The following is a 110,280-nucleotide window of genomic DNA, read 5'->3' on the forward strand; positions in this document are numbered from 1 at the left end:
AAGCTTTACCAAAACATCTTCAAAACATGAAATACTAGTAACAACAATAAAAGACCATGGAATAGGTAAGGGGATTACCTTACAACATGGCAAGAACACAAGGTTTTCTTCTTTCTCTCTCTCCAATCACAAAACTCACAAAGACACTCACACAAGGGGTTTTAAAGGGCATAGGGGCGAGAATGAGTTCAAGGGTCGAAGGGGGGATGGGTATTTATAGGTGAGAAAAGCTGAGGGTGCCACATGGCTATTTTTAAAAGGAGCGTACGTCCAGTACTATTGAGGCATACATCCGATACTATTTACTCAACGGTCCAAAAGGTGCATCATACGTACAATCATTGACCAGTGGTCAACCTAAAAGTAGCGTACATCCTTACTAAAAACAAGAGTGTACGTTCGGTGGCCCCTATGCGTATATCCGTTACTAGAGACAAGGGCGTACGTATGGTGTGGTCCCATGGCGTACGTCATCACTAAAGACAAGACCATACGTACTATACTATTGGGTGTACGTACGGTCAGAAAGGGGTGGGGTCTGGGTCTCACCTTAAAAGACTCAAGGGGTTGGGTTACTCACAAGAGTTTAAGTCTTTTGTTATAAAACCATGTTTTATGAAATCATTAATTACGTTTTTAATCCTTTTTAAAATTGGTGTTTTAATGGGGTATTACAGGTATAGCGCCGTGCATTAGAACTCTCCCTCCTATCAAGAATAGTAAGTGAGAATGCATGGTGATAGACACCTCTTACGGTAAAATTCCCATTGCATGGTGATAGGCAAGCTTTGTTTGCTAATGTGTTTTCGGGGCATTTTTTATTTTTGGATTAAAAAAGTATTTTGATATGAGGTTAAAACTGTTTTTGTGTTCAGAATGTCATACTGTTTTTATTTTGAAGAAAAAAAAAATGAAAGATAGAAAACAAAAATTTTAACAAACGAAGGAAGCCTTAATGATTTTTGGGCACAATTGTATTTGTTTTTTTTTCTATTTACGGATGAATATTTTTCGTTTGCTAATGTATATTTTAAATGACGAACATAAATTCTTCACAATAATAAGTGGCTTTTTGTGATGAACTTATCAACAACAAAGCCCTCCATTGTCAATACTGTATCACTCTAAAAATGATATTACTTTTAAAATTACAATTTGATCAAAATCTAATAATGATTAATTATAAGTCTAATGGTAATTTTAAGAGACAAATTATTTTTGAAAGAACATAAAAATAATAAAAAAATAGACTTATAACATTACTTTCAATATTAAATTATTATTAGCGACTACGAGTGATTTTGAGCCACGAAAATGTTTATTAGGAAAGGAAAGCCCCATTTTATTGTAGACTTTGATATAATTATTAATTTTTCAATCGATAAAGGGGAAATCAACATCCATCACTGTCATCAACCAACTATAATTCAATATTACTGGCGATTGGAGGCTCTCCACTGTGAATGGGAAAGGCACTCATTCCTTCAACCTGGGCTGTCTTTGACTGAGAAATATGAGGAAAAGTCAAAAATGCCAGCCGGGCCCAAGCAGAATTCATGCCTCCTTCACTGTGCTCCCACAATAAATAGTGGGTTGAAGGGGCAAGGAAATTAAAATCCAACTTCAACCGCATATATGCGGTTGAAAGAGGGGCAATAAAAATGGGTTATAGGGTTATAGAACCCACTTCAACCGCAATTACTACTTCAAAAGGGTTATATAACCCTTTTGAAAGAGGGGCAATAAAAATGAATTCCATCCTCTTCTTCATTTACTTGAAATGAAAAAATGAAAAGAAACAGGTAACTCAATCGGCTGAGACCACATTTAATGAAGTGCAGGTCACTAGTTCGAATCCCTCTCTCCATCTTGTGCGGACATGTCAAAAAAAATAAATAAATAAATGAAAAGAAACGATTTTATGTTTCAAATTAGACTTCTTTGTCATGTCATCTAGTTTTAAATTATAATTAGTCTTAATGGGAGAGTTCACATTCATGACTGAACAGTATTAATTAATGTTGAGCTAGAACTATGGACCCCAAAAACTTCATCTCCCGTTCAAAATGAATTGAAGAGTATCGAGTCATTTATATCACAAGGGTAGAATTGTCATTTCACAATTTTGTTTGACAATTCTACCCTTATACTTACCTCTTTTGGTGGCTTAGTTGGAGTAGTAATTGCGTTTTGTCTTTATTTCCATGTAAGGGACGTAGTGTGTGTTACAATTATTCTTTTTTAATTTCTATGTAAGAGTCTTAATTTGTATATACTACCCAAAAAAAAAAGGGTTTTAGTGACGCCTTGGATAGTGTCGGTTTAAGAAATTGATACTATAAGGCGTCATTTAAAGGGAACCGACACCAAATTAAAAATGGGGTCGGTTGAACGGTAAGCCAACACTAATCAAGGTGTCGATTTACAATTCAACCGACACTATTTTTTATTTGGTATCGGTTGAACAGTAAACCAACACTAATAAAGGTGTAACAATTTGTTCTTCAACACTAAAACACTACACGTCTCTTGATACGAATTTCAGGTAGAACTCATCCTAAGTTAGTAGGTAAGCCACGTGAGATACTTAGGATTGTAACATACAATTAAGCTCTCCAGCCGATGTATACAATGGCCCACTTTATCAATACTGACCCAATTGTATCACTTTCTTTTTTTGGCAGATCTACTCATCTCTTAGTATTTATTAACTTAATACAATGCTATCAAAGATATTTTAATACAGCCTATAAGTCGATTCATTTGGGACTCGACTATAAAGCTGCAACCAATGCAATTTCATATTCGATGTGGTGACTGGATCTGATACTAAATAATACAGACCTCAAGTTGAATTCATCCTTAAAAACTAGCTTTCAAGGAGACGGTATACAAAAGTTTATATACATGTAGCTAAGATTCTACGTTCTAAAATCATAATGTCTCAACACGTCAGGCCATCGTGGAGGAATAAAGTAGTAGCATGGATTCCCTACTAGAAAAGCTTAAAAGCATGGACAACTAAATCAAAACTTTACTTCTGAATAACATCCAAAAGGGTCCTGCTAATTTCCTATAAATGTATCATTGATCTGCAAGAAAAACACAAAGCCCATCACCTTTCATAACTTGAGAAAAGCACATAAGGAGAACCCTGGAGAGACACACATGTCAAGGACAGCAAGCATAGTAGCTTGGCAGGCTACTGAGGCAGCACCACCCGCTCTCCTCCGGGTAGAGAGGCGGCCTTGCTTTGGAAAGAGGTTTGAAACAATTGATGAAGAAAACGAGGGAGGTCATAGTCAGATCGGCAGCCACCTGAAACCGCCGCCTGCCGTTGGCTTGTCCGGCAAGGATGATTTTCCCAAACGAAATTCTTCAATGGTGGCGACGTGATATTATATATATATATATATATATATATATATGATCTTGTTTCCCTTATTATTTGCCGGTAAACGTTAGCTCTTTTTCATGGGATTTGAATATATAGTTTCTGTACTTTAATTTAAGGTGAAGTGGAGAAAGAATAAAAACTGAATAATATAAGCTGATGGGTGTAATGAATGAACCTTCGTTCATGTATCAATTTTTCGTCCTTCTGTTTTTTTGTGATGCCATTTACACTCACGAACGAATGTAACGTCTTCAGGTGACCGATTCTTCTTTCTCAAATGATTTTGTTTCTCGTAATTTTTTTTTTTTCCTTTTTTTTCTTTTTTTTTTTTAGAAAAAAAAAAAGAATAATACTAAAAGTCTCTTTTGTATCACTCTACAAATGATGCGTTTTTTAAAATTATTATTAGCTTTATGATTAATTAATATTAAATTTTGATCAAATGATAATTTTAAAAGTTATATTATTTTTGAAAAAAGATTTATAGAATAACTTAAAAAATGTGAGTTTTGTTTGTCATACTGATCAGCAACAGTATGTGTTAGAATATAATCAGAATATATTCTGATTATATTCTGATAATCACCATAATTGCTGATTGATATACTTTCCCTGTATATACATTGATATTATTCTGTAATATTGTACATTAATTCCGTGATTGTATTTCCTATTATGTCTGGCCTTATTCAACTATAAATAGGCCTCATTGTATACAGTTCTAGACACACAGAAATACAATATTCAGTTTATCCCTATATTCTCTAGTCTTTCTTTAGTTATTTTAACATGGTATCAAAGCCAAGTTTTGGCCTTCTCTAGAGAAATAGGAAGTCAGTTCGTTCAAAAGCCTTTTCGATCTTGTTTTGGTATAATTATTATACCAACAGGCTCAAAAAGGTCCGATAAATCCTGTGGAGTTATCAGATCACCGTTCTGAAGTTCAACACGCTCTCACGCGCCGCCTGAAGTTTCTGTGTCACTATTCACGCGTCTCACGCGCAGCCTCCGGCCACCACGCGCCGCCCAAGTCAGCCGTTCTCAGAAAATTCTGCCAGAATCCAGATCGGAGGCTGCCGATCTACTGACCTGCCGAAAGAACGCGCCACCAGGAGTCCCCACGCGCCGCCACGCGCCGCCACAACTTTCTGTGGAATTTTGAACACGCCCCGCGCTGTTTCCGGCCACCACGCGCCGCCATTCTCAGCCGTTTTCATAAATGAATCACAGATTCGTGATCGGAGGCTGCCGATCTGTCGAACCAGCCGTCGCACGCGCCACCCAGAGCTGCCACGCGCCGCCACGCGCCGTCACGCGCCGCCCCCTTTGTAAGTCATTCTTGAGCTCACCTACTTACTCTACAATCGTTCACACCAGATTTTTCTCTGATTTTTGAGCTCACACACTTATTATACACTCAGCCACACCAGATCTCAGCCTTTTAACCAAGCCTATATTCCTTATTATATACTCAGCCACACCAAATTCTAACCTTTTAAAACAAGCTCATATCACCTATCATACACCCAACCACACCGGATTATATCCAAAAAAAAAAAAAAATGGCCGTACCTCCTACTACTCTCCCAAACACCAAAGATATTACCCAACCTATTCCTACTATTCTCGATGGCTCCAATTACCCGGCTTGGTCTCAAAATATGAGTAGGTGGCTCAAAGGACATTGTCTCTGGGAATATGTTTCTGGTGAAGAATCTAAGCCTCTTGCTGGAAAAGAGGAACCTGCTGCGGCTTTCTCTACCCGCCTCCGCACATGGAAAAGTATCCATTACAGGATTATTTCTTGGTTCTCCAACACTTGTGTTGTCTCCATCAGCATGACATTTGGCAATCTTGACAATGCCAAAGATGTTTGGGACATGTTAGCTCAGCGCTACAGCACTACTGATCTTGCTCAGCAGTTTCAGATTGTGACCAAGCTCCATCACATGCGCCAGGAACCAGGTCAGAGTATTACTGATTTTTATTCACAAATGACTTGTCTTTGGAATCAATTAGCACTATGTGAGCCAAAGTGGAGGGATAAGGTTGATGCCTCTGAGTACATCGCTTTCCGCGATAGCATGCGCCTAGCCGAGTTTCTTGCAGCAATTCGAGATGAGTTTGAGCATACTCGAGCTTCTCTTCTTCACCGCTCACCACTGCCATCTTTGGAAAGTGCTCTTAGTGAACTTGTTTCAGAAGAGACTCGATTCTCTACTATGAAGTTACACGCTTCTGAGATGGTCATGGCCACTGCATCCCGCAATGCGCGCGCTCCTAATTCTATTCCTGCCGGATCTTCCTCATCCAATCGGAACATCCAGTGCCACTATTGTCAAAAGTTTGGCCACAGATATAGTGAATGCAGGAAAAGACTTTCTCGTGGGAATGGGAATCATCGAGCTCCTAGTCATAAGGCTGCTGCGGTCACTCATACTGATACATCAGATATGTCTTACACCGATACTGCACCCCAACCCAGTACTCTTTCTCCTGCAGAAATCGAAGCTCTCATTCATCAGGTTTTATCTAAGTCCAATCTTAATACCGCCATGTCCACCACGCTAGGTAATTCCTCTTGGTATATTGATTCTGCTTGTTGTAATCACATGACACCGAACTCTTCCATATTTTCTGCAAAATCTGTGTTACCTAGGCCTACCACCATTTACACAGCTAATGGTTCCCATCTTGCAGTTAGTCATGTCGGGTCTGTTTCTACTAATCAACTATCTGTGTCTGATACGTACTTAGTGCCTAATTTCTCATTAAATCTTTTATCTGTTGGTCAACTTTGTGAACTTGGTTTAGAATTGCACTTTTCTAACCGAGGTTGTGATGTGCAGGATCCACAGACGGGACAGCTAATTGGGACCGCCCGTAAGATTGGACGTCTGTTTGAGCTTTCATCACTCCATCTTCCTCCTGCTGTGTCAGCTGCCACTCCATCTCGGTCTTCCTCTACCACCCTCAGTTTATGGCACTCTCGTTTAGGACATGCATCTATTTCTCGTATTCGTTCTATAGCTACAAGTGGTCAATTAGGGTCTGTTGAGTCTGAGTCATTTGATTGTGTTGCGTGTCAACTTGGAAAACAAAGTGCTTTACCTTTTAATAATAGTGCATCTGTTTCTTCTGCTCCTTTTGATTTGGTGCATTCTGATGTATGGGGCCCTGCGCCTATTCCCACCATGGGTGGATCCCGCTATTTTGTCATTTTTGTGGATGATTTTTCTCGATACACATGGCTTTATCTTTTACAAAATCGGTCTGAACTTCCGAAAATTTACTCTGAATTTCAACGGATGATTCAAACCCAATTTTCTCGAAACATAAAAATTTTTCGTTCTGATAATGCCATGGAATATCGTGAATCTACCTTCCTTACTACCCTCAAACAAAATGGTACTCTTCCCCATCGCTCATGCCCAAATACTTCTCAACAAAATGGTCGAGCTGAACGTAAACACAGGCACATCTTAGACACTGTTAGGGCTTTGCTCCTATCTGCTTCTATCCCTGAACACTTTTGGGGAGAAGCCGCTCTTACCGCTGTTTATATCATTAATAGGGTCCCGTCTCCCACTACCTTAAATAAGTCCCCCTATGAACTCCTGTATGGATCTCCTCCCGATTACCAATCTCTCCGCATCTTTGGTTGTGTCTGTTTTGTGCTCCTTCCACCCCATGAACGAACAAAATTAGAACCTCGTTCTCGTCTATGTTGTTTTCTTGGGTATGGCATTGAACACAAAGGATATCGTTGTTATGATCCTATTTCCAAACGGCTCCGCATCTCGCGACACGTCACTTTTTGGGAACATAGGCTATTTAGTGATATGGAGTCTTTTCCTACTCGTCCCTCTAGTTCTTCTCCTATCTTCACTAATATCTCGGTGGATTTGCTCCCCGACACTACTAATCTTGATGCAGGGATGACAAGCTCTCCAGACGACATTCCGACGGTCGACCCCAATGACACTGCCCTGCCTGTTGATCCATCTACTCTTGAGGCTGCTCCCTCTATCCCTCGTCGTTCTACTCGGGTAACATCTCTTCCTTCTCATCTTCATGATTATCACTGTTATTCTGCCCTTGCTACTCTCCATGAACCTCACTCATTCCGTGAGGCTCATGCTAACCCTCTTTGGCAGAATGCTATGTCAGAAGAACTTAATGCCCTTTCCAAAACCCATACTTGGGACTTAGTTGATTTACCTCCAGGCAAAACTGCGGTAGGGTGCAAGTGGGTATACAAGATTAAAACAAAATCTGATGGGTCTATTGAGCGATACAAGGCACGTCTTGTGGCAAAGGGGTTCAATCAGGAGTATGGTATTGACTATGAGGAGACTTTTGCACCAGTGGCTCGTCTTACTTCTGTTCGATCACTCCTTGCTGTGGCTTCTGTGCGTCGTTGGGATCTTTTTCAAATGGATGTGAAAAACGCGTTCCTTAATGGTGATCTTAGTGAAGAAGTTTATATGCAGCCTCCTCCTGGGTACGATCATCTGCCACACAAGGTTTGCCGACTTCGCCGGGCATTGTACGGTCTGAAACAGGCTCCAAGGGCTTGGTTTGCCAAATTCAGTTCCACTATTGCGCAGATTGGGTTTGTTTCTAGCCCCTATGACTCTGCTCTTTTTATCCGGCGATCTGAGGCTGGTCTCATTCTCCTCTTACTATATGTTGATGATATGATTATTACTGGAGATGATACTGTTGGTATTCGTAACCTTCAACAGTTTTTGAGCCAACAATTTGAGATGAAGGATTTGGGTTTTCTCAGCTACTTTCTTGGATTGGAAGTGTCTTCTGATCCAAATGGTTACTATCTCTCTCAAGCCAAGTATGCTTCAGATCTCCTCTCACGAGCTGGCCTTACTGACTGCAAAATTGTTGATAGTCCTCTAGAGACAAATGTCAAACTTCGTGCCACTGATGGTGAGCTACTTTCTGATGCCACTCTCTATCGACAGATAGTTGGCAGTCTCATCTATCTTACTGTGACACGACCGGATCTTGCCTATGCAGTCCACCTTGTTAGTCAGTTTATGACAGCGCCACGCTCAGTTCATTATGCGGCTGTTCTTCGCATCCTTCGTTACGTGAAGGGCACCTTGTTTCATGGTTTGCATTTCTCTTCTCACTCATCATTAGACTTACATGTATATTCAGATGCTGATTGGGCAGGTGATCCCACTGATCGTCGTTCCACCACGGGTTATTGTTTCTTACTTGGTGATTCTCTCATCTCTTGGCGTAGCAAGAAACAATCTGTTGTTGCCCGCTCCAGCACCGAAGCTGAGTATCGTGCCCTTGCTGACACCACTTCTGAGCTCCTCTGACTTCGCTGGCTCCTACATGATATGGGTGTTTCTCAGACCTCAAATTCTCCTATCTTTTGTGACAATCGAAGTGCGATTCAAATTGCGCATAATGATGTATTTCATGAACGTACTAAACACATTGAGATCGACTGTCATTTTGTGCGCCATCATCTTTTACAGGGAACTCTTCGTCTCTGTCCCATTGCTTCCGCTGATCAGTTGGCCGATGTGTTCACCAAAACACATCCACCTGGACGGTTCCCTGATCTTGTTTCCAAACTCAAGTTGGCATCTACATTACCACCTTGAGTTTGAGGGGGGATGTTAGAATATAATCAGAATATATTCTGATTATATTCTGATAATCACCATAATTGCTGATTGATATACTTTCCCTGTATATACATTGATATTATTCTGTAATATTGTACATTAATTCCGTGATTGTATTTCCTATTCTGTCTGGCCTTATTCAACTATAAATAGGCCTCATTGTATACAGTTCTAGACACACAAAAATACAATATTCAGTTTATCTGATAACTCCACAGGATTTATCGGACCTTTTTGAGCCTGTTATTTTAACAGTATGTACGAATTGTTGGGGTCTGAAGTGGTACACCAGAGGAGTCTGAAGGCTTTCTTCACTTGATGCCCCCTCCCCCGGCGGAAGAGTAGTCTTTAAATTTATAGCCTCAACGAGAAGAAAACATAAAAGACCTGGAACATTTCTGTACAAGCGTTAATTATTCACATGAATCTTTACTTTTTATGAAGGTTCTACCAAGTGAGCAGATTTTTTAAAGGAGACTGGTAGGGTCGATCAACCTTTGGTCCACTATGTTTCATTTGAGCAGATTTTTTTTAAAAAAGAACATACTAATATGGAACAGCTCAACCCATCCTTTTTTTCTGTGCAACAACGTGACATTTAATTTATTTATTTTATACAATGTGGGAGAGGGGGATGTTAGGAGATCATAAGCGATCAAAGAGGTTTTTATATATTAATACATAAAAGAGTATATATTAATATACTCTTTGATCACTTATGATCAAAGAGATCATAAGCCATCAAAGAGTATATTAATATACATATTTGGATTCCACACTAGCTCAAAAACTTAAGCTAATAGGCTTAGGTTAATTAGGTATATTATTTTTCTTTATATTTTCTTACAAGAAAAAATTACTGACTTAGAAATAGTAGCTATTTTCACCCCCACAAGCTAGCTTCCTTCCTCACATCTTCTGTAACACACCAGTTATAGATTCAAGATTTGAGAGAGCATTTGTAAGAAATTGATGAAAATGTATGGAGATTTAGAATGAATGATAGTGGATTTCAATGGATGTATATTGAAATTGGAAGGAAAACAAGAATTACATATGTTAGAGCCGTTTTTGGACGGTGTGAATTGCATGTTCTTCGAGGTGCTGTAAAATGGTAAGGACGTCAAAAGATCCGTTATTTATATGGAAGAAACTTTGATACTTAAGTTAGTTTTTTGGAGAAGAACAATGTAATGCACAAAGTATAAGACTGAAAGTCTCAGGTTTATACGTAGTGTAGGGCATATTTATGGAGTAATTCTATAAATCCCTCTTGAGTCTCTCAAAGAACGATATGACTATTAAAATCATCATTTGATCAAAATCTAATAATGATTAATCACAAGCTAATAGCCACATTATTCTTAGAGAGACTCAAGAAGGATACAAGAGGGACTTGTAACATTACTCCTATTTATGGCAGAAAAGTATAGTCAGACCTGAATTAGGTATCCTATTTCAACTTGGCTTGAGAGTACCGAGAATTATTTAGACCTGAATTCCTACTTCAACTCAACTTCGAGTATTTTTATTCCCAACTACATATAAGGATCACTTCGTGCTTATTGAATTCCTTCCTATGAGAGTACTGCTAAGCTACGATTACAAACGAGATTATTGGTAGTTTATGGTTTGCAATTGAGATAATAGTCTGAATGAATGCTTTCTTACAATGAATTGGACCTTTTATACCACTACTCGAACCCAATTAATCAGCCAACCTATTGGACAGCTTAGCCCGCTCAGCCAAGCGGTTATAACAACCCAAACAAAACCCCACGTGATTGATAACCCTTTTGGTACCAATCTCTTAGTAAAAAAAATTAATATCCACAGCACAGCACAGCATTTTTTATATTATAAAGAGGAAAAAGTAAAACCAGAAAAGATACAAAGAATTCGTCGGTCTCCGACACAAGCAAATTAACTCCTAAAGAAAAAGTAGTGATTCTTGCCCCGAGCAAGAGGCAAGCATAAATGGCTCCCCTTGATTTCCCTTTATATTCTCTATTGATTGTCTCTAGCCCCGTTGTCTGAGTTAAGCTTAGAAACGGAAGAATAAAAGAAGTCTTGCTGTTCTGCCAAGCCTTGTTGCTCTATCGGGTGAAGAGTGAGGACAAGAGTAAGGAGATCATCAGCTCTTCCAAAGTGATCAGTAAGTAATGATTTACTTTTAATTCATCTTCAAACATTTTGTATATACTCGTTTTTACTACTCACAAGTCATCACAGGATAACATCATTTTGATACTCTGAATATATTCATATTAGTGTGACTACGGTTGTCACTAAAGACTTTAGCATAATTAGCAACCAAATTAACGGTATTTGTCGCTAATAAATATTAGAGAAATGGTATTTTATGTTCTCTCAGTATTCTTCCAGCATACTGGTCGATATTACATGCTCAATTCACCATTTGATCAATTTTAATTATTATAAAGAAAAAAAAAAAATTACAAAGGTAAATTGATTGAGCATGCTATATGAGCTGAGTATGCTAAGAGGCAAAATAACATTTCTCAAAACGTCACATTTTTAGTAGGTGTTTTTTTCAAGCGTTTTGATGCCTAAAAATAGACTAAATTCCATGTTTTGAGATTAATCTAGAATTTTCTTAAAATTATATGAGATTTTGGTCCATGTAATTCTTAGCCATTGGTAAATACTCTGAACATTAACAACGAACTTTTATTATCGCTAATTATCCTCTCGCCTTTACAGTTGTTGAGAGAATACTTGCCGTTAGATTATTAGTGATAATTTTTGGTCACAAAGATGGTCTCTTTGCTCAAAGTCTGCGGTTAAAACAGTGATCCATATTTAATTAGCAGCGATCATGGTTTCCCCATTAGTAACGAATTTTGCTTTGTCGTTAAAAGTCATATTTATTAATTAATTGTATCCGGCGAAGTGATCAACACCACCAAATCTCCTTTTTCTGATTCAATATTCTGACATTTTAAAGTTATTCATTTTTCAATAATGAATAGTAAAATATTATTCATTATTAATTATGCCTAACAGGATCTTTTTATTGTTCAAATTTGCATTAATTATGATATATATGAACTAACAAATACTATATTACTTTTAAATCATGGTTGAGTAAGTGGTTGGACCTGGATGGTTGTCTTTTGGAAAAAGAAGTGTGATGAACTATGATCAGTTGCATGACTAGATTCTATTATGTTAGAGTAATTTTACAAGTTTTTTTTTTTGTGTCCCTAAAAAAATGAGGTGGTTTTTAAAATCAGGTACTATTTGATCAAAATTTAATAATGATTAATTACAAGGTCAATGATGATTTTAAGAGCCACGTCTTTGTTAGAGGGACACGTACAAGAGTGATACAAGAGGAATTTATAGCATTATTTTGTAATTTAGGGTTTTGTTTAGGAAGTGTATTGTTTGAGTTTAAGTTTTCTTTCTTTTGTGAACCAGTAAATGTGTCATTTCTTAGAATTAAAGGTTTTTAGGTTGATTTTTATTTTTTATTTTTATATTTGTTGTATAGTTACTCTATATGGGTATTAATTTGTTGATGTAAGGAATATTGTAATTATTTTATATCAATGAGAATTTGTGCACAAATATTTTGATTAGTATCATAACAATAGTATTTAAACTTATGAGAAGTCAAATACTATAAAAGTTTGTGGTATACAATTCGCATACGAGAATGATGAAATCAATTTTCTTTATTTGATTTTATTTGACTTTTGTTTATTTGATTTGATTTAATTTTTTGTTTTTGGAGAAAGTTATGTGGGTGATAAGTTTGATTAACTTGTAGATTTGGTTAAAAGAGTCTAACTCTACCACGATTCATTAAGTTCCTACTTATTTATCCTAGGTGCGGTTAAAACCTTTGGGAACTACATCGATGCATACTTTCAATCTCCTATGTTTTAATGTTTGTAACATGTGGGGGATTGCTGTAATATATGTTACAAACATTTGTTTGAAAACATTTTATGATTTGATATTATGAGTTTTTATTCAGTTTTACGGTTTTGACCGTTGGAATTAATTGCCAAGCTTTTATGGAAATCATTTGAAGCATTAACAAATTTTTCCAGTTTTGATGTTATGACCATTTGGTCATTAACCCAATTATTTATTTTTTACCGTTTATGACCTTTGGAGTTATCAAGCTTTTATGGGATTTTGAGAACCAAGTTTTATAGTTGTAGTTTTTTTTTTTTTACCGTTATGACCGTTTGGTCATTAGAACTTCTTTATGATATTAAAAAGCTTTTTCAGCACTTATGTCTATATATAAGATCACCTTTTATGAGAAATATACGGTGTTGTAAAACACATTCAGAAAAATATATTTCAAGCTATAAAACTATATATTATATGATCCCTTTATTTTTAAGTCCTCCATCTATTTTGATAAAAGGGTTGTTCTACTAGTCTTCGTTATTGGAAGTGCGTCCTTAACGAAGGTAGACGCTATAGTCTAATCCTGAGAGGTTGCGTGTCAAAGGATCCGATCGCACCGAGTTATACACTCCGGGAGGCACGAATCAACCTTTAAAGACAACGCTCTTGCGTGATTCTATAGCATTGTGAGATCTTTCCGTACTCTACTTTTCATCTCTTGTATTTTATTTATTTTATTGTTAATTTTCTTATTGTAATTATCTTGTATCAATGAGTATTTGTGCACCATCCAAAATTATTTCCAACAAGGAATAGCTTCAAGTTGCCTTCTAATGGGAGCTCTTCTTGCAAATTAGGGAATGCGTCATTAGAAGGCCCACCAGAGGAGGAAGGTTTTTATTCATAAAATTACACAATAATACAAATAATTGTCAATATGAGCTAAAAAAATCAAATATTTTTAAGATCATTTTAGTGTTGTTAATGTAGTTGTTGAAAGGGGGTTCCGGGTTTTCTTTCCTTCAGTGGCACTCCTATGATGATTTCGGTTCGGGTTTGGCTTTATTCGGAGGGTCCGTGTGCCCTACCAATTTAGCATTTGGACCCACAGGCTTTGTGAGTGAAAGGCTGCATTGCCATTCCAAGTGTTCCAATCAAAGACTAAAAATACTAGTAACTTTCAAGACAACGTCTTTTATTAACAATAGACTTTGACAAATAGATTTACGACAAAACAAAAGGCAACCTAGGAGTAGTTTTAAACTTTATCAATAAATATTTGATCCTATGAAATATTGTAGCAACTATTATATAATATATTATATAATTAGGAAAAATTCACGTATCCTGTCAAACTACCACTCAATTGATAATGTTCTCTCAAACTACCAAAACACTATCAATGTTTCTCCCAATGACGAAGCTACCCTTAGTAAAATCAAAACAAAAAGGGTTAAGGTCACATACCTTTCAAACTACCACCCAATTGACAATATCTCTATCAAACTCTTTACTAGTAATATTTTTTATAGCTGATAACTATTTTAGCTACTCAAAATAAATTTCTTTTTTCACTTTTTTTATCTGTTTGCTTCTTTTCAAGACAGACTCCAACAATAATCTATTTAACTATATTTTCTTTAAATATTATTTTTCTAATCTTTGTGTACTCATTTCTGTTTCCACTACTCACCCAAATGCCCTTTTCCCTCCTTTTGTCTTCCAAACCGAGAGAAAGAACTTGCATCAGGCTCTATTCGTAACAAACTAGGAAAAGCGCGCTATCTACATCTGCGCTATCATCCCAAAATGACTAATCAATTTAGAGCTTTCCTAACATTCATTATAAAGTCCAGTCTTACCTACTAACTACGCAATGTAGGACTTAACACCCATAACTATCTTTATAAACCCCTTACTCTACGTAAACTTTTTCCCATCTTTTCAATATAGGACCAAGGTGTTACATTGTTTCTGTCTCCGAGCTCGTCTTCCACCCCCAAATCTCCAATGAAGTGACAAACATTTCTCTCAATCCCTGTCTCTGCGGTGTTCCTGTTAATGGGTTTTATCTTTTACATCACAAATTTCATTTTTTATGGAGGATTCAGTCGGAATGCGAAGCTCAACTGGCACTTTGAAGTCTTTGATTTTCTCTTGGGTGTTTTCTTTGCTTTTTCTCTTTCTTTTTCTTGAGTTCTGATTGAGGCCCAGGGCAACGAAAAAGGAGAGAAAGAAGTTGACGGCATTTGGTGGCTTTGGTAAAGTTTATGGGGTTCAGCAAAGGGAGTGCTTTTCCTATGCTTCGTCTCATTTGATGTTGAGGAGTGAGTGTGGGCTTCTGTAAGAGAGAGACTCTCAAGGAGGAGGAATTAGGATCCTCTCTAATTCATTTGAACCGATAATATCGAGTTAATTATATTGTAAGAGTATTTTTGTCAATTCAAAAGTAAAATGACAAAAATAGCCTTATAATATAATTAAATGAATATTATATTGTTCAAATGAATTGAAGATGGTCATGTTTCTAGAAGAAGGGAGAGAGAGGAGAAATAATAAAAAAAGTAAAGTTCTCATTATTTTATTTCATTCAATGTGCTACAATAAACTTTCATACGTGAAAGCTGATGGTAGCAAAATGGTAGCCAAATGACTATTATATATGGCTACTCTACTGGATGAGTAAAATGGCTAATAATAGTTAAATATAATCATTATGAGCCATTTAGAACATCTGCTGAAGATGCTCTAACACCGACCCTAAACACTTAAAAGGCCTATCAAATCCATTGTAATAACCAATAAATTCCACCACAAGAGTAAATAAACACCAGTTGTGATGGTAATGTTGATACAATTTGATACAATGGTAATAATGTTGATACTGATAGTGTGAACGTAGTAGTTTAGAGGAGTCCATGAAGAAATTCTTAATATCTATATTTCACCATGCTCCTAACAGCATTTGGATGTAATGACAGATTAAACGTGGAAATTATAGAAAGGCTGTCTCAACATTTCTTGAGACGAATAATTATTTGGACTGAAGTGATCGGGTAAAATCCTATATGATGGCTCAAGATCTTTGGAACACTGTTGAATCCACCATTGAACCTCTTAAGCAAGAAGATGATGAAGCTGTTGTGACAGATTTCGTGGCTTTACAGGTTATTCAAAATTCTTCTGGGCCAGACACAGTTACTCATGAGATTGAGGAGATTAATTCTACAAATATTGCTCGGAATACTTTGGCAGAAGAGTGTAACATGCCCAACAATATTAACACAGGTGTCTCTCCACCTTTATTTCTCTCTCTGAACAATGCATATGCCTAAACATTTTAATTGGATAATAAGATTAAAATCTGTATGACAACAACGAATTAATAAAAATGTAAAAAGCTAGTAAAAATGTAACTGTTATAGCTCCTAAGATTTTTTTTTATTTTTATTTTTTTCACAATTCAAGAAAAAGCTGGAGGAAATCATAATTGTGGAAACGCTCCCCAAAATCATTGCCTGTAAGAAAGTTTTCCCCGTCACAGATTATTCACAAGGCTTCGTACAGCTCCGTGCAGTACTGAAGAAAATAAAAGAGGAGATATATATTTTGTTAAATCGGGTTATCATGGTTTAATTAAAGAGATTTTGTAGCTAGAGTTAATTGCTGAACTGCTTGGGGCAACCAGCTATAATACCTTCTTTCTAAAAAGTGGCTGGCAAGCACAATTGCTAATAATAGTTTTCTTTTGTCTTGAATAATATTTCTAATTATAAATAAGGATATAGTTTTCTTTCAAACTGGGTTGAAGGAATACTCTTCTTTCAACTCAATCTATAAAAATGACACGTGTTTATTTTTTTAATAGTATGTAAGATGCACATAACTTTTTAATAAAATTTATTCAAACCTTATCTATCCTATTAGAGAAAAACTTTGTCTTTTTTAGATGCTGTCATCCAAGTTTGAAGAATAAGGAGGGATAGCATATATCACTAAAGAAGCTATTAAAATTTAACGATGGTTCCTTTTATATATTACTTCTACAATTAGATGCTGCCATCCAAGTTTGAGCATGTTATAAAGACGACGTTCTAGATAGGCAGATGCTTGTCTTGACGTGGCATGCTTCTTGTGATAGAGAATATTAGGAGATTTGATTTCATTGTAATTGATTGTAATCTTCTATAATAAGATTTGATGATAAATCAAATCCGATTGATTTTATTGTAATTAGATTTGATGGTAATCAAATTCCTCTGATTTGATTACCAAACTTATCTACCTCAATTCTCCTATAAATAGGAGTATCATGTATTGTGAAAGAAATTAAGCAATAAGAGCATAATGTAACCCTTTGGGCTTTATCTATGGACATAAGTCATTGACCGAACCACGTAAAATCTTTGTCTCTTTTATTTAAATTCTACTATTTATTTATTTTTCATTATATTATTTCCGCATTTAATATTCATAGTATTATGAATCTCTTTCATCTTGTACATACATACGTACGGTGGTACAAAATTGTGATGGCCTCTAAATATAGTGTATATTTTTAGTTAATTCTGAAATTTAAAATCAACAGAAAGATCATCCTTTCCTTGCATTTCGTTCAATGACAACAAAGAGAAACTTGGCAGGGAGGGACAACAATGGGCATTTTGATCAATATAAAGAATTTGTTAGGAATGTGCAACGTGGACATGCTTATTGGTATTATATAAGGAACTTCCTTGAGCAGCATCCCAACGCATTGAAAGAGAAGATCACAGCTCAGGGCAAGACAGCTCTTCACATTGCTGTTACTTCGGGACATGATGATCTAGTGGAGAAGCTGGTAGATAAAATGTGGACAGAAAGCTTGGAAATACAAGATAATGATGGTTGGACAGCTCTAGCTGAGACAGCTTTTGCTGGTAACTACCGGATGGCAAAGTGCATGCTTACAAAGAACAAGCACTTGGCCAGCATTGGAGACGTGGATGGACGTCTTCCGGTTGTTCTTGCTATTGAAGGTGGTTATAAAGAATTGGCTTGCTATCTCTATTCTCTCACTCCACTGGAATATCTAAAAGGCGTCAGCGGTGCTACACTTTGTACGAAGGCTATATATACCCGGACGTTAGGTAATTAACAACTTCTCCTTTAACTATCCATTGAAGGCCGTTATTTATGATTTTCTTTTTATTATTTTTTGTACTTACGCTATTACAACACAACAGCTATTGCTTTGGATTTACTCTACAATCATCGACATTTGGCTCTTGCTCTAGACAAAGAGAAGGTCTCCCCTTTGTATGCCTTGGCTTCTACACCTAACGCATTCCCAAGTGAAAATCAGCTTGTGTTTTGGAAACGATGGATCTACTCTCGTTAGTATCGCTCGCTTGTTTCTTTTCATTAAATTGCTCTGGTATTATGCATGCACACATAGCATATATATTAATTTAATTCTATAATTAGGATTACGTACGTTACATATAACACCATCCAAATGTACAGATGTTGCCCCAAATATCCAAATTTCAACAAAATGTTTTCTGTAAAAGGTTTTACACCCAAACAAAATCTCTATCACACTTTTTATTAAAGTAATGATTATGTGATTAAATTTATCTATTTCTATCAGCTTAACCTTTTAGGATAACTAGTAATTTAAATCACTCCATCTAAATTAAATATTGTACGTGTTGGGTCTGACTTATAATTAAAAGGAAGTTTAAGCCCACACGTGGGGAGTGTTAAAGTAATGATTAAAGGATTAAATTTACATTTTCCTATCAACTTAAAATTTTAAGATAACTAGTAATTTAATATATTCTATTTTTTTAAAAAAAAAACAAAAGAAAAGAAAAGAAAAAGAAAAAAAAAAAAAAAACGAATACCCATTATTACCAGTACTGCACAGGATTAAGGGTAAAGAGGTGTACCGGTTTGAGGAATTGAGACACCGGTTTAAAATTCCCCAAAAATAATATTAACTTCATACTGTAAAATTAATTAAAACATTCTTATAATTTCATATGCTATTTGTTTTTTTTGTTTTTTGTTTTTTGTTTTTTGTTTTTTTTTTTTTGACAATTTCATATGCTATTAAACAAATTAACTGAGAGACAAAACAAATTAAATTCACAAATAAATATCTTCAAATATTATGCATGATCTTATTCCCAAAATATTCTTCAAATATTATATCTGATTCTTTGCATCAAAATAGTAATAACTGAATAAGATAAAAAAAAAAAAAAACAAAAAGATGAAGCGGGCAAGAGCATGAATTGCATGTAGTTCATATTTATATATATATATATACGCATTGCGTATCTTGTCAATAAGAAATTCACGAAACCTGAATTTATTTCGTAAAACGATGTCTTGCTCGCATTTGTGTTACCTTTCGAACACTGCACAACATACATATATAGGGTAGGATAGGGCCAAATATAAAATATATATTATATAAGTTTTTCCAAAAAAAGTATATTTTTTTATTTAAAATTACTTTAAAGAAAATTGCTCATGCGAGATTTACTAATTAATGCTACAATCAAATTCTTACTTCATTCACCCTTTTTGCTGAAAGGTATATTCATTCACTGGAATTTCGATGCATATCGTTTGAAGAATATTGAAGAAGTAGAATGGCGCAAAGGATCCGGTATGTTTTTGCCCAAAATTTCTCTCCCTTATGTTTGGGTGGTTAAAATGAGAATCGTAATTTTGTCAACTTCATTTTTTCCGTTGTGATAAAATAATAAAACAACAAACAGTAATCCAGTAACGACTTTTATTTTTTATGGTGGCAACATCAGGCCAAAAATTTCTTTGCTCGTCTACAAAATATTGAAAGAATTTGGGAAAAGATTAACATTTAAACATAAAACAAAAAAACACTAACATGCATCCGCTCATAGTTGTTTAATTAAGTGCTGAAATTGAAGAACCAAATCTAAATATTTGCGAATATGCAGAATCTAGTGAATCTATAGAATCTAAGAATCCTCCTACAAAATGAATGGGATTAATGACGTGGCTTTAGTGACGTTTTTGGGCAAAAAAACATGAGAAAGTTTTGGGCTCAATAAAATGCCCATCTTTAGCCCATAAATTCTTAGGTGGCATCAATCTTGCCTTAAGTGTGTTTTGAGAGAAACAAAAAAAAAAAGAAAAAGAAAAAAAGAATGAAAATTTAATGATGTGGCATCTTGTCCCTTAAACTTTTATAGGCTAAAAATTGAATTTTTACTACACTATAGCGTACCTCAAAAAACATTACCGTATGGCCGGTCAGTGATGTGGTTTAGTGACTACTTCACAATGACAGTAATTGTTAAGACTACAAAAGAGGATAGTGACATGCCCCTTGTTCACACGTCACCACTAGTAAAAACGTCACTATCCTTTAAAAAATTATAAAAAAAAAAAAAAATTAAGTGAAGGCTGGTGGTGAACAGTATCCTTTATAAGGATATATACTGGTGGTAAAGGATACTGGTGGTGAACAAGGGAATAGTGACGTGCCCCTTGTTCACATGTCACCACCAGTAAAAACGTAACAAGAATATTTTTTGAAAAAAATACGACTAGTTAAAACCTCATATAGTTATCTAATATACCTCACAAATAAAGTGAAACAAAACTTCAATTTAAGCTTAAATGTGCACAAGGGATAAAGTATAGGCAAAATGACTCACTTAATATAAGGTGGGATCATCACCACTCCCCCTCAAGGGGTGAATGGGATCATCCTTCATAACCCAAACTTGAGAAATCTTAGGTCTAAACTTAAGACTTTACTCAAACTTATCTAGCCTAGATAACACTTCTCTCATCATTATGACCAAACCATCACTTTCTTTCCTGAAATAGGAATTTTCATTTATATGCACATAAGGTTTCAAATTAAAACAGTGAGGTCGAATGTGACCCACTTTTCCACAGTGATGACATGTAGGGACAAACCTTTGAGAATGTAATTTCCTAAGAGGATGCACGACTCTAGGTGTAGGGTAAGATGCATGAGGCTCAATGTAGATTTTCTTACCTTTCTTACCTTGAGGAGTCGGAGCAACTACTTGCTTTTCTTCACTTGAAAATTCTTCTACTTTCATTGGTTTAACAAAAATAGTCTTTGAAGTAGAAGCACGGTTAGAAGACAAAGAAGCAGTTTTATCAAATCTTAAGCCAGATCAATCATTAGAATGCTTTTGAATATGCAACATTTTATCAAGCGTTTCACTAGAGAATTTACTCAAGTGATTTCTAGATGTAATCAGATCATTTTGAAGAGATTTATTTTTAGCAATTAACACATGATTTATTTTTAGCAATTAACAAACCCTATCCTTCTCAAATAACTGCACAGCAGATATTGAGGGATAAGGGATCCGAGATGTGTGGGAAATCAAACTCCATTTCATACCTATAAAATGCAATACCTCTTAATGCTAAGGTAATCGCAACCTTTGCTTTTCAGCTTTCTTGTTGCTTGTATCTTCTCTCTCAGATCACTGACTTAGGTATCGGAGTATTCCTGCCGGAGCACCACCGAGGACTCTTATCCTATTGTTTGTTCTTGTGTGAAGGCCCGACACATGCTTGGACACCACAACATCACCCAAAGAGTGTGCCACGTTCCTCCTCAAAAAGCTGTGCATTTAGCAAACTTCAAAGGTGTTTTTGAGAAGAAAAAAGAAAAAAAAAAAAAAAAAGGTGTTTAATTTGACACTCAATGGCTCTGTACGTGAGGCCTTGATGTCACATTTTAAATTTTGAAGTTGTAATTGTAAAATTGGTAATAGTTTGGGGCTAGAGCATATTTTCCCCAAAACAAAAAGGAAGCATAACACATGGCTTAAAATGGATTAAGAGGTAAAAAAAACCATATTTTTTGTTAAACTTTTTATTTTATTTTATTTTTTTATAATATAGGTTTGAACAAACCTTTTTTTTTTTTTTTTTATTAACTGAACTTGAAAAAATAAAAAAGAAAAAATAAGAAAAAGAAAAAACAATCCAAAGAAAAAAGAAAAAAAAGACGTTGAGGTGGTGGTTAGACCATCCCAAGTGTCTACACTATCTAGAAGTGAATCGGCCGCCCCATCAGATTTGGTCCACCCCCTATAAGTCCTAGGGATAGCCGAACCACCCCAAATGCATGGGGTTGTTCGGAAACAAGCCCTTCTATTTTTTTACTTTCAGTTTTAGGTTTTTAGTTTTTATTATTTTTCAATTATTATTTTAGTTTTTCCAATTACATTAAATTTAATATATTTTTTCAAACATATATTATTAACTTAGGTTTTTAGTCTCTAAAACATCGAAACATTATTTTAATTTTTTTCTGGATATTCACAATTTTCAAAACAATTCAAAAGAATACAGAAATATATATATATATATACCCAATAAGGGTCAGACGCTTTAAAAAAAATTATAAAAAAAAAAAAAAAGGGTCAGACTGTGTTAAATAGTGGCACGTACACGGTATATGGCATGTGACGAAGGAAACATTGCAGCCTGCTCGGTAGTTGAACAAAATAATTGTAAAAATTAATAGTACAATTAAATTTCTCAGTTCTTATTATTACGAGACACCTACCACACCAACTGTAATATGTACTATGGGCGTTGGATTCTTTATTTATATCCATTAATTTCGTTCGAGAATTGTCAAATCTATATTGAATAATGACGAACTGGTTGTTAGCTAGGCGTGAAAGCTAGCTGTCTTACACTAACTAAACTTCACATTATATAAAATGCTTAGGAAATTGTCATTATAGAAACATATTAACTACATCTAAATTGTGTCACAGAAACACCAACATACTAAAATTGAATATAGTAAGTCAGCCATTCCCAAAAATTGAAGCTTCCTGTCCTCATCCTCAACATTGTTAATGATATCTATAAAATTATCACGATTTTTAAATGCATGTGTAATAATATCTTAATTACTTATAAACATAAAAATAAAAGTAGAAAAGGCTGCTTGACTTGGTCTAGACACATCAAAAGATGACAATTTATTTATAAACTTAGCATTAATTCCTCTTATTTTAGTTCTACGATTGGGCCTATGCAACCCTTTTCCAACTCAAAACTTGGTAACCTGCTAGCTATCTCGGCGACTGTACAATGTAGTATGGATGTTGGATTATTATGTAGTATTGTCAAATCCGTATTAAATGCTAAGAAGCAAGTGCCGCTAATTACAGCGAAACAGTCTGCGCTTAGAGCATATTTGGGATCCCGCGTTTGAAGGGTGTGAAAGTACTTTTAACTCTCTAAAAACATGTTTAAAGAAAAAAATACTTGTTTAGTAAAAAAATTAAATGCGCTTTTAAGGGTCCAAAAGGCTTAAAAATAGACAAAATATACTTTTGACAAAAGTTTAAAAATGAAGCTTTTGCCTAAAAAATTTTTTTAACTTAAAAACTCTATTTTTCAAACTCGATCCTATACGTGCTCTTAGGCTTATCCTTTCGTTTCTTCTAAGTTTGTCTACCGGTGACCACTACTGCACACTGACCACCTTGATGAAATTATCCAACTGTCATTTAAGGTGATGAATTATTGAGGGGATTATGACGCAAATCCAGTTGCCAATGCAGTCCAAACAAAGTAGAAAGAACTTTCACAGGAAATGTGGCAAAGCACATAATAATTAAAGATTCAATGTGGAGGAGAATTTGGCAAGAATTTTACTAGGCATGGTTCACTACCATTCACAAAATTGAAAAGATCATTACTATGTAAAATTGGTTCAATTTGAAAAAAATTAATTTAAATAATTTGTCCCATTTAATTTCACTAAAATTAGTTGGTCAAAATTGGGTGGGTAGAAGACTACGGAGGTGGAGTTTGATGCAGCCATCGGAGAGAAGAAGAATAGTTTTTTTTTTTTTTTTTTTTTTAAAATAAAAAAATAAAAATTATTTAATTCGGGGAAAGGAAGAAAAGAAAATTACGAAGGTGAGCATCTTCAACAAGCTCTCTACAATTCACTTTTTGTTAAAATTTGGTTAAATTCTATAAAAAGCAAACTCTCTATTCCCCTTTTCATTTTAAGGCTCGTCAAACTTTTTCTTACATTTAGAGAACAAAATTATTTCTCTATTCTATTTTTTTGTGTTTTTATATTATTTCTCACACTTTCTCTCTCCATCACCTTTATAAGTTCGTAAAGGTGATGAGCATTTACATTGGCACAAGCCATGTCGCAAAAAGGGCTTTACATCCTGCTAGTCAAAGTGGCCAAAAGTTTGTTGAACAGTTACATAACAAATTTATTGAGCATTGTAACTCAACTATCCATACCTAATAATAATAAAAAGGAAATTCAATTTTTTTTTTTAATAAAAAGGGTAGACAAATAAATAATTTTTTAAATAAAAAAAAAAAAAGTTGATAGGTAAACTATTAAGTCGAATATACGTGTTTTAAAAAAGTAAATAATTAGCTAAAATTTAACGAAATATTTATTAAACCGAGTATAAATGCTCCGTAAAATAAAAAAAAATTGTTGCTCCGTTGCACTTCTCCTGAAACTAACATGGCAATGAATGCGTCGGTAGCAGTAAATATCAAAACGAATTATTTGTGTCCATTCATTAATTCAAGAATTATTTGCAATACTTGAAGAGGATATTGGTGAAACAGTTGAAACTGTTAACTCATTTGTTTAACTCCTATATCGCCACGCCAACTGTCAAAATTGTGATGGGTGTCAAATCTGCATTGAATACTGTAAGAAGCAAGTCGCGCTTAATAACGACGGAGTTGCTAGCTGTCTTAGTCTTATCCAGTCGTTTCATCTTTTATATCCAGTCGTTTATTCAAGTTCGTCTACTGCACAAGTGAGATTTAGGAGCCGTGGTGTTGGAAGACAGCCCCCGTCTAGCACCGTAACTGTAAGTAATTACCTCATTATCATCTTTTGCATCATCTTTTGCTTTTTGCATCAAATCTGGGTGTGAGTACTCAGGTATTAGAGGCACAGAGAGTGTGATTTCAATAAAATGTCCTTAAGTTGTATGAAAATGGATATGGCACATGTGCTTTTTTCTTTACGAGGTTGTCATGATCTTTAGCGGAGCATGAAGAAAATAATTGAAATCATTTATCTAATAATTTTTTTGTTTCTAATTAATCAAGTATATATGCCTTCAAAATTAATCAATTATGAGACATGCAGTGCACGATTCTAAGAAAATCATTACTAAATATGAAACTTTTGAAGAAAATTTCTTACATCAATCATATTTATTAGTAAAACAAAATAGAAAGACCTATTGATCATGCACATGCTTAGTGATGCACAAGGAATGGAGCTCTGTTCGGTAAACATATTTTCATAAAAGAGTCCTAATTTATTTGTATGAAAATTCGGTACAGCTTTTTATGAATTTCATTGTTTTTATAGCACTTCTATAAATAAAACATCTTTTGATACATGCCAAACAAAGAGGAAATAAAATAAAAAAAATCAGAGAAAAAGAAAGAAAGAAGCACATTTGGATCTACGCAAGATCGATGCTTAGAACGATTAGTGTTTTTATTTTTTATTTTTTATTTTTGTGTGTGTTAAGTAAAAAAGAGACCACGTTAAACATTTACTTTCCTCTATTGTTTTGCAGTTTTCTTTTTGAAAAAACTTCACTTATATATAGATCCTAACTTTATTCTCATTATCATCATAATCCAATGCTAAACAATCAAGGAAAACTGCTTTAAAGTGTTGAAAGATGAATGCATATTATTTTGACGGAAAAAGGAAATGTATCTTTAAAGTACATGCTTTACATGTAAGAATCAAACTTTCCTTTAATAAAAATGTCAACTTTTAACTCTTGTGAAATGATACACGACTAAGCATGATTAAGTACGAAAACCAGTGTAAAACATGCATAATAAATCAAGATTGAGAGTTGGGTTAAGCCTCCTTACCTCAGGGTGAGAGCTTCTCCAAGCCCTTAGGAGAAATATCTCCAAGGTGGTTCTCTCTCTCTCTCTCTCTCTCTAGGTTTAGGTTTATGGGAAAAATGTGAAATGGGACCTATCGTTTATCCTAAATCCTTAAATAAGACCATTCACATGAATCATGTGCGGGAAAAGTTGTTAAAAATCATGCAAGTGGGCACCTATTGATCATTGAAAAGCATCCATTAATCGTTATGTGCCAAGTTGTTGAAGCTCGCTAATATTCAGTCCCACTCAAACTCAGCTCTTAGGAATAATGTTGAAGCCATATATAGTCAATAATAAGATGGCAATAACGTCAAGTATTTGAATTTCACAACCTTTGAGCTCTTCATGTTAATTACTGCCATCTTAACATTGACTTTAGCTTCAACATCATCTTTAGTAGCTGAGTTTGAATGGGACTAAATATTAGCTTCAACACACGTGTATCAATCAATCATTCTAGGACCGGTCGATTGTTGGTTGAAGAAACCCTAAGGATAATAATTATAAAACACATGTTAAAAAACACTTTTATTTATATATGCGTATTAGGGAAATTTTTATATATAAAATTTAAGATCAATTAAAAATTCTCGTGGTTTTAAGCCAATGATTATTTAAAATAATTGTCAAGTATTAAATTGGGGTGTTACATTTATAAAATAAATTACATGAAAGATGTAAATTTTTTTAATAAAATTCATAATGGCCCACCCTCCTCGAGAATAGAAGTAATTTCCTTGACTCAACCAAAAAATAGAAAACTTAAATCCTTAATTTATTCATCTTGGAATTCTGGAAATCACTTAGATTGAAATTTATATTTTGGAAACTAATTTCAGGATCACTCAACCTTATAGATAGGTGAATTAAATTAATCCGCTTGACAACTTTTTTTTTTTTTTTTTTGACATGTCGATACAAGAGGGGGAGGAGGGATTCGAACTAGTGACCTCCGCTTTATAAGGTGTGATCTCCAGCCGATTGAGCTATCTCTTGGGACGCATGACAACTTGTTAGGATTAAGGCTGCAAACCCGTATTACATGTAGCCAAATGTGATTTATTTTTCCTCGTTTCTTTGGTTTTCTAATATAGACGTTGACTTTTTTGGTTTTTGTTTTCCCTAACCTCTAAATTAATAGTCTAAAAGTAGTTTAGAGAAGTCCATGAAGGAATTCCTACTATCTTTTACCTTAACTGATATTCCTTCTATTCTATTTCACCATGTTAACTGTGATATACTTTTAGTGTGAAGTGTGAAGAGTCATGGTAGGTGATATGAGATTGAAAATGTTGATACAATTTTACAATGATATAGTTTTTTCATGTAATTTGAACTTAAATTTGGATGTCAGAAATTCCATGTATAAAGTTTTGTGGAGTTTTTGAAATAATTATCTTATAAATACAAACATATAGAAGAAGCCTCAACGTCCTCAACATGATCCAACAAAGTCTACAATTTTCAGTAGCCATTCTAAGCCAATTAAGTGAGGGGAGAGCCGAAATTGTTAGGCGGGCTATAGAGGTCACTTGCCCCTTCTAGACACCCTAGCTCCATCATTGAATTTTGTTAGAGCAATTTTTTAGACTGCCGGGCCGGCAACAGAACTTCTGTAAAATAGAAAAAATAGTTACTTACTCCGATGCTTAAGTTAATACTGTATTTAACAGAACAAAATGAATAGAGAAATTTTTTTTGGTAGGCAGATCACAGCGTGATACCTAAGCTTTTTTTTTAATTTTTGTAGAGGGTCTCCATTTTTAAAGTGAGGGGCTTGCTGAATATGCTTCCTGAAAGCTTGTCATTTGGCATACTTAGAGCTACTTGGTTATCACCACATATTGGGCTGCTTGATTGAGTCTTTTATATTAAATAGGTTTTAAGCTTCAGCCTTATGCTGATTAATTGTACCACCAACCATAACCATAAAAGCAGATGAATTCAATGCCACATTTGACAAGCAGAACTTCTAATTCCAAAAGTGCAGCCCGTGTTCTTGTGCTCTTCATTTGATTCACTTACCCAATAAAAAAAAATCTTTATTGATTCCTTTGTATTTTTAAGCAATTTTTGTTTTCATAATTCTTAGAATTTGAATTTATTTCAAAGTAAATGCTGAATTTTCGTTTTTCTCTCATACCCAAATGGACATATAGTAGGTGACCGTGTATTTCGGTTGTTGGGTTTTCCTGGCCAATAAATAATCATGAGTAATGTATTGAATTTTGATCAAACAATAATTTAAAAAGACAAATTAATTTGGGGATAAGAGTCTTGCACACAACATTACTCAATATTTATTAGAAAGAAGTACCAAATTAATGCTTAAACATCAGTTAATAGTCTTCAAGGGGATTAGGGAAGTCCATCAAGGAATTCCTTTTTTTTTTTTCTTTTGTTATGAATAAGAAATTCCTATTATTACTGTAGGTAGCCCATCCTCCTTTTATTGTCTTTCATTAAGGTGCTTCTAACACCATTTATACTGATATATAAAGACAGATTTAACATGGAAATAAAGGATGGCTTGAGTGCAGCTGTTCTTGAAGTTCTTGACAAAGATAATTACGTGGTTTGGAGTTCTCGGGTAAAAACCTATTTAATGGCTCAAGATCTTTGGGAAATAATTGAAGAAACTACTGAACCTCCTAAGCTAGCAGATGATGAAGCTGCTTTCAAGGCTTGGAGTGAGAAGAATTCCACGGCTTTACATGTGCTCCAAGTTTCATGCGGGCCGGACGTATTGTCTATGATTAGGAAGATTAGTTCGGCTAAAATTGCATGGAATACTTTGGCAGGTCTCTCTCTCTCTCTCTCTCTCTCTCTCTCTCTCAAAAATGCACATCCATGCTCAAACAAAGCTTGCTTTTGAGTGCAGTTATTCTTCAAGTTCTTAAGAAAGATAATTATGTGGATTGGAGTGTTCGGGTAAAAAACTATTTGATGGCCCATCATCTTTGGGAAATAATTGAAGCAACAACCCAACCTCCAAGGCAAGAAGATGATGAAGCCGCTTTTAAGGATTGGAGTAAGAAGGATTCCATGGCCTTACATATAATCCATATTTCATGTGGAGCGGACTCATTTTCTGAGATTATTGGGATTGGTTCCGCAAAAGTCGCTTGGGATAGGTTGGCAAAAAGGTTTCTTCCTGTTCTTGAGAAACATAATTTTAATTATGTAGATTGGAGTGTTCAGGTAAGAACCTATTTGATGGCCCATCATCTTTGGGAAATAATTGAAGCAACCACCCAACCTCCAAAGCAAGAAGATGATGAAGCTGTTTTTAAGGCTTGGAGTAAGAAGAATTCCATGGCCTTACATGTAATCCAAATTTCATGTGGACCAGACTCATTTTCTGAGATTATTGAGATTAGTTCAGCAAAAGTCGCTTGGGATACGTTGGGAAAAAAGTTCAACTCAGGTCTCTCTCTCTCTCATCGGTGCATATATATGCTAAAACATTCTTAATGTATAATAAGATTAAGAGAAAAATCAAAAATACTTTTTATTTTTGGAAAAGCAGTAGTTCAATGGATTCTAATTGGTTTTATTGCAGGGTATAGTAAACTATCTAACCAAAAATTAGTCAGCTTACATGATTTTTTTCAATTCAACCATCAATTTAGTTTGATATGACAACTACGTAAAAAATCCAATAGTTTGTTGATGGTGCACAATATATATGCATACACAAACACACACAAAGAGGAAGATTTTTTCCTTCCAAGTTTCTGATGTTATAAAGAAGTTTTAGGCAGGTATCTCACTTGTCTTGACTTGGCATGCTTCTTATTGGTGCTAATTCTAATGGCCTTTACATGTTAAGTTAATATTGAAATTTAAAATGGAAAGAAAAGAACATCCGATAGTCATTGTTGTCATATTGATGTCAGAATGCCTTCATTTCACTATCATTCCTTGAAAACGAAAGAAAAAAAAACTTTGCAGGCATCGAATATGTTCAGTATGAGGCCTTAAAGAAGGCTATGGAAAGTGGTGATTGGAACACTGCAGAGGAGTTCCTTAAGCGCCAACCGGATGCAGCGGCTGCAAAAATCACAAGTTTGGACGAGACAGCTCTTCACTTAGCTGTTGAGGCTGGGCATGAGAATATAGTGGTGAAGTTGGTGGATTTAATGTCCGAGGAAGTCTTGCCAATACAAGATATCTTTGGTAACACAGCTCTGGTTCAAATAATTAATTCTGGAAACTACAGGATGGCTGTATGCATGGTTAGAAAGAACAACAACTTGCTCCGCATTAAAGATTCGAATCAAGATATTCCAGTTAGTAAGGCTCTTTTCAATGGGGAAACAGAATTGGCTAGATATTTCTATTCTCTAACCCCGCTGGAACATCTAACGCCAGAAAGTGGCTTCCACGGCGCTACACTTTGTTACCGAGCTATATATAACCGAAGTTTAGGTAAGAATGAACTTCTTCGGGTAAGTCTAATAATCCATGCATGGTTCGGTATTTCTATGATTTGTTCGCAATATATATAATTAATTCCCTTTTCGTTCAATGTTTTCTCGACGCTGCTGGCACAACACAACAGATATTGCTTTGGATTTAATTGAACAGTGTCCACGTTTGGCTCTTGCTCTTGAGAGAGATGGTTCGTCCCCTTTGTATGCTCTGGCCGATATGCCAAATGCATTCCGGAGTGGAGATGGGCTCGTGTTTTGGAAACGATGGATCTACAGCTACTGTTAGTACCAATCTCTTTTTCTCTTATTGCTTCTCATTAAATTTCTTTCTGGTTTTATGCACACGGCTTGCTAGCTAGGTTGGATATAATTTCTATAAAGATTATATATAACATCATCCAATAATGGATTCCCAAATCAGATCTTCTTCAATTCTTTTTCTTTCCAAGTGAAGGAGTAAGCTACCTAATACTTTAGCAAGTGATTCCTATCAATTGAAATATGAACATACATTCCTTAAAAAAAACAAATATCTGCATAAATAAATTTAACTCCGAACTATAAGTTCATACACTCTAATAATAATTTCATATTTTTATACATACAAAAGAAGTGATACCAAATGTAACACAACAATTATAACAACATAATTATTTGTTATTATTACTCTCAACCTTTCAAGTAAAGATTAAAAAAAATAATGTCTATTTAAAAAAATAGACACTATCTAAGTATTTTAACATAATCTTGAAAGAATAAACAAATGAAAAAATTGTGTGTTTCGCATAAGTAATATATATAATGTGGCCAAGTAATTTTCAATTTTTTTTTAGCTACACTTAATAGCGTAACCAAACCCATGTTTTAAATGATGAAATCTTGGCGTATTGTATGGAAATGTCGAGCCAAAAAATACAATGCGATGCCCACCCGCAATTATTTCCTTCTTCTCCCTTTTTTTTTTCTTCCTTTTTTTAGATGAAATATCCCTACTATTTTCAGTACATATTTGATATTTGAACAACCTTAATAATAATATAATATAAAATAGAAATAAATTAATCCATAGACATTTAGAGAATGCAAATAAAATTATAAAATCCATCGTGTAATCGAGTAAACTAAAAATTAAAGGAAAAACTATACTTAAGCCATCCGAACTAACAAGCAATTGGTATTAAAAAATTGTAATGTGGAGTTTTAATTTATCACCCCTTTTAGTTACCGCCATTAGAAATTTTTGTTAAATCCTAAATGAGGAGAAAATTGACAAAACTACCTGTCAAGAAATAAAATATTAAGCTAAAAAAAAAAAAAAATTGAAAAATTACTCCTTTCCAGAATTTTTTATTTTAGTTTTTTTAAAACAAAACTATAAGGGCATAGTTGTATTTTTATAGATTTTATGGGGTATAATGGACATTATACATGTTAAATATGTAAGTTAACGTAAAAAGTTTAATGGTAGAGGTTAACTAAATGGGCTAATACATTAAAACCACACATCGCAACTTTTTAAGTTTTGAAAAAACGTAGCAAATTATTTGGTAATCTCTATTGGGGAGAAAGGTAAGTTTGATCACTTATTCTTTCACTTCCCCTTTCTATTGGAGGTGGCCAACTAAGGTTGGACTACAATTTTGGTATGAAATGTTAACAAAAGAGGGCCACAAGATCTCCACCAATGGCCGTATCATATTTTGTCATAGAAGGCCCACAACCCAGCCGGTATATTATCATGAGGGCCCAAGACGGAATTGATATTCTATCATGGAGGGTCGGTCACCCAACCGATATAGAGAACCGATAACCCAGCCAACAATCTATTATGGAGAGTCAGTTAGCGAGCCTATATGGAGGGTTGATCATCCGACTATCCTGTTATTATGGTAAGTAACTTAAAGTGTTACTTGTAGTGTTCAAAATGTAATTAACTTGTAATTAACTCCAAGTAGTACATTTGACAATAATAATCGGAGTAAAAATATAGTGGAATACAGAAAGAAAATATTGATATGAATTGTAATATTGCAATAAGGGGTAGGTATTGGTTCGGTTCGGTAAAGCCGTTTTTGTTTCGGTTAATCGAAATTGTCAGTTAAATCAGTTAATTTACCGATTACATCTCGATAATGATTTATTTCGAAAGTTTCGGTTAAACAAATATTTCGGTTAAAATTGTTCGGTTAATCGGCTAACTATGGGCATTTTTATTGGGTCAAAAATCGATTGTTTTGGAGGCCCAAATTGTTTTTGGGGGCTAAAATGGCTTTTGGTGACGAAGTTGAAAGCTTTTGAAAAACTCTTCAAAAGTCAAACTACTCAGAGGTAGCCAAAACGAGAAAATCAATCCACTACAGAAAAATTAGAAATTACAAGTTGTTTACACTTATAAAACCTTTGTACGTAGTTTACACCCTTGTATTAGACAAGTGACACGCTTGCTCAGGATCACAGTAGTTTTCCTAGAACATTTGGACAATACTTCTATTTGACCTCCTTTACAGGAACGCCAATAGGCTTCTATTGTTGTTGATGAAAGGTGATTTACAACAAAGACTATAAGAGAGGAGCAATTGACAGCACAAAAACCTGAACTTTCTCTCTTAGCACATGGTAGAAAAAACTTTTTTTTTTTTCTTTGGCAATAATGCTTCCAATCCCTACAAAATATGTGCTCTAAAAGCCCATAAATAGACTTGTGAAAGTACACCTAAAACCAGAAAGTCGGTGGTCCAATAATCCTGGAGCAACTTCCAACAATTCAGCTTTTTCAGTCTTTTGTTTACAGATCGTTTTGACCCCCTGAACATTCGAATTGGAAACTTTTCATGAAATACAAAATTATCTCAATTTGAATTAGCTTTCCAACTTCACCAAGTTTAACTTCATCAAATTTCAGAATCAAAGCTATGAATGTTTTACTCCATCTGGGTCAATGTTAGAAGTCTTTCGTTAGAACAAAACTTGGAATAGAACTTAGGATGAAGCTCTTTGGAATCTTCCGATCGACACTTCGAACAGCCAATAGAACGGAGCATTATTTCAGTTTTCATTCTTCATTCGTCTGTTGACTCGTTCGAATTGACGAAGTCTACACTCGAACTAAGCATTGAATTCAGTTTAGAATAGAATAGAAACGAAACCATGCTAATGAGAAATTCAATATATAATATTAATAAATATTAGCGGTCATAATTGTCCTTTGTATCGCCTATTTGTACCTTGAAATCTCTTATTGTGAGGTTTGTGCGTCCCTGTAGAACCTTTGGTACAACACCAACACTAAAAAAAATCCATGTTTTGCATCATTCTCTAAATGACGTTAACAATTACAAAAACAACCAATGGTTCTTTTCTTGTCATTTTTCATCTACTGTGAAACCCAAGGTCGAGAACCAAAAATTCTCGTTGTGAAGGAAAGCAATGAGAAATATAACAAATACTCATTGTTTCGTACTAAAATGATGTACAAATGTATACTGTAGTTCTCATCATTTATGAGGAAAATGACGAGAATTTTGACCTATAAATTAATGTCATTTATAAAAATCGATTTTAACTTATTTTATTAATAGCAAAAAAATAGGAATAAGTAATCAAAGCAAATATAACATCACACAAGTCTAATAAAACTCCAACTACTTTCATATAAACTAGTTTCAATAAATGTACTCAATACAATATAAAAACATAATCATTCTTAGAAATACACGAATACACAGAGACATAAAACATAACATAATGCGTGTCCAAACATTTAATCAATACATGCAATCATGCATATCATTCTAAATATCAAGAAGATCATTCAATGAAGCAGCCAAAGTATGTCCAATTAACCCTTCAACAGCCATCGTTGAAGGGATTGATACCACTCATCGTTATCAATAAAGCATCCTCGATCCCCATTTAGCTTGTAATCTACTCATATGAAAAGTTAAGGCACTGTTGGACACATGGAAAGTAAGGCAACAAAACACAATCATGTTTTCATATAAAAGTGAAAACACAGTTTGTATTCAAAAAGTGATCCCATCACGAACAACTTAGAAAAGTTAATGTGTTGAGGATACTCGGCTATTAGCTTGAAAACATTGTCACACACATATTTGCAGGATACCAAACCAAATGAAACAATTGGCCAAACGAAACTTGTAGCATTCAAAACACGGGTGTGCTACAAAATCCCTTCATGACCAAATTGCAACATTCAAAATATCCATGTCAAGTATTTTCTAATCTAAACCAAGCCCAACCCCGAATTCTCTTGTAGCTTAAAAATCAACCTTAATCTTAAACACAGCTCATAACTTAAACGAAAGGTTAGAAACTTCTATGTGTTCAAGTGTGTTACAAAACTAAGCAATCAGATTATGAAATAAAATCCCAAAATAAATACAACTCTATAGTGGTAGAAAAGTCACCTGGTGGCCTCTCTAGTGCATACATCTCCCGCTTGAGCATCATCGTCATCTGCAATGGGGTTTCCTCCATCTCGGCCTGTAAATTAATAAAAGTAGAAATCCTTAGTTATCCACTTAAAATCATTTGTATGAGTAAAACTAATCAATTAACAAAAAATCTACTATTCCAGTGGCGGAAAAAAGTTGGGGATTTTGCTGACGTGGCTGACGATTTTTGCTCTGAGGTAGTTAGGGAAATCCTTTGGATGTTTGGCTGTACAGAGGGCGGATTTTGAGAGTGTAGAGGCGCGTCGAACAACGGAACAGCCTGTCGTGAATGGATCTGGCTGGTTTTTGGTTGGATTTTTGATTCTCTGATTATTCTGGGATGGCTTGAGGGCGTACGAGTTGAGGGCGTTTGAAGGGGAAGAAGCTAAGGTGGTGGAGGGAGTGGATTCTGCATTATCTGTGGGTAGATCTAGCGAGGAGGTCATAGCTTCTGTGGATGGTGTAGATGCGCTTGAAGAGGAGATTGAAGAGATGGTTGATAAGGAGATTGTTGTAGAAATTGAAGACAATGAAGGGGTAAAGAGTTGTAGGAATTCTGTGGAGGTAGGAGAATTTGGATTTTTTTTCTTCAGCAAATCAAAAATCAGGTTTAGTTGATGCTGGGCTGACCGAAAGTAATATTCAGATTAGAGAGACTTCCAAACCTGAAAGTGATTGGCGTGGGCTTTTTTAGTCTGAAAGTGCAGGGGTTTCTTTGCAGTATTTTGAGTCGGGGGTTATTGATGGGAAGGTTGTTGTTGAGCTGCCATTTAAGGTTATTGAGGAAGAGATTTTCAAATGGAGCTCTAGTCTAGTAAGGCAATTTCTGGATAAGCCTCTTCCTTATTATCGTGTGAAGAAAGCAGTGGATATGCTTTGGAAGCAGTTTGGGAAGGTGAAGGTGTTTCTTTTAGATAATGGTATGTATATCTTCCGATTTGCTGATGAGGCTACCAGAGATGAAGTGTTATTTGCTCGTTTGTGGCATATTTCCAACAAACCTCTTATACTTCGGAGCTGGGAGCCAGGTATGCAAATTTTAAAGTTGTCTCTTAATTCAATTTTGATTTGGATTAAATTGATGCATCTCCCTTAGAATTTTGGACTCCTACCTGTTTGAGCTATGTAGCTAGTGGGGTTGGGAAGCCTCTCTATGCCGATTCTATTATATGAGACCAAACCCGTCTTGGTTTTGCTAGGGTCCTTGTGGAAGTTCATTTTGATTCTACTTTCCCTAAGGAAATTGTGATTAAAGGGGCTGGTGGTCAGTTGGTGTCTGTTGGGGTGGAGTATCCGTGGATTCTGGTTCAATGTAAAAATTGCAAGTCCTTTGGTCATGCAACTTATTCTTGTTCTAAGGTGGAAAAGAAAATCTGGGTACCTAAGGCTCGTACAACACAGAACCAAGTGGTGGAGGCGAAGGTTCAGGGAGTGATTCTGTCTGTTCAGGTTCAAAGTTCTAAAGGTAATGAATGGAAGGAGATTTTGGCTCCTCAGACAAGGAAACGTAAGGAAGGGGATATGGATGGGAGTATTTTTTCTAAAGGTAGTCCTGGAAAGCAAATTCCAGTAAACCATACTAATACGAAGGCTTAGTCAAATTCTTTTGAGGCATTGCGTAATAAGAAGGATGTTGGGTTTGAGGAAGGAGAAATTCAGAGAAATAGAGTAGCAATCAATGCTATTCAAAAAGTTATTGAGGATGCTTTGTCTAAGGAACATTCTAAGCTGAAATTAAAGAGCTTAAATGGAAGGCGCAACTGGATGAGGAGAATGATCATGAGGGTAGGGGTTTTTCACCTACAGTATGAAGATCGTTACTTGGAATATTAGAGGCCTCAATGACTCCTTGAAACAAAGGGAAATTAGGAGTTTGGTTAAAAGGCTTCATATTCATCGAATTTGTATAATTGAAACTAAGGTAAAATGTGATAAGTTTGTGAAGATTCAGGGAGATATTTTTCCTGGTTGGGGATTTATATCCAACTATGAGTATCATCATTTGGACAGAATTTGGGTTTGTTTTGACCCTAATGTTTTGAAAGTGGATATTGTTAGCAAAAGTGCTCAGGAGATAAGTTGTAAAACTGCTGCTATTCAAGAGGATTTGATTTGGTTTCATTCTTTTGTGTATGGGGCTAACAAAGACATTGAGAGAAGGCAATTATGGCATTCTTTGGTTTTGGTTAAAATTGGTTTGTAGCTTCTTCTCCCTGGTTGAATGGTTGTGATTTTAATGTAGTGTTGTGTGCAAAGGAAAAGTGGGGTTAGGAGCATTTAAATTCTTATGAGATTGATTTTAAAGACTCTTTAAATAATTTAGAGGTTGCTGATCTGAATTTTTCTGGGTGTTTTTTTACTTGGTGTAATAAGCAAGAGGGTACATGTTATGTGGCCAGGAAATTGGATAGGGTGCTTGCAAATACAGCTTGGATGGGGACGTATGGCAATACTCTGGTTGAATTTCTTGATGCAGGAATTTCAGATCATTCCCCTTCTGTGGTTACTGTGGGTAAGTTAAAGAGTTTTGGTCCTCGTCCTTTTAAATTTTTTAGCTTTTGGGTTGAGAATACAGATTTTTTGAATTGGGTGGAAGAGAGATGGAAGTTATATGCTGAGGGAGTTCCTATGTTCAGATTGTATGCTCGGTTGAAGGCTGTTAAATGCATTTTGAAGAGTAAGACTTCGGTTTGTTATGGGGCTATCCATCAAAAGGTTGCTCAAGCTAAAGAAAGATTGGAGCAAGCTCAGAGAGAGATTTTAATGTATGGTGGGCAAGCTGATTGTGTAAAAAAAGAGAAAGAGTGTCTTCATGAATTTCTTTCGATTAGTAAGGCCGAGGAAGATTATTATAAACAACAATCTCAAGTTAAATGGTTGAATTTGGGGGATCAAAACTCCTCTTATTTTTTCAAGATAGTTAAAATTCAAGCTTCCAGGAATTTAATCACTCACTTGTGGGATGATAATGGAGATAAAGTAGTTGAGGAGAATCGAATTAAGCAAGTTGCGGTTGATTTTTATAAGAAGCTTCTAGGTTCTGAGTCTCTTGTTTTTAATGAAGATAAAGCTAGCCAAGTCTCTCAACTTATTACTAAGCGAATTACTACTATTCAGTGTGCTATGCTACGGGCTGGGGTTACTGATGCAGAAATTATGGCTACTGTGTTTGCTATGAAAAATGAGAAAGCCCCCGGTCCTGATGGTTTTCCTGATGACTTCTCTAAGAAGGCTTGGTCTATTGTTGGTCAGGCTGTTATTGTTGCTATTAGGAGTTTTTTCCAATCTGGAAAGATTCTAAAAGCAGCAAATGCTACAATTATCACATTGGTTCCGAAGAAAGTAAATCCTTCAAAAATGGGTGATTGTCGTCCTATCTCCTGTTGTAATCTTATCTACGAGTGCATTACTAAAATTTTGGCGAATCGGTTGGTTTCTTGTTTGGAAGACTTAATTAGTCCAAACCAAACAGCTTTTATTCCTAATAGAAGTATTGCTGAAAATGTGTTATTAGCTCAAGAAGTTATGAAGAATTATCATTAGAGTGGTGGAATGGCACGTTGTACACTGAAGGTGGATCTTATGAAGGCTTATGATTCTGTCAATTGGGATTTTGTTCTTCGTAGTCTTTGCTGTTTTCGTATGCCTGAAAATTTTGTTTCTTGGGTTCAGGAGTGTGTTACTTCTCCTCGGTTTTCAGTGGCTGTAAATGGTACTTTTGTTGGTTATTTTGAGGGGAAGAGAGGTTTTAGGCAAGGTGATCCTTTATCTCCTTATTTGTTTGTTTTGTCTATGGAAGTTTTGTTTAGTCTTTTGGCAGATTGTGTGGTTAAGGAGGAGGGATTTGGCTATCACCATCGATGCTCTAAGGTTGGTCTCACTCATCTATGTTTTGCGGATGATCTTCTCATTTTCTCGGAGGCTAGTGTGCCTTCTGTTAGTGCTATTCAGAAAGTTCTTTGTGAGTTTGAGTCTCTCTCTGGTCTAAAGGCAAATCCTGATAGGAGTACTTGTTTCTGTGCTGGGGTTTCTCCTTTGGTTCAATCTCAGATTCTTTCTATGCTGAAGATGGGTGAAGGTAAGCTTCCAGTTCGTTATTTAGGTGTTCCCTTGATTTCTTCTCGGCTATGTGCAGTTGATTGTGATACTCTTTTGGAGAAAATTACTGCAAGAATAAATTCTTGGCTTTCTAAGAATTTATCCTTTGCTGGGAGGTTGCAACTTATTTCCTCTGTGCTGTATCGTGTGCAAGTTTATTGGAGTAATATTTTCATTTTACCAAAGAGAATTATTAGAGCTATTGAACAAAAATTTAATAGATTTCTTTGAAATGGTAATGATGGAGGGGATGCTAGAGCTAAAGTTTCTTGGAGTGTGCTTTCTATGCCAACAAAAGAGGGGGGTCTAAGCATTAAAAAGCTTGAGGAATGGAACCGGGCTGCCATGATGAGGCATATTTAGAGTTTGTTTGCGAAAGCTGGATCCCTTTGGGTTGCATGGGTAAAGGAAAATCTTCTAAAGGGAAAGAGCTTTTGGCAAGTTTCTATCTCTCAGATTTGTACTTGGAGTTGGAGAAAATTGTTAAAGCTTAGAGATGAAGCATAACATTTTATCTCTTTTGATGTTGGTAATGGAAAGAATATTTATCTTTGGTTTGATGCTTGGCACCTGGATGGGGTGCTTTATACCTGGCAATTGTTCCTTCACTGTTAATATTGAATTGTCATTGCTACTCATTATTATTATATTGCAAGTATTGTTAATGGATGTAAGTGATATTAGCGCACGGGCTAAATATTACAATTGTTAATTGTATTTATGTGGGCTTTCTTGTTTTGTGGGAGTTTGAGCTTAAGTCCTTTTGCATGCCTATAATACTTTAGTAGCCACCAGGACAAGAATCAAAAAGTCCCCTACAAGAGGGCTAGTGTATATATATATATATATGCTAAAAAGAAAAAAGGATTAAAAAAAAGGGGGGAAAAGGTAGCCTCCAAGACACCAAAATGCAATACTAGTCTTTGTTTATCATTCCATTGGAAACTATAACCAGTGCTATTTGTACCCATATATCCAGTGCTATTTGTATTACTTTTCAAATGTTTCAACATACTATATGATAAAGCCAAATTTATGAGTTATTTATTTAATCTTTCTGAAAACTTTACTTATATCCCACAAAGTATAAGAGGTTTTGCAATCATAACCTTGAAGTTTAAAAATTTTCTATGTCGGCCAAGCCGTTGATGAGTCCAAAGCATTTTTTATTTTATTTTTAAAAATTTCATTTTATTTTATTTTAAAAAAAAAACTTGGGCATTTGGGTAATTTAACAAAAAATAGTAAAATTAAAAGGGGTTGAAATATGGGATACCGACATTGTAAATTTTTCAACTTCAAGGTAAAGATTTTAAAAGCTCTTATATTTCGGAGGGTAAGTGAAGTTTCCCCTAAGTCTTTTGTGTTGCTAAAAACAAAATTGCTCATATGTATTAAAACTATTACTAAATTCTTGCTTGAGATTCATTGGCATTTTTTGATGAAAGGTATACACATTGAACCTGCTAGTGCCATCAAGGAAACTCGTTTGGACATTCGAAGCCTAGAAAAAGGGCAAAACGATAAAGTAAAAATCATCGGATCAGGTATGTTGCCTAATTTTTTTTCCCTAAGATTTTGCTTCTACCAGTAAGAATAATATTTTGAAAAACTTCATGTTTTCTCTTGTGATAATTACTTTAATGGTAAAATCATGACTTGCCTTCAACAATCAATGCAAAAATTTACTTTGTCCTTAAATTAAACGTCAAATATGACATATCTCAAGAGAAAAAAAAAATGATTAAGTTAATATATGAAAAAAATTCCCATGTCGCATGCTTGTACAAAATATGTTAAATGTTCCTACTAATGTACAATAGTTACAAATCTGTTGTTTACAATTTGTGTGATATTCCAATTTTGACACAAATGAGATTCTTTTTGCCCTCCAACAAAAGACAGACACATCAATGTAGAGTACTAAAAGGGATTTCACCATATTTTCAATCGACAAAATTTCTCCTTCCTAGAGTAGAACCCACAACCTCACCAACTCTCCTCCACCACTGCCCCCATTCCTCTGCTGAACGCTTCCCTACGGCTCTGCAGCACTGGGAAAAATGGAAGAATCTTTGTCCTTTGTGGTGTTTGTCATGCTCAACCTCATCCTGTAACGCTCTTGAGAATTAACTAAGCTGTAGTTAACTCGGCGCGCCTTCCAAGATCTATTCACAACATAAATAAGCCAGATCAAGGGATGAATCTAACAAGTTTACTTTGTATAAAATTAACAATGAAAATAATTGTAACTTAAATATCCAAAAATAAAAATAAATCTCTCAAGAGAAATAACTTAAATACCAAAGTGTTACAATTTCCAAAATAAGCAGAAAGCGTTACAATTTTTAACTCCAAAGATGTTAAAAATCTCAAATAAACATCAAATATCAAGGTCTAGTACTAAAAAGATTAATTAGATAAATAATCTCGATCATCTCTATGCTTGCCATCATTTCTATCTCACATGGTTTGAAGCTACTTTGAGTATAGTTCCTCAAAGATGAGCATGATTATATCATTCACAAGTACATATCATCTCGTGGGGCTCACCAATTAACTGCTGACTAATTGCAAAACACAATTGCAATTGTGTTTCACAAGTGGATAAGAAAAATCAAGTATAAGTCCACGACTTAGTGAGGTAAAATCACATGTAAGGCAATTATCCATTTTGTAAACTCATAGCTTTATAAAAATGTTTTGTAACATTAATATACATAATCATGTAAGACAATTGATAATTAGTGGTATAAACGAGTCGAGCTTGAGCGAGTAGTACTAACTCGAGCCTGGCTCGTCCGATTTTGTCTCAAGCTCAAGCTCGGCTCGAGTTGTATTATTTAAATTTTTTATTTGAGTTTTTTTTTTTAAAAAAAAAACCTAAGCAGAAAGCATAACAGAGAGAGAGAGAGAGGATCCCAAAACACTAAACACAAATGAAAGAGGCTAATCTAGGATCTTGTGTGATAATCTCATTACTTACATCATAGACAATATTTAATGTAATCTAAGGACTATTTGCTTGCACAATATAAATAATAAAATAAACATGTAAAATGTTATATGCTATATGCTCAATTTTGCTCAATTAAATAAATCAATAAATAATTACTTTATTCATTATAAACTAGAATGTCATACAAATAAAAGCATTGGGATTTATGGCATAATCCCCGGTAAAGAAAGATTTTGCATGCAAACTGTTTACATGTTGATTGAGGCTATTAATTTAACCACTGGGGGTGAGTCACAATTGATAGAACGTGGGATCAAATATCTAGAATTTCCCTTGATTCACCATTTTATACAACGAACCAACAAGAACATGTACATTAATCTTCGTCATCATAGCCATGAAGTAATTTCTATCAAGACTTGGGTAACATGAGTAGACCAGTGCATGCCATAGGAAATACACAAGCTATTGATTGGAGGGGCACCCACAGTGGGCACGCCCCCGCTCTCTCATTTTGCACTTTTTGTAAAGCCAAGCGAAATGCGTGGCTTTGTTGTATGATAAGCAATGTGCAACACCTGGCCCTTAGAGTAGGCCATGCTTGTAAAGCCCCATGAAAAATAATTAACTAGTAATTGACTTCATGGTTTGTTTACCAACTCTATTCCTCATGGGACAAGACTCAAGAATCTTAACCTCTCATAAACGAGAGATACAACAGAAGACTTTAACTACAGAAATAGAAAGCAACTACTAAATACCATACATAATAATCATCAGAGTAAAGATAAAGCATCATGTCATAAATAGATCATCCAAATGTACTGGTCAAAAGACTGATCATCAAAATATTACATCTCAAAATAATAATGTCTGGAAACAAGATCATAAGATTAAAACGTAATTTTGAGTAACGCCAATGAGATAACAATCTCTATCATATCCTCCCATGTGATTCTTCCATCATCCCACATAGACTTCAGCCAATCCAGGTCCATATATTCAAAAACGACTCTAATCAAGTCCTAAGCAATCACCCAAGTTCGGTCCGTAGGCATTCTCCTCTATACTAGTTAAACTGCACAATTTATACATAATGGAGTGAGGAAAATAAAATGGGTAAGTCCAAAGACTTAGTGAGGGTTAATGCATGTAATGCCAATGCCATCTTAGTAATGAACTTTGTTTAATAAAGAATGCAACATTTTAGATATGGTAGTCCATGGACGCAATATAAATATAATACATGCTATAATCATGAGTAACAGTGATAGTTCAATAGTATGGTCTACCCAAGATATTAGCCCTTCTCAACAGGGTTGACACTGTCCCGAGGGACATGTAATATAATGCAGTGCCCCGACCATTGTATGATACTGTCCATAAAGCTAGTAGCCCGACCGAGTTCGACCTTGGGTGGCCCACGCTACTAATGATGTACGTCCTATAGTGACTGCCCCTTAAGATTGTGCCGGTCACGAATACAACTATTGGATCCAAGGCTCATATATCAACACACACATTTGACAATAAAATTAACATATATAGTAAACCCATGGCCGTTATCCCGCACGTACCAGTGTACCATGTCATACGATGCAATTAATCTTGCCCGTATTTTACATGCATGCTTTCACAAGTCTCAATGTCATTATCTTGTTAAGTAACACATTTTCACAAATGATAAGAGTTCATGTGCAACAAAGTGTATATCATGAGAGTTATATATATGCATGTTTTGGTAAACAAAATGGTCGTGTGATGTGGGAGAATAAATGGTGAGCATTATGTGAGTTAAAACTTGCCTGGGTCATGTAAATTCTCCGAGTATCGCTCCAAAAGATCCAAGTTCTCCAAATCTATGAAAAATCTACCATTAGTCCTAAGTTTAACTAAAATGAACCTAGAACACGAAACAGGAGCTATCAGACGATTGGCCAAAATGACGTCCTCTGGAACTCTACTGGCTGTACGTCTGGGCTCTTGGCCGTACGTCCACCCAGAAGGTTCGGGTAGAACCTCATTTGTTCCAAATGTCCTCCTATCCTCCCAAGCTAGTTCTAAAGCTACCAAAAAGCTAGGACCTCCTATCTCAAAATGACACCTCTATGCATAAGAATATCCATTCAACAAAAGGTGAAACCAACTTAAATCAAGATTAAATAGAAACAACTTAACCAGAAGCTCAAAACTACTAACTAAGCTATCTATGAAAAGTACAACATAACCACTAAGTGGGGAACAAGCTAAGCTAAGCTTACAAGATTGCCTCTTTAAAGCACAACATCCAAGAATCATCTCTCCTTCTCTAAGAACTCATGAAAATACGTTAACGACTCCAAACACACCCAGAGGGGGGGGGGGGTTGAATAGGTGTTTGCCAAATATAATGCGGAATTAAAATCTCACAAGCAATAAACGTTCAATCACCAAAATGTAAAGCAACAAAGAGATGAACACAACGATTTTGGTGACGAAGAGGAAACCTTATAGAAACCGTTCTATAAGGAAAGACTTCTACGGGGCAGCCAAATCCAGGATTATCACTATCAAAAGATTACTCACGCGATTATAAACACGAGACACTTACAACCCTAGCAAGTTTTTGGCTCTGTAAGAATCAACAAGCAACCCGCTTGTCTTCCAACTCTCTCGAATCTTCTTTACAGTGATTCTCTTTTACCGAACTCCTTTTGGTAGACTTCTTCTTCTCCACAGATGATTACACAAGTATAGCTCAAATACAAATCACAAAACACTCTAAGAGAGTATTGCTCTAAGGCACATAAACATCAATCTCTCTTAGCTCATAAGGAAACAAACACTCTAGCACAAGGGCTCTCTCAATATCACTCTATCTCTGGCTCGTTTGCTTGACAAAAATGTGTGCTTACGGCTCACTTAAATAGGCTTCAAGAGAAAGGGACAAGACAAAAACAATTAAACAAATAATAAGTAGTCTGTCAACCGGGCGTTCGGACGGCCAAGGAGGGGCGTCCTAATGGGCAATGCTGCAACAACTCAATCGGCGCTCCATTCACTTCTGCACGCGTGGGAACCTCTGCACCCACGATTTCTTGCTGTCCTATGCTGCCATGTGCAGCCATCCAAGCACCCATGTGCTCAAGAGAAGCCCATGCTTTCAGTAAACTAATCCCATGCCTTCATCAACCCATACCACATTAAATAAATGCCCATGCTACCATAAACAATTATAGAATGGAAATCCCCATGAATCAAGGCAGTCAAAGATGATAAAAACATCAATATAAAACTTCCTACGAGGTCCCGTTCGGACGGCCTTGCGAATGAGGGCTACTGACCTCCAGACTTTTCCAGAATTTCGTTCACTTAAGTGGGCATCCAAACGGTGTTGCTGACGGGCTTGCGAATGGGGCATTCTGACCTTCGTTTTGTCACACACTTTGGAATCGAATTAAGCCAGCACAAAATACTAACAACTCACAAACTCCCAAAAACACTCATGCACCAACTCTAAGGGGCAATAAAGGCTAAATGGAGGGTAAAGGTCGTGTAGGGGTGAGGTATTTATAGGTGGGATGAAGCTGTGAGCGCTGCAGAGTTGTTCTGAAAAGAAGCATATGTAGGGTGCTATTGGGGAGTACGTTTGCATACTATTTACCCAACAGACTGAAGGCTGCATCGTACGTACGAGCATTAACCAGGGGATAACCAAAAGTCAACGTACGCCTGGGTGGTCCCCCCATGCGTACGTTCGCGTACTATTTGCAAGCGTATGTCCGCGTGGTCCCCCAAGCGTACGTATGATCAGAAAATCCAAAATTCTGAAAATGCCCTCCCAGCTGTTCTTAGTGACCCAAAACTCAAATTAACCTCCTAATTAAGCTACCTAAGCTTAATTAATTATTTAGGTCACTACAATGCTTGACGTCTAGATTTGGCTATGGCCTTTTCGTTAATTTACTTCTTTTTCAATTCTTTTAGACTGTGAATTTTGAGGTTATCACTTTCGTAGTGTGATTTTTCGCCGTGAGGCAGAAAACTCTAATTGCTCACGTGGAACAGTGCAAGAAAAATTAGATAGTCATATTTGTTGACTTAGGCCTGAGCCCCGGCCTTTGTTGGTCTTGTTTGATGACCCAATTTCATTGTTGGCCTAAGTTGACCCTCATTTTGACCTATAGTTAGTCATATTTTGGCTCATTGTTTGGCCTATTATTGTTAAAGGCCCATCTTTGATTACCGTCACTGAATGCCACCAACTCTAGTCTTCGAACGCCACCAAGTCTAGTGAGTTTCCGACCATCATATCCTATCCCCACCGCTCGCCACCATCTCCAGCCTCCATTGTCAACTGTTGACATCTCAAGCAAAAAAAGAAAAAAGAAAAACAAACAAACAAACACCCTATTTTCAATCTCTAGCTTCTAGCATTTTTTGCCTTAAATTTAGGGATTTGATGAGATTGAATTACCCTAAAGGAAGGGATTTACTTATGATTAGATTCGATTTGAATAAATTCAAATAATTTGTATGCTCGTATCAAGTAATAAGATCACAATGTCGTCCTACAAGGCTTTATCCTAGTGGCGGATGTAGGTATTTAAAGTAATTATATTTATCACCCCATACCCCCAAAGCCTATGCTACATGGTCACTCCAACCAAAAAACCAATTTCCATGCACCAAATGTTATAGGAGACACGTACACCATGTAAGCTTTTGGGTAAAATTACTTGTCTCTATTTTATTCTATTCCTCTAATGTCTTTATTTTTTTATTTGATTATGAATTTTGAACAAAGAATAATAATTAAAAAAAAAATAGCCTTTTTAACGAAAGAAAGTTTTCTTTGAATGTCCTCTCCTTTTTGTGGAATTCCAGGGATTCAAAAGGAAGATGTGTTCTTTTTTCTCTCGCTTTACCTAAACCATTGATTAACTGTTCATGAATAAGTTTTCTATACATATGATTTAATTAATAGATGGTCAAGCTAGTATAATGCTTGTTGATATCACTCAACTCAATAATTTGCAGTTGAAAAGATTTTATCTACCATCTGATCCATAAACAAAAAAATTTTGTTTTGGTAATAATTTTTTAATGTGTATGAGTGACCGAATTTCGTTTTATTTTGCAGTGCAAGCTCTATTGCGCCAGCTAGTTTCAAATCTCCTTAACGTCTTAGGTATGCTACGTCAATTCAATAAATACCATTCCTCACTTACTTTGTCAAGCCTACATCAATTCAAATCTCCTTAATTTTTTTTTTTATTATTATTAATTTATAGTTTCATCTAGCTAAGATTGTATTGTTTCGATTGTTGATAAAGGAATCAAGGATTTATATGAAATGAAGTTAGTCAATGTCCAGTCCCATGAACTTCTAGATCGCATGTGCAAAGAAGTATCAATTAGTGAAGAATTCAGTCTCCTTAGAAAGGCCCTGTTCCATTCTATCGCAAGGGGGAATTTTGAATTTGTTTTTCGTATAGTCAAAGCAAAATCAAATCTTCTGTGGAGTCGTGGCGAAGATTCAATGTCCATATTTGCATTTGCTACCCTACATCGTCAAGCGAAAATCTTTAGCCTTTTATATGGGCTTCCTGTGAAAAAATCTATGCCAATTTGGGTTGATGACAAAGGCAATATCACATTACATATGACAGGAAGGACAGAAGCTTCAATTCAACTTAATCAAATCCAAGGTGCAGCTTTGCAAATGCAAAGAGAACTACAATGGTTTAAGGTAATCTATCCCATTCCAAACTTTTCACATATACTTTCACTATTAACTACTAGGAATAGTAGCCTACAAACCAAATGGGACTTCATTTTTTTAAATAATTTTTTTTGTTTTATTTTTTATATTCATAATGTTTGGGAAATTTTGATTCACGGGATGAATTGAATTCCTTGTTATATTGTATGTCATTTAGGTGCTTTAAGTCCAATTAATGCACAAAATATCTAAATCACAAGGTCCTTATAACTTGTAAATGTGAGTTCATAACAAGTAGCAAAATTGGGCATTTTATTTGCAATGACGATAATATTTACTATTTCTGATAAAATGATTTGCCTTGATCATTGAAGCGGAGAGTCGTACTTACCATGTTGATGCATTAAGAATGCAATGAGTTGGACTACTAATTGAATGCATTTCTTAGATCTAGTAATTGAAAAGACTCTTAATTTTGAGGAAACACGTTCTACAAACAATTGTCACTTGACGAAGGATTTGGGAGACGTGCAGTGGTAAGATCAGTGAGATCTTTTGGTGGGGTTCGTGGGAGGCTGGAGCACACTTGATGTGGTTGGGGCATACGGTGGTGACGAGGGGGTGAAGATCGGGTGGATCCTCAATGGTGGACATATCTAGATTAACTCACGACTTTTATGATGTTAGGTTGATGGAAGTTTTCTTGTGGTTAATTCATCCCAAAAGAGAAACATGAATCTTGATCAAGAAGGTTCAAAAGTCAGCCCTGGAGGCCAAGGGTTGAGGTTGTTGAGGCTGAGAAGGCAACCTCTTACATTCCATGGCTTTGATTTAACATACGTTCAAATTTAGTATCAATAAAGCTGGAAATTGAGGAACGTTTTTGGAGTAATTAAGATCCTGGATGGTAAGCTTATTTTTAAGCTATATCTTTGAAAGGTTGCTTATACTGGAACATGGAAGTTACTGCCAACAGAGTATAGGATAGAAAATGAAAGAGAGAAAATGGGAGACTTTGAGAGTGAAATGGACTACTTCTTATTGACTCAACTTGGCCAATTCGAGATGGCTAATTGCCTTACAATGCTTTTACACTCCAAAAAAGATAACTCCTCCTTGCGCTTAACCAGCCTTATATAGGCTTAACAATTAAGGCAATTCGGTTACAATCTGTTTACAACTAACTCACATAACTACCAACTAACTTCCTAACAGAATTAATTATCAAGCTTCCTTTCCTCCAAATTCTCATCTCTTCAGCCTTCCTCTTCTTCAGCTCCCGTGACATAGCCTTCTCCTCTAAAGTACCTTGCCCACAAGGTGCAGGTAAGACTGTTGCAAGTGAAATAATTCTTCTCAAGAAGCATCATCTTCAGTTTGTCCCACCCACTGAACCAAAACTTCAGTGACAGCTCAATTCTCCTCATTTTTGCATCTTCTAGCCAAAATTTTCAAAGGTTCTCGGATGATTAGCCCTTGTACATCCACTGGAGGTTATTTAGGAAGAAGAGAATTCCTACTACCGAGCTTCAACGTCAACTGAGAGACATGAAAAACTGGATGAATACGAGCTGCTACTGGAAGATCTAACTTATAAGAAACCTTCCCAACCTTGCGAATGATCTCAAATGGTCCACAGAACCTAGGAGATAACTTCAAAGATCTTCTAGTACCCACTGAATGTTGTCTATAAGGCTGCAGCCTTAGATAAACCACCTGTCCCACCTCAAACACCCTTTCAGATCTCCTTAAATTAGCATACTTCTTCATCCTCTGCTGAGCTTGTTGCAGATTGTTCATTAATAGGGATAGAATCTATTCTCTGGATCTAAGAACTTCATCAACATCCTCCATTTTTGTTGTCCCTGGAATGTAAGAGAGTAACCGTGGAGGAGGTAAACCATACATAGCCTCAAAAGGTGTCATTTTGGTAGATGCATGCCATGTAGTATTATACCAATACTCTGCCCATGGCAGCCAAAACAGCCACTACCTTGGCCTTTTCTGCACAAAACACCTCAAATAAGTCTCTACACACTTATTAACAATTTCATTCTTGCCATATGTTTGAGGGTGATAACTTGTGCTAAATTTCAAAGTAGTGCCTTGAAGCTTGAACAACTCCCTCCAAAAAGCACTAGTGAAAACAGGGTCTCAATTTGAAACAATGGAAGTAGGCATTCCATGTAGTCTAACGACATTCTGAACAAACATTTGAGCTACTTTAATGGCAGTATAGGGATGTGAGAGAGCAATAAAATGGCTATACTTAGACAACTTGTCCGCAACCACCAAGATCATGAATTGCCCTTGGCAAACCCTCAACAAAATCCATAGATGTTGTGCTAAATACTACCTAAATTAATAGATAATATTTAGTACGTTTTAACTCGCAAGTGCACAAGATCAAAACAATAGTATAGTGCAACAAGTACGAGGTCGATCTCACGAAGATTGTGATTTTGTTTCAAATTAATTAAAATATCAAATTGTCACTGATTTGATATTAAAAAAAAATAAAAAGATATAAAGATAAAGTAAAGGTAAAGGTAAAGGTAAAGCTAGGGTTTTGATATTCACCACTAATTATATTTAGATAATATGTCAATATGCCAATGTTTTGATCATGTTATGTATATCTAATATTTGTCAACTTAAGGGTATGGGTGTATACTCCTTAAGCTATTGATTTCCTTAAACAATGAGTTAGGCATGGGTGTATATTTTAATTCTTTTCTTTCCTAAAAGATTTAGCATGGTGTATACTAAGTTGTTCTTTAGGAAATCATATATTCGGTGGAAATCGACAAACACATGAGGCCTAGGGCATGAGTGTATACTCCCAGTTTCACATGTTGATTAACCCAAGAATCCGGTGTGAATATCTTTTGTTACTTTTATTAAATCCAGGACTCGGTTATTCAAATTGATTTAACTAACTAGTCCATACCACATGCATATAATGGCCAGTCACATACATATGAGGAATTCATGAAAACAAGAATTAATCAAGTTAAATATCACAACATGATCATCAGCTTCAATTCAGCCCTCCTAAAGAGTTAGTTACACATAATGAAAATAAAAGTAAAAAGAAAAGGGAAAGAAAGAACCGAAAACCACTCATAGAAGTAGCCTCCAATTCCTCTCCCCAAAGTTGTCTCCTTCCAATTGTCTCTTGAATTGTGAAGCTTAGAGGTCTATTTATAGGGCTTAAGAGAGTCCTAGAAGCCCTAGTAATCCTAGGAATTTCGGAGATTTAAGTCCAAGTCCAATTAGGATAAAGAAAACCTAAGTCCAAATTGGAATAGGATTCGCCTAGAATTGCGGTCCTAACTTGTGGCATGATTTTAGCATTGCGGCGCTCCGAATTGGGAACTATTTCACAATTATTTGTAACATTTTGAGTTAGCTTTCCAATGCTGCTTGAATTACCTCAATCGGATATTTGAGCTGAAAGTTAAGATCAAAATACCAAGAGGTATGCAGAATCCAATTTTGAATCCAATCCGATTTTAACTCAAATTTGAGAAATTCCGAATTAATCATTTTCTTTATTTGATTAAACTTAACCATGATTGGTTAAGCTTAATCATATCTTCTAGGTCTTTCCAATTTGCCCTTTAAGCTTGGAACTTTTTTGGAAACGCTTTCTTTTTCTCCAAAAACCTATAAAACAAAGAAAATACAAAAAAGAAGTAAAATAACACAAATTAACCAAAACTAAAGGATTAACACATGTAAGTTAAGCGCTAAAAATATGAATAATTTAGCACTTAACAATAGACACATCAATCCAAATCCTGGTAGGGATATAAAGAGGTTGCAGCAGGCTAGCAGGGGACATATTCTCATACTTAGATTGTTGGCAATCCGCACACTCCATAATAAACTTCTTGAGGTCTTTAGTCATCCGTTTCCAATAAAAATCTCTCTTAGCCCTTTGTAAAGTTTTTTTAAACCCTGAATGTCCTGCCATCGGATCACTATGCACAAAGTGTAAAACTTGTGCTCTTATAGCCTGAGAACTCCCAATATAGGTCCTCTTCTTATAAAACAACAGATTATCCCTAAGGAAAAATTTTCCTGGATCCAACTCACCGTTGTACCACTACTCTAATAAAGTCTTCAACTGCAAATGAGCTTTTAAATCTTTTACCCAAGTGACAGTAGCTATTGACAAAAAAGACAAAGTCATCTCAAGTTTCCAATCATCCCTTTTTGATAAGGCATCCGCCACTCGATTCTCCACCCCTTTTTTGTACTCCACTATAAAGTCATAGCCAATCAAGTTAGTGATCCATTTCTGCTGAAAAGGGGTGCCCACCTTTTGTTCTAAAAGAAACTTCAAACTTTGGTGGTCTGTTTTAACAATGAATGGTCTCCCAATCAAGTAAGGCCTCCACTTTTGAATTGCTGTTACTAAAGCAAATAATTCATTCTCATAAGTGGACATATGGACAACCTTCCCTTTTAAAGCTTTACTCAAAAAAGCTATTGGTCTGCATCAAAACTGCCCCAATTGCCATCCCACTCTCATCACACTCAATCACAAATGTCTGGGAAAAATTAAGAAGAGCTAAAACTAGGGCTGCTGTCATGGTAGCCTTGAGATTGTTAAATGCTTCAACAACTCACTCCTCCCAAGAAAAAGCATTTTTCTTCAACATAATGTTAGTGGGGCTGCAATAGATCCATACCCTTGAATAAACTTTCTGTAGTATCTAGTGAGCCCAAAAATCCTCTTGTTGTGCAAATCTCAACCTAAACTAATAGGCAAATAATTGTACATTTTACTCATAAGTGCACAAGGTCAACATAGTAGTATATGATGCAAGTACGGGATTATTCCCACAACGATTGCAAAATTTTGCTTAAAATAAATTCCTTAAGTGAAACAAAACAAAGATTGATTTTGATTTGATAATAATAAAAGGTAGGGATTTGATATCCACCACTAATTATATTTAGATAATATAATAATATGCCAATGCTTTGATCATGTTATGCATATCTAATGTTTGTCAACCTAAGGGCATAGGTGTATACTTCTTAAGCTATAGATTTTCCTAAGCAACGAGTTAGGCACGAGTGTATACTCTTAACTCTTTTCTTTCTTAAAGGATTTAGCATGTGTGTATACTAAGTTCTTTAAGAAAGCATGATTCTATGAAAATCAACAAACACATGAGGCCTAGGGCATGGCTGTATACTCCCGGTTCCCCATGTTGATTAACCCAAGAATCTAGTGTAGATTTCTTTTGTTACTTTTGTTAAACCCAGGGCTCAGTCATCCAAATTGATTTAACTAACTAGTCTATACCACATGCATATGTTGATTAGGCAAACACATATGAGGAATTCATGAAAATAGGAATTAATCAAGTTAGATATCACAACATGATCATCACAAAGGCGCTAATATTGAAATATTAACTAAACATAACTAGGGCTTCAAACTAGCCCTACTAAGTAAATTAGTTACACATAAGTTTGATGTTAAACATCTTCATAAAATAAAATAGAAAGGAAAAGAATAAACCTGAAACTTGAACTTGAAGAGCTCCAATTCTTCTCCTTAGAAATTGTGTCCTATTCTAGAGGTTTAAAGGTCTATTTATAAGCGTTAAGAATACTCTAGAAACCTTAAAAATCGTAGGGTTTGAGCCCTAGTTCGCTCAAAGCTCCAAAACCCTAAAAATTACACTTTCCATATCAAGGCTGGCGGCTAGCTTGTTCCTCACGCACGAGTATGTTCGATCGCAGCCTGTGTGCGATCGATCGCAGATATGTGATTGATCCTTTTTGCTGGCGTTCGATCGCAGGCTTCCTCTAGTGCGCACAAGCGCACGCACTACCAGAGCCTCCAATTATCTTCAAAATAACTCTTTAAGTCCAAAACTTTCGAAATTGTTTCTTTTCTTCGAACAACCTACAAAAACAAAGAAAGCACATAAAAGAACTAAAATGGCATAAATTAATCAAAACTAAAGGATTAACAAATGTAAGTTAAAGGCTAAAATATGAATATTTTGGCACTTAACACACCCCCAAACTTACATATTGCTAGTTCCTTAGCAATACGAAATTGAAAACTAAATGGAAAACAAAAAACAAAAAGATAAATCCATCTTTCGTAGGATGTACGGTTGCATTTGGCGTATGCAACAAGCCGTTTAAATCCCTAGAGATCCCCTAGAGGACGAGTGGAGTCTCATGAGGGTTTTCCAGGAATGTTACCCACAAAAATTATGCACAGTTCATGTTATCCAAAAATTAAGGAAAACTCAAGATCATGATTTTCATTCATTATTAAGCTTAAAATGATAAACTCCGTCTTCTCAATGAATTGGAATCTCAAAGTTTAATTACTTACTAAGTACATGCTAAAACATCACAAGTTCGAAACAATGTAGAGTGGACTAGCACAAAATTATGAAGCTTCTAAGTATTTCCAATGTGCAGTGTCTCCATATCTCAAAGTTCACTGAAATCCCTATTAGAATGAACAACAATGGTATATTTTCTTTTTTTCTTTTTTTTTTTTGGGTCAGGTTATGCAATATTTGGTTTCCTTAAGCTTTCTAATTGACCCATGTAACGAGTGTTAAGTCAATGACTCTCAAACCAGATGGTTTTAGGGCATTAAGTATAAAACACCCCTAAGTCCTTACTAACTCGAGTAAAAAAGGTTATGAAGCCAAACTAACCATGACATTAATCAAATCAAAGTTCTTCACATTTTTAACGTGAACACTCAATGCTTTGAGGCAAGAGGTCTAATTATTTAGTGAAAAACTTATCAATGATTTTTTTTTTCATCACAAATATATGCCAAAGTATCTATCTAATAAGTCATCGAGTTTCACCCAAGACATAAGCAAGTAACTGTCCTAAGCAAGTAACCAAACTTAACATATTCTATCATTAGATCATGTGTTCAAAGTTTTAAGCTCACTGATGAAATCAAACCACAATTCTTTTCAGATTAACCAAAATTTTTAGGCAAACAGGAATATGCATAATTTTATTTATTTATTTATTTTTTATTTTTTAATAACAAACAAATAACATGAAATTGGGACAAGGTGTGTGTAGAGTGTTCCCATACTGCTAAACTTAAATGACACATTGTCCCTAATGTGTCTAAAACATGGAAATAATTTACTTGGGATATGGACAACTTTGTCTGGAAAAGCATGGCTCATAACACACCCCCAAACTTGAATCGAAGCACACTTGTCCCTGCAAAATAAGAAAACACGAAAACAAGTAAAAATGAAACAAAACAAAACTAAAGATAAATATAAAGATGAAGTGAAAAACAACTAAAACAAAATAACAAGATAAACTATGGGGTGCCTTCCATGAGCACTAAGTTTAACGTCTTTAGCCAGACTGTGATTCCTCTCTCAGTGTTGTCTCGAAGAAGATGCTCTAGATGGTGGTGGCAAACGGCTGAGAATGGATTGCATCAGTTCTTTTAAGGCAGATAATCTTTGGTCCATCAATTGTTTATCCTCCCAAGCCTCTTGTCTCCGATCTGCTAACTCTCACCGGAGGCCTGCCACTTCTTCACTAATGGAACAATATTGTGCTACACGCAAAGTGACAGTGGCCTCCTCTGCTCCTGCCTCCTGCTCTGTTGCAGGTGCATCTTCTGCCATCAGCTCTGCCTCAAACTCTTCCTCTTCAGCTGCTGGTGGTTAAGGTACTCTGGGCATGTGGGAACAACTTTGGTTCCATTGGTGAATGCCAAACTTTGGGGTCGTAGTGACTGGCTCATCTGCTGAGGTGCCCTTGATGCCCTTTTTTCGGATGACGTAAGTGATTAACTATGGAAAAGGCAGCCCCCACGAGTGGGTGTACTCAACTCCCCTGACATGCACTCCATTCCAAAACTTGTGAATTTGATTCCAAATGTTGTCAGGAATGGAACACCAGGCACCTTTATGAAAGGCGTAGAGTGTTTGTAAGAATTGGTCTCGCCTTTGAGTCTTGTGCCCCAGGGGAAAGGCATTGCGGTGCAAAATAGAGTCCACAAACCAGAGCTATAGAGGCAGCTTGGACCGGCTTCAGGCATTATGGTGTGTGTCGGCATATTTACCTTGACACATGTCTTCAATGATCTCCGCCACATAGAATTTGGGAGGTTGCTCTGCAAGCTACGCTTCTTCTGGAGGGTGCTTATCATTGCACTGGAGAGCAGCGGCAATGTCAGCCTTAGTCACGTCAATAGCTCGGCCATGCACTGTGGAAGAGAGAGCAGCCAGCCTGTTGCAATCATGACCGGCTTGAATAGCTTCTTCAACCCCCGGCACTTGAATTCTACAACCGCCCATTGAGTTGCTTCAAGGTGTTGGAAATCCTCTCGAATGGCAAATGTAGTTTCAAATAGTAGCTCTCGCTCCTCACAAGTAGGTGGAGAGAAAATGGCTTGGGAATCAACGCCCTAAAGAAGCTTGAGTTTTTGGCATGGTGAGCTTGGTTCAAGACTTTTGTCGAACACTTGGTGTGTAGTGTGACGACTAAAGTTTCAAAATCTCAGCAACAATGGTCCAAACCCCCTGCAAAATAAAGGAAATCCAACCACAGAGGCAAATGTGGGTGGAGAAACACCCACAAATTGCAAAAAATTATGAAAAAAAATGGAGGTTGGAGCGGAGTTGGGGTGGAAATAAGTGAAGGGGGAATGGGTGTGAGTGTTGTGTAGCTGTAAGTGGTGGCCGGAGAGGAGAACCTTGTTGTTGAGGTGTGGTGGTGTTGGTTGAAATCCAGCGGAGGTGTAGTGAGAGGGGTGGTGCTCCGGTTGAGTGAAGTGAGAGTGCGGTGGACTTGTACGGCGCGGGGAAGAAGTGATGGGGGGAATGGGGGAAAGTGACCTAAAATAGGTCACGTGGCCGTCTGCCTGAGTGCACTTGATCGTACGCAAGGTGCGCTCGATCGCACTCTTGCAGTGGTGTGCGTGTGTGGGTGAGGTGCGCTCGAACGCACACGAGATGCGCTCGATCGCACTAACAGAATAGAACTTAACAAAAATTGGGCACTGCGCTCGATCGTACTCAAGTTGTGCTCAATCGCAGTAATATAATGTAAAACAATTTTTAATTTTTTATTATTATTATTATTTTTTATACGTAAAGTGGATAGCAGCTAACTGGACTAAGGAAAAACAGACACAAAATATACATAAGAACACTAAAAGTACTTCGGACAATTTGAAAAAAATTGACACAAAGGAAAGTGAAAGAAAAGAATAGAAAATTGTACCGCATTCAGTGGCTTCAGTACCATTGATCTGAGTAGATGCGCTTGAGTTTCTGAACTGCTCAAACACTTCCACTAGTAGCTTCAGTGTTACTATTCTGGGGGGATGCACTTGAAATCCACTAACTATGGCTCAAGTGCTTTTGGTGGTGTTGGGACATGACTTAAATGTGAAGTATAGGTCAACACTTTCTGTCCACATGAGACTCCTTCTTGATATGCTTCTTATCATGATAAGCCTTGGGTCTTTTCTTGTGGAGCTTAGTATCCTCAATTGCTTCACACCTCAATTCTTCAAGTTCATACAGCTGCAACTTCCTCTTAGCACTTGGATATGGTGGACAGGTTTCAAAGGGATGCTTGGCTTCAATGATATCCTCAGTAACCTTTTCATAATTTGGCTCAATGTTTTGCCTTGTGACATTGCGAGTGAGGGTGGCCTTCAATGGATATTTATGTTGGTCCTGCAAAACTGGATCACTAACACCTTGGATCATACAAACTTCAAAACATTCTAAATTATCATGAGGTAATTTCAATGCATCGAATATTTTGAACTCTATTGTCTCACTATTCACCTTCATACTCACAATATCCTTTTTCATACCTATTGTAGTATCAGTAATTCTCATAAAAGGTCTTCATAAGATAATAGGTAAATGTGATGGCATAGGGGATTATTCCACATCCAATACAATAAAATCAGCAGGTAAAACAAATATACCTACTTTTACCAAGACATCCTCAAGCATACCTTTTGGTCTTTTGATGCATCTGTCTACCAATTGCAAGGTGATAAGAGGTTGGTTGACGCGCTCCCAAACTTAGTGTCTCATATACAGTGTATGGTAGCAAATTAACCCCTGCTCCTAGATCCAGTAGTGCCCTTTCAAAAAGATGGTCACATATCCTACAAGGAATGGTAAAACTACTTGGATCTGTCAGCTTCGGTGGTAATTTTCTTAACAAAACCGCACTTACCTCCTATGTTAAGGCCACTGTCTCATGCTCCTGAAACTTCTTTTTATTAGTGCAACAATCTTTTAAAAATTTAGCATACGAGGGAATTTGTTTAATTACATCTAATAAAGGAATATTAATCTCTACTTTTTGGAGGAGGTGGTTCTTCTTGGTATTGTTGATATGAATGATCATATATGGTTGATAGTTCCTCTTCATGAGCTACTATCTTGAAAATGGATTGCCTTAGACTGGGACTAAGACAATAATAGGATTGACCATAGAATTGTCGAGATGACTCTTCTTCATGATAGCAGATACTCTCTTCCTCTATATAGTGTCCATGAGGAGTGGTAACTGACTGACTTTGGCGCTCTTCCTTTTTGAGAAAAATTGTTCTTTGTGTACAATGGGCCTCCGTCCTTTCAACTGAGTTCTTCATCTCCTCAATTGCTGAACTGATCAGAGCTAATGTATTTTCAGAAAACTCAAGAGGAGGTGGTTCAGCTTGATATTGCTGTTGTGGAGCTGATTGAGAGGAGTATGCATGATCATGGAATTGCTAATATGAGTGATGTTGCATTCCATGAAATTATGAAGCATGAATTCTGGGAGCTTGAGCTTGCCATGAGAGATTGGATTGTTGGCTCCATGATGGGTAACAGGAATCAAAATAGCGGTCGTTCCCCGGTCTAGAGAACGATGTGTTCATGTGCCCATAAAATTTGTTAAAGATTTGTCTCATTGTAGGACATTCTCTAACATGGTGATAAGAGTCATGGCAACATGAACATGGTCTATGGGGTGTCGGAACGCCTCCCCACATGTGTGCAATTAAAAATAAAATACCAAAAAGTTAAAATTAAAAAGGGAAAATAAAAATGAAATTTAAAAAGAAAATTTACTAATATGCAGACTCGAATGACCCTGCATGAAACAAAAGCAAAAAAAAAAAATCAGATCTATAATTATTGCAGTAACTGTGCTGCTCTCTGGATGTGCGATCGATTGCCTTGGTTGTGCGCTCAAGCACACCTCCAGAGGCCGAACAGGAACTGTGGAAAAAACTAGAAACACAAAAAAATTTAAAATAAAAATAAATTAAAGGAAAAAATTCCAAACAAAATCAAACAATCGTCAGCAACGGCGCCAAAAACTTATTGTGTCAAATACTACCTAAATTAATAGATAATATTTAGTACGTTTTAACTCGCAAATGCACAAGATCAAAACAATAGTATAGTGCAACAAGTACTAGATCGAACCCACGGATATTGTCAATTTTATTTAGAATTAATTAAAATATCAAAATTGTCACGATATTGATATTATGAAAAGATGAAAAGATAAATAAAAGGTAAATGTAGGGCTTTGATATCCAACACTAATCATACTTAGATAATATAACAATATGCTAATGATCCAATCATATTATGAATACTTAATGTTTGCCAACCTAAGGGTATGGGTGTCTACTCCTTAAGCTATTGATTTCCCTAAGCAACGAATTAGGCATGGATGTCTACTCTAATTCTTTTCTTTCTTAAAGGATTTAGCATGGGTGTCTACTAAGTTGTTCTTTAAGAAAGCATAAATCTGTAGAAATCGACAAACACATGAGGCTTAGGGCATAGGTGTCTACTCCTGGTTCCCCATGTTGATTAACCCAAGAACTCGGTGTGTATTTATTTTGTTACTCTTATTAAATCCAGGATTCGATCATTCAAATTGATTTAATTAACTAGTCCATACCATATGCATATAATGACTAATCACATACATATGAGGAATTCAAGAAAACAGGAATTAATCAAGTTAAGTAACACAATATGATTATCACAAATGCGCCAATATTGAAATATTAAATAAATATAATTAAGACTTCAATCTAGCTCTCCTTAAGAGTTAGTTACACATAATTAAAATAAAACTAAAAGAAAAAGGGAAAGAAAGAACCGAAAATCGCTCCTAGAAGTAACCTCCAATTCTTCTCCCCAAAGTTGTCCCCTTAAAATTGTCTATTGAATTGTGAGGCTTAGAGGTCTATTTATAGGACTTAGGAGAGTCCTAGAAGCCATTGTAATTCTAGGAAATTTGGAGATTTAAGTCCTAGTCCAACTAGGATAAAGAAAACCTAAGTCCAAATCGGTATAAGATTCGCCTATAATTGCGTTCCTATTTTGCGGGGTGATTTTGGTATTACGAAGCTCCGAATTTGGAAAACGATATTTCACAATGATTTATAAAATTTTGAGTTAGCTTTCCAATGTCGCTTGAATCACCTCAATCGGATATTTGAGCTAAAAGTTTTTGTCAAAATACCGAGACATATGCAGAATCCAATTTTGAATCCAATCCGATTTTGACTCCAATTTGAGAAATTCTGATTTAATCATTTTATTTATTTGATTAAACTTAACCAAATCTTCTAAGTCTTCCCAATTTTTCCTTTAAGCTTGGAACTTTTTCGGAAACGCTTTCTTTTCTTCCAAAAACCTATAAAACAAAGAAAATACAAAAATGAAGTAAGATAGCACAAACTAACTATACTAAGGAATTAACACATATAAGTTTAAGGGCTAAAATACGAATATTTTGGCACTTAACAGTTGCCGTCATTAGCGGGATTCCGAGAATGGCGCGTAACCGTCGAAAATGCTTAAATATGAACTATAACTGCTCTAGTGATTTTGATGTATTCGAGCTATCAATATAGTCGGTGTCTGCCTTGCCTGTAACGGCAGTATCTAGGCATTAAATGGAGAGGATCCGATATGGTCGGTTCACAATATTCTTGGATTGAGTAAATCAGTCTAGCATTAGGGGACGGCGTCGTATCTATGAGTCCCATATTGGATTGTGTCTATGCGGCCCATGTGGATATGCCGGGCTTATCCAGGTTCATCGGGTTCCTGGCCCACGGGCTTCAGTGATGAATTTATGTGTAATAGTACCCATCATTTTATAAGTTTTAAGACATTGAATAACTAATATTTAATATGACATTCATCCTATCTTCATAATTTACTTCTTGTTTTAGTTAGTTATATTACACACTAAACTTTAATGTTAACATTTAGTTTTCCAACCTATAAGGTTAAATTATTTGTCTTTATACTATAGTAGTTTATATATTAGTAGCTTTTGTTTTCTCTCTCTCTTCTAAAACGTACACCAAAATTGTAATATTTTCTTAAATTTTAAAAAGTTGCAATTGACCAAAACACTACTTATCCCTTTCATTTAACCCCCTCCATTAGAATATTTTGTTAAGTCTGACATAACATAAGTAAAATATCCATTATACCCCTATCATATCTCTAAAAATAAGATTATGTGCTACGACTTAAAAAAATTCAATATCCTTGGAGACCCAAGGCTGGGTCATGGGTTTCCAGCATAGTTTTTTTTTTTTTTTTTTTGTAATTTTTATTTTTTTTTTATGTGATGCGAGGGTGTTGTTATTTTCTCAATTTTGTCAGATTTAATGAAAAATCCTAATGGAAATGACTGTGCAACAACTAGGTAGTTTTGGGAGGGATCAATTGAAACTCTTCAAAGTTTGGAGACATTACCATTTAGGTGTAAGTTTTAGGGAGTAAGTACAATTTTTGTAACTTTTTTGGGATAAAGTGGGACTTTAAGATTTAAATAAACAATGCAGGAGGTGGAAAGTATTGTCCCTCCCAGGTTTAAGGAATATCGGAACCAAGATGGTTTTACTCCTAGGCAATTGTTTACGAAGAACCATAAGGACTTGATGAAAGAAGGAGAGAAATGGATGAAGGGCACTGCAACTTCTTGTACAGTAGTAGGTGCTCTCATTGTTACTATTATGTTTGCTGCAGCATTTACTGTTCCAGGTGGTAACAAACAAGATACTGGCTTTCCTGTATTCTTAGATGAAAAAGTGTTCACGCTATTTATAATCTCTGATGCCTTGTCGCTCTTTTCCGCTGCAACTTCAGTCTTGATGTTTTTGGGAATCCTAACTTCACGCTATGCAGAAGATGATTTCCTTGAATCCTTGCCAAGAAAGATGATCATAGGCCTTTCGACTCTTTTCTTTTCCATTGCGACCATGATGATAGCCTTTTGTGCTACTCTTTATATTATGCTACAGAGACAATCATGGATAATCATTCCTCTCATTTGTTTGGCTAGTGTACCCATCACCTTATTCATATTGGTGCAGTTTCCCCTTCTAGTTGAGCTGTTCATTTCAACTTATGGACCAGGCATCTTCGATAAGAAAATGAAGCGATGGGTATAACTTTATTCATTTTGATGTATAATGTAAACGTCCTCCACTAAGAATTAGCATACCAGCCAAAACTGCGATTTTTTTTTCCCTTTTTCACGGACTAATGGCTGATAAATTTTTTGTTGGTTTACTTTGTATATTTTGTGATTCATTCAACTGGTTTTAGACCAATTATCATTTAATCATTTCATCTTTTTATTTTATTTTTTATTTTATATTGTTCCAAATATAATCTCTTTGAAGCACGCACAACAGCACAGAACCTCATTTGGGCATCGCCGGTTCATGACAGGTCCTCCAAGCAGCTTGACTTGGAGGTAATCTTGTAGAGCCCAGAACGGCTTCACACTGTACCTTATCGGTCAATCCATTGGAAGTCAAGCAAAAATAACATCAAATTATGAAAATTTAGGTTGATTCCTTTTCTTGCAGAGCTAGGACGTTTTTTTTTTTTTTTTTTTTTTTTTTTGGCAATAATAAGATAATTTGTTTGTTTTTTTTTCTTTTTTTTTTTTTTTCTTTTCTTCTCCAATACAAACTATTTTTTTACTGTATACAAAAAATGTGATAAACACAATACAAAAGGAAATGAAGTATTTTATAACATAATATTTGTATCACAGCAAATATATCTACCAAAACTTCATAAATATGTGTCAATATATCATTAAGGTACGCTTTACCTAGGTCCAAAGTGTCTGTGAGAGTTGGTACATGAAGTGACGTGCCCGGCTGTAGAAGGATTCCTGGTCATAAAAAAATAAAAAACAAAGAAATGGTAAAAGTAACGGGTGGCAATGTGCATGGTTAGAAATAACAATAGCCTGATTGCCACATGATTGTTCTTTCTTTTTCTTTTCAAAATTGTAGAGTAATATATATATATATATATATATATATATATATATATATATATAACAGACAACTGATTTTTTAAGACATACTCTTTGAATCGGTTTTTTCAGAGAGCAAATTTTTACTTAAAAAATCGGTCATTAAGGGCATTTAATTATATTTCAAGAGTTTTTCATAGATAAATTATTCAATAAATTAAGTATTACTAATAGGGTTAAATACCTTATTCCTCCTTAGGGTTTTAGCACTTTATTTTTTGCCCCCTAAGGTTTTATTTAGATCACAAGAGGTACATGTAGTTTTGATAAAGATAGAGATGGTACTTCCGTGGCTGCGTTAAAATTTCGTCCAAAACTTAACAGAATATCACGTCAACAGCAATCAAATGTCGCCACGTGTCATGTAATTAATTTTTTAATTTTTTTTTTTAAAAAATAAAATTGGGGGTGGCCTAGCCACTCCCAGTGAGTTTTTGGGGTGGCTCGGGTGATTGTTAGGGTGACTGGAATGGTAGCCTTCTAGCTGCAATTCCATCTTCTGCCAAAAACATGGTCAGCAAGATGGAGTGATGGAAATCAAAAGAGCTTGTGGGGTGCTAAGAAGAAGGTTCTCTTCGTGGCTTTACCATTATATCTAGCAGGGGCTTTCGTTCCTGTGGTGGTGAACTTGTGGAACAGCAGTGAAAATGATGTTATGATGGCCTCGGTGGCTTCCATTACAAGTAGTTACCCACCGCGTTCTCTTTGGGGAGGCTTGAAACCTTATGCTAGTTTGGTCTTGGATGGTTTTTCCATGGAGCTAAGGGGATGGCCGAAACTACCCCTCAAACCAATAGGGGGTGGCTCAGTCAGGATAAACCGGGTGGTCAGCCACCTCCCAAATGGCCAAAGGGTGGCTACCGCCATCCCCAATTTTTTTTTTTAAATATATATTTTTTATCTTTTTAATTTTTTTTTTTAAATTAAAAATTAATTACATGACACGTGGTGACATTTGATTAGTGTTGACAAGGCATTCCGTTAAGTTTTGGACGGAATTTTAACGGACATACCATCTCCATTTTTATCAAAACCACAGATATCTCCTGTGATCCAAATGAAACCCTAATGAGTAAAAAATAAAGTGTTGAAACCCTAAGGAGGAATAACGTATTTAACCCTTACTAATATACAAATACAATATGGAAACAAATAATAGAAATCATTTTTTTTCCTCTCTCCACGTTTTCATATTTTTTAAGTAGTGAACGGGTCCTTAAAATAAATTGAACCGGTCCTTTCATATATGTATTAATAATACCTTACTTAAGAAATCATAATTAAAATCCAATATATGTGATTTAAAAAAAAAAATCATAAAATTCGTAGTGTAGTATATATATATATATATATATATATATATATATATATTGGATTTTTTTTTTTTTTTTGAAAACCAAAAACAAAAAATCATTTATGTGATAATCGTTGTGGTTCAATTCTTACAAAAGTGGTGGATTTGGTGCTCGGAAAAGTATACTATTTTCGATTAATATATTATTATTTTTGAAAGTGGGTTTTGATTTAAATTTTTACTCTCTATACACACTGAAAATACTAAAAATTCGCATAATCCAGGGATCCAACAATTTATGAATTTGATTGTAGCAAAAGAAAGTAAATAAAAAGATAGTTATTTTTTATTGTACGAGTATTTTTCATTTTTCATTTGTTTGTCTTTATTTTTAATGGTTTTGTTCTTCCGTTTCCAATTTTTTGTTGAAATTTACATATATTATATTTTATTTCTACTCTAACAATAGTTTATTTTACGTATATATGCGAATTAAGGTGGTTGAAAGAAAAATGTGTCTAAATCTTGAAATTAAATTAAAATGATTTACTCAAATAGTTTTTTGAATTTTTTGCTTTTGAACACAAAGTAAAACACAATTTTATTAAAAAAGTCCTCTCTAAGTTTCTCTCTCTGAGTTTGACCTAGTGGCGAGGGAAAAATCTTCTCCGTCTTGCGGGCGAGAAGGGTTAGTTAGCAGGTTTCAACACAACAACGACAGTAGGATGGAAGATGACCTGGAAGATCTGTGTGACAAGATTTCTCTCATTGGGGGGGGAAAGGTAGGGATCACAGTCACGGAAGGTGAGTTCGCAGAAGGAAGGGAATCGAAGAGAGGTGTTTGGTGGGCAGAATTGGAGGAGTGCGAAAGATTAATCAAGAAGCATTTAAAACCATGCTGGCTCGGCTATGGAGGATGGCAGGGACGGTTGTATTCAAAGAAGTTCTAGACAACGTATTGTTGTTCGAATTCACCGAAGTTGAAGACAAAAAAAGGGTATTAGAGGGGCGGCCATGGTCCTTTGATAGGTAGATATTGGTGTTAAACGAGTTCGACGGGAGTATACCACTGTCCCAGATGCAGTTCAGTCATACACCTTATTGGATACAAGTTCATGACACGCCTCTTCTATGCATGACAAAGGGGTGGGTGTTAAAATTGGGGAATCAATGGGAGAGATAGAAGATGTAGATGTGGCAGGGGACGGCTTCGGTTGGGGAAGGTGTTTATGCATCCGGGTATGGATTGATCTTGGTAAACCACTCGAAAGAGGTAGAGGGTTGAATCTTCTGGGGAAATCTCACTAGGTTAATTTTAAGTACGAAAAGCTGGCCCTATTTTGTTTTCACTGCGGCAAAATCATCCAGGGAGACAAAGGATGCCCAATAAGGTTGAACCCACGCAAAAGCTTAGAGGAAGGAGAGAGACAATGAGGGGTATGGCTGAGGGGGGATGATCAAAAGAGGAGATATGGAGGAGGAGCAGGCTCTGGCTACAAGCAAGAGGAAGGAAGAATGGATGACGGCTAGCAAGCACATGGAAATTACACTAACGTGGAGAAGGCCAGCTCTTCAGGGAACCTTAGTCCTTTCCACAATTTTCGGAAAGAGGCCAGCAGTGACTCTTGGCACGTGGAGTGAGCGAGAAGTTTTCACAAAAAGATGACTTGGGCACGAGTGCACAAGATAGGGTGTGAAATGCAGTATTAACGGAGATGGAGTTTGGGGCATGGGCAAACAAGGAGAAGCAGAAGGCTGGGATGGGTATGCATGCAAAACCATGACATGCATAACCTAGAATCAAGATTAAATATAACTCAATTTAAAAGATGATTGATTTGTTTTGTTTTTAAACTAAATGCATAATAATGATGAGAGATAGAATAGGGGGTTAATTTCATGACTAACCGCATAACAATGGTTAATCATAAATTAATAAGGAAAATTCATATTATGCGTGATATAGGGTTCGTCTCACTCGAGTAGTTAAGAAAATACCTTCATTAAGAAATAAGTATAATCTATCTTCGGTTGGCACTGACGGTCCACCTAACCATTAAGATACGGTACGATCCGTCTTCCTTAGGTATGAATTATCTAATTCCTTAATAGGCTACACACAATCAAGGAATAATCATAATCCATCTTTGGTTGATACGAATTCTCTACTAAAATTACATTAAACTATGGTGTAGTACAATACTTCTTCTCTAGGTTTGGCCTATTAAATCCTAATAATCATATGTTAGTTAAAACCGTTGTATAACAATCATTCATATAATTATAGAAAATATGAAGGGTTAAGTTCTTCAAGAAAGAAGAAATCGTTCTTCATGTTCTTGAACAATAAAGAACACATTCTTAGAGAAGCAAAAAGATTTTTGCCCAAAGCCAGAAGTGGTCGTTTATATCCAAGTAAATGTTCTTCATCATTTAATTTTAAATACCAACGTTCTTCACATACTCTTCATAAAGGAACTTGGCATGGGAATTCGATTCATTCTGCTACGCAAATACTTTGATTTGCAATCTTATTCCCAACACCTGTAACACCCTTGAGAATTAACTAAACTATAGTTAACATGGTGCGCCTTCCAAGACCTATTCACAACGTAAATAAGTCTCAAGGGATGTATCTAACTAGTTTACTTTGTATAAAATAAACAACAAAAATAATTGTAACTTAATACAATATAGCATATCTAAATAATTCCATTAATCATTAAATATCCATAGAAAATAACAAATCTCTCGAGAGAAATAACTTAAAAACCAAAGCGTTATAATTCCCAAAATAACCTCAAACCATCAATAAGTAAAGGAAACTGCAAACATTTTAAAAATCTCAAGTACACATGAAATATCAAGGTCAAGTCCTAAAAAGATAAATTAGATAAATAATCTCGATCATCTTGCTACGCTTACCCTCATTTCTATCCCACATGGTTTGGTGCTACTTTGAGTCTAGTTCCTCAAAGATGGGCCTGACTATATCCTTCACAAGTACATATTGTCTCATATGGCTCACCAATTAATGATTGACTAATTGCAAAACACAATTGTGTTTGATGGGTGGAAAGAAAAATCAAGTATAAGTCCACCACTTAGTAACGTAAAATCACATGTAAGGCAATTATCCATTTTGTGAACTCATATTTTTATAAAATTGTTTTTTAACATTAAAATACATAATCATGTAAGACAATTGATAGTTAGGAGTATAAACAAGCCGAGCTTAAGCGAGTAGTACTAGCTCGAGCTTGGCTCGTTTGATTTTGTATCAAGCTCGAGCTCACAACGAGTCGTATTATTAAAAAATTTTATTTGAGTTTAAAAAAAAATCTAAGCAGAAACCAAAATAGAGAGAGAATGACGATCCCAAAACACTAAACACAAATGAAAGAGCCTAATCTAAGATCTTACGTGATAATCTCATTATATGTCATATGCTCAATTTTGCTCAATTAAATAAATAAGTCAATAATTACTTTATTCATTATAAACTAGAATGTCATACAAATAAAAACATTGAGATTTATCCCCAATAAAGAAACATTTTGCATGCAAAATATTTACGTGTTCAATGAGGCTATTAATTTAACCACTAGGGGTGAGTCACAATTAGCGGCGGATCGAGGGGGTCGAGGGGGGCACATGCCCCCCCTCAACCGCGAAAAATTCCCCTTACCCCTGTAAAAAAAATTCGTATGCCTTAGTTTCCCCCTCTCAGCTATTCATAGGGGGCAAATATTTTCTAAGAGCACCAAGATTTACGACTTGTTGAAGTAATTTTCTTTCTGCTCAGGCCGTTTGAAATTTAGGTCAAAGTTCAAATGTGTGTTGAAGAAGACGAAGGACAAAGGTTGACAAAGTTTAGATGTCCGTTTTAACAAAACGCCCCGTTTAAGCAATATAAAACGCACCGTTTACTAACGTTGAGAAGCGCGAGGGTTGGGCTTTGGGTTTTGACGAAAACTCTGAAGCTTCGAAACTGCAAACCATATTTAATATATTTAAATAACTTATTTGATTGCTTTTTTTTTTTTTTTTTATTTGATTGCTTTGACTCAAATTGAATTTGTTTTTTTGGAAATATGTGCTTACTTTAACAAATTATACTTAAAAATCTGCCACGTTAAAAACAACCTCTGCCACTTTTGAAATTCCACAATAAGTGTGAAAGCATTACGTAGGATCTATGGCTATGTTTGATTTTCCCCATAAAATGGTTTTTTAAAACTGGTTTCATTTTCATTAAAAAAAAACAAAAAAAGTTACAATGATCCATTTTCAGTTTTTTTTTTTCGTATAAACTTATCATATTGATGTTCTATGAAAACTTATTGTTTTTAGTAATAATTATGTCGCAGTTTTTAAAATATATTTGTCAAATCATTTTGTTTTCAAAAACCGAACTTAACACCGAGTGCGCACTCAACATTTCAAAAATTTAATAATAATTACTCGGTGTATAGCATGCTATACTGCTATTTGCCTATTTGACAAATCAAAGAATTAGAAGCTATTCAACATTTCAAAAATTTTACAATTTGTAAAGCCAAGGGAAATGACTTGCTTTGTTGTATGATAAGCAATGTGTAACATCTGGCCCTTAAAGTAGGCCATGCATGACGTCTAGATCTGGCCATAGCGTCTTTGTTAATGTGCTTCTTTTTCAATTCTTTTAGACTCTGAATTTTGAGGTTATGACTCTTGTAATGTGATCTATCGCTGCGAGGAAGAAAACGCTAATGAATCATGTGGAACAGTGCAAGAAAAATTTGATAGTCTTATTTGATGACTTAAGTCTGGCCCTTGTTGGTCTTGTTTGATGACTCAGACTCATTTTTGGCCTAAGTTGACCCTTATTTTAGCCTATAGTTAGTCATATTTTGTCTCATTATTTGGCCTATTGTTGTTAAAGACCCATCTTCGGTCAGTGTCGCTGAACGCCACAAACTCTAGTCACCGGACGCCACCAAGTCTAGTGAGTTTTTGGCCATCATCTCCGACCCACACCGCCGGCCACCATCTCCAGCCTCCATTGTCAACTGCTGCCATCTCTAGGAAAAAAAAAAAAAGTAAAAGAAAAAGAAACAAAGAAACACCCTTATTTTCAATCTCAAGCTTCCAGAATTTTTAACCTTAATTTTTAGGGAAAAATGCAAAATCATTTATTGTGGTTTACCTGATTTACAGATGTCTGGGGGCCAGCTGCAGTCTCGTCCATTGGCGGAAAGTCATACTTTGTGACTTTCATTGATGACCATTCCAGGAAGGTATGGGTTTATTTCTTGAGACAGAAATCGGAGGTGTACGAAGTATTCAAGAAATGGAAGGCCATGGTGGAGAACGAGACAGGCTTGAAGATCAAGAAGCTAAGATCTGACAACGGTGGAGAGTACGAGGACACCGGGTTCAAAACGTTCTGTTTCGAGAATGGGATCCGTTTAGAACGGACTGTTCCAAGAACCCCACAGCAGAACGGGGTGGCAGAAAGAATGAACCGAACACTGACAGAAAGAGCCAGAAGCATGCGCATTCAGTCAGGCCTACCCAAGCAGTTTTGGGCTGAAGCAATCAACACAGCAACCTACCTCATTAATCGAGGACCGTCAGTGCCGTTGGAGCAACGCATACCGGAGGAGGTATGGAGCGGAAAGAAGGTAAATCTTTCATGGTTAAAAGTTTTTGGTTGCATTGCTTATGTGCACATTAGTGACCATGTGAGGGGAAAGCTAGACCCTAAGTCACTAAAGTGCACCTTCATTGGATATGGAGGAGACGAGTTTGGTTATCGACTCTAGGATGACCAAAATAAGAAAATCATTCGAAGTAGAGATGTGGTTTTCAATGAGAAGGTGATGTACAAGGATAGAGGTGCTGCACAACCTACTAATCCAGTACAAGATGATCATATGTATGTTGAGTTGGATGATCTTCCAGAAAGTAGTCCGGTGCAACAAGTTGGTGAGGATCCTCAGCCTGAAGAGCTTGAAGAACCTGCAGAACAACAAGCACCACAAGATCCAATTCCTACGCCTGCACCTAGAAGGTCTGCTCGTCCACATGTACCAAACAGGAAGTACATGAACTTTCTGTTATTAACAGATGGTGGAGAACCTGAATGCTATGATGAAGCATGTCAGGTAGAGGACTCGAGCAAGTGGGAGCTTGCAATGAAGGATGAGATGAAGTCTCTCATCTCTAACAAGACATGGGAGCTAGCTAAGTTACCCGTGGGAAAGAAGACTCTACACAACAAATGGGTATATAGAATCAAAGAGGAACATGATGGTTCCAAGAGACACAAGGCGAGATTAGTGGTCAAAGGCTTTCAGCAGAAAGAAGGAATTGACTACACAGACATTTTCTCACCGGTTGTGAAACTGAATACCATTCGTTCAGTTCTCAGCATTGTTGCAGCAGAGGGGTTGCACCTAGAGCAGTTAGATGTGAAGACTGCTTTCCTTCATGGAGACCTAAAGGAGGAGATCTACATGCAACAACCAGAGGGTTTTCCGGTCAAAGGGAAAGAGAAACTTGTGTGCAAATTGACTAAAAGCTTGTACGGCCTGAAGCAAGCTCCAAGGCAGTGGTACAAGAAGTTCGATGGGTTTATGCAGAGGCATGGCTACAACAAGTGCAACGCTGACCATTGTTGTTACTTCAAGAGGTTTGAATCCAGTTACATTATTTTGTTACTGTATGTCGATGACATGTTAGTAGCAGGTTCAGATATGGATGAAATCCAGAAGTTGAAGAAGCAACTATCGAGAGAGTTCGACATGAAGGATTTGGGCGCAGCGAAGCAAATTCTTGGGATGAGAATAAATAGGGACAAGCAAATGGGTACTTTGCAGTTGTCTCAAGAGGAATACATTTGCCGTGTTCTGAAAAGGTTCAGCATGAGTAATGCTAAGCCAGTTAGCACACCCTTGGCTAGTCACTTTCGGCTATCCAAGGATCAGTCCCCCAAGACAGAAGAAGAGAAGGAATTCATGGCTAAGGTTCCATATGCCTCAGCCATTGGAAGTTTGATGTATGCCATGGTTTGCACGAGACCAGATATTGCTCATGCAGTGGGAGCTGTGAGCAGATTCATGTCAAATCCCGGAAAACAACACTGGGAGGCAGTGAAGTGGATACTAAGGTATCTACGAGGTACAACTGATAGAAGCCTATGTTTCAGAAAAGGCGATCTAAAACTACAAGGGTTTGTAGATGCAGACTTTGCTGGAGAGGTAGATCACAGGAGGAGCACTACCGGATATGTTTTCACAATAGGTACTACTGCAGTGAGTTGGATTTCGCAAATACAGAAAATTGTTGCCTTATCCACTACAGAGGCAGAGTATGTGGCTGTGACTGAAGCCAGCAAAGAGATGATCTGGTTACAGGGATTGTTAGCAGAAATGGGATTCAAACAGGAGAAGAATGTGTTGCACAGTGACAGTCAGAGTGCAATACATCTGGCAAAGAATTCAGCATTTCATTCTAGAACCAAGCATATCGGACTTCGGTATCATTTCGTCAGATCACTTCTAGATGATGAGGTGTTGACACTTGAGAAGATCCAGGGCAGCAAGAATCCTGCTGACATGTTAACCAAAACAGTTACTACAGAGAAACTGAAGTTGTGCTCAACTTCAGTGGGTCTTCGAGTTTAAAGACAGAGAAGGAGCACACCATTTTGAATGAAAGTCAGCTACTTGTGCAAAGTTCGCCAAGTGGGAGATTGTTGGCAAAGTGTGGCTCACCTTTGTTGACAATTGGGTTCACTATCATTATGTTGGCAAAGTGTGGCTCACCTTTGTTGACAATTGGGTTCATTATCATTACTCATCACATTTCTCCACGTAGAAATTTGCAGCTGCAATCTTTGACAAAAAGGAGCTTTGTTAAAGCCTTGGCCGATTGACTTCCCTTAAGAAGCCTTGTCTCATTGAAAGCTTATAGATAAGGGGGCTTCTAGATGAAAGAAGAAAAATAGGTGTGAAAGGAGAATTGTGGGCTATGCTATAGAGTAAGTGACCGAAATGTTTGAAATATGGGTGCAGGAAATTGCCTATATAACAAAATGGAAGGCCACTTGCAAATTAGACACCAACGAGAGCTTCTTAAAAGAAAGTGATAGTGCTTTCATAAAAGAGCAAGAAAAATACAAGAGTAGTGTTTTTCTAAGAGAGTGAGCAAAACACAAGAGTGTGTATTTTCAGGAGTGTGAGAGATACACTGTGTGAGTGAGATCTGCTGGTCCATAATTGTAGTTCATTCAAAGTGATATAGTAATATCTGGTGTGCTCTGTGGATGTAGGCAGTATTGGCCGAACCACGTATAAATTCTTGTCTTGTGCCTTTATATTTTATTGTGTTGTTGTTTTTCTTGAAAAATTGAATCCCAAGATCCTGTCAAAAGGAATTAGCGGCGTCCTAATTTCCTAACAATTGGTATCAGAGCTCGGTTCGTGTTCCGTTCGAGTGGGAGCAATAGCGTCAAGTTTATACAACAAGAAGGATGTCTCAAGAAACCCCCGAAACCACTCATAAAGTTCCTTCTTCAAGTGACAGTTCAAAGAAGTGGAGTCCAAATTATGGATCCGGTGGATCTATGAAAGTTGAAATAAAGCCATTTGATGAGAAGATCAGTTTTGGCTTATGGCAAAGGCGGATGCGTGGCGTTCTTATTCAACAAAGGCTGTTAGTTGCCTTAGAAGAAAGACCGGAGGGCATGACTGACCCCGAGTGGTCAGATATCGATCAACGGGCAATCTCTACCATTGAGATGTATATCACAGATGATGTGTTAAATCATGTGATATCAGCAATCTCTGCCAAAGATATGTGGGACAAGCTAGAAGCCATATATCTGGGGAAATCCTTGTCAAATAAGCTATTCCTCAAGAAGAAACTCTTCAAGCTGGAGATGAAGGAAGGCGAGGATGTGATGAAGCATATCAACATCTTCAACGCTTTGATCAACGACTTGAACCGGATAGATGTTCAATTCAGTGAAGAAGATCGAGCCTTGTTATTGCTTGCATCATTTCCAGATTCATATGAGCATTTTGTCACCACGCTCATGTTTGGAAAGACAACTCTCAAGTTCAATGAGATTGTGCAAGACATCATCTCTCATGTGACCATGAAGAAGGCAGATGATAAGTCCACTTCCGGATCTGCTTTGAATGTGGAAAGTAGAAGCAGAAGTTCAAACAGAGGTAGCGGGCATGGAAGGTCGAGATCAAGGGCCGGCAGGTCAAAATCAAGATATCCAAGAAATTCCAATAGCCAGAGCAGCTCAAAAACTATTGAGTGTTGGAATTGTGGCAAGACGGGTCACTACAAAAATCAGTGTAAAGCTCCAAAAAAGGAGGCAAAAAGCGACTCTGCAAACGTGGTGGCAGATGAAGCGCAAGAGGCCCTGATCCTCTCGGTTGACAGTCCCTTTGATTCTTGGGTGTTGGACTCAGGGGCTTCCTTTCATACAACAGCGATACGCGAAATCTTGGGAAACTATGTTAGTGGAGATTTCGGGAAAGTGTATCTAGCTGATGGTACGGCACTTGATGTTGTGGGCATGGGAAATGTTCGGATCAGAATACATGCCGATTCAGTATGGAAGTTGGAGAAAGTCAGGCATGTTCAAGAGCTGAAGAAGAATCTGATCTCTGTGGGACAGCTTGATGATGAAGGGCATGGCATTCACTTCCACGGAGGTAAGTGGAAGGTCACATTTGGGGCTATGATGATAGCTCAAGGTGAAAAGACTGATACCCTCTATATGACCACAGATATGAGGGATACTATTGCTGTTGCGAATGCAAGTGCTGAAGCAGATCTGTGGCACCAAAGGCTAAGGCACATGAGTGAAAAAGGGCTCAAAGTTTTGCACTCATTGGGGAAGCTACCAATGTTAAAGTCGATTAATATCGACTTTTGTGAAAATTGCATTTTCGGCAAACAGAAACGGGTGAGTTTCAAAACGGGTGGCAGAACCCTCAGAAATGAGAAGCTGGAGCTAGTTCACACAGATGTCTGGGGGCCAGCTGCAGTCTCGTCCATTGGCGGAAAGTCATACTTTGTGACTTTCGTTGATGACCATTCCAGGAAGGTATGGGTTTATTTCTTGAGACAGAAATCGGAGGTGTACGAAGTATTCAAGAAATGGAAGGCCATGGTGGAGAACGAGACAGGCTTGAAGATCAAGAAGCTAAGATCTGACAACGGTGGAGAGTACGAGGACACCGGGTTCAAAACGTTCTGTTTCGAGAATGGGATCCGTTTAGAACGGACTGTTCCAAGAACCCCACAGCAGAACGGGGTGGCAGAAAGAATGAACCGAACACTGACAGAAAGAGCCAGAAGCATGCGCATTCAGTCAGGCCTACCCAAGCAGTTTTGGGCTGAAGCAATCAACACAGCAACCTACCTCATTAATCGAGGACCGTCAGTGCCGTTGGAGCAACGCATACCGGAGGAGGTATGGAGCGGAAAGAAGGTAAATCTTTCATGGTTAAAAGTTTTTGGTTGCATTGCTTATGTGCACATTAGTGACCATGTGAGGGGAAAGCTAGACCCTAAGTCACTAAAGTGCACCTTCATTGGATATGGAGGAGACGAGTTTGGTTATCGACTCTGGGATGACCAAAATAAGAAAATCATTCGAAGTAGAGATGTGGTTTTCAATGAGAAGGTGATGTACAAGGATAGAGGTGCTGCACAACCTACTAATCCAGTACAAGATGATCATATGTATGTTGAGTTGGATGATCTTCCAGAAAGTAGTCCGGTGCAACAAGTTGGTGAGGATCCTCAGCCTGAAGAGCTTGAAGAACCTGCAGAACAACAAGCACCACAAGATCCAATTCCTACGCCTGCACCTAGAAGGTCTGCTCGTCCACATGTACCAAACAGGAAGTACATGAACTTTCTGTTATTAACAGATGGTGGAGAACCTGAATGCTATGATGAAGCATGTCAGGTAGAGGACTCGAGCAAGTGGGAGCTTGCAATGAAGGATGAGATGAAGTCTCTCATCTCTAACAAGACATGGGAGCTAGCTAAGTTACCCGTGGGAAAGAAGACTCTACACAACAAATGGGTATATAGAATCAAAGAGGAACATGATGGTTCCAAGAGACACAAGGCGAGATTAGTGGTCAAAGGCTTTCAGCAGAAAGAAGGAATTGACTACACAGACATTTTCTCACCGGTTGTGAAACTGAATACCATTCGTTCAGTTCTCAGCATTGTTGCAGCAGAGGGGTTGCACCTAGAGCAGTTAGATGTGAAGACTGCTTTCCTTCATGGAGACCTAAAGGAGGAGATCTACATGCAACAACCAGAGGGTTTTCCGGTCAAAGGGAAAGAGAAACTTGTGTGCAAATTGACTAAAAGCTTGTACGGCCTGAAGCAAGCTCCAAGGCAGTGGTACAAGAAGTTCGATGGGTTTATGCAGAGGCATGGCTACAACAAGTGCAACGCTGACCATTGTTGTTACTTCAAGAGGTTTGAATCCAGTTACATTATTTTGTTACTGTATGTCGATGACATGTTAGTAGCAGGTTCAGATATGGATGAAATCCAGAAGTTGAAGAAGCAACTATCGAGAGAGTTCGACATGAAGGATTTGGGCGCAGCGAAGCAAATTCTTGGGATGAGAATAAATAGGGACAAGCAAATGGGTACTTTGCAGTTGTCTCAAGAGGAATACATTTGCCGTGTTCTGAAAAGGTTCAGCATGAGTAATGCTAAGCCAGTTAGCACACCCTTGGCTAGTCACTTTCGGCTATCCAAGGATCAGTCCCCCAAGACAGAAGAAGAGAAGGAATTCATGGCTAAGGTTCCATATGCCTCAGCCATTGGAAGTTTGATGTATGCCATGGTTTGCACGAGACCAGATATTGCTCATGCAGTGGGAGCTGTGAGCAGATTCATGTCAAATCCCGGAAAACAACACTGGGAGGCAGTGAAGTGGATACTAAGGTATCTACGAGGTACAACTGATAGAAGCCTATGTTTCAGAAAAGGCGATCTAAAACTACAAGGGTTTGTAGATGCAGACTTTGCTGGAGAGGTAGATCACAGGAGGAGCACTACCGGATATGTTTTCACAATAGGTACTACTGCAGTGAGTTGGATTTCGCAAATACAGAAAATTGTTGCCTTATCCACTACAGAGGCAGAGTATGTGGCTGTGACTGAAGCCAGCAAAGAGATGATCTGGTTACAGGGATTGTTAGCAGAAATGGGATTCAAACAGGAGAAGAATGTGTTGCACAGTGACAGTCAGAGTGCAATACATCTGGCAAAGAATTCAGCATTTCATTCTAGAACCAAGCATATCGGACTTCGGTATCATTTCGTCAGATCACTTCTAGATGATGAGGTGTTGACACTTGAGAAGATCCAGGGCAGCAAGAATCCCGCTGACATGTTAACCAAAACAGTTACTACAGAGAAACTGAAGTTGTGCTCAACTTCAGTGGGTCTTCGAGTTTAAAGACAGAGAAGGAGCACACCATTTTGAATGAAAGTCAGCTACTTGTGCAAAGTTCGCCAAGTGGGAGATTGTTGGCAAAGTGTGGCTCACCTTTGTTGACAATTGGGTTCACTATCATTATGTTGGCAAAGTGTGGCTCACCTTTGTTGACAATTGGGTTCATTATCATTACTCATCACATTTCTCCACGTAGAAATTTGCAGCTGCAATCTTTGACAAAAAGGAGCTTTGTTAAAGCCTTGGCCGATTGACTTCCCTTAAGAAGCCTTGTCTCATTGAAAGCTTATAGATAAGGGGGCTTCTAGATGAAAGAAGAAAAATAGGTGTGAAAGGAGAATTGTGGGCTATGCTATAGAGTAAGTGACCGAAATGTTTGAAATATGGGTGCAGGAAATTGCCTATATAACAAAATGGAAGGCCACTTGCAAATTAGACACCAACGAGAGCTTCTTAAAAGAAAGTGATAGTGCTTTCATAAAAGAGCAAGAAAAATACAAGAGTAGTGTTTTTCTAAGAGAGTGAGCAAAACACAAGAGTGTGTATTTTCAGGAGTGTGAGAGATACACTGTGTGAGTGAGATCTGCTGGTCCATAATTGTAGTTCATTCAAAGTGATATAGTAATATCTGGTGTGCTCTGTGGATGTAGGCAGTATTGGCCGAACCACGTATAAATTCTTGTCTTGTGCCTTTATATTTTATTGTGTTGTTGTTTTTCTTAAAAAATTGAATCCCAATATCCTGTCAAAAGGAATTAGCGGCGTCCTAATTTCCTAACAGACGTCTAGATCTGGCCATAGCGTCTTTGTTAATGTGCTTCTTTTTCAATTCTTTTAGACTCTGAATTTTGAGGTTATGACTCTTGTAATGTGATCTATCGCTGCGAGGAAGAAAACGCTAATGAATCATGTGGAACAGTGCAAGAAAAATTTGATAGTCTTATTTGATGACTTAAGTCTGGCCCTTGTTGGTCTTGTTTGATGACTCAGACTCATTTTTGGCCTAAGTTGACCCTTATTTTAGCCTATAGTTAGTCATATTTTGTCTCATTATTTGGCCTATTGTTGTTAAAGACCCATCTTCGGTCAGTGTCGCTGAACGCCACAAACTCTAGTCACCGGACGCCACCAAGTCTAGTGAGTTTTTGGCCATCATCTCCGACCCACACCGCCGGCCACCATCTCCAGCCTCCATTGTCAACTGCTGCCATCTCTAGGAAAAAAAAAAAAAAGTAAAAGAAAAAGAAACAAAGAAACACCCTTATTTTCAATCTCAAGCTTCCAGAATTTTTAACCTTAATTTTTAGGGAAAAATGCAAAATCATTTATTGTGGTTTACCTGATTTACAATTAACTCTCTATGGTATCAAAATGAACTCAGAGGTCCCTCATGTATGCCAAAAAAATAATTTAGCCCATACAGTCAAATTCCGTTCACTAACTTAGCAAATTCTGATAGCATGAAACGTTAGAGCCAATAGAATTGTGATATTTGTCATATTTAAGTTAGTGTCACACTATCAGAATATGTTAAATTAATGGACAGAATTCAATTAATATCATAGGAATGCTACGTCAATTCAATTAATACCATACCTCACTTACTTTGTCAAGCCTATATCAATTCAAATCTCATTAATTTTTATTTTTATTAATTTATAGTTTCATCTAACTAAGTTTGTGTTGTTTCAATTGTTGATAAAGGAATCAAGGATTTACATGAAATGAAGTTAGTCAATGTCCAGTCCCATGAACTTCTAGATCACATGTGCAAAGAAGTATGAATTAGTGAGAACATGTGTCCCTTTAAAGAAGCCATCTTCCATTCTATCGCGAGGGGGAGTTTTGAATTTGTTTTTCGTACAGTCAAAGCAAAATCAAATCTCATGTGGTCCCGTGGCGAAGACTCATATCATATTACATATGATAGGAAGGACAGAAGCTTCAATTCAATTTAATCAAATTCAAGGTGCATCTGCAAGAAGTACAAATGGTTTAAGGGCCGGTAATCTCTCGCATTCCAAACTTTTCTCATATACTCTCACTATTAACTACTAGGAATAGTACCGTACAAACCAAATGGAACTTCATATTTTAAAATAAAATTTGTTGCATTTTTTATATTCATAATGTTTGGATAATTTTGATTCACGAGATGAATTGAATTCCTCGCTGTATTGTATGTGATTTAGGTGCTTTAACTCCAATTAATGCACAAAATATCTAAATGGGGTATTTTGTTTGCAATGACGATAATATTTACTATTTCTGATATAATGATTTGCCTTGATCATTGATGTGGAGAGTCGTACCTACGTTGTTGATGCATTTAGAATGCAATGAGTTGGACTACTAATTGAATGCATTTCTTAGAAGTTAGATCTACTAATTGCAAAGACTCTTAATTTTGAGAAAACATGTTCTGCAAACAGTTGTCACTTGACGAAGGATCTGGGAGACGTGTAGTGGTAAGCTGTGAGCAAAACAAAAGTTGTTGAAACTTGGAGAAACCCAGATCAGTGAGATCTTCTGGTGGGGTTCGTGGGAGGCTCAAGCACACTTGATGTGGGTGGGGCATATGGTCGTGAAGAGGGGCTGCGGGGTGCACACCTAGTGGACTCAACGGTGGAAGGCGGAGGCTAGTTCAATTGGGGCAGCATTCAAGTTGGGATTATATATATTCCTAACTTGAATATATATAAACACGAACAAAACAAATTTCAGCTGAGAAGAAAACACGAGCACATGGAGATTGGGAAAGGGAGAACAGAGTCTAAGAGAGAGCGGGAGAGAGGGGGAAGCTCTAGTGGTTGAAAAATGGACAAACAAATTTGTATAATGTAAAATAGGCCATGGAGCGGTGCAACATGCATCAGTCTTCGTTAACGATAGGCATGTAAAATAGGCCTGATGTAAAATAGGCATGTAACGTTACATGCCTACTAATTTAAAAGTATAGATGGCGAATAGGATTCTAGATCCTTTAGTGTTTTGAACACAAACAAACAAATAAAATAAATAAAGAAAGTTCAAGTTGTTGGGATAAAGTAAAAAAAGTTTAAATATATATCTATCAAGTTAAAGTACTGATTAAACGATCATACTCATCCTTTTAACTGATGATTTGATGTGATATTTATCTTACCTTCATAATTCACTTCTTTTTCATTTAGTTATATGACGTATTGAGCTTTAATGTTTATATTTACTTTTCCTACGCATAAGGTTACATTCTCTGTCTTTATACTATTGTCATTAACCAATGGGGTATAAAGTTTATATATTAGTAGTTTTTTTTTCTTTTCTTTTTTTTTTTTGAAAAACTATACTTACCCTTCTTAAACTTACATCTAAAATTGCAATGTCCTTCCAAACTTTAAAAAGTTGCAATTGACCCCCCAAACTACCTAATCCTTTCACTTAGTCCTCTCCACTCCATTAGAATCTTCTATTAAATCCGATGGGAATTGAGTAAAATTTCAATTATACCCCTATCATTTTGCTAAAAATACAATTATGTCCTTTGAGTAAAAAATTAACTAGACATGGAGACGCACGGCCTTGCCATGGGTTTCGTCCCACACTGTTTTTTTATGTCATGTGGGGTTATTATTATCATTTTTTTTTCGTCAAATTTAATGGAAAATCCCAACCTAGGGGACTATGTGTAACTGCTATATAGGTAGTTTGGGGGGACAACTGAAACTCTTCAAATTTTGGGAGAAATTTAAATTCAAGTATAAATTTGAGGGAGTACGTATAATTTTTTTAAAAAAAATTGGGATAAGGTGTGACTTATAAGATATAAATCAACAATGCAGGAAGTGGAGAGTATTGTCCCTCCAAGGTAGAAGGAATATTCGAACATGATGGTTTGACTCCTAGGGAGAACAATGGATGAAAGGCACAGCAACTTCTTGTACAATTGTAGGTGCTCTCATTGTTACTATTATGTTTGTGTAGCCTTTACTGTTCCAGGTGGTAACAAACAAGATACTGGCTTTCCAATATTCTTAGATGAAAATTGTTCACGCTCTATAATATCCGATGTCTTGTTGCTTTTTTCCTCATCAACTTTAGTCTTAATGTTTTTGGGAATCCTAACACCACGTTATGCGGAAGACGATTTCCTTGAATCCTTGCCAAGAAAAATGATCATAGGCATTTCGACTCTTTTTTTTTTTTTTTTTTTTTTTTCCATTGCAACTATGATAATAGCCTTTTCTGCTGCTCTTTTAATTATGCTGTAGGGACAATCGTGGATAATCATTCTTGTCATTTGTTTGGCTAGTGTACCCATTACTTTATTCGTATTAATACAGTTTCCCCGTCTGGTTGAGATGTACATTTCAACTTATGGACCAGGCATTTTCCATAAGAAAATGGAGCGATGAGTATAACTTTATTCATTTGGATGCATTATGTAAATATCCTCCACAAAAATTGGCGTACCAGCCAAAACTAGTGATTTTTTCCCTCCTTTTTATCGGACTAATGGCTGATAAATTTCCAGTTGGTTTATTTTGCATATTTTGTGATTCATTCAACTGGTTTTAGACCAATTATCATTTAATCTTTTAATTTTTTTTTTAATTTTTTATTTTATATTGTTCCAAATATAATCTCTTTGAAGGACGCACAACAGCGCAGAACCTCATTTGGGTACTGCCGGTTTATGGCAGGTCCCCCAAGTTGCTTGACTTGGAGGTAATCTTATAGAGCCCAGAGCTCTAATCAATCGATCAATTTGAAGTCAAGCAAAAATAACATCAAATTATGAAAATTTAGGATGATTCCTTTTAGTGGTGTTGCTAGGAGTTTTTTTTTTTTTTTTGGGGGGAGTAACAAAATATCTTTTTTTTGTTCTCTTTATATACTATGTTTTTACTGTACGTATACAAAAAAATGTTATAACAGAACATGAAAGGAAATGAAGTATTTTATAACACGTACAATATTTGTATCACAAAAAAATAACATCTACCAAAATTTTATAAATATGTGTCAATATCATTAAGGTACGTTTTACTCAGGTCCAAAATTTACATGATAAGAGTGGATACATAAAGTGGCGTGTCTTGCCTTAAAGGAATTCCTGTAAGAAATTCCATTTAAAGTATGTCCCTTTATATCACATATATTATTGTAATTATAAAATTACGGTGTTCAGTAATTTATTCCAATTAAAGCTTATTGTGTAAATCAAATATTCTGAATTAAATTACTGATTTAATTCTTGTGGAACAAGTATTTGATTCCAATCAAATATTCTGAATTAAATTACTGATTTAATTCTTGTGGAACAAGTATTTGATTTCAATTAAAGATTTTATTTTTGTGGAATCAATTAGCTGTATTGATTTGATTTTTATTCCTTGATGGGAGGAATAATTAAGGTAATAACTCTAATTGAGGGTCCCCTGACCTACCTATAAATAAGGCCTGTGTATTCCATCAATTGACACTCACTGGTAGGCATAGGTCAGAAGAACCTCTCAATATTTTTTGTTTTCTAAATTTGGTTGCTGTGAAACTGTTCTTCAATTCGCTTGAGCAAAAGCATGGCTAGAGGTATTTATATAATTATTCATTCCGCTGCTAATTTTATTGTCAATTAGCATTTAATTATATATTGAATTCTTACAATTCCTGCTAATAATAATAATCAAAAAAGATATATGGAAAAGTACCGGGTGGCAATGTGCGTTGTTAGAAAGAACAATAACCTGATGTCCACTGTTCTTTCTTTATCTTTTCAAAATTGAAGAGTAAAAGATATATATACATATGTAAACTTAATATGATAACAGATGCAGTGGTACCAGATTGATCACTTGAAATGATTCCAATCAAAATTTTCATCCCCTTATCAAATAATTCCTATCAATTGAAATATGAACGTATATACCTAACAGTTAAAACTCTATAAAAATAGTATTAATTGCCAACTATAAAATTCAAGCATTCTAATAATTTCATAATTTCGTAGATCGGTGAATTCTGCGGCCCATGGGGTTGCACCATGGGCTATTCATGAAAATGTAACTAGGACTTGGCACTTGGAGTATCCTGCTTGTATTCACACGATTATTCTAGGGGAGACACCCTCCTCTGACAATGATTAAGCAATAAAAGTCCTTCTATTACTCAAAAAAAAAATCATACTTGAAAAGCAAAGTGATACGAAAACACAACAAAAAATGTAATAAATTTGTAATTATTACTCTTAATTAGAAAAGATGAAAAGAATAATGATTTTAATTAATGAGTGATTACAAATATATTGAAGTCATACTATACAAACAAATTATATGAACTTCTTTTAAATTGACGAGGCGTGTCAAGATTTTTAGACGTACATAATTAATTAAACAAATGATCGAAAAAATTGCAGAATTTAATTACATGAGTATGTATATGTGGTCACGTAATCTTCAATTATTGTTTTATCACTTCTTTTGTCTCATCCGTGTAAAAAATTAGCTTCATCATCAAAAAACTAAGGGGAATTTATTTCGTAAAATGGTGTTTTAGTCGCATTTGCATCCACATCTGGTGTATTTGTGTTACCTTTCAAATGGTGCAATATACTTTAGGATAAAGCCAAATTGATAAGGTATATTGAAGTGTTGTTTATTTAATTTTTTGTGTTTCTGTAAAGAAAATTGGTCTTGCGTGACCTATATTATTTAAAATAATACCGAATTCCTTTTTCAGATTCATTGGCTGAAAGATATATGCGTCCAATTCGCTCATGCCACCGAAGAAATTCTTTGACAATTCAAAACGGAAAAGAACGCCTAAGCGATCAAGTAAAAATGATCGAATTGTTAAACTAATAATTAAGTGATTAAATTTACCTCTTTTTATCAGTTTAAACTTTTGGGATAACTGATAATTTAATATGGTATCAAAGCCAAAGGTCTGTAATCGAACCTTGACTCCATCAATTAACCCTTATTTAAATTAAACATTCCACGTGTTGGGACTTATCTATTAAAAATGGAGTTTGAGCCTACACGTGAGAGGGAGTGTTAAACTAATGATTAAGTGATTAAATTTACCTCTTTCTATCAGCTTAAGTTTATGGGATAAGTGGTAATTTAATCAGAGTCAAATTAACATGAATAAGGTATATATGCAGAGTAATTCTATAAGACCCTCTTGTGTTACTCTTGAATTGCTCAAAAAATGAGGTAGCTTTTAAAATCACTATTTGATCAAAATTCAAAAGTGATCAATCACAAGGTCAATGGTAATTTAAAAAGTCACATCATCTTTGAAATAATACAAAAGTAACACAAGAGGAACTAGTAGCATTACTCATATATGCAAGGTCATGGGCAAACACTTCCTTGTTCATCTATGGCAACGGTGAGTCTACCAGTAATCCATCCTCATCTACGTGGATGATATAATTCATCCTCATCTACGGTGAGGAACGATGATACCAACAATTCAAAATCAAATTGTATAGATAACAATAAGTTACATATTTCTAATCCTCTCATTATGGATCATGTAGTGGTCGAAACCCTAGCAGCACATAAGACAACGGTGTTCAGTCGAAAATTGGAGTTTCTCTCATGCATGTCATTTTAGAAGGAGATGCTATACGGATATATAGTTCTGGCCCTAAACACCGATCAAAGGACGAAGCTGGAACAAATAGGGCCATTTGATTGAAGACACAGAGTTTTTTTGTTGTTTTTTTTTTTTTTTGGATAGTTCGCAAAGTTGACAAATAAGTCACTAAAAAGCTTTGCAGCTCATAATCTAGCAAAACTAGTGGAACAGGAATTGACTAATCAAGTTTGCATGAACTAGTCTTAGATATCCCTTTTAGATATCTACATCTGCATCATATTTTTATTAACTGCATTTACGCGGTTATTAAATGTAGTTATTATCTACTATCCTCATATTAGGCAATGGGCTTTTTGTGCTTATTTTAGTCTTTCTTGGGTTGTTTTAATTTTTTAAAAGTTCTAATGTTTTTAAAATATATTGATTACACATCACTTTTAAAAACAATGTAAATATAACCTATACATAGTCCAAAACAACTTCATTTTGGTATTAAACACTGAAATGATGTAGTTTTGGTGAATTTATTGAATATATATATATAAAAGAGTATGTGAATACTGCATCTGCATATGCGGATAATAGCTTTTATTAACCGCATATCCCAATGTACGGATAGTAGATAGTTGTGAATAGTGACATGTGGACGGTTAATATCCGGCCCGCATATACACCCGTATTCATGATAATGTAATATCAAAAGAAAAAAAAAAACAACCAGGCTGTCCTCAATTATTTGAATGAAAGTGTCTGATTGTCTTTTTTATTATTATTATTGAAAAGAACGGAATTATATTATATACACTCTCACTTTTTTAAATTTATTTTAAAAATTAATAATAATTTTAAAAGTAGAACTGGATCCAATCCCACTTTTATTTACATGATATATTTTGCGGAGAAGATGGGAAGATCTCGTGCATGCTAGCTGTCTCGCTTGGCAAATAAGTCAACTAGGCCACCTTGAACAAATGCCTTCTCTATTGTAAAGACCCTCCTTTTACGGGTCAATATTAGGCTCAGAGTTTAAATCCTTCAGCAAATCATAAATAAATATATGTAAAAAAATTATATATATATATATATATATATATATATAAAGAATGAGAGAGAAAGCACGTTTAATCCATTTTATTTCTAGTTGCTCTTAGTAATGACAAATTAAAAATTTAGTTCCGATAAAGTCTTCTCTACTATAAAATTTAGGGACTCGGCTTCCATGCGGTAAGCCAAACTACCGCATATCTGCGGTAGTTTGGTTTGAGGGTTGAGATGCTTCCAGGCAAGCTACTCATTAATTACACTCACGCCGACCCAAAAAAAAACAAACGGAAATTAATCCCGTTAACTCCCTTCCATCCCATCTTCTCTCTTTCTCTCTCTTTTTTTTTTCTTTTTTTTACCTAATAGTCTGCTGTGAGGTTCCTCCGAATCATCATCATCAAAATCAGAGATTGGGGCTCTAGGGCTTAGCTCTTTACTTTGTTTTAAAATCACTTTCTGATTGCGTAGCTCTCGATTGCGAGCATGAGGACTAATTGTAGTCCTGGCCGTTACAGAAGAAGAGGATTGCTCAATCTTGGTAGAAGCACTACCTGAGGCTTGCCTGACGGATGAAGCATTGCCTGATGGACTTCCAGTATAAATAAGGTGGACGCCTCAAACCCTTATTTCGAAGGCCTCCTGTCAACATCTTCACCGGTGCTTGAATATCTTATAAGAAGAACTTTTAATATTTCAAAAATCTTAGCCATTTCTCTGTTTTGTGCCCCTGTTTCTGTAGTTTGATGTTTAATTTTAAAGTAAAGGCTTTTGGCATTTGGTTATTCATTTGAAAATCTGCATTGTTAGGGTGTTTCAAATTTTTACTTTGACATTTTTATTTTTTATTTTTTATTGCTTCCTGTTTGTTGGTTACTAATTTTGTGTTCTTTTGGCGTGAAGGAAAAATTTCTTGTGTAAGAAATCTGCATATTTCTGGCCTATTTTGGGTAGTAGATTCTGGAATTCTAAAGAATATCTGTTGGATGATTGAAATAACATTGAACTTCAAGTACCAGTGAAGATGTTTGAGAATACCCAAAACTCAAAATCTGAAGAATACCCAAAACTCTCTTTCTCTTTTTTTACCCAATACGTCTCTCTTTGTTCTCTTTTTCTACCCAAATTGAACTTCAAGTACCAGTGAAGATGTTTGAGAATACCCAAAACTCAAAATCTGAAGAATACCCAAAACTCAAAATCCATAGGATGGTTGCGCCGCCGCTTGAAGAAGTATCAGGCCTGTCTGGGTAGAAAAAGAGAACAGATAGAGACGTATTGAGTAAAAAAGAGAGAAAGAAGATGGGATGGAAGGGAGTTAACGGGATTAATTTCCGTTTGTTTTTTTTGGGTCGGCGTTAGTGTAATTAATGAGTAGCTTGCCTGGAAGCATCTCAACCCTCAAACCAAACTACCGCAGGCTTACCGCATGGAAGCCGCGCCCAAAATTTAGTGGCGGTCCGTGGCATCCACCAAGGCCGGATGTTATATTTATGATCGGCAAGTTGCTCTTAATGACGACAAAGTGGATATCTCACCATTTCTTTAAATATCTAAGTTTGTCTACTGGCAACCAGAATTGCAAAGCTGGACTTACAACTTACAAGTGTCGGTTTGGGAAGGAAGTCGGTCTAAAACTGTAAGTAACTGCTTCATTTCTATATGCATCCATTAATGTTTCCCTTTGCATCACCAAGTTTAAACTTTTAATTTGATCATTTGTATCAATTAAGAGAAATACTGTTACTAGACCTTAGATTCTAGGGAATACATAACGGGGATAGATTTTAGGTTTTGAGGGAACCTAGACCTTTTAGATTTTGAAGAAACTTAAAAATCCTTTTTAAACTCAAGGTTTGAATTAATTCTCTGATTTCCTTTTTATTAAAATATCATCCTTTAAATATGAAGATTACAAGGACTTAGACTTGGAGTAAAACTCCTACACTGGAGATAAACTCTTGACTCTAAAATAAATAACTAGATAACTACCGATGTATATATATATCATCTGAAAATACAAATATATATACTATCACTACAAGATAACAACTAGAAGATAAACCCAAGATACCTATATAATAAATATGCTAGATAACTCAATAACATAGATAACTCTCATTATTTATTTAAACTATTACTAATTTAAGATAACTATTGCAAAAGATAATCTTCAGAGCTTCATGGGATGTGTACTTGTGACTCATGCCAAAGTCCTCTAATGTGATAGAATTCTACTTTCATAACAAATGCCATGTTAAATCATCAAATAGTTTTGTGGATATATGATCAAATAATAGTTGGTGTGAGATTTCCTCGTGAAAGATGTCATTGCATGCATGTGATTGTCTCCCATTGTATATATGGTTTGTTAGTTCATCATAGTTGCCATGTTGATGTCAGAATGCCTTCATTTCAATACCATTACTTGAAAACCTAAAAAAAAAAAAAAAAAAAAAAAAGTTTGCTGGCACGTGTATATAGCCGTCTTAATAGATTTTGAGGTCTAAGGCAACAAACATAAAAAGGGCCTTTTTTTATTTAAATATTTAGTTAAATAATTTTAATTTTAAACCATTGTTCTTACTTTTACTCTTAATTTATTTTTTTCAAACGACTTGCAAAATTCATTTTTGTTATGAGACATTTAATTTCAACAGATATCATATTTTGTGTTGAGTTATATATAATTTTTTTTTAATGTAAAATTAAAGTGTAAATGTATAATAAATTCTTGAGTCGATGCGTGAAAACAAAAAACTCCCTCAACCATTTTTTTTTTTTTTAAAAAAAAAAAAAATTTACTTCCTAGGTCAATCGAAAAGATGTCATAAGTCCTTCTGCTACATTTTCTTCAAAATGTCTAACATCCGTCATTAAACCTCAAAACTCACCATTTTGGCACGTCAGCTATTTTCCACCTCACTTTAAAATATTATTTTCTTATTAATTTAATTTTAAAATTATATATATAAAAAATTGAAGGGATGGCCAGCAGTGGGGCTATCACCCCTGGCCACCCCAACCCCTATGGGGTGGCTGCAAGCCATCCCAAGGGGTTAGGGCTAGCTTTGCGGCCACCTCAAACCGAATAATGGGGTGGCTCGTGGCCACCCCATGGATGTTTACTGTAATAGGGGGGGCTTTAATTAAAGAGTACTTACTAATTTTTTTAGTCATAATATTAGTTTTTTTATCATAATTGAGGCCTTAATTAAAGATAATTGACTAACTTAACTTTTATCATAATTGAGGCTCTAATTGTTTTTTTATTAAAAAAAACTTAATTATACTATAGTTATTCGGGCCTTATTTTTAAGTGGGGCCTTAGGCAATTGCCTAAGCATTGAGCCGACACTAGCAGGAATGGACGAAAGTGGGAACGTTGACTATGTTAGGTATGAGACCTTAAAGAAGGCTATGGAAAGTGGTGATTGGAAAACTGCAGAGAAGTTCCTTCAGAGACAACCGAATGCGGCGGCTGCAAAAATAACAAATTTGGGCCAGACAGCTCTTCACGTTGCTGTTAAAATTGAGCATGAGGATATAGTGGAGAAGTTAGTGGATTTAATGTCCAAGGAAGACTTGGCAATACCATACATCAATGGTAACACAGCTTTGGCTTATGCAATTAGTGCTGGAAACTATAGGATGGTTGCATGCATGCTTAGAAAGAACAACAACTTGCTCTGCATTAAAGATTGGAATAAAGAGATTCCAGTTCTTAAGGCTCTGCATTAAATCTTCTGTGGTGCCGTGGCGAAGACTCAATGTCCATATTTGCATTTGCTATCGTACATCGTCAAGCAAAAATCTTTAGCCTTATATAGAGGCTTCCTGTGAAAAGCTGTATGGCAACTTGGGTTGATGAGAAAGGCAATATCATCTTACATATGACAGGAAGGATAGAAGCTTCAATTCTACTTAATCAAATCCAAGGTGCAGTTTTGCAGATGAAAGAGAACTACAATGGTTTAAGGTAATTTCTCTCATTCCAATCTTTTCTCATATACTCTTACTATTAACTACTAGGAATAGGACCGTACAAACCAAATGGAACTTCATATTTTAAAATAAAATTTGTTTTATTTTTTATATTCATAATGTTTGGATAATTTTGATTCATGGGATGAATTGAATTCCTCGTTATATTGTATGTTGAAAATTCTAAAACGACTCCAAACGACACCTATTCAAATGTCTAGGTGATACACAAATATTAAGCGGAATAAGATCTGACCTAACAATCAATAATCAACCAAATACAGATATGTAATGAAAATCAAGAACACAGATATTTGGTTACGAAGAGGAAACCATTTAGAGAACTCTCTAAATGTAAAACCTCTCCGGGGCAGCCAAACCCAAGAAATCAATCCACTATAAGAAGAATAAGGAATACAAGAAGAATTACAAAACCTTTGCAATTTACTCTTCCTTGTACACGACAAGCGACCCACTTGACTTCTACCGCAGTAGCCCTTTCCAGAACATCTGGCACAATTCTTCTATACGATTTCCTTTCACCGGAACTCCGATTGGCTTCACGTATTTAATCCCTTCTCAAATAAGCTAGAACAATATCTCTCTCTAAGCTCTCTGATTTTGCTCTCCAAAATACGTACATCTAAATGTAGCAAAATCGTGTTTAAATAGAAAATAAGCCTAATAAGTCAGCCAGGTCCGGACCCTGCAGATCTGAGGTCCGGACATGCCTCATAAAATGCACTTTCGGGAACTGGGGTCCGGACCCGGGGAATTGAGGTCCGGACCCTGCTTGAAAAATCAAGTTTCTGGAAATGGGGTCCGGACCCGGCTTCTGGAGGTCCGGACCCGGACTATCCAGTCTTCATCAACAACTCCGATTGATGGGCGTTTGTTGTCCGATTGAGCTGAAATTTTGCAGGGACGTTCATAACACATGAATCTACATTATGAACGGTGGAGATTGGATTCTGAGCATTCTATATCAGTGTTTGAGCCGTGAACAGTAGCATCTGCATTTTGGAACTGAATTAAGCCAACACAAGAACTAACAAACTCCCCGTTTGAGCCGTGAACAGTAGCATCTGCATTTTGGAACTGAATTAAGCCAACACAAGAACTAACATATGTGATTTAGGTGCTTTAAGTCCAATTAATGCAAAAAATATCTAAATCACAAGGTGCTTATAACTTGTAAATCTGAGTTCAAAACAAGTAGCAAACTTGGGCATTTTATTTGCAATGACGACAATATTTACTATTTTTGATATATTGATTTGCCTTGATCATTGAAGTCGAGAGTCGTACGCAGTGTCAAGAGCTACGTGAGGGCCTGTGGGGGTTGTGGCCCCCACATGCCTTTCAAAAATATATATATATAGCCTCTACACATTTGTCATTTAAAAAAAAAAACACAAACAAACAAACACTTTTAAGAGAGGCTCACTTGGTCTTTTGAAAATCAATGTCTTTTTTCTTTTTTCTTTTTAATCACTCTAAAGTTTTTTATTGAATTATTGGTAGCAATCTTCTTTTCTCTAGTGAGTAAATAAGGCAAAAATTATATAGTATTTTGGTTGCATCACCCATAAAGCACTATTTGTTACTTAGAGAATATTATAAGATTCCTATAAAATTATATTATAGAAAATTTTGAAAGATATATACTAAAAAAAAAAAAAAATTGGGCAGTCTTCATAATCGAAGCAAAAAAGTAAACACTTCTGCTATATATAATTTATTCCACGCTATATATATATATATATATATATATATATATATATATATATATATATATTGAAAATTCTAAAACAACTCCAATTATCACCTACTCACACGTCTAGGAGTTTTACAGAAAATATCCAGAAAACAGATCTAACTTAGCAGTTAAAAAAATCAACTAAATACTAATATGAAATATGCAATCAAGAACACAGAAATTTGGTTACGAAGAGGAAACCATTTAGAGAACTCTCTAAATGTAAAACCTCTCCGGGGCAGCCAAACCCAGGAAATCAATTCAATATATAGAAGAATAAGGAATACAAGAAGAATAACAAAACCTTTGACTCTTCCTTGCACACGACAAGTGACCCACTTGACTTTTACCTCAGTAGCCCTTTCCAGAACATCTGGCACAATTCTTCTAAAAGATTTCCTTTCACTGGAACTCCGATTGGCTTCACATATTTTCTCTTCAACAATAATCTAGAACAAATTCTCTCTCTCTAAGCACCCTGATTTTGCTCAATGAAATACGTACATATAAATGTAGCAAAATCGTGTTTAAATAGAAAATAACCCTAATAAGTCAGCCAGGTTCGGACCCTGCAAATCTGAGGTCCGGACAGGCCTCATAAAATGAACTTTCGGGAAATGGGGTCCGGACCCTGCCTCTGGCGGTCCGGACCCTGCTTGAAAAATCAAGTTTCTGGAAATGGGGTCAGGACCCGGGGAATTGCGGTTCGGACCCGGCCTGTCCAGTCTTCATCAACAACTCCGATCGATGGGCGTTTGTGGTCCGATTGAGCTGAAATTTTGCAGAAACGTTCATAACACATGAATCTATATTATGAACGGTGGAGATTGGATTCTGAGCATTCTATATCAGTGTTTGAGCCGTGAACAGTAGCATCTGCATTTTGGAACTGAATTAAGCCAACACAAGAACTAACAAACTCCCCCTTTGGCAATTCAGTGACAAAACCAAAATGTCGAACCCCCATATTTACTCCCCCTTTTTGTCACAGAATGACAAAAGGTCTTCATGTTTCCTGAAACACTTCACAAAATACATCAAGGCATATGTGGAACAAGAAGACATAAATAAAACTCATGATAAAAAAAATGACGTAGAATGCGTGATTATAAAGAAACATCAGCAAAACTCCCCCTCAATGTATGACTCAATTAACAACAGGAAACTGGAAATGCAAAGCATGTTTCTCCCCCTTTAAAAGTTAAATGAACACACATGATAACACATCAATGACTCATGTATTGCACAATGAATATCCAAATGCTTTCCTTGATGGACTGCACATCTTTCATCCCGAGGAGGATGCAGCTGGAGAATCTTGAGCAAGTGGAGGCGCCTACTTAGTTGGAGCGTGAAGTCGAAGTTGGGCATTTGACTTCATCATAGTTGCTTTTCCAAAGTAACCTTCAGGAGCTTCCATATGTTCATTTTCAGCAATTTTTGACAAAGTGGCGTGCAAAATCTTCGTAATGAGAGCGCCAATGGAACACAATTGCAAAACTGAGTCTTTGAGGCAATTTATCAAACACGTGAGAGGCAAAGAAAAGTCATCCGTGAACAGTCCATGGCAAACTAAGTAACTCATCCCCAAATACATGATAGATGATGTATTGTGCAACAGCCATGTGAGATAGAAAGAATGACCAATAAGAATCAAACAGATAAGCAATTCGGAATCGCACAATTAAACCCAAACATTCACATATTGCAATTTGAAATCAAATCGAAAAGGAATAATGGAAGAAGCATACCTTGGATGATACCAAAGTGTTGAGCCTTTAAGAAACGAAATCACCGAGAAAGAAAGAAAAAAAATGAAATTTTTTTTTATTTTTATTTTTATTTTTATTTTTTAAAACAAAACACCAAAAAAAAACACAACTTGTATAGATAAGCAATAAATCATGCATGCCTGTATGAATATCTGAACAATTCGGAGTGATTAACAAGCTACACTTACACCGTAAATGTACCCTATGTATGACACAACCTTGGTCTGTGAATGCAGTCAAGTAGGTAATAATCAGAAATCTCATGTGATGGTGTAGTGTGTGAAAACTCCCATTAAATAAGATTGCATCAGTGGAAATGAAATCTAGGCAGACACTTTGTAAATGAAAGACAAACAGTCTGATTCAAGCCACAGTAAAACCTTATAATGTTAGGACCTAGATTCCCTCATCCGATACACTCCCCCTGAGACTAATCATTCGTTTTTACCATGTCCTTTAGTAATCATCTATTTCCGTAATGATTTGATCACCGATTCTTTCTTTAGGGACAGACATAAGCAAAATTAAGTCATTTGAGCTTATTTTAAGCCCCTCTTTTTTTCTTTTTTTCTTTTTTTTTTTGGAAAATGTTGGAATTTTTTAGGAGCTAGGTTCAACTAACGAGTTGGTCAAGTGGATAGAACTGACACTACCTATCTTCCAAGCAAAATGTTTGCTCCAAATTCCCAAACATATAACAAAAATCTAAACCTAATGGGGGCAAAAAGTGCACAATTTCGAACATGAGAAAAACTGACTCTTACTCCTTTAACAGTCTTCAGAAAAACAAGGTATATCAGAAACATATGGAGCAATAGATGTAAATTGCAGAAATATTGACCCCACTCATATGTAAAATATTCATTTGAGCACAAGACATGAGAAACTGAGTATCTAACAATTAAAACAATCTAAAAGAATAAAAAATAATCAAAGAAAATAAAAACAAAGCAAACAAAAATTAAGAAAAAAAATGCCCTAGAACAGCTATAGACAAATATCAATATGCTCAATTTCTAGGCATGGTCTATGTGCCCACCTAATCTAGGTGAGTCCATTACCACTCCCCCTCAATGGGTGAATGGTATTAATCTTCTTGACCCAAACTTTCTTCACATCAGGGACAACTGTGTGACTCTTATCCAAGACATCTAACCGTGTTACTACGTCTCTCATCATGTTGAATAATTTCTCATAACTATTTCTAGAATGGAAATATTCTCTTTTAGGCTCATGACTGTTAAGCTGAAAACACTTAGGACGAATATGTCCAATCTTACCACAGTTATGACACGTAGGAATAAACCTTTGAGAAGGTTGGTTCCTTAACATGTGCATACTTCTCGACTTAGAACTAGACATATAGGAATCAGTTAGAGTTCCCTTACCTTTTCCACCTTTGGAAATTTGAGGAGAAATTACCTTCTTTTCAGCCAAGCTATCTTCTTTGTTCACTGGTTTCACAAAAATCATCTTTGAAGAAGAAGCAACATTAGTAGATAAAATAGCAGATTTATCAAAACCCAATCCAGTTCTATCAAACGAATGTTTCTGATTATGTAGCATTTGATTTAGCTTTTCACTAGAGAATTTTGTTAAATGATTCTTTGATTCATTCAGTTCGTTCTCTAAGGATTTCACTTTGGCAATTAGCATTTGATTTTCAGACATCAAAGTATTATGAGTAGCAAGAGAATCAGTTAAGGTGACAGAAAGTTGATCATTTTCAAGATTAACCTCATTGAGTTTCTTCAATTGCTGCTTATTCAGCTTTTTCAGTTTAGTGTATTCCACAAAGAGATTATTATAAGCATTTTGCAAATCATCTTCTTCTTCTGAATCATTATCGGACACACCTTATTTGTCTTGAGAATTACACTCACTATTCTCATGCTCACTCTCATAACTAACTCCAAATGCTAAGTAATTAACTCCTTGTTCAGCATCGTCCTTGTCTGACTCATCACTTTGAGTCACATTAAATGCCTTACCATTTGACTTTCTCAAGTTAGCACAGTCAACACGAATGTGCCCATGTCCTCCACATTCGTGACACTTGATACCTTTAGGTGACTTTCCTTTCTCAACATTCTCATTTCTAGATTTCTCAGAAAATTGTGAATTGCTATTTCTAAAATTTCCTTTCTTGGCTCTAAAGAATTTCCTAAACTTCTTAGCAAACATAGCAATTTCTTCCTCATTTCCAGAATCCTCATCAGATGAACCACAAGAGTCAACCTTAACATTTTTTGCCTTAAGAGCAATATTTTTGGTGTTCTTGTGTTTAGGAAGAATTAGCTCAAAGGTCTGAAGGGAACCTACAAGTTCTTCTACTCTCATAGTATCTAAGTCCTTGCTCTGTTGTATAGCAGCAATTTGGGGAATAAACCTCTCAGGCAAAGATCTTAAGATTTTTTTCACCACTTTAGCATCATCCATTTTCTTTCCCAAATTAATGGTAGAGTTTCTAATGGCACTAAGCTTTGAATAGAATTCATCAAAAGTTTCATCTTCCTGCATTCTAATCTCCTCAAACCGAGAAACCAACATTTGAATTTTTGAAGTTCTAACAACCTTAGTTCCTTCATGTGTGATTTCTAAAGTTTCCCAGGCTTCCTTAGTTATTTCACATCTAGAAATTCTAGAAAATTCCTCATTTGAAACAGAGATGTAAATAGCATTTATAGCTTTGTCATTCGCAATAGCATTATTCTTTTCCTCTGTTGTCCATTCAGCTATTGCTTTTTCTGGACGTGTCCATCCAGATTCGACAATATACCAAACATTAATGGATTTAAAATATGCTCTCATACGAATTTTCCAAAGCGTATAATTTGTTCCGTCAAAGACGGGAAGAGAATTAGGAGCAACAGTATGAGACATTTGATATGGAGTCTCGGATCACACTCAGGAAATAAATCCTTCACAGAGTGAACCCGCTTTGATACCAATTGAAAATTCTAAAACGACTCCAATTATCACCTACTCACACGTCTAGGAGTTTTACAGAAAATATCCAGAAAACAGATCTAACTTAGCAGTTAAAAAAATCAACCAAATACTAATATGAAATATGCAATCAAGAACACAGAAATTTGGTTACGAAGAAGAAACCATTTAGAGAACTCTCTAAATGTAAAACCTCTCAAGGGCAGCCAAACCCAGGAAATCAATTCACTATATAGAAGAATAAGGAATACAAGAAGAATAACAAAACCTTTGACTCTTCCTTGCACACGACAAGTGACCCACTTGACTTCTACCTCAGTAGCCCTTTCCAGAACATCTGGCACGATTCTTCTAAAAGATTTCCTTTCACCGGAACTCCGATTGGCTTCACGTATTTTCTCTTCAACAATAATCTAGAACAAATTCTCTCTCTCTAAGCACCCTGATTTTGCTCAATGAAATACGTACATATAAATGTAGCAAAATCGTGTTTAAATAGAAAATAACCCTAATAAGTCAGCCAGGTCCGGACCCTGCAAATCTGAGGTCCGGACAGGCCTCATAAAATGAACTTTCGGGAAATGGGGTCCGGACCCTGCCTCTGGCGGTCCGGACCCTGCTTGAAAAATCAAGTTTTTGGAAATGGGGTCCGGACCCGGGGAATTGCGGTCCGGACCCGGACTGTCCAGTCTTCATCAACAACTCCGATCGATGGGCGTTTGTGGTCCGATTGAGCTGAAATTTTGCAGGGACGTTCATAACACATGAATCTAAATTATGAAAGGTGGAGATTGGATTCTGAGCATTCTATATTAGTGTTTGAGCCATGAACAGTAGCATCTGCATTTTGAAACTGAATTAAGCCAACACAAGAACTAACATATATATATATATATATATATATATATATATATATATATTGTGTGTGTTTGTTTCTACTCTATAATTCCTTATTTGTTGTTTATCAATGGTTGTTTCTTATGTAATTGTAATTTAAATTTTAAGAATTTGGTTCTTAAATCACAATGTCAAATTTAAAAATTATCTATTCAAAAGAAAAAAAGTTGACATTTCAAAAAGTAATAAAGCGTTGGATTTTAATGACGAAACTTCAAATCTTAAAGGGTTGCTAAATAATATCATTCTAAAACTTTAGTTATGAAAACCTAACGGTTGTAGTTAAAAAATATTTATTAATTTTTTTTTAAAATTGTGTTTATTACATTTTTAATTTGACCCCTACAATAGTTGTCACTTGGTAAGATGTAAGCCAAAAAAGAAAATGATGTTGAAGAGGGGGTGATGCTATCTGCGGGGTGAAGACCGAGTGGACATATCTAGATTGACTCAGGACTTTTATGATGTTGATCCTTGATGAATCTTTATCAGAGTAATTAAGATCCTTGATGAATCATTGAAAGGTTGCTCATACAACATGTTTGGTGAGCGGCTTGAGATATCTTATTTTCCCAACAAATGAAAGGTTGAAGGCGGAGGCTAGTTCAATTGGGGCAGCATTCAAGTTGGGATTATATTCCTAGTCTCAGTTTAGGAGATTAGTTTCCCAACATCTCCAGAAGGGAATATAAAATATAGAGGACATAAAATAAACATGCGGGGACAAGAAAACACAAGCACATGATATATTTATCTTATTATAGAGAAATAAATAAAGTTCAAGTTTTTGGGATAAAATAAATAAAGTTGAAATATATATATCTATTTAGAATACTAATTAAACTATCATACTCATCGTTTTAACTGATGATTTGATATGATATTTATCTTTTGTATATATATATATATATATATATATATATATTAATTTTCAAGCAAAAATAACATCAAATTATGAAAATTTAGGTTCATTCCTTTTGGTGGTAGAGCTAGGGATTTTTGTTTTTTTTTGGGGGGCCAGTAACAAAATACCTTCTTTTTTTTTTCTTTTTTTTTCTTTTTTTTTTTTGTGTCCTTTTATATACTATGTTTTTACTGTAAACAAAAAAGTTATAAGAATGAAAAAGGAAATGAAATATTTTATAAACAATATTTATATCACAAAAAATATATCTACCAAAATTTCATAAATATGTGTCATTATATCATGAAGGTACGTTTTGCTCGGGTCGGTCCAAAGTTTACGAGACACATGGGTGAAAACATGAAGTGGGGTGTCCTGCTTTAGAGGGATTCCTGAAAAAGTACCGGGTGGCAATGTGCATGCTTAAAAAGAACAATAACCTGATTGCCACATCGTCATCATTGTTCTTTCTTTTTCCTTTCAAAATTGAAGAGTAATATATATACAAGATGCAGTGTGTTACACATAAATTTGGGACTCAGGTCCATGGCCCTAGACCTGGCAACTTGAGGAAAAAAAGCCCAAAGTGTCAAGATAGGCCCACTGGAATGAAGCCCAATACGGTGACATGGATGACTTCACCACCATCTCACAGTGGCTCGGGACGGCATACACCCAAGAATATCTTAAGCATCAAGCCCACAACATCTACCGAGCCAGTAGGATCAAGGTCTACTCTACATATCATTTAAGTTTGACAGCTACATGTATCCTCGGATATTCATTGATTACAGGAATGGTTACATGTATTGATCATGTCAACGGCTACATGTATCCTCAAATATTCATTGATTACGGGAATAGTTACGGATCACCTTTGGATTGACATTGAATAAGATAGCAGTTACGTGCCATCCTCGGGATATGCATCAATGGTAGAAACAGTTTCACATTAACCATAACAGTCAACGAATAGTAATATCAACACTCCCATTCATCACGGCCAAATCCCGCATCCTTTGTCCGATCACCATAATTACGTGTGCAAATCCTACCTATAAAAAGACTAGGATATCAAGAAGACAGTGACTTGATTCATTCTCACTAAACACTATACAGAACTCTGAAAAGAGCTAACTTTAGCATCAGAGGAGGATTCGCTAGAACACCCTTGCCGTATTGTCTTAACCCCGTTTTTGTCTTGCACATTGAAGAAGCAACATCCATAATCACAATCCCGCCCCTTTGGTCCACCATACTAGAAACTGTATCAACACAGTGATATTGAATTGATGACATGAAATGATTCCAATCAAATTTTTCATCCCCTTAGCAAAAAGTTCCTATCAATTGAAATATGAACCAATATGCCTAAAAGTTAAAACTTTATAGAAATAGTATTAATTGCCAACTATAAAATTCAAATATTCTAATAATTTCATACTTGAAAAAGAAAGTGATAGCAAAACACAACACAAAATGTAATAAATTTGTAATTATTACTCTTAATTGGGAAGGATGAAAAAAATAATGATTTTAAATGAGTGATTACAAATATGTGAAGTCATATTATATAAACAAATTATATAAACTTCTTTTAAATTGACGAGGTGTGTTAGTTCTACAACTAGGTATGAGAGATATATATACCCAGGGCTGCTAGCTCTCATTGGGAGGTCAAGAGTTTGCTGTTTCACAGCGATAAAAGGTACGATTTGGGAGTGCATTAATGGTTTGAAGGATAAATTTCTATCACAAGCTGGAAAGGAAATTCTGCTGTAAGCGGTTATTCAGGCCATCCTACATATACTATGAGCGTGTTCCTACTCTCTAAATCTCTTTATGAGGATATCAATTCTATGATGTCCAAATTTTGGTGGAGGCACAAGACAAATGAAGCATGTATTGCTTGGATGAACTGGAGCAAGATAGGATGGCAAAGGAAAGGGGTGGTTTAGGCTACAGGGACCTCAAAATGTTCAATCTGGCCCTTCTCGCAAAACAAGGATGGAGGTTGCTTTAAAGACCAAAAACATTGGTAGCAACAATTTTCAAAGAGAAATACTACCCACGTGGCACATTTCTGAAATCTAACCTACGGAGAAAGCTCTCTTATATGTGGAGGAGTATTTGGAATGCAAAAAATCTCTTACAAGGTCTTGTATGGCGAGTAGGGGATGATAACTCAATTAGACTTTGGGATGGCCGATGGCTTCCTAAACCAACTCTGCATGCAATCCAATTACCAGTGAGAATTATAAGCAGAGATGATAAGGTGAGCAAGCTCCTACATCTTGACACAAACTAGTGGAAAACAGACCTTGTGCACAACATCTTCAATGCGGAAGAGGCCAGTGAGATATGTGGCATGGCGGTGTGCCCTCAAAGCAGGAGAGACCAATTAGTCTGGGCTGGAATGAAGAACAAGGACTTCACTGTTCGTAGTGCATATCACTTGCCAAAAGATAGAGGCCTAAGGGATGAAGGTACGTAGTTGTTCCAACACGCAACACCTTAAATCATTGTGGCATGGGATAAGGAATATTAAAGGAATAAAAGCGTATAAAATGTTATTGTGGCAGGCATGCAACAATATTTTGCCCACGAAAGAAAAGCTCTACAAAAAATACATTATTCCCGACCCACTATGCCCGATATGTGGGTTGGAAATAGAAACTCTAGGGCCCATTTTATGAAGCTGCCTGTCAGCCAAAGACGTCTGGCTAAAGTGCAACCCAAAGATACACAAGTGCAGAAGCGATGAAGTTGAGTTTATTCACATCATTGAAAAGCTAATGGGGAGATTGGATGCTCACATGTTTATTCACATCTTGTAGGAAGCCTCTTTCTAGGAAGAGGGGAGTGGCGAGGTTGCCACTACGGAATTGTTTAAGATAGAGATATTCATGTTCTTACTAGGTTTGATTAGGTGATTATTTTTATTAGTTCCTCCATGTCTATGTTTTCGAGGACAATATATGCTTTTATGGTTATTATATTTCTTAGATTAACCTCACATTCTTATGCATTAATTCTGATAATGCTTACAGGGGTGGTTCGCCAGTTAGCTACCAGTTACCTATATTGGAGAATTGCTAGTAACCCTACTAGACTGGTCAAGGGCAGATTTAGGGGCATTACAGTTTATATGGGCCTTAGATCCAATGGTTGTTTCATGACTGGCGCAACCATGTTTGATTGGCGGGTCACTAAAGGACATACATCATTAATAGCATGGGTTGCCCAAGGTCGGACTCGGTTGGGCTACTAGTATTATGGATGGTAGCGTACAATATCTGAGGCGCTAGTATTGTATTTCAATTCTCATGACAGCACCAACCCTACTAAGAATGGGTAGTATCTCGTGTAGACATACAGTTTGAACTATGACTAGAATCTCATATATATATATATATATATTGCATTCATGATGAACTATCATATCATAATGTTGCATGTGATTTATAAACAATTGAGTTCACCATTTAATGGCATGTACGTCATGTGTAGTTTTACTCACTCAGTCGTCGGACTTACAATTGTATTTTTCCCCCCTCCATTATGTATATTTGTGTTGTTTAGCTAGCTTAGCTGAAGATATACTCATGGAAGCATCCAACCATTATGAAAGACTTGATCTGGATTATTTTTGAAGAGTTGGACCCTATCTTGCTTAAGTCCATATGGGATTTTGACAGATCTATTCGTTAGGAGATGGTCAAGATTATCTTTATGATGTATTTGGTTAAGTGTAGGCTTTAATTTTTCCTAGAACAGTTAAGTGTAATCTGTATTACATTTAATGATTGGTCTCTGACTGATACATTTGGTGACTTATCTAGGGGTGTAAATTCAGTCGGTTATAACTGGCCACCAACCGGTAACCAGTAATGAGCCAATCACTTTTAAAAGTGGTTGGAAGTAACTGGTAACCAGCCTTATCGATTCGATTACTGGTTTTTGCATTTATATACACCCGGTTATAACTGGTAACCGGGTGTATATATATAATATTATATTGATATATTTATTTTTTTAAATGTAAAACGACGTCGTCTACTTTTGGTTTTTTTTTTTTTTTTTTTTGAACAACCACAACAAAGCCTAGCTTATTGTGCCAACAAAGTTCTAATTGTTTTCAAAAAATTTCTAAATTAAGCGCAAAAATTAGGCCCAATACCTAATTTTTAGTAACCGGTCAAGATAACCAGCTGCCAACTAGTAACCGGCGGTTATTACATAACCAAGTAACCAATAGCCGGTTACCGGTTCCGATTTTTAAAATTAACCAATCCGTTATCCCGATTCTAGTTAGTGGTTTTAGCCAATAACCAATAACCGGAATCGGGTTGACACCTCTAGACTTATCTATGTTATGATGTTTTCAGTCACTTTGGTTGTTATGATTGTTGTTTTAAATTATTACTATCTATGTCCCTTAGTCAAATTCTTCCGCTACAATCTCTCTTCGGAGAGGATGAGATCCTGGGAGGCGAACTATGGAGTCAATTACTAGTTAATTAATTTCACTGAGGCGTTACATTGAGTATCTTCATTGGATTCAAAAATCTAATGTTTCATTCTTAAGATGTTTTTGCCAATGCTTTCTTGTCATTTAAGAATTATTCCTTAACCTTTACACCATAATTGATCTCATACTCATTATTCTAATCATTTTCATTTGGTTACCTTGTGTTTACAAAAAGGGTTGGGGATAAGGATGAGTTGATTTACACAATACTGCCAACTATCGAATGTTCAAGTATACCTTTGAATGTTCGGTGTACTTTTTGATGATAAGCCTAAACACCTGGTCTGTACATTCCAAAATACGGTCGATTGTCAGTTCTGCACCACCCAACATATGGTTAAATGTTCAATGTATTATTACCCAATGATTTTAGGATTGCAAGTCGAACGTTCGTGTAGTCCATAGTCCAACGTTTGGTACTAGGGTTTGACTTGAACATTCGCCTATCCTATTTCGAACGTTCAATGCAATAGTAAAATCCTTAAAAAATCTGAGGTCTCATGCTTGACCAAATGAGAATCAACCCTAGCATCCTTAAATCATAATTAGAGTGTAATCAACCCTAATTTATGTCTGGGGTAATACACAGAATCCCAACTTTAATATGATGGGTACTACTAAACATGATAACAATCATTAGAGAACATAAAGCAATATATAATTAGAATGAAGGGAAAAGTCCACATACCCCTCTCAAACTATCACTTAATTGACAATGTCCCTCCCAAACTTTAAATTGCGACAATGTACCCCCAAAACTACCAAAACATTGTCAATGTCCCCCGACATTGACGAAACTACCTTAGTAAAATTTTTAAAAAAAATACTAAAATTTCTGGAAAAATCTAAAAAAAAAAAAAAAAAAAAAAATCTTTTTATTAGAAAAAAAAATAAAAAATTTCGATTTTTTTTTTTTTTTTTATAAAAATTGAAAATTTTTCGTTTTTTTTTTTTTAAAAAAAAGTTTTCTTTTATAATTCTTAAGTAAAAATTTTCCGTTTTTTTAAAAAATAAAATATTTTCATTTAAAAAAAAAAATAAAATTTTCAATTTTTTTTAAAACATATTTTAAAAAAATAAAAATTGATTTTAAAAAAAAATAATAAAATTTTCGGTTTAAAAAAAAGTTTAAAAATTAAAATAATTTTTTTAAAAAAATTAAAATTTTCGTTTTATTTATTTTTTTTTTTTGAATTTTAGGGGTATTTTTGTCATATTGATAAATATATATGGGCATTTTGATCTTTTTGCTAGTTTTGGGGGGGGATATTGACAATATTTTGGTAGTTTGAGGGGTACATTGTCGCAATTAAAAGTTTGGGGAGAACATTGTCAATTGGATGGTAGTTTGAGAGGGGTATGTGGACTTTACCCTAGAATGAAAGATGATCACAAGAATCAGATGAGCCGTGCGAATTGTTTGAATGCTATACATAGTTGCAATGATCCATTAAAATTCAAATAGTTGGCTTCACATGCATGCTCAACTTCAATTCGCATACAACACAAGAATCACTTCATTTGGCTATATTATTATTTTTTATTATATTTAATATATTAAAACTAATTAGTGGTTATTAATTACTTTCACCTACTTTAATTAGAACTATTACTTGAAACTGATTTAGGCGATTATATGGTTATGAGAGGTTAATAATTGCTCCGCTTGTACACTTGCACTATCTCTCTAAAACATTTTGAGCATTTATACCATCAAATTATTTTATTGTTTATATATGGGTAAACTTTACTTAACATTCCTAAACTTCTATAACTTTTGTAATTACTTTCCAAAATTTAAAAACTCTCAATTTAGACTACCTAACGTATCAAATTTCTCATTTTTTGCAATGCCACCCATTTGTTAGATTTTTTCGTTATAAAATTATACCAATTTTTTTTTTTTTTTATAAAAAATTAAAATTTAAAAATATTGCAAAGATTTATGCATGGATATTTTTGCAAATTCTATGAAATCCTTACCAACGCCTGAATTTTTGTAATTTTTGTTTCTTAAAAAAATGGTATTTTGTTAATTTTGATATTCCTCAATTAGGATTTAATGAAAAAAAAAAAAAAAAAAAAACCTACCAAATGGGTTACAATGCAAAAAAAAAATTAGAAGTTCAATATACTAAGTTAAGTGTTTTTTTTTTTAAATTTTGAAAAGTAATTACAAAAATGATAAGAATTTGGAGGAGTATATAATGATAGGGAATTTACACAAAAGGATAAGTGCGCGAAAAAAAAAAAGAACACAGAAAAAAAAAAAAAAAAAAGAGGAATTGACAAAACGCAAAAGACAATTAAGAAGACGATAGAAAATGATGAAAAGCAAGGGGTCTCTTTGATAAAAGACTTAATAATGCCGTACTATTCCTAAAAAAAGTCAACTTTTCAAAATTCTTACTTTTATATAACATTAATCAATTTTTATTATTATTAAATAAAAAAATCGTTATAAAACAAATATATTTTACTTTTACATACTAAATATTTTTATTTTTGTCACGTTAATTAATTTTTGCTATAGTCAAAAGGTCGGAAACGTTTGCCAAACAAGCCCAAGTAGTCAAAAGAATCATGGAAGAAAAAGTAAGTGAGAAAACGATCCATGTGAAATGATGAGAAGCGAGAAGCGAGGAGACAAAAGAATCACGGAGGAAAAAGTAAGATAGAGAAAAAGTAAGGAGACAAAAGAATCATGGAGGAAAAAGTAAGATAGAGAAAAAGTAAGGAGACAAAAGAATCATTGAAGAAAAAGTAAGATAGAGAAAAAGTAAGGAGACAAAAGAATCATTGAAGAAAAAGTAAGATAGAGAACGATCCATGTGAAATGATAAAAAGTAAGTAGACAAAAGAATGATAGAAGAAAAAGTAAAGATAGAAGATGAGAGATGGACGTGAAGTGGCTTAGAAAAAAAAAAAAAAAAAACCACCCATATCAGCTAGAAGGTTAAGGAAAATGTTAGACATCTACACTCATTTGTTTTCCTTTTTTTTAAAAAAAAATTACCCATCAAATTTGAAAGATTCACCTAAACAAAATGTGGATCCAATTATTAATTCACCTGAATGCTCTGAGACCATTTACGGCTTGGAAGGTTTTGTGAGGGAAATTTTCCTCCAATCAAACCAAAAAATCAAAGGTAGACAGAGGCCTGCCACTTTTCAGTCTCCACTATTCGGGATAAGAGTGAGGCTCAAAGAGTCTAAGTAGCCAATCCGGACCTTCTGGTGGACCCAAGTCACATCACAATCTGGGCCATGGTTCTGATTGCTCCTATGGAGCGTCTAATAATTTATACAGCAAACACAGCCTTATTACTTTTCAGTCTCCACTATTCTGGAAAAGAGTGAGGCTCAAAGAGTCAAAGTAGTCAATCCGGACCTTCTGGTAGACCCAAGTCACGTCACAATCTGAGCCATGGTTCTAATTGCTCCTATGGAGCATTCAATAATTTATACAGCAAACACAGCCTCACATTTTTTCGGTAAAGAATGAAGCTGGCCTAAACACTATTTATCATCATTTTTTAAAAAAATTAACATTAAAATATTTTAATTTTTTCACTTTTTATATTATATTATTCACTTTTTATTATTATTTAAATAAAAAAATCACTATAAAATAAAATTTTTTTACTTTTTTATACTACTTTTTCACTTTTTTATATAAAATATTCTTACATTTTTTTTTCCTTCAACTACAGTGTCTAGGCCAACCCATTTACCAAACACCACCTTATTATAATAACTTTCACCCACAGAGTCCCAACTTTAATATGATGGGTACTAATGATCATGATAACAATCATAGGAGAACATAAAGCAATATATAATCAGAATGAAAGATGATCACAAGAATCAGATGAACCGTGCGAATTGTTTGAATGCTATAAATAGCTGCAGTGATCCATTAAATTTCAAATAATTGGCTTGACATGCATGTTCAACTTCAATTCACATACAACAATACAAGAATGACTTTGTTTTGTTACATTATTATTTTTTATTATATTAATATATTTTAAACCAATTAGCGGTTATTAATTACTTGCACTTACTATAATTAAAACTTTTAGGGTTATTAGTGGTTAATAACCATTCTATTTGTACACGCATATTATAACTCTTTACACTCCTAGAGGGAGGGCCGGGGTCAAATGCCCCCCTCATCTCCCAAAAATTATCTTACTCTTGGTAGAATTTTTTAAAATGCCTTAATTGTCTACCCTCAAGCATTCATCAGAGGACAAATATTTTTTAATAGAACCGAAATTCACAACTCATTGAGGCGATTTCCTTTCTGCTTAGGTGGTTTAAAAATTAGATTAAAGCGTAAATGAATGTTGAAGAAGAAGAAGAACGAAACTTGAAGACGAAGTTTCTTAGTTTTTTTAACAAAACATCCGTTCAAGAAATGTAAAACACGTGGTTTTACTAATATTGAAAAGCTCGACTTTAAGTCTTTAACGCGAATCGCGTGACACTTTTAAGCACTTTGTTTGATAAAAAGTTTGAAACTTTTTTCACATTTGTTTCAGATTTATGCTGTTGTTCTTTGTGTTTTGCTTTGGTTTTCCAGAAACCAAGCTATTCACAATGGTATTATCCCTAAAGCATCCAAGCAAGCTGCGAACATTAACTGAATTTCCATGGAACACTATGCAGCTTGGACTACTATTTCTAATCCAGTTAGAGAGCTTTGGTCTCATCCTCCAACATACATCTTCAAGGTGAATTTTAATACAGCAATAAGAGATCTTTTCTCTGTTCAAGCAGCTGTTTGCAGAGATTCTAAAGGCTATATTATCAAAATCCTCTCCCAAGTCAAGCCTCCTTGTAATCCCACTTATGGTGAAGTGGTGGTCAGACCATCCCAAGTGTCTACACTATCTAGAGGTGGATCGGCTACCCGGTCAGATTTGGTCCACCCCCTACCCCCAAATACATGGGGTTGTTCGGAAACAAGCCCTTTTATTTTTTGACTTTCAGTTTTAGGTTTTTAGTTTTTATTATTTTTCAATTATTATTTTAGTTTTTCCAATTACATTAAATTTAATATATTTTTTCAAACATATATTATTAACTTAGGTTTTTAGTCTCTAAAACATCGAAACACTATTTTAATTTTTTTTCTGGATATTCACAATTTTCAAAACAATTCAAAAGAATACAGAAAAAAATAAAAAAATAAATAAATACATACACCCAATAAGAGCCAGACGCTTTAAAAAAAAAAAAAAAAAAGGTTCGGACTGTGTTAAATAGTGGCCCGTACACGGTACATGGCATGTGACGAAGGGAAACATTGCAGCCTCATCGGTAGTCGAACAAAATAATTGTAAAAATTATTTATTTATATGTACTACGAGACACCTACCACACCAACTGTACTATGTACTATGGGCGTTGGATTCTTTATTTATATCCATTAATTTCGTTCAAGAATTGTCAAATCTATATTGAATAATGACGAACTGGTTGTTAGCTAGGCGTGAAAGCTAGCTGTCCTACACCAATTATTATACTTCACATTATATAAAATGCTTAGGAAATTGTCATTATAGAAATATATTAACTACATCTAAATTGTATCACAGAAACACCAACATACTAAAATTGAATATAGTAAGTCAGCCATTCCCAAAAATTGAAGCTTCCTGTCCTCATCCTCAACATTGTTAATGATATCTGTAAAATTATCACGATTTTTAAAATGCATGTGTAATAATATCTTAATTACTTATAAACATAGAAATAAAACTAGAAATTGCTGCTTGACTTGGTCTAGACACATCAAAAGATGACAATTTATTTATAAACTTAGCATTAATTCCTCTTATTTTAGTTCTACGATTGGGCCTATGCAACCCTTTTCCAACTCAAAACTTGGTAACCTGCTAGCTACCTCGGCGACTGTACAGTGTAGTATGGACGTTGGATTATTATGTTACTTATGTAGTATTGTCAAATATGTATTAAATGCTAAGAAGCAAGTGCCGCTGATTACAATGAAACAGTGCGCGCTTATAGCATATTTGGAATTGCGTTTGAATGGTTTAAAAGTATTTTTAACTCTCTAAAAGCATGTTTGAAAAAAAAAATAGTCGTTTAGTAAAAAAATTAAATGCGCTTTTAAGGGTCCAAAAAGCTTAAAAATGGACAAAACATACTTTTGACAAAAATTTAAAAATAAAGCTTTTGCCTAAATTTTTTTTTTTTAACTTAAAAACCCTATTTTTCAAACTCAACCCTAAACATGCTCTTAGGCTTATCCTTTCGTTTCTTCTAAGTTTGTCTACCGGTGACCACTACTGCACACTGACCACCTTGATGAAATTATCCAACTGTCATTGAAGGTGATGAATTATTGAGGGGATTATGACGCAAATCCACTTGCCAATGCAGTCCAAACAAAGTAGAAAGAACTTTCACAGGAAATGTGGCAAAGCACATAATAATTAAAGATTCAATGTGGAGGAGAATCAGGCAAGAATTTTACTAGGCATGGTTCACTACCATTCACAAAACTGAAAAGATCATTACTATGTAAAATTGGTTCAAATTGAAAAATTTTAATTTAAATAATTTGTCCCATTTAATTTCGCTAAAATCAGTTGGTCAAAATTGGGTGGGTAGAAGACTACGGAGGTGGAGTTTGATGCAGCCATTGGAAGGAAGAAGAATAGTTTTTTTTTTTTTTTTTTTTTATTTTTTTTTTTAAATAAAAAAATAAAAATTATTTAATGCAGGGAAAGGAAGAAAAGAAAATTACGAAGGTGAGCATCTTCAACAAGCTCTCTACAATTCACTTTTTGTTAAAATTTGGTTAAATTCTATAAAAAGCAAGCTATCTATTCCCCTTTTCATTTTATGGCTGGTTAAACCTCTTTTCACATTTAGAGAATAAAATGATTTTTCTATTCCATTTTTTTTTTATGTTTTTATATTTTCTCTCACACTTTCTCTCTCCATCACCTTTATAAATTTGTAAAGGTGAGGAAGTCACATTGGCTCAAGCAGTGTCGCAAAAAGGACTTTACATTCTGCTAGCCAAAGTGACCAAAAGTTTATTGAGCAGCTATAAGAAGCAAGTTGCGCTTAATAACGACGAAGTTGTTAGCTGTCTTAGTCTTATCCAGTCGTTTCATCTTTTATATCCCGTCGTTTATTCAAGTTCGTCTACTGCACAAGTGAGATTTAGGAGCCGCGGTGTTGGAAGACAGCCCCCGTCTGGCACTGTAATTGTAAGTAATTACCTCATTATCATCTTTTGCATCAAATCTGGGTGTGAGTACTCAGATATTAGAGGCACAGAGAGTGTGATTTCAACAAAATGTCCTTAAGTTGTATGAAAATGGATAAGGCACACCGCACATGTGCTTTTTTCTTTACGATCGAGGTTGTCATGATCTTTAGCTGAACATGAAGAAAATAATTGAAATCCTTTATCTAATAATTTTTTTGTTTCTAATTAATTAAGTATATATCCCTTCAAATTTAATCAATTATATGAGACATGCAGTGCACGATTGTAAGAAAATCATTACTAAATATGAAACTTTTGAAGAAAATTTCTTGCATCAATAATATTTCAAAATTATTAATAAAACGAAATAGAGAGACATACTGATGCACAGGAATGGAGCTCTGTTCGGTAAACATATTTTCATAAAAGAGTCCTAATTTATATTGTATGAAAATCCCGTACAGCTTTTTACAATAAAAAAACATGGGATTAGCAACGTGCCTACGGTACAAGATTTTTTCACACATCATGGCTTCGTTTGATAACAGGTTTTGCCTTTAATACTATTAACTTTTTCTTCAATACTATTTATCTTACTTTTTAACTTTTTTATATTTTCTCTTACTTTTTACATCATATCAATCACTTTTTATTTTTATTTTAATAAAAAAATCACTATCAAACAAATTTTTTTCATTTTTCCATACCAAACATTCTTACTATTTCACCTTTTTTTTTTTTTTTTTTTTTTTTTTTTTTTTTTTTAAATATTCTTTAGCCTAAAGTTGAAAAAATCTATGTGAATCATTGGGTGTGTTTGGCAAATAAGTAGGCCGAACCT

The 110,280-nt window shown here is 35.6% G+C and overlaps 3 protein-coding genes and 1 pseudogene across 9 annotated transcripts; all 4 read left to right on the forward strand.

Moving 5' to 3' along the window:
- Window positions 1-17,675: 17,675 nt before the first annotated feature.
- LOC132167856 (uncharacterized) lies at window positions 17,676-18,555 on the forward strand. Its single transcript, XM_088513333.1, has 2 exons — window positions 17,676-18,083; window positions 18,231-18,555. The coding sequence occupies exons 1-2, from the start codon at window positions 17,804-17,806 to the stop codon at window positions 18,332-18,334; spliced, it is 384 nt and encodes a 127-aa protein (XP_088369459.1). The 5' UTR covers window positions 17,676-17,803; the 3' UTR covers window positions 18,335-18,555.
- Window positions 18,556-24,749: 6,194 nt separating this feature from the next.
- Window positions 24,750-62,187, forward strand: LOC132171387 (uncharacterized). 7 transcript variants are annotated; one of them, XM_088513330.1, is made up of 9 exons: window positions 24,750-24,872; window positions 28,431-28,730; window positions 28,811-29,356; window positions 29,884-30,380; window positions 30,520-30,646; window positions 40,366-40,464; window positions 46,999-47,046; window positions 47,192-47,607; window positions 61,472-62,187. In XM_088513330.1, the coding sequence occupies exons 2-9, from the start codon at window positions 28,442-28,444 to the stop codon at window positions 62,078-62,080; spliced, it is 2,631 nt and encodes an 876-aa protein (XP_088369456.1). In that variant the 5' UTR covers window positions 24,750-24,872; window positions 28,431-28,441; the 3' UTR covers window positions 62,081-62,187. The 7 variants fall into 7 exon arrangements, with proteins under 7 accessions (XP_088369456.1, XP_088369452.1, XP_088369457.1 ...); XM_088513326.1 differs by having other exon boundaries at window positions 29,884-30,360; window positions 30,494-30,646; XM_088513331.1 differs by having other exon boundaries at window positions 29,884-30,360; window positions 30,494-30,646; window positions 47,528-47,607.
- Window positions 62,188-80,575: 18,388 nt separating this feature from the next.
- Window positions 80,576-81,154, forward strand: LOC148587386 (uncharacterized; annotated as a pseudogene).
- Window positions 81,155-88,754: 7,600 nt separating this feature from the next.
- Window positions 88,755-89,129, forward strand: LOC148587387 (uncharacterized). Its single transcript, XM_088512582.1, has one exon. The coding sequence runs from the start codon at window positions 88,755-88,757 to the stop codon at window positions 89,127-89,129; it is 375 nt and encodes a 124-aa protein (XP_088368708.1).
- The last annotated feature ends 21,151 nt before the right edge of the window (window positions 89,130-110,280 follow it).

The sequence above is a fragment of the Corylus avellana genome, chromosome 2, assembly GCF_965113065.1.
Source record: "Corylus avellana chromosome 2, dhCorAvel1.hap1.2, whole genome shotgun sequence".
Classification (NCBI taxonomy): domain Eukaryota; kingdom Viridiplantae; phylum Streptophyta; class Magnoliopsida; order Fagales; family Betulaceae; genus Corylus; species Corylus avellana.

Bases quoted from the DNA above. Each gene is read 5' to 3' on its own strand.
- LOC132167856 (XM_088513333.1), top strand. From the start codon at position 17,804: ATGTGGACAGAAAGCTTGGAAATACAAGATAATGATGGTTGGACAGCT. The intron at 18,084-18,230 runs GTAATTAACAAC...CTCTTGCTCTAG, and splicing joins TATATATACCCGGACGTTAG to ACAAAGAGAAGGTCTCCCCT.
- LOC132171387 (XM_088513326.1), top strand. From the start codon at position 28,442: ATGGAAATAAAGGATGGCTTGAGTGCAGCTGTTCTTGAAGTTCTTGAC. The intron at 30,361-30,493 runs GTAAGAATGAAC...ACAACACAACAG, and splicing joins TATATATAACCGAAGTTTAG to ATATTGCTTTGGATTTAATT. The intron at 40,465-46,998 runs GTATGTTGCCTA...TTTATTTTGCAG, and splicing joins AGTAAAAATCATCGGATCAG to TGCAAGCTCTATTGCGCCAG.
- LOC148587387 (XM_088512582.1), top strand. From the start codon at position 88,755: ATGGACGAAAGTGGGAACGTTGACTATGTTAGGTATGAGACCTTAAAG.